Raw genomic sequence first — 144179 nt, 5'->3', positions numbered from 1 at the left:
ATTGGAATTGAATCGGGAGCAAAAAAAAGCAATCGGATGGGAAATATTGGGATCGGCAGATACTCAAACTAAAACGATCGGGATCGGATCGGGAGCAAAAAACCATGATCGGAACAACCCTAGTTTTGATTGTTATTTTTTTGTTTCTCATGATTCCATATTTTTTTCTTCAGAATGGAGTAATTCCATATACTGTATATTTCCCTTCACTTGCTCTATAAAAGTAACATTTACTGACCACCACAATATTTATAATCATTTCTTTTAGTGTTTGTGAAGGCTAAAGAGTAGCACTTTTGAACTAATTCATTATTTTTTCAAACTTTTTATCTGAGTTTGTTCTACATGATAAAATGTCTGAGCAAGTGCTCGTCCGAGACTGGTGAATCCATACTTTTTGCTAGGGGATGTATTACGACGCATGTGCTAATCATATAGTCGACAGTGCAAATGACATATTCCCACCTGCTTTACAGGTTAAGGCCAGATAAACTGTCCATCCTTGTTGTTCGTTTTTACCTCTGTGTTGATATTTGTTTGGTCGCCTATTCACATGATTTGTTCAACTTTACAATTTAGGTATCAGTCAGGTATCAGTTAACTGCAGTAAACTACTCTGGTTGCAAATGGAAGTAGCAGACTAGCTGCCATCTTTTAACTAAATGGCTATGAATACAATGACTATTAAATGTGATTTGAGTGAGAGGCTCTCACTCATTAGCTTTGTCTAATATTGTGTTAATATGATATGTGGTATTGAAACTGTATCAATGCTGCTGTTATTTATTGCTATTTGTTTATATGATCAAAATGAATAGAATCAATCAATCTGTGGGATATAACCGCGAACAATTTTGTATGTGTACTCACCATAATTTCTAGCAGTTTTACAAGCATTTTATTTCTTACTGCAGTTCCTGTAATCTGTAACAAGATGTATTACTTTTTATTTCTATTTGACTCAAACAGCATTACTCTTGCAAAAAGATATTAGAAAGTTATTTGCTCGCAGCAAGGATAAATCAGCAATGAGGAATGAAAGAGGTAAGCTAGGTAACCCACCTAGGCAAAATAAACCACTTATTAGGTCAAAACCTACCGGTTGAGAAACACTGATTAAGTGTATAACAGTTATAGTGATATATCCCAATTTCTGTCAAGACAAAGTCGAGTAGCAGAGTGTAGGAAGAGGTGAAGAAGAGATGGAAGTTGATGAGCATAAGCAGAAGTGAATTGACTATCAACAAGGGACGTTCCAATTTTTTTAGAAATGCTGATGGCTGAAAAAAAAAACTCACTTTTTTACAGAAACTTGTATTTTGGTTTGATTATATATAGTTTAAAGTAAAGATACACGATAATATCGGTCGCCGATAATTATCGGCCGATAATGGCAATTATGACGTCACACAGATAATCCAGATAATAAAAAAATTCAACCGATAATGCAATCCGATAATTATATACTTGATTTAGCCTCCAAATGTGCGCAACCGAAGAATTCAGCATGCTGCCTCCTCAACCCCTCCCCTCTCTGAAGCCACTGAGGGAGGAGGGGTTGAGGAGGCGGAGTTACACGACAAGAAATAGTTGAATATTATGGCGGCTGTTACTAAAAAAACGACGCTCTCGCCATCTTCGAAACATGTACCGCAGAAGTTCCACGAGACCGAAAGAAAGCGTCCTCATTCAAAACCACTAACCCAGCATCCATTTAAAACTGCATCACAAAGATTTTTGGAACGAATGCGAGCCTGCTGCTGCTAGCGGGAATGCTAAAGCTATTGTAAACACTAAGTTAAACTACGGGGCTTGTGACGATACAGAGTCGGGTTGTTTGGGAAAGCAGCCCAAGGCGGGTGGTAAACTCACATCTAAGGCTGAACACCGGCACGACTGGAGACCGATAGTCGGCAAGTAGCCGTCCTCCGACGGAGACCGCCGCTCTGGCTGGTCCGGCAGGCCGCCGCGGCGGGCAGAGCCCGGTTCCACGGCTTCAGGACCTCCGGCGAACACCCCGGTTTCTCGAGCGTTCCCTCACGGCGTGCGAGCAGAGCCAGCCCCCGAATACGCCGCGGCGAACCGGCCGGTGCGGGCGGATTATCTGGCAGAAACGTAGCCGCCGCCGAGACGAGATACGATTTTTTTTTTTACCGAAATGACCCGAGAGCCAAAGCCCTGGATAAAAAAATAATGCAGTTTATACGACCACCATTCTTCATGAAAAACATGCCAATCACATTTTCACCGTGTACATTTGGAGAAGTGATGTCCAGTAAGCAAGTTTGTCATGACGGCACAGTGGTTAGATGATAATTTAAACATGGAGAAAATGAAGTCAGCCAGTCAATCATGCATTCAGTATGTAAAATGACGAGCGGTCAGATGACTTTGTAACACTGCCTTTATTTTCGGCTTAACAAAACTCAGGCACAAAACAACACGCACGGAGATGCGAGCTCCAACTCCATCCAAATAGTACTGCCGTGTATCAGTTTAGCTGCTGTAAAGCACATGTCGTTAGTGCCGCAAATGTAAACAAAGCGCTGCAGAATGGGTACATGACATCTCGCTCTTTTGAGTTAATCATTTTTACAGTGTGCAACAAAGCATATAACATTAGTAATCACTTTTCAAATTAATCTAATTTATTTGTCTGCTCAATTGCAGTCACAGTAGATAATCAAAACTTATTGGCACTTATTAACACGTATCAATTTAAATATGCACATTCCTGTTGTAATGAAATAACAATAATATTCTGTAGCCACAAATATTATTCAAAATCTTTTCTTCTTCCAAGTTTTTTTTTTTTTTTTTTTAGGATTAAGTATAATAATGTATTGCTTAAAATAAGGCTGTTAAGATTATTTTCAGCTAGCTATTTTTCTTCCAAGAAAGCTGCGAGAAATACACTTGAAGCGCTGGCAGATAATTTTACTTATTTCCAATAGATTTACACTTAAAACAGAATAGTTTTAAGGAGGTGTGTTTTGCAGTGTATTAATGTTATATATGTTAGGAATGGCTTACTTTTAAAGGCATTTTTGTGCAAATTGGGTATTTACTCTGTAAGTAATTGTTGCCAAAAGTTTACCATTACACAATGTCAGACAATCTGTCATTATTTAGATGTTGGAATTGACGACTTGTTCATATTTTATGTTGAAAAAAAGAGCAATAAATTATATTTTTGCACAGTAATATTTTCTTTTGTGTATACTTTTAAATTTTACATAAATCTTTAAATAGAATTATCGGCTTGACATTATCGGTTATCGGTTGGAATGAGGAGGAAATTATCGGTTATCGGTATCGGTTGAAAAATGTATTATCGTGCATCACTAGTTTAAAGTGCTATTTCTAACTTTTTATGATAAAAAATGCTAAAAAGAAAAAAAAAAAAAATTTGCTCGCTCGCCAGTGTCCCACTGTGCCCCAGTATTGTATTTGGTCTAGTGACACCCCTTTTAAGCACATTTGCAAACAACAATTAATATGAAATTGCAAATAGTGGCTTATGAACATGGTTGATTGTCATTATAATCAAGTGTGTGCAGGAGGCTGCTCGCGTACACACTCACCAGGCAACTGGGAAAACACAACTCAGTAACACAGGGCGATAACAGGATTGTGGCATCAATACAATTTGGAGATAAACGTTGTTTTGTTGAACCGTAACACAATGCCATTTCAGGGCCAAAGCAATACAGTAGATGGAGAGGTTGCAAATCACTGACAAGAAAAAATATATTACGCTCTCCACACGCACACACAGAAAGAACATCGAGTCTGCAGTGTCACTTTGGGAGCGCCGTCTACAGCTCAGTTGAACGTTTTGCTGCGATTATTAACGGCAGATTTCCCTAAAGCTGCTGGCGGTCCCTGTCAACTGAGCTGCCGCCCATCATCTGTGTGACAGTGCGTGCAGGGAGAGAAACGGGGGGCAAGAACACTGATGAGGGACATCTACAAGATGTTTGGTGGATGGTTTGAGTCTTTTTGTTCTTCTCAGCCCTCTCGCGCCTTCCATCCTCTTCCATTCCAGTCTGTCAGCACCTTCGCTTCCTTCGTTCGCCCTCCTCCCTCACATGCCATCACCCTTTTTTAATTCCTGCTCCATTCTCTCCTCTGCACTAAGAATTAGGATTCCAAGCACGCAAAGGGAGCTCCAACAGGGAATGATGGCTTCACATTAGGTTATCATTATCACATTCCAGTGATTTGTTGGTTAAGGCTGCAACAACTAATCGATTAAATCGATGAAAAAAACTAAACAAAATTGATAATCAATTTTTGCCGGCAGCAATGAGCAGTCCCCTTTGGGTCCTTGTTTATGCGTAATGTGATTAGAGCAAGAGAGAGAGTGCACTGCTACACTCAGGTTGGGTTGCTGAATCAAGAATACAGTGGTACCTCTACAAACGAAGTTAATTCGTTGCAGGACCTTGTTTGTAAATCAAAATGGTCGTATATTGAGCAGGATTTCCTAAAGAATACATTATAATTCAATTCATTCATTCCACAGCTTGAAAACCTACACTAAATCCTCAATAAATACTGCTGGTACTATTGCAAATAGCAATTACGCAGGGCAAAACAAATAAATTATCAATAAAAATTGGAATAATAATATAATAGTACTAATAATAATAATAATACCTGTAATAATGTAGCAAATTGGGTTCTAATGTGGCGGAGTGTTTTGCGTGGTGTACCTGAAGGCACCGCGTGGGAAAGAAACCACACACATAAACCCATTCATTTAACAGCTTAGAGTCTCCTTTCAACACAAACTTCCAAACCGTAAATTGTCATACAAGAGTGTGTGCTTTGAAATTGGATTTGGATTGTATTTATGAACAACTGTTTGGTTAAAAAAAAAAAAAAAAAAAAAGATTCATTAAAATCTGCCTTTTAATTTTTTTTAGTATTTTTAAAGCACACCGGTGGACAAAAGAGGTAGTGTTTTGCTTTATGGAAGACTGCGTTTCCCATGAGGACCAGCGCTGCGTTTTCCATGTGGACTAGTGAACACCCGCATAGTGTTGTAAAATCATGATGGTCACCAGCAGATGGATTAAAGAACATTGCTGATTCCAGCGGCTGTGTAAAGGATGAAAACTGATAAGGTAATGAATCCAGTTGTAGCTAAACAATGTGCATGTGACGGTTGGCAACTGTGTGGCTTAGTGTGGCTCAACCCCCCACCCCACCCGAACTCGTCGGGGGTGGTGTCACACCAGCGTGTGAAAGCAGGGCCAATATTTGGTCTGTGTATCATGGTTGCCTACCTATCTTGTTCCTCCTCAGACAAAACTTTTTGTCTCTTTTGTTGCTCTGCCATCTTTACAGAAGTCGTGTGAAAGCGTTAGCATCGGCTTCTATCTTTATAATGAATGGGTAAAGGGGGAAGTGACGTATGCCGTAAAACAGTCAGCACATTTGTATTTTTTTTTGTGTGTGGCAGACACAAAAGTTAATTAGTGCCGGTGAAAGCGATACAGACCCCCCCAAGATATAAAAGAGGTGTCATTCAACTAGTTGTCAGTCGACAAATCATAACAAATGTTATGAAAACATTTTATAAAGGTGGAAAAGTTAGCTAGTGTTGTTTTAAAGGCAATAAATATGTCAGGGACATAATTTATGTCAGCACTTAGCCCACAAGAAAAAAAAGTCAACCAGCAGCGTTTTTTGTTTTTTATTTGAATGAACAGTAATTTTGTCTAATTTGTGTACCAAGAATTTCTTTTAATGTTTTATACTCAGCACCTTTATTAAATACTTTAAAAAGGTTTAATGAACTTAAAACAGTACCATTGTAGACTACAATTAAGTCAGGAAGCTGTCATGAAACATTATTTTTGAAGGAAATAGTCATCCATTTTGTCTTCATTGTAACCTACAACATGCCTAAAACAACTTCAAGTTAAATTGTGAAGGTAATTGAAAAAAGTGACATTTATCCGATTAATCATTTAATTAATCATCCGATTAATCAATTATAAAAAATAATCTTTAGTTGCAGCCCTATTGTTGCGGCACCTATAAGGTTACTGTCTCCATATCAACCCACCGCCATCTGATCATCCACAATCACACATCTTTACTTTACGTACAGTCTATAGGTATATCATTACGTCCATCTGCCTCTTAAGCCAGGGTTTACCAAATCCGGACCTCGGGGCCACTTTTCCTGTTGTGTTCGCATATCTCCCTCCTCCAACACACCTGAATCAACCAATCAGCATCATTATCAGGCTTCTGGAGGGCTTGCTGATGACATAATCATTTGATTCAGGCAAGGGTGTATGTTTGGTCTTGAAGGAATAGCATGTTTTCTCCTATTTACTGTTTGACTGTTTGTATTACTCTAACGTACCCAATATAAAATAAATAGCATTTATATCATAGTTTAAGGAAAACAAGCAGAATATATTTGACATAAGGCATGAGAGATGCATGATGCCTTCTGACCACGGAAGATCAACACGTGCGTCATGCAGCTGACTAAGCAAGATTGACGCTGACTACCAGGTGATAGGCAAAACATCTACAAACCCACCTCTGCAACACAAAATCCCACAGTCAGCGCTTCAAGACAGTCCAGAACAAATGGCGGGACGTCCTGTACCACCACAACACCTGATAACAAAAAGAACTTTGACCCGAAGTTTGATGGCTCAGCGCCTCTCAGACGGTGAGGCGCACCGAACCTCCCACGTCCGTTGCCTCTAACCATGACCCAGCAACGGTGACACACGAACTTGACCGCTCAAATCTGCAACAGAAGAAGACCCAAACACACCCCTCTTCCTGCCCACGGCCCGCCCCGTGAGAGCCTTCAAAAAGACTGAATCTTTTGTTGACTTGCGATATGGTGACCCTGGAACAAGTCTGCCTCCTCGCCTGAGTCTGTTGCTGTTTTGCCTTGCCATTTGATTGCTGTCGACCTGAATAAATTGTCGATTTGTGTTTCGAAGCCTTTTTCCAGATGTCAAAATGGAATCAGTTCAAGAGGTTAAGACTAAGGTGAACGCGTGGAGTTTGGCCTGTTGGTCGGGTTGTCGGGTTTCGCCGGCCCGGGTCATTGGAGCTGCGCCAGCGCGGGTCCGGTGGTTTGGCTGGCGTGATTCCGGCAATCTGGCTAAAAGGTCAAAGGTCTCAACATTGGTAGGGACAACGGGACATTGATAAGACCAAACAAATTGGGTGAACGGGGGTCAGGGCTACATTTCTCATGAATATGAACCTAATTACTTGATAGGCTAAATGATCAATGCAAAATAAATCTGTATTGACTTATACTAATTTTCACATGTATTGGTTCAGGTGATTTACCGTTAGATTCGAATCTGTGTTTTCAAAAAGAAACTTTTTGAAAACTTCCAGTGCTGATATTTGAATTGTTTTGTGGGTTTCAAACCTGTGTTTTCAAAATGAAACATTTTGAAAACTTCCAGTGCTAATATTTGAATTGTTTTGTGGGTGTATTCATGCAGGTAAAGGAGATCTGATTGGCTCCGACTCGCTAACAAAGGAGCAAGTGATCAAGACCAACGCCAATGTCAAGGCGCTGACCTACTGCGACCTGCAGTACATCAGCTTGAAAGGCCTCCGAGAAGTGTTGCGACTGTACCCGGAGTATGCCCAGAAGTTTATCAGTGAGATCCAACACGACCTCACCTACAACCTGCGGGAGGGCCATGGCTCAGATGTGAGTTGTTATCTTTTAATGAAGTACGAGTCCTTACGATGTGAAGTTAAGGTCATTAAAATTGAAGAATGCTAAAGAACAATTTACATGCCACATTGCTTCGCAATGAGGTAAGAGTAGGAAGTCTATAAAGGCAAATGGAGATGAAGTCAAATATGTGCATTTACATGATTGTGTGGCCATGTGCATATGCGTGCGTATTCACTTCACACACCTACTGTACATGTGCAGCCACCGAATTGCAATATAAAATCCTAAGGGAATGCACACCTTAAGAGCAGCTCTCACGCATGATGGCCATGCATGACCTGGCTAATGCGAATTTAGTACACATGCAGTGGGATGTTTACACCACAGTGTGCAGTCACACATACACACAAACAGTGTGGCGGCGGGTGCTGCAGCAGGAGCGGGAGGGGAGCCGAGAATAGCTCAGTGCTGCTGTTTGAAGCCATCTTGCAGCTAAAAATAGAGCAGAGAGATTAAGGGGGGAAGCACGGGCTCTCCCTGGCTGGCTGTGTCCCCTGCAGCTGCTTCTAAGATTGGATCAGGCTGGTTAAAAATAACCCAGCCAGCCGAGGAGTAGGAGGATGGCTATGCCTGGCGTCTCCTCTTCCTCTCTCACTGCACTGCGTTTTTACTGCAGTCCGAGTGAGCAAGTGTGCTGACATGAGAGAAGTTTAATGCACGAGGAGGGCAGTTCAGGAGCATGTGTTTTCATAGCAGACGCCCTCTTCTCTTGTGCATGCTAGTAGAACAAGAATGGCAGTCAGTGATGGATGACGTAATCACCTTTTTTACTTAAGTAAAAGTACACAGACAGTGTTATAAAATTACTTAAATAAAAGTACAAAAGTACTTGCTATAAAATTAACTGTACATGTAAAAAGTAAAAGTATTTTCTCCCGATGCAAAATGTGATACATATACAGGTAGTGCCCAGGTTACGAATGAGTTTCATTCTTATGCTGGTGACGTAACCCAAATTTCTGCGTAAGTAGAAATCATGGCCGGAGTGGGACTCATTTTCAGCCTGGGAATTTCATGCCTCAGACCGGCCCACTTTATATGATTTAAAATAAGGATGTCCGGATCGTATATTTTTGCACCCGAGTCAGAGTCATTTCATTTTGAGAATCTGCCGATAAAGAGTCCTAATCCGATACCCCCCCCCTCCATTTTTCTTTTTTTTTAATCTGAACAAAAGTTCCAAACATGTTACAGTCCTGTATTTCCTCTTTCTGTTTTTCTGTGAGTGTTGCAGAGGATAAAGCATGTATATTTTTCTTTTGGAAATGCCATTGTATTTCTTGTTAGGTTTTGTGTTGGTTACCTCCTAGTGCAGGGGTGTCCAAACTTTTTGCAAAGGGGGCCAGACTTGGTGTGGTAAAAATGTGGGGGACCGACCTTGGCTCACGTCCTTTATGTAGAACAATATATTTAAGCGAATTTTAGCTAGCCATTCTGTGTGTCACATTTGCTTTATCATTTATTTTTTTAATCAATAATTTCAACAATCTCGCAACTAGCCTTTGTGGCGTTCTCTTTCGACTCTCGGGCTCTTGCGAAATACAGCTGCTGTGAAATTAAACTAGCTTCAAGTTGCTTCAATTTCTCGCTTCGTATCTTCCTTGTAATCTTGTCGTACATGTCAGCGTGTCTTGTTTGGTAATATCGCCTCACATTGAAATCTTCAAAAACAGCGACTGTCTTTTTGCAAATGAGGCAGACGGTTGTTGCGTATTTTAGTCAATAATAGTCCAATTTCCACCTATCCTTGAAGCGTCGGCCATCGCAGTCAACTTTTTTTTGTTGTTGATTGTCACCATTTTAGAAAATTGGGAGTAAAGGGTCACACGGGGTAATGTTGCTTAGAGTGCTGCTGCATTTTACTGGGTAAATGAGGAGCAGCATTTAGTGTGTAAGATACTTCATATGCTGACAGCAGTGCTGCTGACCAATTTATTAAGTCTGTGTGTGAGCCAGACGTTATTGATTTTATGACAGAGGCTGGGGGCCGGATGAAATTTGACCACGGGCCGCATTTGCCCCCCGGGCCGGACTTTGGACATGTCTGTCCTAGTGTGTCCCTGTGATTGTCCATTGATTTCACCTATTGTGCCTGCTCCTAGTGTATCCTCCAAGCTGCATCCTCCTGTGTCACCCACCTGTTCCTCGCTGTCTCGTTACCCCCTGTCAGTGTGTGCATATAAACTCCCAGTTTCTTTTCACTCCTTGTTGCGTTATTGTCGATATCTATCCCAGTGTGGTCAATATCTACTTCTGAAAACCTCGTGTTCCTGCATTCCCTGTTTGAGTCAGTTTTTATGCCTTTTAATTGATAACCTAGCCTTTTGTTGCTACTTTGTGCTTTTGTTGATTATCATTGAACCAATTTTGAGTTCACTGCTACCCTGCCTTGCCTCCCTGCCTTGCCTTGTATTTGTTTCCCTGCTTTTGGGTCCGCACCGCTCGTCCTCCCTCGTTCTGTGACATTTCTGGATATACAGTATATATTGTTACTTTTTAGCTCTTTAAAATACAAAAATATATAAATGTACTGCCCAAAACAGTGTTTCCTTGTGCACAGCTAACATTGAATATCCTCCAATAAAACAACTGTAACAAAGAAACATTCAACACAACTGCATACAAAATACCAGGTAAACGCCGCACTTCGCTTGAGCTACAAGCTATAAGTATAGGTAAGCTTCCAAACAGCAGTACTTATTAACAAATTTTCTTCATATACTGTAGCTTTTCCCCTGAAACACACAGGTGTAAAATACTTACATATAATTTCCAAAGCAGAAACACAGAACAGAACCCCGCCCCCATTTTTTTTTTTTTTTGCAAAGCAAACAATGAATTGAATTTCTGATCAATTCAAGTCCATTTTATGACCGTTTAAAGACGCCACGTAATCAATGAAATTAATTCTAATATCCACTCACTGAACATTGCTATCCTACCTTCCTGCTCTGCACCTGTGCTGGGCTCATCACGGCTGGTGCTTGCTGCTGCATCTTCCTTGTGAGTGAGGTTCTACAAGGCAAAGTTTTCCACAGTTACAGTGGGGAGAACAAGTATTTGATACACTGCCGATTTTGCTGGTTTTCCCACTTGCAAGCCATGTAGAGGTCTGTAATTTGTATCATAAGTTCTCTTCAACTGTGAGGGACGGAATCTAATACGAAAATCACATTGTATAATTTTAAATAATAAATTTGTATTTAACTGCATGAAATAAGTATTTGATACATTACCAACTAGTAAATATTTCGGCTCTTAGTTCTTTTTTAAGAACCCCTCCTGTTTTCCACTCATTACCGGAAGTAACTGCACCTGTTTGAACTTGTTACCTGTATAAAAGACACCTGTTCACACGCTCAAACAAACAAACTCCAACCTCTCCACAATGGCCAAGACCAAATAGCTGTGTAAGGACATCAGGGATAAAATAATAGACCTGCACAAGGCTGGGATGGGCTACAGGAAAATAAGCAAGCAGCTTGGTGAGAAGGTAACAACTGTTGGAGCGATTATTAGAAAATGGAAGAAGTTCAAGTTGACGGTCAATCTGCCTCGTTCTGGGGCTCCATGCAAGATCTCACCTCATGGGGCATCACTGATCATGAGGAAGGTGAGGGATCAGCCCAGAACTACACAGCAGAACCTGGTCAATGACATGAAGAGAGCTGGAACCACAGTCTCGAAGAAAACCATCGGAAACACATTACGCCGTCATGGATTAAAATCCTACAGCGCACGCAAGGTCCCGCTGCTGAAGCCAGCGCATGTCCAGACACGTCTGAAGTTTGCCACTCACCATCTGGATGATCCAGAGGAGCAATGGAAGAAGGTCATGTGGTCGGATGAGACCAAAATTGAACTTTTTGGTCTAAACTCAGCTCGTCATGTTTGGAGGAAAGGAAGGAAGAAGGATGAGTACAACCCCAAGAACACCATCCCAACCGTGAAACATGGAGGAGGAAACATCATTTTTTTGGGGCTGCTTCTCTGCCAAGGGTTTGTTATTTAAAAATCATACAACGTGATTTTCTGTTTTTTTGTATTAGATTCCTTCCCTCACAGTTGAAGAGAACTTATGATACAAATTACAGACCTCTACATGCTTCGCAAGTGGGAAAACCAGCAAAATCGGCAGTGTATCAAATACTTGTTCTCCCCACTGTAAGTGTTGTTATCGTATCACATGGTGCAAGTTGCATTTTATCTGCCATTTTGGCATACCACTTTCATTGTAATCTTGTCCTTTGAGGCCGCGAGCTCGTTTATTTAAAAAAGAAAAAACAGGCTATATTTGCACAAGCCGATTCTTTTTCAAGCGCTTTTGTCTTCTGTTCTCCTTCACTGGGACTTCCTGTATTTTATATTTTGAACATAAATATATTATATAACTATGCAGAATTGAAAAAAAGTAATAAAATTGACTGCAATGCAATATGTATGTATGTATATATATATATATATATATATATATATATATATATATATATATATGTGTGTGTGTATATATATATATGTGTGTATATATATATATATATATATGTGTATATATATATATACAGGGGTGCACATACAGTGCCTTGCAAAAGTATTCGGCCCCCTTGAACCTTGCAACCTTTCGCCACATTTCAAGCTTCAAACATAAAGATATAAAATTTTAATTTTTTGTCAAGAATCAACAACAAGTGGGACACAATCGTGAAGTGGAACAAAATTTTTTGGATAATTTAAACTTTTTTAACAAATAAAAAACTGAAAAGTGGGGCTTGCAATATTATTCGGCCCCCTTGCGTTAATACTTTGTAGCGCCACCTTTTGCTCCAATTACAGCTGCAAGTCGCTTGGGGTATGTTTCTATCAGTTTTGCACATCGAGAGACTGACATTCTTGCCCATTCTTCCTTGCAAAACAGCTCTAGCTCAGTGAGGTTGGATGGAGAGTGTTTGGGAACAGCAGTCTTCAGCTCTTTCCACAGATTCTCGATTGGATTCAGGTCTGGACTTTGACTTGGCCATTCTAACACCTGGATACGTTTATTTTTGAACCATTCCATTGTACATTTGGCTTTATGTTTTGGATCATTGTCCTGTTGGAAGATAAATCTCCGTCCCAGTCTCAGGTCTTGTGCAGATACCAACAGGTTTTCTTCCAGAATGTTCCTGTATTTGGCTGCATCCATCTTCCCGTCAATTTTAACCATCTTCCCTGTCCCTGCTGAAGAAAAGCAGGCCCAAACCATGACGCTGCCACCACCATGTTTGACAGTGGGGATGGTGTGTTCAGGGTGATGAGCTGTGTTGCTTTTACGCCAAACATATCGTTTTGCATTGTGGCCAAAAAGTTCAATTTTGGTTTCATCTGACCAGAGCACCTTCTTCCACATGTTTGGTGTGTCTCCCAGGTGGCTTGTGGCAAACTTTAAACGAGACTTTTTATGGATATCTTTTAGAAATGGCTTTCTTCTTGCCACTCTTTCATAAAGGCCAGATTTGTGCAGTGTACGACTGATTGTTGTCCTATGGACAGACTCTCCCACCTCAGCTATAGATCTCTGCAGTTCATCCAGAGTGATCATGGGCCTCTTGGCTGCATCTCTGATCAGTTTTCTCCTTGTTTGAGAAGAAAGTTTGGAAGGACAGCCGGGTCTTGGTAGATTTGCACTGGTCTGATGCTCCTTCCATTTCAATATGATGGCTTGCACAGTGCTCCTTGAGATGTTTAAAGCTTGGGAAATCTTTTTGTATCCAAATCCGGCTTTAAACTTCTCCACAACAGTATCTCGGACCTGCCTGGTGTGTTCCTTGCTTTTCATAATGCTCTCTGCACTTTAAACAGAACCCTGAGACTATCACAGAGCAGGTGCATTTATACGGACACTTGATTACACAAATTTTTGATTCTATTTATCATCATCGGTCATTTAGGACAACATTGGATCATTCAGAGATCCTCACTGAACTTCTGGAGTGAGTTTGCTGCACTGAAAGTAAAGGGGCCGAATAATATTGCACGCCCCACTTTTCAGTTTTTTATTTGTTAAAAAAGTTTAAATTATCCAATAAATGTTGTTCCACTTCACAATTGTGTCCCACTTCTTGTTGATTCTTGACAAAAAAATTAAATTTCATATCTTTATGTTTGAAGCCTGAAATGTGGCGAAAGGTTGCAAGATTCAAGGGGGCCGAATACTTTTGCAAGGCACTGTAAGTGGTCTGCATGCGCGCATGCGTACTGGACCTAAACAAACGCGCTGGCCCTCAACGGCTTCCATACGCTTTTGCGTACCGATGGCTGACCACTGTATATGCGGCAGACATGAGAAAATCACTTCTCAAAATGTCAAAGAGGCAGGCCCCACTGAGTAATTATTTCCGTGTTCCCCCACCCCGGTCAAAAGACAGACAGACGACAGACGTCACCGGAGCTACCGAAAAAAAGGACTTTTGCTGAAAAGTGGCTGCAGGAGGTACCATGGCTAGAAGGAAATGATACTCGCATGGAAATGCGGTACAAAATGTGCCGTGAGAATCCCAATGTCGCTGAAAAGAGCAGAGCATTTTATGTAGGGTCAAAGAATTTCAGCCATCCAAACTTTGAAAAGCACGAAAAAAACAGAGAGCATGTGGCAATTAAGCAAACTATCGATGTCAGACAGGACCCCACTCGCCCTATGGACAAGTGGCGGAATAAAGGTAATGAACAGCGCCATGCACGTGTTTTTGCTCGCATTTTACAAACATGCACGTTCAATGAGCTCTTATGAGGAGGACATCCCACTTTTACAAAGGCTTGGATTTAATATGGGAGCCGCATAATGCCCTTTATTTTGACTGAGTGCTTTTATGTTTATTTCTTTACATTTCACTTCAAAGTAATGATAATTTTGTTGTGCCAGTTGATGTTAATCAAGCATTAATTGTTAAAATAATTAATTAAAGGTAATTGGCTTGTCATAATTTTATCGCATCAGGCGGGTCGGCTCTCAAGCTCAATGAGGACCAAGTCACATCTCCAGGTCCTCCTCTGAGAACCTGGGCAAAAAATATATATATATATGTATATATATATATATATATATATATATATATATATGTGTATACATATATATATATATATATATATATATATATATATATATATATATATATATATATATATATACAGTGCTGCTCAAAAGTTTGTGAACCCCCTCAACATTTTGGAATTTTCTATTATTTCAACCTGATTTCCTAATCAATCAATTCAGTAGTTTTTTTTTTGTTTTTTTAACAGTTGTGTTGTCGAGACTAAATTAAAAAGAGTTTTCATCAACTGATGTAGGTGCAAAATTGAACTGTTTGGTCACAACCAAAACCGCCATGTCTGGCGAAAAGTCAACACTGCATACCACCAAAAGAACCTTCTCCCAACAGTGAAGCATGGAGGTGGGAATGTCAAGATCTGGGCTTGCTTTTCATCCTCAGGACCTGGACAACTCCACATAGTCCAGGGAATCATGAATTCTGAGGAATATTGTCAAATCCTAGAACATAACCTGATGCCATCTGTTTTGAAGTTAAAGCTTGGCAGAAGGTGGATCATGCAACATGATAATGATCCAAAGCATTCCAGCAATACAACCAAGGAATGGCTGAAAAAGAAGAAGATTCGTGTTCTGGACTGGCCCAGTCAAAGTCCTGACCTAAATCCCATTGAAATGCTGTGGCGGGACCTGAAGCGAGCAGTTCATGCCAGACGCCCATCAAACCTCTCTCAACTGACTGCGTTCTGCAAGGAAGAATGGGCAAAAATCCCCCAAAGTAGATGTGAGAGGCTGATTAGTCACTACAGAAACCGTTTGGTTGAGGTAATCTCTGCAAAAGGAGGCGCAATATCCTATTAACTGAAGGGGTTCACATACTTTTGCACACATGATATCTGAGTTTTTCTTAAATCAACCACTTTTGTTAAATAAAGAATGACAATATAACTATTTCTTTTGTTTCAGTCCATTATTTGGAATGTCAGTATTGTGGATTTGGGTATAACTTAACATTTAATAAGGTTATTTTAGTTTTTTTTACAAAAAATCTGACCATCGCTGTGGGGTTCACAAACTTTCGAGCAGCACTGTATATATATATATATATATATATATATATATATATATATATATATATATATATATATATATATATATATATATATATATATATATATATATATATATATATATATATATACACACACACACATATATATATACACATGGCGGAAAACACAGACAAAACTAAAAAAGCTGTTTCTGCTCTTGCACGCCTTTTTAAAATAAACTGCAGTATTTTAAGCCAAAAGAACTGTTGTGTTTGATAGAACAAATATGTCTATATGCTGCCATAGCAGATTCATGGTGCATTAAGCCCCAGAACTATTATAATTTGTCCGTTTTACCCTGGAAACCCCCGTTTACAGATGTCATGCAACCGCTTTTGTTTCAACCCAGCCATAAAAAGGTAAGTAATTATATATATATTATTCAAAATGTCTGCCATTTTTAGCTTAGAACCATTAATTGATGGCTACTATTTCGTTTAAAAATAAAAAACACACACACTTTAAAAAATTATTCACTCGCATATTTTAAACTTTTAAAAAAATGGTGTCTGTAAAAAGTCACGGATGTCTACCTCATAACTATTGCTTAATTGTATTTTTTTGCTCCTGTTACATTTTCTCCGATATGTTAGATGATAATCGATCCAAACAAAGAAAAATTGAAGAAGAAAAAAAACGTTTAAAAGGGTAAATATATGAAAAAGAACATCTCGACCACTCCTTGATATCTGCAATTTCTGCATCGCGACCCATGTTATATTACCATGTTTCACCCATAAAATCCCCAATAATTCGGCTGTGGCCATTCACATCTTTGTTTTGATACATGCTACATGGAGTTTTTGGATCGAAACAAGGTAAGTACACGATAATATCTCGTTAAAATCCTGGCGTCTTTAATTATGGTCTCTCATGCTCTCACCTCCAGTTAGGGTTTCATTGTTTAATTTTTTTTTTTTTTAAATGCCCTGTTGATGTATCACACATGCATATTGGACAATTTTTTAATTTGATCAAATTGGGGGTTTCAGAGCAGAACTTCAAGTCGCCTGAGTGTTTTCCGCCATATGTATATATACACACACAGACACACGCATATATATATATATATATATATATATATATATATATATATATATATATATATATTTATATAAATATATATATATATATATATTTATATAAATCACAAACCCCCAAAAAGTCGCAATGTCAGTTTTTCCAATCGTTCAGCCCGATCACTCTGCACGGCGGCATCTCGACAGCACTTTTTCAACATACAGTGGGGCAAATAAGTATTTAGTCAATCACTAATTGTGTAAGTTCTCGTTCTCCCACTTGAAAATATTAGAGAGGCCTGTAATTGTCAACATGGGTAAACCTCAACCATGAGAGACAGAATGTGGAAAAAACAACAACAGAAAATCACATTGTTTGATTTTTTAAAGATGTATTTGCAACTCAAATCTACCAAAACACTTTTATTTCTCCCCAACACCAGGGGGGCTACAGCACCCTCAGCATCCCACTTCCCGCGCCACTGAAAGTACCACTTCATATTTGTACTCAAGCAAAGTACAGATACCAAAAATGTACTTAAATACAGGAACAAAGTACTTTTACTTTGTTACATTCCACCAATGATGGCAGTTAATCCAAAGAAACAAAATATGAATCCACAACTGGCCAAATTAGGTTCATAGGTGCACGGATGTGTGAGTGTTTAGGTGGATGATGAATGGGTGAATGACTAGCTTAAAGCTGAGTGAACAGACGGCTGGATGGATGGATGGATGGATGGATGGATGGATGGATGGATGGATGGATGGATGGATGGATGGATGGATGGATGGATGGATGGATGGATGGATGGATGGATGGATGGATGGATGGATGGATGGATGGATGGATGGATGGATGGATGGATGGATGGATGGATGGATGGATGGATGGATGGATGGATGGATGGATGGATGGATGGATGGATGGATACGTGCATGTATTTTGGCAGTTGTATGCTGAATTCAAAAAGATGAATGAATAAAGGATAAATATTTAAATGAGTGTATGAATGGATCTTTATTGAGTGTGTGTGAAAGAATGGACGAGAGTGACTGTTTTGGTTGATGGATGATGATGATAAATGGATTTTTAAACAGTGGAGAAATGGTTGGGTGGCTTGGTACATGAGTGAGTGGATAGATGTTGATTATTTCAGTCGTGGATGTACTGATTTTCGAACAAGTGACTGAATTAATCGATTAATTCATTGGATATATTGATGAATGGGTAAATGAAATGATAGATGTTTTTATTGGATGTAAATTTATTGTGCAGTTGCACATAATACTGTGCGTACTGGGTGCAGTTTTGAATCAGATGCTGAACATCGACTCGTGGCAAGAAACTCCTGAGAACATGTCATACATACTTCATGACTGATTAGCTCTGACTCTTTTGTCATGTGGCGTACATCTGCTATGTATGCCTGCTCTGGAGTCAAGGGCGAGCACTTGTATTGATAAGTACTCTATGTGCAAACTGCAAAGGCACGTGCATGTAATTTTGGGACACACATTCCTGTTACAGTAACACACACAGACACGAGTGGTGCAGCAATCGTGTGCACACTTGATGATCACGCCCCCACATCGCACATGCAGGGTCGCTTTGGATGCCTTTGGAGCTGAATGCTAAGAATAGAACAGGAGGAGCTAAAAATAAATCACAGTGCCACAGGAGGAAAATGAGGAGGAGGGAGGTGGCAGTGAACCAGAGGATGCAGAGTGGGCAAGATGGGGAATGAAGAAGGAGAAAGATTCAAGTAGAAAATCTGTCTGCATGATGAGATATGAAATTCAACCATTATTAGTCATTGCTTGTTTTACACTGTATGTTCTGAACAGTATCAATGTGAATGAATAGTTAGTCATACTCTACCATTGCTTTGAACATAGTTTTATTTTCAGGAATGCAAAGGACAAGGGCCAAACTGAACAGACAAGACTTAATTCATTGAATAACAGTACTACAACTTGGTTGAAGACCTGTTCAGTCGTCACTCTTTTTGTTGTTGTTGGGCGTGTGTACACTTGACACATGATGACACATCGATCCTCTAAGCCCATTTTTTTTTGTGTCTGAGTTGATTAATTGTAGACTTATATTTGCCTTTAAAGTGCCTGGGACAGCAAAAAGCATGTTTATTTTATATTTCGCGCGGTATTTTATTCTCCTGAATGAAATGGACCGCTTGGATGTGTGTGGAAGCGATCGATATTTTTATATAACATTTTGAATCCCGCGCCAGGAAAATGAGTGACTACTATTGTATGCATAAGGACTGCGGATTCAGCGGATTTTGTAGATTAATTCGTTTATTTTTCGCATCACCCCAGCCCAAGGTGCTGCAGGCTTTTGTTGCTGCATTTTTCATGACCATAGAATTTATTTAGCACTTGAGGGGAAAATGCTTAGATACAAAGTATTGGAGTAGAGGGATTAAAACCAATGATGAAATTTTGCAGGGTTTTCTCTGTCGCGTTTTCTCGTTCTGAATCTTCCTCCTCCATTGGGTTGAATTCTAAATCAGCTGAAATCACTAATCTGCTGATGTCATCACCCTGATGAGGGCACCAGAGCACTATAATGACAGGAGGAGCTAAACGGCAGATAAAAAGACTTATTTCGTCATCTCCGCTTTGCCAAATTGTTGTATATAGTCGAATCGTCTCAAAATATGATTTTAATTCACATACTAATGCTATTTATAACATTTTTATGGTGTCACGTTCACTTAAAGTTAGGAGTTAGCCAGTAGATAGCACTTTGTCACACCTGTCAGCCAATAGTCGCACTCTAGTGTATGTTCATTTTTACATTTATGTGGTCTTTTTTGCATATTTTAAATTATTTATATCTTTTTGTATGTTTATTTTGCTAATTTACATGAATTAATTTAGTCCATTAGTATACTGTATGGAACACTCATTATTAGGTTTCTTTCTTGTATTGATGTGCCCGTTTAGTGGAGATTTTTGGATGAGTGTGTGTACATATGTACAGTATTTGGCGGAAAACACAGATAAGACTGAAAAAGGAGTTTCTGCTCGCACCCCTCTTTGAAATAAACTCCTCAAAGTGTTAGATGTTAATAATCGATCCAAACAAAGGAAAATTGGAAAGACAAAAAAACATTTACAAGGGTAAATATACGAAAAAGAACATCTCGACCACTCCTTGATGTCTGCGATTTCTGCATCGCGACCTTTGTTATATTACCATGTTTCTCGCATAAAATCCCCCAAAAATCTGGCTGTGGCCATTCACCTCTGTCTTGACACTCGGTGATACATGGATGATCCAGAAGAGGACTGGGAGAATGTGTTATGGTCAAATGAAACCAAAATAGAACTTTTTGGTAGAAACACAGCTTCTCGTGTTTGGAGGAGAAAGAATACTGAATTGCATCCGAAGAACACCATACCCACTGTGAAGCATGGGGGTAGAAACATCATGCTTTGGGGCTGTTTTTCTGCAAGGGACGAATGATCTCTGTAAAGGAAAGAATGAATGGAGCCATGTATCGGGAGATTTTCACTCAAAATCTCTCGATACATGGCCCCATTCATTTGGCCTCAGTTATTGCAAAGTATTACAAAGTATTGAGATGATATTTTGGAATTGACCAAATACTTATTTTCCGCCATGATTTGCAAATAAATTCTTTAAAAATCAAACAATGTGATTTTCTGTGGGTTTTTTTTTCCACATTCTGTCTCTCATGGTTGAGGTTTACCCATGTTGACAATTACAGGCCTCTCTAATATTTTCAAGTGGGAGGACTTGCACAATTAATGGTTGACTAAATACTTATTTGCCCCACTGTACGTGCAATTAACTATAGACAAATTATATTTATTCCCTTCAATAATTCTGCACACACTTTTAAGTATTGTGAGAAAACGCTGTAAATGGTATTCTACCGTAAATAACATAAAAGTACAGCGGTTATTAACCTGAAATGACACACAACACACTCACAGTCATCCCGAGCCACATCTGTCATGTTAAATGAGGCATCATAGAAAACAAAACCCAAAATGAAAAGACAAAAAAGGAAGTCAATTAAGTTGCGCTAATTAGCCTAGCGTGAGCCTCGGGGTGAAACTCTTCATTTCCCGGTTGGCTTTGACTCCAAAACCCAGCAGCTTTGAAGTGTTGACTGAAAGAATGAGACCGTTGAAGTGAACAAGGGGAGTAAGGTTCTACTCAACTAGCCCCTCCAACACATCATGAAGTCACTACTGTCTGCTAATACACTACAGTATACAATATACTGTAGCTGTTGGCATCGGTGCTTTCATAGGATTTTATATTTAACTTGAATTCTTTCCTATTTTTCATATATAATGCCAGCCAACTCTGCGTAAAGAGAACTAAAGCCATTTTTTCCCCCAACAAAATTACATTGTCTGAATCCTTTCATGGAGTTCAGGGAGCTGGCGTGATGGGCAATATTACTCTTTCCTAGCGACTTGAATTAATGTCACGACTACCCTCACGTACAGAGCATGTAGCAAAAATGTTTGTGCTTGCTACAGCCTGGCCACATTATAGTTTGAACACTGCACTTTTTAAAATGTGCTTTAACCAAGGGTGTATGCTTGCATAGGGACGGTAGGGACATAACACTAGCAACTTTTCAGGATGCTCAAATTGTCCCTACCAAATTTTAAGCAACCTTATATGCATGATATCATGATTTCAGTTATACAGGTCATTTAGATTGTCTTCCCATATGTTGTGAGGATAAAATTGACCCTACCATTATTAAGTGAAATATTACAAACTTACATTTACCCCATTTCAATTGCTGAATGTGCCGATCCATTTCCCCCCCTCAAACGCATGTTTCATTGGCTGATGATTTGACTCACCCCCAACACACACACTCACACAACTCCAAGAGAAATACATGTCAAAATACATGCCACCTCCTCCACCCCCATTGAAGAGGAGGGATATTAGAAATTTTTGGCCAGCAGCAGCCACTGTAAGTGATTTAAAAAGACAACAATGTTGTGGAGGTGGGGAACACACCACTGATTTTGCTACTGAAAGTCCGACCTGTACCAGAGTTACCATAACATTAAACTGTGTGAACTTGCTAACCTTCAAAACTCGAGTAGGAAGCTGCTTAGAGATAAGTGTCCTTCTGTTTGTGTTTTCTACAGTTAACGTTAATTAAACTTTGAGAAATGTAGTGAACTCTGCTGGAAACTCCAGAACTAGAAAAATGTGAGCAAGAAGCTGCTTAGAGAGAGAGGGGTGCTGCATAACCTCTTAATAAAAAGATACATTCTGTAGTTTATGCTATGTAGACTTAAAACTCCAAAGTACTTTAATTATTTATTTATTTATTCATTTATTTATTTATTTATTTATTTATTTTAGCTGTGAAATTTATACTGGGGCTGGGCAGATCAATACTGGAGCACGTGCCCCAGTGAAATATGTCTGGTGACACCTATGATGAACAGAGTCATTGTAAATTTAATTGTTACTCCTCTACAAATCACCCACTTTTAACACCAGAATTACCAAGGGTGGATCTATTGATACAAATCCCTTTTGTATACTGAGAAGGATTATCTGACCTTCATCAGCATATCTTTTGTGTGCATTGAGGTCCCCATTAGTCTTTCCCATTTACACTCGCAAAAACCACAGGGCTGGATTGCTCCAATTAGCATCTTGAGTGTTTGTGGGGGAGGACTGCCTTGGCTTTGTTGGACAGTGGACCACTCAGGCAGGCAATCGGGTGGACAACCTTTTTACATATTACGAAAGCTGCAGTTTGCCTACATACAAGGGACGGTGTAATAAAAACATTACTGAACATTTTTTTCTGTGGTGACATATGACACTTCGCCCTTTTCCCGGGGCTAGGTGGTGGAGGTTGTTGCCGAAGCAATTTTTCCTTCTGCGCCTTATTTGCGCACACATGAGAGTGAGCAAATTCCTTTGCAAGACCACCAAGAAGTCCACCCGTCTCTCTTAGGGGCAGTTTACATGGTGACTCTGCGACGCAATGACTGGGTCGCGGACTCACCTCACGTGCAAATGGTGTCGGCGAAGACGGAAGGCAAAGACGAAAAATTCAGAATCCTGCCTATTAAGTGGAAGAATCCGATTGCGGGGGATTGAGGGGGGCTTCCTTGCTCCCGCAGCGCGAGACCACACCGTTAACGTCAGCACTCGTACACGTCACATTGGGCGTGCACAGTGGTGCTATTGAACATTAAAAACAGCAAATATGGCGGAATGTCGGCTTTAATTTACTGTTTTAATAATATTTTTAAATTAAATATGTTGAACGTTTAAATTTTTGTGCCTTTTTGAACAAAAGAAAAATGCCATTGCTTCGAGTTGGCAGGCATATTTTTTTCCGGGCTGAGGGAGCTTGGTGGGGTCAAAGTGCATCATTCTCTGTTGCCCTGTAAATCTACACTGCCCACTAGGGCCTGGCATGAATACTAAATCGTTTTCATGCAGAATTGCGACATTGTTCTAATGGAGACGCAAATGCAAATGCAAATTTGAAATTTTTCGTATTCTTGGAGAGTCACCATGTAAACGGCCCCTTATATTCGAGGTGCTAAATGCAGCTATCCAGAGTGAACCCCCCTCCCCCCTTCACACCTAGGCAGCGACTTCACAGGAGCGTGTAGGGGGGTGGCCTGCTTGATTGCTTGTTTGAGTGGTCTGTTGTTTGACAAAGCCAAGTAGTCAGTTTGGTATCGGGGTCATTTGACGACTTACTGGTATTTTATAGCCAAAAAACTTCCAGTGTTAATCAAACAACACAACATACAGAAATAATAATCATAACTAGGCCTGCAAGCAGGACTGAGCGGGCCCTCGCAATCTAGCGCAATTCAGACATCACTAACCCGGACAGTGTGCAGGTCAGGGTGGTGGCAGATCGTCCTCTCTAATCATCTCATTAGAACCTAACATGCTCGAAAGTCGCCTCTTTACATTCACACACCTAAGAGATAAAAACCCCTATTGGAGAGAGTACTACAAAAAAGAAGCGAATAAAGGGTCGTCACGGCAACAGACAGAGACATGTGGACATGGGCTGTAAAATAAGTCTTTCAAAAGGTCTTGAAACTACAATTACCAACCTGAAAAGAACTGGACATATTTAGAAAAATGAGTGACTTTCTATTGCCACTAGTTGGCGCTGTAGGGTTGATGCAAATGACCCCTACAGGACCCTTCAGAGTATGACTCAACAAGCACGAGATGTTTGGCGCAGATATGTTGTAGAAGTTATGACTGTTCAAAACTTGTGGTGAGACGAAATGGCTTCAGTCATTTTCACTTCTCCTGTTGGACTCTTCAGCTTCAACCAAACCTCAGTATTTTTCATCAGGGACCTGAACACATGTCTTATGGCTCCCCTGATGTAGGTTTCAGGTGAATATATTTTTTTCCTTGGAGGAGGAGCCTGTTTAGTTAAAAAAGGCATTTCCTGTTCCTATTAGGGGGCGCTAGGCCTAATGGGTAATGTTTCAATGCACTCGTGTTAAGGGTGGGGTCCCGCACATACATGCCAGATATGAAAAAGATTGAACGTTGTGTCAAGGAGCTATTAGTCTTTTACTGAATTTGTCATTTTGCCAAAAAAATGGACGACTTTGGCACCACGCCCAGGTCAGACCCGTGAATAAAAACGCACCATTTTGAAAATTTTAGATATCCTATGTCTCCTGAATAGTCTCACCAATTTTGAAGATGATCCAACTAACTCTCTCTGTGACAAGGGCTCAAATGTGCACCCTGTTAATTGATAAAAATTTCACATTTGATCCAAAATACCCGATTTTCTGTTGGGTTTGGAATATGGGTTCAAGAGACTTTTTGGAGCAGTTTTGCACAAGGTATCAACTCCCCAAATTTCATTGCTCTATGTTAAAAAAACCTAATAGGAAACGCCTTTTTGAAAAATTCAAGGGGGCGCCACTGAGCTATTTTGTTAAATTTTTTTGTAACGTTGCAAGATTATCAAAATCCATGCAAAGCCGAATGTATGTCCAAAATTTGGTGAGTTTTCGTGCATGTTCAGGCCTCCAAATGTAAACTGTACTACAAATGGATAAAAATGTCACATTCGATCCAAAATACCCGATTTTCTGTTGGATTTGGGAAATGGGTGCAAGAGACTTTTTGGAACAGTTTTGCATAAGGTATGGACTCCCCAAATTTAATTGCTCTACGTTGAAAAAACCCAATAGGAAAGGCCTGTTTTAAAACTCCTTTCTGTCGCCACTAGTTGGCACTGTAGATTTGATGCAAATGACACTTACAAGACCCTTCAGGGTATGACTCTCAACAAGCACGGGAAGTTTGGCGCAGAAATGTTGTATATCTGCTGAGTTATGACTGTTCAAAGTTTTTTGCGAGACAAATTGTTGACGGTCATTTTCACTTTCCTGTTAGGACCCCGCCGCTTCAACGAAACCTCAATATTTTTCATCAGGCACCTGAACACAGGTTTTAAGGCTCCCCTGATGTAGGTTTAAGGTCAACAGATTTTTTTCCCTTGAAGGAGGAACCTGTCTCGTAAAAAAAAGGCATTTCCTGTTCTCACTGGGGGCGCTAGGCCTAATGGGTAATATTTCAATGCACTCGTATTAAGGGTGGGATATCGCACATACATGCTGGATATGAAAAATATTGAACATTGTGTCAAGGAACTATTAGTCATTTACGGAATTTGTCATTTTACCGAAAAAATGGCCGACTTTGGCACCACGCCCAGGTCAGACCTGTGAATGAAAACGCATCATTTTCAAAACTTAAGATCTCATATGTCTCTTGAACAGTCTCACCAATTTTGAAGATGATCCAACTAACTCCCTCGGCGAAAAGGTCTCAAATGTGCACCCTGTAAATCGATAAAAATTTAATATTCGATCCAAAATAATCGATTTCCTGTTGGGTTTAGAATATGAGTGCCAATGCTTTTTTGGAGCGGTTTTAGACAAGGTATAGACTCCCCAAATTTCATTGCTCTACGCTGACAGACCCTAATGTTATAGGCCAATTTTAACATTTCAAGGGGGCGCCACTGAGCCATTTTGTTAGATTTTTTTGCAACGTTGCAAAATTATCGAAATTTACAATTTTCTGCACGTATGTGCAAATTTTGGTGACTTTTCGTGCATGTTCAGGCCTCCAAATTGGCCGTTTTCATTTGCCCTGAAAAAATAAAAAAAAATTTAAATATTTTTTTTAAAAATAATCCTTTGCAAAACAATAGGGCCTTCGCACGCTCAGTGCTCGGGCCCTAATCAACTATGTACATTTAAACAAACAAACAAAAAAGTTTTGGGGGGGCAAAGAGGGTGCCGCAAGCTACCCACACTAGCGTTGAGATCAACTGGTCGATTGTGATCGACGTAATGAGCACCCCTGATTTTGCATATCTATTAATTAGGTTCATATTTGTGAGAAATGTAGCCCTGACACCGGTTCACCCAATCTGTTTGGTCTTATTAATGTCCCATCCCGAACAAAAAGTGTACATGCAGGTTATGCTGTTATATCGTCCCTACCAATGTTGAGACCAAACCTACGCACTGGGCTTTAACCTATCATTTCTTGCACTTTCACATCATCAGAGTGGAATTCCTGATTTCCTGGTTTGATCACATGGGGCACATAATATTCAAGAGGGCTATGACATACATTGAATTCTGTCATCTGGAACTGTGTAATACAGTACTGCCCCACATGCAGGTTCCTTTACATCAATGAAAATTGATAAATAATGTGGTTTCATTCATGTAACTCCTCTACAAACATTATTCAATATCCTGGGTTGTAAAATTAATTTTTACACTACACTGAAATAATTATCATAAACTTCCAAAGCTGAGCATTTTTGTCTTTGTACAGTCAAAATTGGCATATGTACAAGTGTTGCCTAAATTGTGGCCTGCGAGCATCTATGCGCGTCAAATTCCTCACTAGTCTGAAACAGTGCTTGTGTTCCACCTAGTGGTGAAAAGATACCTATATGCTTTTTCTTTACCCATGAGCTGAGTACGCCGTCATCGCTGTAAATCACGGTCACAAATGCGCCAGGAAATCAATTGGTGTGTGTGTGTGCGTGCGTGGGTATAACCAGTGGTGAAAGTGGCTAGAATTTCTTGCCGGAACTTCCCGATGGGAAGGTCGCCACGGAGCCAGAAATTGTATTTATTTATTTCTATTCTTTCAGTTTTGGGGGGGAGGGAGAGGGGGGTCAAACCTTTTAACTACTGAAATGCAAAGAAAACTGTTTTAACAGTTATTTCTATAACACCTACCAAAACTGATTTTCATTCAAAATTGTATTTTTTAAATGATTTGCAAAATAAAAGTTAACAAAAACAGCAATAACACCAACCTCCAGCTCCTAATTTTTATTTTCACTCATTTCCTCACACACTACATGGCAAAACTCAATTTTAACTATTTAAGAACATAGGATGTATATTAAAATTGAAGTTAATGTAAACATTTGCTTTTTTTTTTTGACTAATAAAGATATAAGTAACATACATTCAGAAAAATAAGTACAAATGATTTATATTATGCAGCGTGAAATGGAATATATTTAGAAAATCACGCAAACAATGACTTTTTCAAATAATAAGGAAATGAATAAGTAGCCTAACATAAATGAACGAATATAAGTCCAAAGTGCACATTGACGGCTAAGATGTTTTGAACCTCCCCATCAGAGCAAATAAAAGTAAATATGATAAAAAAGCCTCTTCAACTCTTTCGTTGCTCTTAAGGATTTGATCGATTTTATGATGAATTCCCCTTTTTTTGTTGCATCAATTCAACAACCTTTTTTTTCTGCTCCAGAAAACATGCACATTTGAACCAATCAGAGCTAATTATCTCTGCTGATTAAATGTCAGTATGTCAGCCAATTGAACAGATAAATGAGTCCAGGCGTTTTGCTTTGCTGCGTGCATTCGCACATTGACGTTACTCATCATCGTCAGATTTGAATAACTGCAGCAGCTGCGGAAACCTCCATGCCGTCGGTGGAATAAAATAAATAATAAACAATTGGTGGAAATGGATTACGCTACACAAGCACTTTATTATGCTTGTTGTTAACACTTGTGTATGTAAATCTGATGTTGGTAGATGAATTTTATCTTATCGGCCCTGAATCTTATACCGGAACTGCGTTCTGGCCCTGAATCTTATACCGGAACTGCGTTCCTGACCGTTCTGGCCCACTTTCACCCCTGGGTATAACAGACATCACAAAATAGCTGGGCCCATTAGCGGTGTCTTTTTCGTACAAGCAAGGGTTTGGTCTCAACATTGGTAGGGACAATGTAACAGCATAACCTGCATGTACACTTTTTGATGGGGACGGTGACATTATTAAGACCAAACAGACTGGGTGAACGGGGTCAGGCTATATTTCTCATGAATATGAACCTAATTAATTGATAGGCTAAATCAGGGGTGCTCATTACCTTGATCGTGACGATACTGTGGGTTACTGTTATTTATTTTAAAGATACACGATAATATCGGTCACCGATAATTATCAGCCGATAATGGCAATTATGACGTCACACAGATAATCCAGATAATAAAAAATTTCATTCAACCGATAATGCAATCCGATAATTACAGTATATACTTGTTTTAGCCTCCAAATGTGTGCAACCGAATAATTCAGCACGCCGCCTCCTCAACCCCTCCTCTCTCTGAAGCCCCTGAGGGAGGAGGGATTTGAGGAGGCCGAGTTACACGACAAGAAGTAGTTGAATATTATGGCGGCTGTTACTAATACAACGACGCTCTCGCCATCTGCGAAACATGTACCGCCGAGTGGAAAGAAAGCGTCCTCATTCAAAACCACTAACCCAGCATCCATTTAAAACTGCATCACAAAGATTTTTGGAACGAATACGAGGCTGCTGCTAGCGGGAATGCTAAAGCTATTGTAAACACAAACTAAGTTAAACTACAGGGCTTGTGACGATACAGAGTTGCGTTGTTTGGGAATGCAGCCCATCTAAGGCTAAACACCGGCACGACTGGAGACCGATAGTCGGCAAGTAGCCGTCTTCCATCGGAGCCCGCAGCTCTGGCCGGTACTGCAGGCCGCCACCGCCTCACCGTTGGCGGGCAGGCCGAGCCCGGTTCCCCGGCTTCGGGACCTCCGGCGAACACCCCGGTTTCTCGAGCATTCCCCCACTGGGTGCGAGCAGAGCCAGGCCCCGAATACGCCGCGGCGAACCGGCCGGTGCGGGCGGATTATCCGGTACGAACGCAGCTGCCGCCGCCGAGACAAGACTTTTTTTTTTTTTTACCGAAATGACCCGAGATCCAAAGCCCTGGATAAAAAAATAATGCAGTTTATACGACCACCATTCTTCATGAAAAACATGCCAATCACATTTTCACCACGGACATTTGGAAAAGTGTTGTCCAGTAAGCAAGCTTATCATGACGGCACAGTGGTTAGATAATGATTCAAACATGGTGAAAACGAAGTCAGCCAGTCAATCATGCATTCAGTATGTAAAATGACGAGCGGTCAGATGACTTTGTAACACTGCCTTTATTTTCGGCTTAACAAAACTCAGGCACAAAACAACATACACGGGCCGGGGATGCGAGCTCCAACTCCGTCCAAATAGTACTGCCGTGTATCAGTTTAGCTGCTGTAAAGCAAATGTCGTGAGTGCCACAAATGGTAACAAAGGGCTGCAGAATGGGTACATGACATCTCGCTCTTTTGAGTTAATCATTTTCACAGTGTGCAACAAAGCATATCACATTAGCAATCACTTTTCAAATTAATATAATTATTATTATTATTTAATTAATTAACTTATTTGTCTGCTCTATTACAGTTACAGTATATAATCAAAACTTATTGGCATTTATTAACACTTATCAATTTAAAAATGCACATTCCTGTTGTAATGAAATAACAATAATATTCTGCAGCCACAAATATTCAAAATCTTTCCTTCTTCCAAGTTTTTTTAGGATTAAGTATAATAATGTATTGCTTAAAATAAGGCTGTTAAGATTATTTTCAGCTAGCTATTTTTCTTCCAAGAAATCTCAGCGAAATACACTTGAAGCGCTGGCAGATAATTTCACTTATTTCCAATAGATTTACACTTAAAACTGACTATTTTTATGGAGGTGTGTTTTGCAGTGTATTAATGTTATATATGTTAGGAATGGCTTACTTTTAAAGGCATTTTTGTGCAACTTAGGTATTTACTCTGTAAGTAATTGTTGCCAAAAGTTTACCATTACACAATGTCAGACAATCTGTCATTATTTAGATGTTGGAATTGAATACTTGTTCATTTTTTTATGTTGAAAAAAAATAAATTTTATTTTTGCACAGTAATATTTTCTTTTGTGTATACTTTAGAATTTTACATAAATCTTTTAATAGAATTATCGGCTTGACATTATCGGTTATCGGTTGGAATGAGGAGGAACTTATCGGTTATCGGTATCGGTTGAAAAAGTTGTATTAAAAGTTGTATTATCGTGCATCACTAATTTATTATTTATTTTTTTTAACTGCACATAGTTAATTATGATTATGTTATGTGTATGTTGTGTTGTGTGAGCAACAGTAGCGTTGTAGCCCCCCTAAAATATTCTCAAGCCCCCTCAAATAATTATGTGTTGTATTATTTAAAAAAAAAAAAATGATATGAAGTTTCCAGAAAATCTGTTAAAATCAATAATCATATAACTTATTATTATTAACTTAAATATGATCATAAATCTGTCAGTTTCTCCTCATTTCATAGAGTAAGGTAGCGAGTCCCTTCACTGCATAATTATCCAATCCATTCAACTTTTTCATATAGAGAACTCCCACATCACTGAATATGCACTCCTCGTTTTCCCTGTGACATTGCTCGAAGTCAGTACTGGGCTGGCATTAGAGTATAACTGCGGTTTGTTTTTTGTTGTTGTTTTTTTTCCAGTAGTGAGTAAGCTAATTACTTGTCTACTACTACTTCTACTTTTTTAAACTATCTTTCCAATGACGTTACAATTACTGAGGATGTGAAGGGGCGGGTTTCTATAATTTGGTTGAATGAAAGGCGAGTTGTCCGATTTTGACAGCTGTCCGGATTGAGCAGAGAATGAATAGATGGATGAAGGATGGACATGAGAACGTTTTCCAAGAAAGTGAGAATTTATCACTGCTGGTAGTAACAGTTAGCTTCAGCTAGCTAGCTAGCTAGTTAGTCTGGAATGTATTGTGAAGGTCCTGGTTGTTTGTAGAGTTACGTTTGCACTCTTTTTACCACTACAGAAGGCGACTTCCTTCTGGAACATCAGCTGTGTTTCTCACTTTACGTATAGATGAATTGAGGAGCTGAGCTCATTTACATATTATTATCATCAGTGGATGGCCATAATAATACACTAATAATAATCACTCCACCACCTTTATGGACCTGTAGCAATTAGAGCAGAGTGAGAGACCAATTTGCCACCCTTAAAAACAGACGGCATTCTTTGATGCTTCCATCTACCAAGTAATTTGCAATTGTAGCCATTTTTTCCTGCTGTTCTACACTGTAAAAAATTTCCGTAGAATTAACAGGGAAATACTGTGAATTAATGACATTAAAACAATGTAAAAGGGAAAAATGTTTTTCATTGTCAAACTTAGTTATATTCTGCAAAATACAGAACCAAGCACAACTGTTAATTCAAGGGTATTTACAGTGCCTTGCAAAAGTATTCGGCCCCCTTGAACCTTGCAACCTTTCGCCACATTTCAGGCTTCAAACATAAAGATATAAAATTTTAATTTTTTGTCAAGAATCAACAACAAGTGGGACACAATCGTGAAGCGGAACAAAATTTATTGGATAATTTAAACTTTTTTAACAAATAAAAAACTGAAAAGTGGGGCGTGCAATATTATTCGGCCCCCTTGCGTTAATACTTTGTAGTGCCACCTTTTGCTCCAATTACAGCTGCAAGTTGCTTGGGGTATGTTTCTATCAGTTTTGCACATCGAGAGATTGACATTCTTGCCCATTCTTCCTTGCAAAACAGCTCGAGCTCAGTGAGGTTGGATTGAGAGTGTTTGTGAACAGCAGTCTTCAGCTCTTTCCACAGATTCTTGATTGGATTCAGGTCTGGACTTTGACTTGGCCATTCTAACACCTGGATACGTTTATTTTTGAACCATTCCATTGTAGATTTGGCTTTATGTTTTGGATCATTGTCCTGTTAGAAGATAAATCTCCGTCCCAGTCTCAGGTCTTGTGCAGATACCAACAGGTTTTCTTCCAGAATGTTCCTGTATTTGGCGGCATCCATCTTCCCGTCAATTTTAACCATCTTCCCTGTCCCTGCTGAAGAAAAGCAGGCCCAAACCATGATGCTGCCACCACCATGTTTGACAGTGGGGATGGTGTGTTCAGGGTGATGAGCTGTGTTGCTTTTACACCAAACATATCGTTTTGCATTGTGGCCAAAAAGTTCAATTTTGGTTTCATCTGACCAGAGCACCTTCTTCCACATGTTTGGTGTGTCTCCCAGGTGGCTTGTGGCAAACTTTAAACGAGACTTTTTATGGATATCTTTGAGAAATGGCTTTCTTCTTGCCACTCTTCCATAAAGGCCAGATTTGTGCAGTGTACGACTGATTGTTGTCCTATGGACAGACTCTCCCACCTCAGCTGTAGATCTCTGCAGTTCATCCAGAGTGATCATGGGCCTCTTGGCTGCATCTCTGATCAGTTTTCTCCTTGTTTGAGAAGAAAGTTTGGAAGGACGGCCGGGTCTTGGTAGATTTGCAGTGGTCTGATGCTCCTTCCATTTCAATATGATGGCTTGCACAGTGCTCCTTGAGATGTTTAAAGCTTGGGAAATTTTTTTGTATCCAAATCCAGCTTTAAACTTCTCCACAACAGTATCTCGGACCTGCCTGGTGTGTTCCTTGCTTTTCATAATGCTCTCTGCACTTTAAACAGAACCCTGAGACTATCACAGAGCAGGTGCATTTATACGGAGACTTGATTACACACAGGTGGATTCTATTTATCATCATCGGTCATTTAGGACAACATTGGATCATTCAGAGATCCTCACTGAACTTCTGGAGTGAGTTTGCTGCACTGAAAGTAAAGGGGCCGAATAATATTGCACGTCCCACTTTTCAGTTTTTTATTTGTTAAAAAAGTTTAAATTATCCAATAAATGTTGTTCCACTTCACGACTGTGTCCCACTTGTTGTTGATTCTTGACAAAAAAATTAAATTTCATATCTTTGTTTGAAGCCTGAAATGTGGCGAAAGGTTGCAAGATTCAAGGGGGCCAAATACTTTTGCAAGGAACTGTATATGTAAAAATAACTATACATGTTTGTATAATCTATAGTGTACTGTAAATTAAACGCAAAATAAACATAATTAAATAAGCAATACAATACAGTAAAATTTACAATGTAAAGGTGCTGAAAATGTTTTTGGCGAAGAAAAAAAAGTCATTGTATTAGATATAATAAATTCATATGTTGCAATTTACAGATGATATATATATATATATATATATATATATATATATATATATATATATATATATATATATATATATATAGTAACCCTGTGTACGCACGCGCACACACACACACACACACACACACACATATATATATGGCGGAAAACACAGACGAGACTGAAAAAGCAGTTTCTGCTCTTGCACTCCTCTTTAAAAGAAACTGCTGTATTTTAAGCCAAAACAACTGTTGTGTTTGTTAGAACAACATGTGTATATGCTGCCATAGCAGATTAATAAGCCCCCGAACTATTTTTAAGTTGTCCGTTTTACCCTGAAAACCCCCGTTTACAGATGTCGCGCAACCGCTTTTGTTTCAACCCAGCCATAAAATGAAGGTAATTATTAATTGTATTTATTATTCAATTGGAATCATTAATTGATGTCTCATATTTCGTTTTTTTTTTAAAATCGACTTTTGACTATAAAAAACACTTTATAAAATTATTCACTCACATATTTTAAACTTTTAAACAAATTATGTCACATTGAAAAAAATGGCGTCTGTAAAAAAGTCACGGATATCTACCTCATAACTATCGCTTAATTATATTTCTTTCGTTACTGTCGCATTTTCTCCCCGATATGTTAGATGATAAATAATCGATCCAAACAAAAAAAAATAAAAAATTTTAAACCTTTAAAAGGGTCAATATATGAAAAAGAAAATTTCGACCACTCCTTAATGTCTGCGATTTCTGCATCGCGACCCTTGTTATATTACCATGTTTCACCCATAAAATCCCCCCAAAATCCGGCTGTGGCCATTCACAGCTGCGTCCTGACACTCGAGGATGCATGCTACATGGAGTTTTTGGATTGAAACAAGGTAAGTACGCGATAATATTTCATTAAAGTCATGGCGTCTGTAATTCTGCTCTCGCGTGCTCTCACCTCCAGATAGGGTTTTGCTGTTTAAAACATTTTTTTTTTTTTTTCAAAAGTGCCCTCCTATTCAAAATTTTACTTCCCCCAGAAATAGATATTTTTTGCTTTCCAATGATGTATCACACATGTATATCGGACAATTTTGAAAGTTGGCTAAATTGGGGGTCTCGGAGAGGAACTTAACTCATGTGTGTTTTCCGCCATATATATGTGTATATATATATATATATATATATATATATATATATATATATATATATATATATATATATATATATATATATATATATATATATATATATATATATATATATATATATATATATATATATATGTATACATATAGACGATGGTTTAGTTTGCTCTCGCGTAGTTATGACATGCCCTTCACAATCAGGTAATGACAGAAATGCATGATGGGAAGTTGTGGCAACCACGACTGTGAGTGGTGGCTGTCCATGTTATATGTTGTGTACCGTCTCCTTCAAGTGCGGTGATTCTTGGGGTTGACCAGTGTGGAAGGCACAGCTCAGCATGAATGAAGTAAAAGCAAATTGTGTGATATTCTTCCACACATTGCTTGATACATAAACTTAGCAAAGCAATGATATTTCGAAACCGAGATTTTTTTTTTTTTTTTTAAGTTTTATACTGCTGGATTTACAGTAAATTGCAAATTTTCAATGAAATTAAATGAGATTTGATGTGAAATAAACATAAAATATATTTAAATTTTATTGAGCTATTTTGTTTTAAAAGCAGCACGTTCATGCTGATTTAGCAGTAATAAGTTGTTGGATTTACTGGCTGAAAATGTATTTTTTTACAGATTTTAACTTTAAAATATACAGATTTTTCTATAATGGTATTTACAGTTGAACTGTATTTTCTTACAGAATTTCCAATTCTGTAAAAAAAAAAAAAAAAAAAAACACAGCTGCCAGGATTTTTCCGTTTTTTCCTAGTGACGCCCCTGGTGAGCAACATATAAGGTTATGCAGCACCATTTAAATGTACATAGTTACTTATGTTGTGTGAGCATCTGAGCAACATATGAGGTTATGCAGCAACCCCCCGCCCCCACCCCGATTTTAAGGTAGCTCGCTGGAGGTTGTCTCCTTGAAAAGTAGATCTTGGAGCCAAAAAACAATGAGCACCCCTGGGCTAAATGATCAATGGAAAATAAATCTGTATTGACTTGTACAAATTTTCATGTGTATGTGTTCAGGTGATTGACCGTTTGATTCAAACCTTTGCTTTCAAAAACTAACAGTGGTACAGAAATTGGGATACTGAGGCTGCTGCAGCACTCCCTGGTGTTGGGGAGAAAAAAAGTATTTTGTTTGGATTTTTTTGTTGTTGTTGTTAAAAATACAGTAAATCAATACATACGACATATTGAAACAATACCGTATCGAATTTTGGGGATTAGTGCATAGCGAGGAAAAGTTAGCTGCAGTTTTAGACCAGTGCAAAAGAAGCTCAAAGCTTATTGTTTGTTGCTGTTGAGCTGCCACCGAGAAGAGCGCTGATGGATATTTGTGTTTGAGTGTTGTGAAAAGTGGGTGTCATACCGAGGCTTTTTGGACATTTTAGTTTTTAAATATGTTTGTGTGTCATTGTGATGTCTAGATGTGGGGATTTGCATTATAATACACGGGGGCTTTCATTTCCAATACAAAAACTCCAACACACAGTGTAGATGAAGTAGAACGCTGTCTTTGTAGTAGCCTAGTAGGGGTACGAAAACTAACTAGCATGCATGTGTACTGCCCTTGTGCACGCCTTGTATGGAGTAAAGGCGCGAGCATGACAAATCTGGACCGAAACGGCTGTTTTTGGATGAGAAAAAAAAATAAGATCCTCATTTCCCCCTGCTGTGAGTGACTTCCAGAGCCCCTGACTACTAAAGAAACATTTTGAAAAACCCTAACACCAAACCCAGAATGAATGTTTGAATTTTGTGTGCAAAATAAGTTGCACTACTTGAAAATAAATTACATTAACATACACAATAAGTATACACTTGTTAATAATTTCTTAAGTATCCAGGAATTCAAAAAATAAACATTTGTCTTAAGATTGATCAACATTGTCTGTCTAAATAAAAAAATTTAACCTTAACTGAAAAAACTGCCTAGTCAGAGAATTAAAAAAAAAAAAAAATTAAATTAAAAATTGAGCCTTCCTTCAGGTAAAACACTACTGCTTTTGTCCATAAGTATCTCTTTAAGTGTTTTCAGTGGGTAGAGCAATTATGGGGAGGATTCTAAATCGGGAATAATTAAACTTTTTACCTCAATTATGCTTAATGTACGATTAACTGAAAAAATGTCTGCATAGGCTGCAAATAACAATATTTTAAAATAAATAATGTAGAAATTAATTAAACTTAAATACATTTTAACTAATAAATGAAATGCACTAATAGTTATTTGGTTTCAAAGTGTAAAGTCACAACATGCTCTAGCCTTCTTTCCTTTTTAACCAGGCCATTTACAAGAAAAAAATAATAAGCAGCATATGTTTTTTTGTTTTTTTTTTTGACTGTCAACACTTTGCTGTGAAACACAGACTGCGTTCTGGGATCTCTCTCTCCAAGCAGCTTCTTGCTCATGTTTTTCTGGTTTAGTAGTTTCCAGCAGAGTTCACTACATTTCTCACAGTTTAATGAACGTTAACAGTAGAAAGCACAAACAGAAGGACTCTCTAAGCAGCTTCCTACTCTAGTTTTGCAGGTTAACAAGTTCACACAGTTTAATGTTATGTAGGTCGGACTTTCAGTAGAAAAATTAGTGGTGTTTCCCCCACCTCCACAACATTGACGTCTTTTTACATTACTTACAGTGGCTGCTGCTGGCCGAAAAAAACTTCCAATATCCCTCCTCTTCGAAGGGGGCGTTGGACGAAGCATGTTGTCAATAATCGACATCAATCTGTCGGGGGGTGTGGGTGTGTGGCGGGGTTGGGGTCACGTTATCAGCCAATCAAACGTGCATTTGAGGGTTAAAAATGGACTGGCACATTCAGCAAGTGAAAAGGGGTAAATGTAGAGTGTATGAAAAAACATCGAACCTTTTGGAATTTCTCAAATTTCTGCATAAAATCACCATCAAATGTGATCTGATCTTTGTCAAAATCACACAGATGTAAAAACACCCAAACATTTATAGGTTTTCATGTTTTAATGAGGATCGCATGCAAAAAAAATGACAGAAGTGGGGAAAAATAAGTAAGTGAACCCTCTGCCTAAGGAGACTTATAGAGCAATTAAAACCATTCATTCATTCATTCATTCATTTTCCATGCCGCTTTTTTTCCTCACGAAGGTCACAGAGGTGCTGGATCCTATCCCAGCTAACTATGGGCAGTAGGCAGGGGACACCCTGAACTGGTTGCCAGCCAATCACAGGGCAATTAAAACCAATTTTTACCAAACAATTTAAGTCAGGTGTGTGCCCAATCACTGATGAGTGGTGTAAAGCTGCCCTGGCCACTATAAACACACACCTAATATGAAGACCTGCGATCAAGGATTGTTGGTTTGTATAAAGCTGGGAAAGGATATAAAACCATCTCTAAAAGTCTGAATGTTCATCAATCGACAGTCAGAGAAGTTGTCTACAAAACGAGCCTGAAACAATCCTGAAAACTTGGTAGTGTTATGTCCCTACCATCCCTATACAAACCTGCTTTACAGGTCTAAGCAATTTGCATAATTGTCATAAATACCATGGGTAACTGTCTTTTATTTGAAAGTCATTTATAATAGGTCTTGTCTTGAGCTTTAATATTAAAAGTTTCAATGTCAATTTGAAAATTAACATGGCACTTGAATGAAGGAAGATAAAACAACCTACTGCCATTAAAGAGGAAGTCAAAACTGCTGCGCCTTTCTCGAGTCGGCTTACACCAGTCAATTATGTTTTGTTACTGGGATAGGTGGAAGATGTCAGCAAAGCACCATTTTAAACATTAGATTTGCCCAATTCATTGGTAGTAAGTACACATAGAATGCTTTTGAATGAAACACTTACATTTTGTTCTATGACCAATGTCCAGGAAGCAAAAAAGATGTGAGAACAAACTTCCTTATCCCTGGTGAAAGAAGAGAGTATATTTTTAGGAGGTGATTTAGTTATTATACAGTATAATAATAGAACACAATACACTGGGAACTTGAAAAATCAGTCTAAATTGCTATAAAATGGCTAGAATAAGAGATTGGCAGCTTTGAAAATGGCTGTCATTGAAAGAGTTCATGATTCAATGAAATTGTATTATGCTTTAGAGTTAAATCAGATGTATGCATGAATAAAAGCCAAAGTGTCTCGTTGCCCAGGGGACCATGTAGGCAAGGAACGCCACTGCCCGATTGCATTTTTTTTTTCACCCAAGTCCACGTCACCTGATGGTGAGCAATGAAATGATAATGAAAAAAAAAGGTTTTCCCTTTTTTTTTATTGAACAAAAGTTTCAAATATGTCACTGTCCCACCGGGCCTCCTTCATAATGTGAATTATTTTTAAATATGAATAACGTGGAAAAATACTTGTCTTTATTAAATGCTTTATTGACTCAAATCCCCTCACGCTTTGATGCTCACGCTGCTGATATCAGCCTCTTACTTACACAATGAGTCGCTACTAGGGGTGTGACAAAATATCGAAATGGTGATATATCATGATACTTTGTATCCCCAAAGGTTATCGATATGCTCCTGCCAAGAATCGTGATATTGTTTTAAAAAGGTGTCAATATCTAAGAAAAATAAAACAAAAAACCAACAAGTTGCTATCAAAATCTTCCACCATAACAGTTTCTCAGTTAACTCAAAGGCTGCATTGACGATGCACGACGCCCAATCCATTTAGACTGTGGGTTTTCAGGGCATTTACAGGTCACTTGCGTTTCATTTTAGGGCATATATAGGTCATTTCCTTTTGAGTTTGAGTCACTGCCTATTCATTTGGGTGTTTCCCAGGACACTTCCTGTTATGTAACTCAAAATCAACAGGAAGTGACCCATAAAATACCCCAAAATCAACAGGAAGTAACTGAACATCAACAGGTAAATGACCTTAAATGGCCCAAAATTACCTCATTGCCTGGCATTGGCTGCCACTGATGGCCATAGACGTTCAATCCGTTTGAAGTGGGAGGGATGGCAGCGAATTCAAATGGATTGGACGTCTACTAGTGATAAACTCATCCAAATTTACAGCAGAAGCTTGTTTTTCTGTTTATTAGTTGTAGGTCAGAAAATCATTCTAGGATATTCTACAAATATATCGATAATCTTTGTGTCGCCATATCGTCAGATCATCGTTATCGTGAGCTTTGTATCGCAAATCGTATTGTATCGTGAAGTACCAAGAGGTTCCCACTCCTAGTTGCAACAGCACACTTATGACTGTGCTGCAAGTTTAACAATGACAGACACATTTGTGCCTTTGATCGTAGCGCTACCAAGCTTCTCTGGCAAGATCAAAGCAACAAACCTGTCAATCATCGTTCATTTTAAGTACCAATCACAAGCTGCAATGGACAGTTTGGCCGCACTGCTTCGCAGAAGGGAGGGTGTGGCTCTGTACAAGCATGAAGCAGAAAAACAATGTATGTTGTTAATAAAAATCCTTTTCACCCGATTGCGATCCTCTGAAAAATGGCACGATCGGCCCGATTTCTGATCACATGGTTGGATCAGGACATCCCTAACGATAACAAACACTTGTTTTAACTCATGATCACTGGCAGCCGTCTTAGTTGAAACGGATTAGAGAGCTATCGCAATCAATAGCAGCAAATGAGTTAAGAAAAAATAGCAGTTGTTGATAAAGTAATGTACGACTGTAAAGAGTTTATGTGAAAGTAAATATTACAATTATACTTGACCATTTACTCCTCAAACTAAACTCCCAGCATGTGTGTGTGTATTTTTATGTGTTCAGGCCGACTGGGAGAGTAACGGTGGCCTGGTGAAGAAGCTGCCTTCAATCCGGGAAGATGAGGAAGGTGGCGATGAGGAGCAGAATTTAGTGTCCCGGGCACCCCGTTCACCTCTGCGCCTCAGTCGGGGGCTTAACTCGCCACTGCGTTCACCGTTGTTACCACCGAGGCCCTTTCGTGCCCCTGCCGAGCAGTCCCGCCCTGTTACCTTGCAGATACCAGTACTCAGCTTTGCAGGCGCGCCTGCAGAGCTCAGCCCCAGGTAAACAGGCCTTTGGAAATCTTTTTAAACATATATTCAATTTTCCTAAAATGGGCATTACCAAGTCAATACTGCACACTTGTTTAATAACTTAGAGTAGCCTAATTGAATGACATTCTTACAAGCAGAGGTGGGCAGTAACGTTTTACATTTACTCAGTTACATGAGTAATTTTCTGAGAAAAATGTACTTCTTAGAGTAGTTTTACCACACAATACTTTTTACTTTTACTGAGTAGATGTTTGAAGAAGAAACACTATTACTCCGCTACTTCGGGCTACACTAGAGTTATTATATTTTTCCTCTTTATTCTACGTATTGACTTTATTTTTGAGAGATTCCGACAGTAGCGCCACCTGTTTCACCAATGAGATGTCGCAACAATAAATACATGACTCCATTATACCATTCAGAGGTAACGAGGGCACTCATGCTCTTTGGACAAGTATCGGGTCATAGTGTTTTAGTCTAAATTTGATGATTTTTGTGTAATAATATAAACGGTCATGTTATAGGCTTGTCAACTGAGCAGTGATCCCCAACCATTGAGCCGGGGACCGGTACCAGTCCGTGGCTCATTTGCTACCGGGCCGCAGAGAAATAATAAATAATTTGTTAAGGATCGCAATCTGGCCTGTGCCTCTCGACAAATCCGAGGAGAGATTTGCGTACGTCGCCTTCTAGTGGTTGGCTGCCATTACTGGGTTGTTCGCACACCTACAGCAGCCCAGCGTCAGTCAATGTAAAAGGTAACATTAGCTGCTGTTGGATGTGTGCTGCGAGCGGCGACGTCTTTGGACAGCTTTTTTACAGGGAAAAGGCCACCTGATGAGCCAGAAGAGGAGCCTACAACCAAGTCCATTCTGCATAATATGTGACTAAAAGCTAGCAAACGAGGCAACAAAAGCAAATGCACTGAGAGCATCATACTTCATGGCGAACCGTATTGCCAAAGCCAAAAAACCTTTCAGGATTGGAGAAGAGCTTATTATGGCAGCTACTAAGGATATTTGCCGTGTGTTTAAGTGACTCAAAGATAGTAAAAATATGTGTCTAGAGGATTTTGAATGCACTAGTGAAGTTCATATGATATGTTAAGAAAAACATGTGTAAACAATACTGCTTTGTGCTTAATGTGTTTGTTATCTATGTTAGTCAATATGTTCATTAGAGGTATACGAAATTTCCGATTCTTGGATTATTCGTGTGGTGTGGTAGATTCGAGAACGATTCACAAACATCCAATTTCCGATTATTGAAATATGCCAACTAAAGCGGAACTAAAACACAGTCAGCGCGGTCTTCGGGACGCAGTGAGGAACAGACTGAGAGTAAAAATCATGCTCAACTCACGGCTCTGGCTCAACTCATGTCGCTTAATAAAAAACAATCATACCTGACTGCGGCCAATAGCCACTACAAACTACACCCACATAATACTACGGTAGCTATCGTGTGTATGAAGATCTAGATGCAAAATGACAGACTCGGCGGCGTTAGCAGCACATGTATAGAAAACTAGATGCGAAATGACAGACTTGCCAGCGTTAGTAAACAGCCGCCATCTTAAAGCAGTAGACTTCTCTGGAAGGCTGTTGTAGCGAACCTTCCGAGCGAACTGAATTAACTTTTTATTTAAAATACTCCTAAATCGGCAAATTCTTGACTTGAATCTATCTTCAAATGATAAAACAGTTTTAAAATTAGACAGAAGGGAAATTATGGAATAATGGGAGCAATTTTAACAACTTTAACGGTTGATTCACAACATTAAATTAATTGAATGTAGTTTAAAGTGCCTATGACAGCAAAAAGCATGTTTATTTCATATTTCACGCAGTATTTTATGCTCCTCAATGAAATGGACCGCTTGGATGTGTGTGGAAGCGATCGATTTATATATTCAATTTTTTATATCCCGTGCCATGAAAATGAATAACTTCCTGTCTTGAGGAGGAATGCGACGTCACCCGGGTCAGCATCTCACAATACAGCATTGCTTTATAGCATGCAGATGGACTGCGGATTCAGCTGATTTTGCGAATTAATTTGTTTATTTTTCGCATCAATAATTCCCCCTCAATTGACTGAATTCTAAATCAGATGAAATCGTACCTTACCAACATCATCCTCCAGCTGGGAACGCTAGAGTACTATAATGACAGGCATGGTTAAATGGCAGATTAAAAGACTAATTTCTCGTCATCTGCGCTTTGCCAAATTGTTCTATGTAGTCAAATCGTCTCACAATATGATTCATATAATAATGCTATTTAAGTTTTTTTCAATGCTGTCGCGGGCACTTTAAAGCTGCTGATACAGAATGGGGACTTGAGTATTTTATTTACTGTTTGGAACTGTTAACTTGATACTGAAATAATAACTTATTTCAGCCTGAGGCCTGAGCCTGTACGAAACATTTAAAGCAGCTAATAGCTGGGGTGCAGGCCCGTTCCTGACCAATTTGGTACCCTAGGCAACGTATTTGTTGGCGCCCAACCCCCCCATCAGCTATTTTGACCACATACAGTATATTTAAACACTCACACTGAAAAAGCACATTATCTCTTTGTAATTTATTATATAAAAAAAGACAACAAACAAGTGCAGAAATTAAAAGAAAAATGCTCAAATAACTATTCAAAAGCACCAATAAAACACACTTCAAAAACAAATGAATAAAATTGATTTACAATTGTTATTACAATATGATTAATACCCACCCACACAAGCCTATATAAAGACACACAGAACACTTTAAAATGTGACTTTTTTTTTTTTTGACCTATAACCTTACTCACCTTGTCTTCACTGATGCAAAAGCATCTATTGAACTTTCATATGACAGTTGTTTTGGAAGGTGCACTTCTTTCCTGGACTTGGTGGGCTTGGACTTGGTGCTGATGTAGATAAGTTTGCTGTAAAAGATGGCCCAGGATATACAGAGGTCGAAGGAAAATATTTCAGAAGAGCATCTACAGAGAGAAGAAAGTGGAATGTTACATGATATTAGTCAAATAGCTATTGATTGTGAAACCAGCATGACATAACCATAAAAGCGCCTAAATTCTTGCAGTCTACTGTACCTGTCCATTGGATCCGGCCACTATCTTTGATGGGTGTAGTAAAAAGAAAATAAATTCTTGAAGCACTGCAACTACACATTGAACAACTACACTACCAATAATAATGAATTAAATAATATATGATAGCGGGAAAAAAAATACATTGAATATTTTTTACATGAACGTGATCGCCATTTTAATGGATTAATGACACGTTTAATAACAAATGTTTGCATTTAAATCCATGGCACTTTTAGTCCCCCATACCACAGAACTTTGAAATTATTACTTGCATATTAAATGTTGTATTTATTTAATTAACCTTGGCACTTTTAGGCAAGGCAAATTTATTTGAAAAGCACAATTTAACACAAGGCAAAAGTGGTTCACATCACATGAAAATAAGCAAGACAATTTTAGTCCCGCATACACTTGTCCAAATTTCTCTAAAATGGGAGGGGGAGTAAATTTAACTGAAAATAATCCACAGCTGGCTGAACACTGAAAATATTTCTAAAACAACAGCCTGGCTAATGATACAGTATAATTTTGCTTTAGCAGTAAGTCATATATAAACTCTATGTAAATAACCGCTAGCTTGCTGTTGCGCTAAGTATACGTGCTTATGCTGTTGAAAAAATCATCACAACAAACCTGTTTTTCTTCACGTTTATGCTTTCTTCTTTCATTTTGTTCTGACCCGGAGGGCTTTTGTCTTTTCATGAAGTTGACTTGTCACCGTAACGTCGCTCAATTGCGGAGGCTAAAAATAGCACCTTCAGGTAGCTCGCTGGTCTGCTGGGTGGTGAGACTAGGTTCTGTGGTGAAATTATCGCATCACAGGAAAAAGTGAAACGGGACGAAGGCACACTAGAAAAATGATTTTATCGTTATTTAAAGACATATTACGAACGGTTTTGTTGTTCTTTTGTTTTATTGTTTTGTATAATTCTTTTGAATACTGCTATCATCAAATATTATTTGAATATTTTTTCTTGACACCCTTTTGGACGCTGCTGCGCCCTTAGGCATTTGCCTAGCTCGCCTTATGGGCGGCACGGGTCTGTTGGGGTGCATCAATAATCGATTTATAATGGAATCGTAGCCTCTGAATGGTAATCGAATCGTTAGGTGCCCCAAGATTCCCACCTTTAATGTTCATCCCATTTTGCATTTTGCAAGTCTATTAGGCTAGGTTCATACTGTAGGTCTTATACCACATACAAAAGTGACCTAGGTTGAATTTGAAATGGTCCACTTCCATGCGACTCGAGTCAGAAAAAAATTGGATTTGTGCATTAAGACCTGCAGTATGAACCTAGCCTAAGATTGGTGCCAGAGAATTTGTATTCTTTTTTTTTGTTTGTTTGTTTGTTTGTTTGTTTGTTTGTTTGTTTGTTTGTGGTAGAAGTTGCATAATATTTTCTTCACAAAAAGAGGCTGTTTACAATTAGTTGCTGTTATTAATTGCTGCTATTTGAAATTTTTGGAATAAGGAACAATCTTATGTGTGCAGGTGAATTTTGTTTATATGTAAATAAGGATTATGCATACAGTTTAGGGTGAAACTAAAGTAATTGTGTGGTCTCCAGACTTGGTGGATGCGAAAATTTGGTTCTTGAAACAATTCAGATTTTCACTGATAAATTGTAGGCTTGAAAGATTGGTGCTTTTAAGGTCCATCGGTTCAGATTCTATTTGTTCACTACCTTTGGGTGGAACTATTTGATAAGGCAAAGCATGCAGCTATGTAATTAAATATACATATTTGATATTGGAGATGTAAAGTTTAGTCTTATTTTTCTAAATGCTATAAGCAATTAATATATACATTTATGGATAAAATTGCATAAGTAAAAATCAATAATTTCTTTCAGGTAACATTTCTATTCAAGTGCTTGTATCTTTTGATATCAAGTATGTTGAACAGATGCTGAAATTGTTTTCCATATGACCAAACATACACGATTTTCGAATGAACGCTCACGCTGCAATGAAGAAGGCAGGTTGCCATAGCAACTGTATGACCGCAGCTGGGCGGTGGTGTGAACTGTCAATCAATCAATTGATGAAAATACTAAACAAAACTAAGCACTCAACAGACTTATTGAAAAGCAGTGTAAATCAATGTTTTGCTGACTTGTTGAGTGGAATAATAGAGGACCAGCAACCTTTTGATGAAATACCAAATGATGACCATTGGGACAGTGGATAAGAAGAACTGAGCCTAAATGGTGAATATTCCACTGGAAGTACATTAGTTACCTTCTAATTTGTGGGTTTTTTCTAACACTGATGTTATTCCAGAGGAAGTTACTCAAATCCTAGTGAAGGCCAATGCATCATAACTCCTCCACATCTGGTATAGCGTCCCAGAGAGAAGAAGGATGTCATGCTCAAAACGTTAGCCTTGGAATTGCATGAGCAGAAAATGAGATTTAAGAAAGAAGTGCATGACTTAAAAATGAGACATGAAATGTATTAGTGAGAACTGTTCTAAGAAATACGAATGTATGAGAAAAGTTGCGTTCCTAGCCTGAATGGTGCCCTAGCGACAACACTCCTTTCCATTGGAGTGTCAGGTCATGAAAACCATTTTTTATGGTTTCTGTGCCCCTCCGCATCAAGGAGTTGATGGACACTTGATTTAAATATGACATCCATCTATACAGCCTTCATCAGTTCCGCTTCTGTTTGGGCTCTCCCACCCATTCTGTGTTGTTAACAGCAACACAAAAAAATGGTGTTAGAATTTTCACTGTAAATATTAATCAGATGCTAGATTATCTTGTTATGTTGGGCTCAGTATGATGTTATCACTTTCTCAGACGGCTGCATGAATGCTAAATTCTGTAGCTCATTGGGGGGCAGAAGTTTAACAGTCAGAGAGGGACTGAGTGATTGAGCAAGATTAAAATTCTGGCCAGTAATCAGACTTTTTGTATCAGGAGCTCATTCATAGTGACCTGGATCAGCAGATGTAATCAGGTCTTACCAACTCTACTTTTTAGACTTTGAATTGAGGTCACACAGCGGGTTGATTCATGTGCAGCGTTGACCGTGTGTCCCGGCAGGGGTCAACAATATAAATGGCCCGGTGGCCCGGACGTACAGTACTTATAAAACCATCAGGGCCATCATAACGCTCCAACCATTGGCCTGGTATGGGCCAGTATAAATCAGGCATGAAAATCTCTCACCTTTTGGCGAAATTTGCTGTTTTGAAGTCAAAAATGGTGACCTACTTGAATTGCGTAGATCCGAGGAGAACATTTTTAGGGGGGTTGGGGTCGGGAGATTTTTTTTTTTAATGTTGGACGCTTGGTATGCAAGCAGGGAAAGTGGCACAAAGCCAAAAAAGTGCACCAGAGTGACCAAAACATTGACTATTTCAACAAAACAAAGGAGGGCACACTGTTGTGTCCTGTCTCTTCAATTCCAAGCTTGGCTGTAGGTCGGCTGTGAATGAACACCTAAAGCGCCGTCACCCAGTTGTAATTTTGGAAGACGACAGGAGACAAGCCGGCAGATCGTAGGCCCATCTAACTAACAAAGACGTTTTATTGAAGTTGCTAAGCCTGTCGCGATATGCGAGTCCATTTATCGCACGGTAAATAAAAATGAGGGCAATAATTTTCACCGCTGCGATTTATCGCAGCGCGCGCGTGCGCGCATACATTTGTGCATGCGTGCTGATGGCATATGAGACAACAGTTCCTTTCACAGATGTTTAATGGTCATCAACACTCTGTAGCATTAAAGTTCAGATATACAAAATGAGGAAACACATCTATATTAAACACTGTAAACATTAGCATTGCTACATTGAGGCTAATGGGCAAAAAAGACAACCTACTTTAGACTACTATAAAACATTGGCAGTCTTCTCCAAAACGCAAACTTGTGGTTAAAGGTGACTCTTCAAAAATCAAAAATCGCTGGTTAACAGCATTTGTAAACGAAAAAAATGGAGAAAAAAAAAAAAAAAGATTACTGACACCACATGCAATGACAAAAAGAGCTTTTTTTGCAGAGTGTAAAGCTTACGGTGATCGGTGAACATTTCAAAATAAAACCACATCATGTTCGTCATATAAATAACAATTTCTGGAATTCATCCCACATAAATCAGGATTCAGATTGAAAAATCTGATTGGCAATGAATAATTATTATAATTATTATAATACTATTATAAATATTAGTATACTATAATATTAATGCTAGATATTTTTTTAAATAATTGTTTTGAATCATGTTGGAAAGACGAAGTCAGTGTTCTGAATTTGTTTACATTCCATTCTTTTGCACTAGTTAATGCTTACAAGCATTTGACCTTGTTGTTTATTTGTGATTTATTGTTGTTATTTACGTGTTTATTTGTACTTTAATAATGAATTTAAGTGTGAATTTTGAGTTTGAGTATTTGGGAATTAATAAGCGGCATCAAAAATTTCATTGCTAAATTAGTAATTTAAAAAAAAAAGGGGGGGGGTGGATCGGGATTATTAGATTAGTCGACTAATCGTAAAAATAGTCGGCTGTCTAATTGGGAGAAAATTAAATCTTTTGGGACAGCCCTAGTTGTACAGTGTACCGGAACATATTTCCTCCATACCCTTCTCACCTTTTTAACCCCTGACCCATTTTCATGCCTGAAAAATAATGCTTCGAGTTGAAAAAAATAAAAACTCTTCACATTAATTCTCAGTGGTTCCGTGTTTTGATGACGTTACATTATTACATTATTACAAAACAGTCTATACAGCCAGTCGCTGTTCTCCGTGGGGCGTAACTACACCTCGTTCGCTCGCTTACGGGTGAACGCGCACAACCTGCTTACTGCTGCAGATTGTCAGTGTCAGTACCCACCTAACGTTATATTACAAGGTGACATGTTTCTGAAACCCCCAGCACCCGGCCAAGCACTGGGGGGGATGGAGGAGTTGAGGTAAATCGAAATCCAATATGAAAAGAAAAGAGAGAGATAGTTTCAGCCCCAGTGGGGAGACCGCTGGAATTGGCTTGGCTACGATGAGACAAAAAAACGAGGAGTTACTGTGAGGTGTGCAAATCAATGCCCAGATATGCAGACAAGTAAGTTAGAGAAAAGTTAACGAGTATGAAACCTACAGTATGAACACAACATGTGACAATTCATCCACGTTACTACGGACAAAATATCGTCATAATGACTGTCTAGTTTGAAAATGGTTAGCCATAATTGCCTTAGTCATCTCTTTGACTTCTAAATTGTTACCACGACAACCAAGAGACTTCCAGAGGGCGGTAAAGGGAAGATAGGAAAGCTTCGCCCAGGCACCGGGCTCACCTCCCTCTATAACTCCCATAAAAAAATGTTGGCTATACTGGAGTGATTATGGAATGATTATTGATGTGATTATGGAATTGGAATAGGATTATTTGCACACGATTTTTTGCACTGTTTTGATGTACTTTTCATTAAATCTTCCTAAAATAAATATTATTCATGTTTTTTAAGCAAGTTGTTCTTTTTCGTAACTATTGGAATCAATAACTGACGCATTGACCTGGGCCAATTGTTTTGCTAGTGGGGCCAAACTTCAATGCACATTATTGTCTTCCCCTGCCCGGTATCAGGATCATAAAAACCTACCATGTAGTCTTTCTATAGGTTTGTGGATGGCATCGAAACGGAGAACAATTCCATGTCATCTCAGAAGTTTGAGTTCAGTCCAAGCATGTCACCTGCAGCCCCATCCTCCCCATACCCAGGTAACACACATGTAAACAACCACCAAAGTGAGGTCTACTCTTTCGTGTTTCACCTTCTTAACAGCTTGTGAATGTATGTGTGCAGGCGGTCGGGAGTCAACTGAGATCAAGCAGTGTGTGTTCAAGTTGACAGAAGAGGTAAGCCGTTACTGTTTTGATACATGTTTATTGTTGATGGTGAATTACCAGACTCTTGTTCAGTCAAAAACAACAATATGACAGGTAATATAAGGAAGTATACATCATTGGTAGTCATTCAAAACAACTCACCCTGCTTCTGTATGCATTCCGTCATCCAGCAACTCGACAAAATACATTTCAGATTGATGGTGCAACTCGAAGATGGCTTATGATTTAATCATCAATGAGTGTTTTTATGAAAGTGTGCTCCCTGCAGTGGAAATGATTCAGAAACTGAAAAGAGGATGGTGGTGTTTTCCACTGAGAAAATGTGGAAAGCCTGCCAAAACCATAATGGCATACTGACTCTGCTACACTCTATGTTCAAAGTAGTGTTACTATCAATTATTTAATCAATCAATATTAGGTTGGGCGTTTTCTTTTATAATGTTTTCATTCAATAGAGATATTTTTTCAATCCTAAACACCACACATAAATGTTTGTGTTAGCAAGTGCTAAACTGTTCATTTCAATGAGAATAATACATTTCACGTATACAGTAGTGCGTTGAGATGTGCGTGAACTGGCTAATGAATTTTAGTTTTGAAATATGAACTGCTGTTAAACTGATATTTTTTCCTTGATTTTTTTTTTTTTTTTTTTTTTGAAATGAAAACGTTTCATATACAAGCAATTTATGGTGGGAGTGACTTTAGGTCAAAACATGTAAAAGATTGGCAGAATTAGCCACCCCAAGTATTTTAATGCAAGTTTAACTTTAAACAAAGGTTGTTAAAAATTTATTGAAACATGCTTTGTTTTTTACTATTAAGAAAACTAAAAGTAGTCAATCATGTGGAGTAGTACCAAAAAATAGCCCTGTTTGGATCAGGCAATCAGAATGAATCAACAGAATTATATAATAGTATATGGGGGAAAACACTCAGGTGACTTGAAGTTCCGCTCTGAGACCCCCAATTTTGTCAAATTTTAAAATTGTCCTATATGAATGTGTAATACATCATTGGAAAGCTTATAATCTCTTTTTTCTGAAGAAATTTTTTGAACAGGAGGGCATTTTTTGACACCTTAGAAGTACAGTGGAGCAAATAAATATTTAGTCAACCACTAATTGTGCAAGTTCTCCCACTTGAAAATATTAGAGAGGCCTGTAATTGTCAACATGGGTAAACCTCAACCATAAGAGACAGAATGTGGAAAAAACCCCAGAAAATCCCATTGTTTGATTTTTAAAGAATTTATTTACAAATCATGGTGGAAAATAAGTATTTGGTCAACACCAAAAGTTCATCTCAATACTTTGTTATGTACCCTTTGTTGGCAATAACGGAGGCCAAACGTTTTCTGTAACTCTTCACAAGCTTTTCACACACTGTTGCTGGTATTTTGGTATCTCCTCTAGAGCCGTGATGTTTTGGGGCTGTCGTTGGGCAGCACGGACTTTCAACTCCCACCACAGATTTTCTATGGGGTTGAGATCTGGAGACTGGCTAGGCCACTCCAGGACCTTTGTTGTCCTGGCTGTGTGTTTGGGTACATTGTCATGCTGAAAGACCCAGCCACGTCTCATCCTAAATGCCCTTGCTGATGGAAGGAGATTTTCACTCAAAATCTCTCGATACATGGCCCCAATTATTCTTCCCTTTACACAGATCACTCGTACTGGTCCCTTTGCAGAAAAACAGCCCCAAAGCATGATGTTTCCACCCCCATGCTTCACAGTGGGTATGGTGTTCTTCAGATGCAATTATAGTATTCTTTCTTCTCCAAACACGGGAAGCTGTGTTTCTACCAAAAAGTTCTATTTTGGTTTCATCTGACCATAACACATTCTCCCAGTCCTCTTCTGGATCATTCAAATGCTCTCTAGCAAACTAAAGACGGGCCTGGATGTGTACTGGCTTCAGCAGGGGGACACGTCTGGCAGTGCAGGATTCGAGTCCCTGGCGGCGCATTGTTATACTGATAGTAGCCTTTGTTACTGTGGTCCCAGCTCTCTGTAGGTCATTCCTTAGGTCTCCCCGTGTGGTTCTGGGATTTTTGCCCACCGTTCTTGTTATCATTTTGACACCACGGGGTGAGATCTTGCATGGAGGCCCAGATCAAGGGACATTATCAGTGGTCTTGTTTGTCTTCCATTTTCTAATAATTGCTCCCACAGTTGATTTCTTTACACCAAGCATTTTACCTATTGCAGTTTCCGTCTTCCCAGCCTGGTGCAGGTCTACAATTTTGTCTCTGGTGTCCTTCGACAGCTCTTTGGTCTTGGCCATAGTGGAGTTTGGAGTGTGACTGACTGAGGTTGCTGACAGGTGTCTTTTATACCGATAATGAGTTAAAACAGGTGCCATTAATACAGGTAATGAGTGGAGCCTCGTTAGAAGAAGTCAGACCTCTTTGACAGCCAGAAATCATGCTTGTTTGTAGGTGACCAAATACTTATTTTTCACTCTAATTTGGAAATAAATTCTTTAAAAATCAAACGATGTGATTTTCTTTTTTTTTTTTTCCACATTCTGTCTCTCACGGTTGAGGTTTACCCATGTTGATAATTACAGGCCTCTCTAATCTTTTCAAGTAGGAGAACTTAGACAATTGGTGGTTGACTAAATACCTATTTGCCCCACTGTAGGTCAAATCAGGTGAGTGAAAAAGTTTTAAATTTTCTTTAAGTTTTTCATTTTAAAAGGTTTTGGACACCCATCCTGCTACATTAAAAAATAACGGACACTGCAAGATGATCCCCCTGTCTACTCAAGTCTTTGATAATAAATATGCATGCACTAAGACATGTGGGTGGATGTACAATAACAAAGGAGATTGGTTTGTGAGTCAATGCAGATTTAATTTAGCCTTGTGAGTCAATGCAGATTTAATTTAGCCCTGTGTTTTATATTGTAAATAAACATGGCTAAACATGGAGTTAGCTGTATAGTTAATGATAACTTTACTGTATACAGTTTTTGATTTGGGTTGATTTTAATCTGTGCAAAGAAAACCATTTCCAGAGGAATTTTAGGGGTTAAATTGCAATACCATAATATTTTAATTTTTGCAGTGGGCTTTTAAAATACTTTATTTCAATTATGATTAAAGAGTGAATGCTAGATACTGAGAATAAAAGGCTCCATATGCATAAAGGAAACATAAATATGAGTACATAACACTATTCATTGTATTTAGCCTTGAAGCCTAGGACCTAGGCTTTATGATTTAAACATCTAATGTATCTAATACATCAATATCATGCCATGATAAGCAATCAAACGGCAACAAGGGTCAAAAAGATAATGCTAGTCAGTTAGTCTGCAGTGTTCTTAATTCTCGTTTGACAACAATATATGTCTTTCTGTGGCTTTTCGGTAACTCAAGGTGAGAGCATGAGAGAGCATAATTAAAGACACCATGATTTTAACAAGATATTATCGCGTACTTACCTTGTTTCAATCCAAACACTGCGTGTAGCACATATCACCGAGTGTCAAGACACAGCTGTGAATGGCCACAGCTGGATTTTGTAGGGATTTTATGGGTGAAACACAGTAATATATTAAGGGGTCGCGATGCAGAAGTCACAGACAACAAGGAGGGGTAGAGATTTTCGTTTTCAAATATTTACCCTTTTAAAACCCTTTTTAAACATTTTATTTTTTCCAATTTTTCTTTGTTTGGATTGATAATTTATCATCTAAAATATCTGGGAAAATGTGACAGCAACAAAAAAAATTACAATTAAGCGATAGTTATGAGGTACATATCCGTGACCTATTTACAGACACTTTTTTTCATTGTGACGTAATTTGTTTAAAAGTTTAAAATATGCGAGTGAATAACATTTTTAATGTTTTTTTAATCTAAATATTACATCAATTAATGATTCTAAGCTAAAAATGATAGCCATTTCGACTAATAAATATAATTGCTTCTTTTTATGGCTAGGTTGAAACAATAGCGGTTGCGCAGTGTCTGTAAACGGGGGTCTCCAGGGTAAAACAGACAAATTAGAAATTTTCCGGGGGCGTAGTGCGCCATGACACTGCTATGGCAGCATATAGACATATTGTTCTATCAAACACAAGTTCTTTTGGCTTAAAATACAGCAGTTTATTTTAAAGTGGGGTGCAAGAGCAGAAACTGCTTTTCAGCCTTGTCTGTGTTTCTCACCATATATAAATAATAATTTTGTTAATCATTCTCCATACAGATGAACAGCCTGTCGAGACAAGTGTCCAAACTCAGCCAGGAGATTCAGGAAATGACACAGCTGCTCAAGCCCCTCCTTCATAGAGCGCCGCAGCCCCTTTTGGTGACCGCTGTGCCGAATTTGACCCCGCCCCCCAGCAGCAGCACCAGCCGGCTGTCGGCCAGCGCCAGCCTGACGGCGCCGGCTCCCATTACGCCGTGTTCCCTCCTGAGACCGGACATTCATTCCCTGTTGGACAGTGGGGATGTGGAAGGGGTGGACCTGCCGCAATGCCTTCTGCCGACTCCTCACTCACCACAAAGGCCTCATCCCTCAGCACCCCCTTGCAACAATATCCCCTTGCCAAAGGAAGGACTTTTTGAGGGGTCCCCGATTTCCGGTACATTTATGTCCTCGCCGCAGGACTGTCCACCACTAGCGTCCGGCACGCCATCACCATCGCTTTCTTTCTCCATGTCTCTTTCCTCCTCTTCATCCCTCTCCTCCTGCCGCCCATCGCGGCAGGCCAGTTGCGTTGGTCACAATAACCTGCTCCCTCCGCCTCCCTCTCAGGACACACCTCCCCCACCTTGGCCCCCACACTTTTCCGCGCCACCATCTCTGGCATCCTCACCCGGCGACCGTTGTTTGAGACCATCTCCATCCACCCCGCTGGTGACCCCCGTCGTCGCAGCTCACCCTTGCCTCTTTTCCTTGCCTTCGTCTCTAGAATCAGCGAGCACAAATCCCGTAGAACTCCACCTCAACCGGGCTTCTAACCGGCATGTTCGCCAACAGACCGGACCGGGTGACAGTGCTCCTCAGGAGATGGAGATGCAGCAATGGCGGGCCGAGGCAGGGGAAGGGAGGGCCTCTTCGGAGCAAATCAGCTTTATCGATGAAGATGAGCCGGCGGAGTGAGGGACAGCAGGAAGGACAGAAAATAACCAGATCAAAGAGACAAGATCAGGGAAATCTGGAGTCAGGAGCAAAGGCTGTCAGCCCTTAAGCGATGGAGATTCAGCAGCATACATTGTCTTGAGAGGTGTCCAAACTACAGCCCGAGGGCCCTTTGCAGTTGGCCATACATTTTTATGCCAGCGTCATATACTAAAACGAAGAATTAACATGACCCATGTCATTTGCAGACATACTTAGAAGTGTTGGTACCCCTATGTCACTGAAAGAAAACCCACAGAAATAATTGAAGGTGACCTTGCATTAAATTGACCTTTCACAAACACCCTTTCCCCCAACCCCCGTTACGGCTGCTAAGCTGACAAGCTTTGTGGCTTCAATGCCCAAGGCCATTATACTGAGTGTTTTAAGTGATTTATTTTGGAGCAATACCAGTGAAACATCCTCCAGATTAAGGCAAAAGGGTTTACAATACGGGCCGATCGCGCCATTTTTCAGAGAATAGGAATCAGGTGGAAAGGATCGGGTTTTTCATTAAAAAATATGTTTTTCTGCTTCACGCTCATACAGCCTCTTACTCTGCCACCTGCTGCTTTTCTTGGTCAGCAGTGCCATGGAGTTATTTAAAGTTAATGATTATTGACAGAGGTGTAGATTTCATCTTGCCAGAGAAGCTTGGTAGCTCTATCATCAAAAGCGCACATGTGTCAATCATTATTTCACGTGTTAAACACTAGCGGTAGTGTGCTGTAGCAACTCATTGTGTGAGTGAGAGGCTCTTCTCAGCAGCATGAGTGGATTTGAATGGACTCACTCAATGAAGCATTTGATAAAGACAAGAATTTTTCTACATTATTCTTGTTTTGAACATTATTTTTCTGTATCGGATTGGGACTCTGTATCGACATCTCTAGTTTACAATATGCAGCATAGGGTTATATTGAAAATAATACAAGAATTGTGGCAAGCTACTGTGGCAAAAGCTTACAGATTCAACACTTACAGCCAAGCAAAGGGTTGGGATACTAAAGTGTCTGTTTACAAAATGTTACATAAAAAGTAAAAACAAAATAACTTTAAGAGGCTTACTGGGACGTTATGTTTACTTAAAAAGAGGAAGCATCACTTTTATGTTTATGTGCTCACAGAACGGACTGCGAACGAAGAAGTTAATTTAGCTTTAGCAAATGAAACAGCTAAACAGCTAGTTGATATAATATTCGATAACAGTAACTACAATTTTGATATGTAGTTTTATGAATGTTCTTGCTAGTGTTGCACCGATACCATTTTTTGGGCCCGATACCGATACCTGGCTGTGCAGTATCGGCCGATACCGATACCATTCCGATACCACTGTTTGCAAACAAAAAAAAAAATATATATATATATATATATATATATATATATACATATATATATATATGTATGTTTATGTATAAGTATGCAACGATACAGTTAAGTCACGGTTCGGTACGATTTTCGATACAATTCAATACATTTAATGCCCTGAAACAGAAAATACAACTGTTTTTTTTTTTTTTTTGATGATATCTCGTGTGTGCGCGCGAGAGTTAGCATGGGATCTAACATAGTACAACTAGATTGCTATCTGATGATATCTAGTGTTCGCGCTGCGCCGCTTGAGTGTTTTCTGGCCACAGAAGTCACTTCTGCTCATTACTGCATAACACCAGCATATGAGAATCGACTTTCATAAACAAGACGAGTTTGAAGTACGGCGCTCTTAATTTGCCACTCATTGGTCATCATGAAACCATGAGTTTGCTTAGTCTCTCACGGTCTTAACCTTTCTGATCCCATCCGCGCTCCATCAGCGGGCGTTAGCTTACGCATGCTAATCGTTTGTGAATGTCATGTTAGAAAAGCAGCGCAACATCGCGGATATAGGTTGTAGTGAACATCCTGAATATTGAAGACGAAAATATTTTCGTGTGGTAATTTCGAGTCAAAAACATACAGATATCATGCATCGGGATTTGGGAAGTTAGCTCACGTGGGGAGGATAGTTCATTTGCGCTCAAGTGACGCCAGTTGACGGTATCGGCGTCCTAAATGTTGGTACTCGTCGATACCGATACCACCAATTCGGGCCGGATCGGCACCCTCTGCCGATACTGTTATCAGTATCGGTGCAACTTTAGTTCTTGCCTCTACATACAGTACAAGTTAGGTAAGACAGCTCACTAGTTAGCCTCTAGTTGTACACTTATTTATTATTTTGGAGACATTTAGCTGGAAGTGACGTCATGACTGTTTAAACCATTTGAATGAAGTTGGGGTTTTTTCAAGGGCGTAGGTTTGCATTGGGACGGTAGGGACATAACTCTACCAACTTTTCAGGATGTTCAAATTCTCCCCACCAACTTTTAAGCAACCTTATAGCATTATAGCAAGCATTATATAAGGAGTTTAATTATAAAGGTAATTTAGATTGTCTTCTCATATGTTGTACGGATAGAATAGACCCTACAATTATTAAGTGAATTATTTTCATTATGTTTAGACTTACATTTATCCCTTTTCACTCACGTTTGATTGGCTGATGACTTGTCCCAACACAGACACAAGCACACTCACGCAGCCCCGACAGATTCATGCCGCCTCCTCCGACTCCCCTCGAAGAGGAGGGACATTACAAGTTTTTTTCGGCCAGCAGCAGCCACTGTGAATAATGTAAAAATATGTCAATGTTGTGGAGGTGGGGGAAACACCACTAATTTTGCTAAAGAATGTCTCGCCTGCATCAGAGTTGGCATAACAATAAACTGTGGTAGCTGTGCTAACCTGCAAAAACTACTGCGGTCAGGTCTGCCTAACTTGTATAAACCCTTACCGTAATGCAACGCGGTGGCTTCAGAGTGCAATTCCCTTTATTTTTTTATTTTTTTTAAAAAAAAAGGGAAGTTATCCAAGAATGGGCCCACTACTGGGGGACACTGACATGAACATGAACAGACATGTAAAAAAAAAAATCTGTGAAATGAAATCACACATCAGAATTTCATGAGAGTGCTTTGATTCAAGTCTTGGGCTAGTCGAGCACGCCTCAGATGTAGATCGCGGTCCTAGGATATCTCAGATTTTCTCCCGAATTACTTTTATATTACAATCCTCATGTTTGAGTCATTGGGTGCTCCAGTGTTCCCCCGAAGTGGACCCATCCTTTCATAGCTCCTTTAATAAAGGGACTTGCATTTCAAAATGCTTCTTTAGTAGTTTTTGAAAGCAAAGTTTTGAATCGAACATTGTATCACCTAAACCAATACACATGAAAGTTAGTATAAGTCAAAACAGATTTATATTGCATTGATTTTAGCCTATCAATTAATTAGGTTCATATTTATGAGAAATGTAGCCCTCACTCCCTGTTCATTAACCTGTTTGGTCTTATTAATATCCTGTCCCCAGCAAAAGTGTACATGCAGGTTACGCTGTTATATCGTCCCAACCATTGTTGAGACCAAACCTACGCTCTTGACATCAACCATAAAAAAGTGAGATAAGAATTTACGCAACTGCATGTTGCCAAGCCAAAAAGCTTCTGGGATAATGTCCTAAATTTACAAGACAAGAAAAATAATAATTTACATTGTTCACAAATGTTAAAATCAAGTGTGACCAAACAAAAGTACACTGTCCCGAAAGTGAAACACAAAGGGGACTGTCATATTCTAGGGCTACTTTGGCACATCTGGCACAGAGTGTCTTGAATCTGTGTAGTGAAAAGACTATTAAGTATTCATTGTCAGAATCATTCAGAGGTCATGGTTCTCGCAACAGGATAATGAGCCACAACATATCTAAAAACACAAAAGAATGAATAGGAGGAAAACATTGGACTATTTTTGATGGGACCTTCCTATCTTTGGAGTGCAGTAATTGCCTCAAAGGTTTGTGCGACTAAAACTGACTTACGGGTACCATCATTCTTGTCGAAAAATGTCTTTTGAGTTTGTTTTTGAAGATGATTTAAACGGATCAAGATGAGTGAATGTATATATATATTTATACAGTGGGGCAAATAAGTATTTAGTCAACCACCAATTGTGCAAATTCTCCTACTTGAAAAGATTAGAGAGGCATGTAATTGTCAACATGGGTAAACCTTAACCATGAAAGACAGAATGTGGAAAAAAAACAGAAAATCACATTGTTTGACTTTTAAAGAATTTATTTCCAATTTAGAGTGGAAAATAAGTATTTGGTCACCTATAAACAAGCAAGATTTCTGGCTGTCATAGAGGTCTAACTTCTTCTAACAAGATCTTAACGAGGTTCCACTCGTTACCTGTATTAATGGCCCCTGTTTTAACTCATTATCCGTATAAAAGACACCTATCCAAAATCTTAGCCAGTCACACTCCAAACTCCACTAGGGCCAAGACCAAAGAGCTGTTGAAGGACACCAGAGACAAAATTGTAGACCTGCACCAGGCTGGGAAGACTGAATCCGCAATAGGTAAAAGAAATCAACTGTGGAAATAATTATTACAAAATGGAAGACATACAAGACCACTGATAATCTCCCTCGATCTGGGGCTCCATGCAAGATCTCACCCCTTGGCATCAAAATGATAACAAGAACGGTGAGCAAATATCCCAGAACCACACGGGGGGACTTAGTGAATGACCTACAGAGAGCTGGGACCACAGTAACAAAGGCTACTATCAGTAACACAATGCGCCAGGGACTCAAATCCAGGAATGGCAGGAATGTCCCCCTGCTGAAGAAAGTACACGTCCAGGCCCGTCTGCGGTTCGCCGACGAGCATTTGGATGATCCAGAAGAGGACTGGGAGATGAAACCAAAATAGAACTTTTTGGTAGAAACACAGGTTCTCGTGTTTGGAGGAGAACGAATACTGAATTGCATCCGAAGAACACCATACCCACTTTGAAGCATGGGGGTGGAAACATCATAATTTGGAGCTCTCTTTCTGCAATGGGACCAGGACAACTCATATGTGTAAAGGAAAGAATGAATAGGGCCATGTATCGAGAGATTTTGAGTGAAAATCTCCTTCCATCAGCAAGGGTATTGAAGATGAGACGTGGCTGGGTCTTTCAGCATGACAATGATCCCAAACACACAGCCAGGGCAACAAAGGAGTGGCTTCGCAAGAAGCATTTCAAGGTCCTGGAGTGGCCTAGCCAGTCTCCAGATCTCAACCCCATAGAAAATCTGTGGAGGGAGTTGAAAGTTCGTGTTGCCCATTGACAGCCCCAAAACATCACTGCTTTAGAGGAGATCTGCATGGAGGAATGGGCCAAAATACCAGCAACAATGTGTGAAATGCTTGTGAAGAGTTCCAGAAAACGTTTGGCCTCCGTTATTGCCAACAAAGGGTACATAACAAAGTATTGAGATGAACTTTTGGTATTGACCAAATACTTATTTTCCACCATGATTTGCAAATAAATTCTTTAAAAATCAAACAATGTGATTTTCTGTTTTTTTTTTTCCACATTCTCTCATGGTTGAGGTTTACCCATGTTGACAATTATAGGCCTCTCTTATATTTTCAAGTGGGAGAACTTGCACAATTAGTGGTTGACTAAATACTTATTCGCCCCACTGTATATACGGACAGTATACAGGGAGTCCTTGAGTAACGAACGAGTTATGTTCTTACACTTTTGCAGTAACCCCAATTTCGTCGTAAATCGGATTTAAAGTATCATTTATGTCAAAAATACTTCTTATAAAAAAAGTAAACTACATTAAAATAGGAAAATAAGATGCTGTACCTACCATTAGTGCTGAGATGTGGATGGAAATTTGGGATTTTCAATGGTATATTCGCAACCGAAAGCACGGAACACGACTACTGTAGGCTGTAGCCAACGCCAACAAAATGAAAACAAAACCAACTCATCCACCCCTCCGTCTCTCACTCCAGTCAGACAAGCAGTGCGATGTGTGAAAGCAGGGGTCCCCAACCTTTTTTGCACAGGCCGGCAATGTGTGGCAGAAAAATACAGCAAATATAAAATAACATGACTGTGCAAAAAGCGAATATTAAAGGGGAACTACAGAATGTTGGACATTAGGCTTATTCTTCAAGTTAGCGGGGGTTTAATTAATCGGTGGAGTTGATTTCAACAAATTCTGTGAAGTTATTTATTAGTTTCAGGATTGCGGAGTGGCCAAGCATCCTAGCATGCCAATAAAAAAAAAACATATGCACGCATGAAAATCACTGGTGACCCATGCAATCAATAGTATTGGCTATGTTTTCAGGATGAACTTATGAAAACTTACCATTGTATGTTAATAACTGCAGTATGAGCAGCAACATTGTAGCTCTGTAGTTAACAGGCTGCAGAGGGGAGTGATATTTTTTCCACCGGTGTGTTTTTGTCATAGCCAGCAGCAAGTATCCACAGTTTGTATTATTCCTTGTTCTTCATAGGGAATTTGTGGAAACGCCCATTTGCCCATTTCTTCTGTCTGTTTCCACAGCTTCTAAATGCACGTTTCACTGTGTTGCTGTTCTTCAGTCCATACTCTGTAGACTGATGCTGCATTCGAGGAAGGTGGAAAATTGGAATTTTCTAACCAACATTGGAACACCACTCGAACTGGGGGGCCCTAGTCGCGAAGTCAGGAAAAAAAAGTACCCCGACTTCACGGGTTGCTTCAATCAGACGTCACTCGACAAAATGCCAAGCCTGTCGAAAAGCAGAACATCAATAGTGAAACTAAAGGAGGCAGTTTACAGTGTGGTCTATTTTCCTTAGCTGTCGTTTTTCCTCCACTATGTGATCGCTTACAAGAAGCTATCTTTGCTGGAGGTCAATGTGTCTTTTGATGGCCAAAATAAAAAAAAAAAAAAACGCTTGGAACGCTTTGAGGTCGCTACTGGGACCATCAGAGTAGGATAAGTCCGACTTCCCACCTTCCTCGAATGCAGCATGAGCACGAGTGGCCTAAGCACTCCTCTCTATAGACCCTACTCACCAACGTCACAGAATGACGTGTCGCTGTATCCGGCCGCCATATTGTCCGTCTCTGTTTAGCCCTATTCTCAATGGTTTCAATTTGTCGTTCAGTTTATAGAGCAATTCATGGAAGCCCCAGTGCTTTCAGACGCTGTAAACTCATTGGATGCGTTGCATAAAAGGCGTTATGTGGAAAAGCTTCAGTCTATCCATTCGCCAGATCCATATTTGATGCCTAAATCGATATTTTTTGACCCGCTGTCTTCGCCCTCTCTGCCTGACATCTGCTACCCTGATATCTAAAACTAACTTGTCCACACAAAATCAGCCTATTCTCAGGAAAGTTTGAAAAACTTTAAGAGCAGCACTCTAAGCAACATTACCCCGTGTGACCCAATTTTCTAAAATGGCGACAATCAATAAAAAAAAAAGTTGACTGCGATGGCCGACGCTTCAAGGATAGGTGGATATTGGACTATTTCTTCAATAAAACACGCAACAACTGTGTCTGCCTCATTTGCAAAGAGACAGTCGCTGTTTTTAAAGAGTTCGATGTGACGCGATAATATTACCGAACAAGACACACTAACATGTATGACAACATTGCAGGGAAGATACGCAGCGAGAAATTATAGCAACTTGAATCTAATTTAATTTCGCAGCAGCAGTATTTCGCAAGAGCCTGAGGGTCGAAAGAGAACGCCACAAAGGCGAGATTTTTGAAATTATGAATTTAAAAAAAAATAATAATGAAGCAAATGTGACACACAGAAGGGCTTGCTAAAATTTCTTTAAATGTATTGTTCTACGTAAATCAGCCCAGGTATCCCCCCACATTTTTACCACACTAAATCTGGCCCCCTTTGCAAAAAGTTTGGACACCCCTGTTTAACCGATGATCCGTAGACGAGGCCAGCTTCTTTCACTTGTTACCAGCTAAATATTATTCAAAAAATAAAGATGGTGGAAGAAATAAGCGTCTTGAATTTGAAACGGTATGTTGTCGGCGATTAGCCTAGCAATGACCTTAATTGTGGTTGTCAGCCCAAAACCATCTAAATATATATTAAATGCATCTTACCAGATATAAAATGACTACTACATAATCTGTGGTAATCGTTTGGAGCCCAGTTTTCTCGTCGAATTGCAGCAGTCCATCTCGCTCTCCTCTCCGGGTCTCTCGGAATATGGTAGAAGTCTCTCCGTCTATCTTCTCTGTTATTGCAACCGACCGCCACACACGCCTTCACCATTTTGATTATTATGATTACTATATGTTAACGAGCAGAAAACCACGCCATAATAGGAGGAATTTACGTAGCGGTAATGCATCAACAACAACGAGTTGACGGACAATATGGCGCGGGGGCGGGGGCGTGGTTGTGACGTCATGTGAGTAGGGTCTATTGTGGTCACATTACGCATCTAAACAAGGAGTCCCGTAGAAATTAATGAATTACAGCAGTTTGGTGTGACATTATTTTGGCCGCATGGGTATTTTTTAACAACGATCCGCATTTTTGAATTTAGTTGACTATGTTAGATCTGTTAGTATTGTTTTTTTATTGGCATGTTAGGAAGGGACCATTGACTCGCACTGGCTTAGCCAATCCGGAGCCCTGAAATTAATAAATAACAAACTGCACGGAATTTGTTGAAATCAACTTGACCGACTAATATAACCCCCGCTAAGCCTAAAGTTAAAAAGTACGAACTTCCGCTTTAAGTGCAAGGAAAATGTACCTCACCATACGCTGAATCAGTCGGAGGCCTTAGCATGTTTCGTAGAGACGAGATGGTCCAATCTAGGTGTGATGGGAGATCGGCAAATATACTTCGTCACAGGATTAATACGTTCCTCTTCAATCGTGAAAGGTTTCTTGGCTTTAGCGATCTGGTTCACCATGAGGTATGATGCTCTCAGTGCATTCACTTTTGTTGATATGGCGGCCCTCTGTAATTGTTTCTGTCCTTCGTGCTCGTGCTTTTTTCTTTCAAAAAAATTCCAAAGTAATCCAGGATGCTTAGACTCTCTGAAGTAGTTTTGAAGGCTTCATTGCCTTGTATGCTAGCTTTTGGTCACATATTATGCACAGCAGACTTGGTGCCTGAGAGTCACCTGTTGTGACAACCCCATATTTAAGGTAGGATTCTTGGTATCGTCTGTTAAAAAAACGTTTTGGTTTCGGTTGTACGCTCTTCTTCTGTCTCATTAGGAGGCCTTTTCCCTATAAAAAAAAGCTGTCACAAGACATCAGGTTTTCAGGCATCTTCGCGAGTGTTCGGCTTATTATTTCCCGGAAAAAATCTGATACCCCTCATACCACGTCATTCGTCTTTATCAACGACAAGCCCACATAGATATGTATAAAAAAATAAATGCTAGATGCTCGCTTCAGTGAATTTCTATGCTGACATCCTACCCATTTTTATTATTATATCTAGAGGGAAGACACGCAATGCGGTCATTAATAAATTATTTATTATTTCTGTTCGGCCCGGGAGCAAATGTGCCACGGACAGGTCCCTGGCCTGGTGGTTGGGGATTCCTGCATTAATGGACACCACACTGAACACACCAACATTGGAACCTGAAGCATATGTGCAACCCGATTCATTAAATTACTGTTCTTATTGAACCGGAAGTTATCAGTTCTGTGCCAACACAAAACTGCATTTACCAACGAGTAAAGAATCTTGACGTGAAAAGTTTTACTTTTACTTTGCGGTTCTGCACATGTGTGTAACGTTACAAACGGCCGTGAATGCAGTGATTCCAAAGTAAACACCAAATTTTTTTCTTAAACAAAGGAATTATGTACTTACATTTGGTCATGGATGCACACAAAGGAAAGTTCTCTCTCACCGCGTCTTCCCTGTGGCGTTAAGCATTTATTTATGCCATATTCGTATTGCAAAAGTATGTTTATGATGCCACTTGTTTAAATATTATCGAATGCTAAATAAAGTCCAACTGAATGTGAAAGAATGGTTATTCGCTGCCACCAAAGCTTCGGGAGCAAAAGCTGCCAGATTTTCAAAACAACACAGCCATGACAGGCTCAGGCAGCTTGAGTTGCCAGGTTGGCTAGTTTTCCACTATTAAGGTTTGTTTGTTTTTTTATTGTTTTTAGACTATGGCGTTATCTGCTTTTTTGTCAGAAAGGCTCTAATTCTCAACTTATGAATGTAGTATACGGACTACGTGTCCCATGATCACCCTGCATTCACACAGCCAATGGGATGAGACTTGGGGGGGATAGGAGAAATCATGTTAAGACGTCTAGTAAGATGTGGGCGAGAGTTACGGTGCATAAAAAAAGAGTTAACATCATAACCGCTAGAATGAGCGTGTTCACAGTAACGTTTTTGAGACAAAAACATGATGCGTTCAGTTAACGTTCGCCCAAAATATGAAGGTGTTCGTGAACCATAGTTCATCGAACACATTCATACACAACACTGACAATAAGGTACTTTTTTCGCGACAAAAAAGGCAAGGCAAGGCAAGGCAAATTTATTTATATAGCACAATTCAACACAAGGCAATTCAAAGTGCTTTACATCACATGAAGATCATAAAAATCACATTTAAATCAATACAACGTAAAAACCAAGACAAAAGATCGCATTTAATCACAAATAGAATACAAATAAATAAATAAAAATAAAACAAAAATATAACAAAAACTACTACTAATAATAATAATTGAAATCAGCAATGGAGATAAGCACAAGAGGAATAGAAAGCAGGTAGATTGAAATATATAGACAGTTATGGATATGCAGTGCTAAACAAAAGCGTTTTTAGCCCTGATTTAAAAGAGCTAACAGTTTGAGCATACTTCAGACGTTCAGGTAACTTGTTCCAGAGGTGAGGAGCATAATAACTAAATGCTGCCTCACCCTGCTTGGTTCTTGTTCTTGGAATATGCAGAAGACCCGTTTCAGACGACCTTAGGGGTCTAGATGTCTCATAGACATCGAAAAAAGACGAAATGGCTGATGAGACTAAGGCTTCGTAAAGTCAAAATCATTTAGGTTGGTTACGTCGTAACCCGGGGACTACCTGTATGTATGTATGAATATATTTAACAAATTCTTGGGATATCTATTACCTTCAATGGTAGTTTTAATGCGCTGACTAAATTTTAGATGAAGAATGTCAAAGTGACCTGTGCATCTTTCATTTTTTCGGTATTTGGCCATTAGCAAAAACTGTTTAGACACCCCTATCTTACAGTATCTCAACGGCTGGTGATCCATCACTGCAACTACTGTAGCAGAATCCCCTTGAAGAGGTCTACTCGAGTTCTAATTTCTATTATGTTGAGCTTGAAATTAACCTGCTTGGAGACTCATCATGGATGTTTCTTAAAACCATTGCACTTGGTTTCATTGGATCATGTTTGCATCTGTGGTAAGCTTCTCATTCTTCCCCTACACTTCAAAAGGGACGGGAACACATTGGTTATGTACTTCGGTGGGTCATTCCACCACAACTATTTCCCAGTTATTGGCCAGGAGTCAAAAGTATTGCTCATATTTAAAGAGTCTAATATTTTGTAAGGATAAACATTGATTTTAAAGGTGAGCTAGCTAAAAATGGTTCAACCTCCTTCATTAAAATAAAATGCCATACTTGTGCACGATCTTTACAAACGGTATTTCTAAACCAAATGTTCTTTCTAACTGGAATCCCATTTGTTAAGAAAATGTCAAGGATGTTTTTATTTTCCCTAGGGCCAAAATCCAATAGTTTTTTAAAGAGCTTGGTGTTAATACGCTTCAATTATGCGTATTCTTACATCCACCTACAATCAACCTCTACTCCTCGAATAAGAAAGAACCTTTTAGTGATTTAGTGACCTGAAAGTGGTGCCTGCAGGCAAAATTACAACAGCAGTACAAAAATCGGATGACTTTTGACCACAAAAAAGGACAAACATTCAGTAATTAACTTTTTATGGATAATCGTTTTAAATAAGCCGACCCATGATAGCCGTAGTAGCTAGTGTGGAAAGTCTACACATATCCTTAGATGCAATGAATTTCAGAGATAAGGGTTTTTGTACCAGGAACAGCATATAGATTTTTGTTGGGTAAATGATTACAAAAAGACCAGGAAGTTTATAGCAAGGATCTGACTACTCGGTTAAAACTCTTCACTCTTTCAGGCTATGTTTTTGGATATCCACAAATGGATTACAGTCCCTGACAAGTCTTGTCGAAAAAGGACATTGTGACTTAAAATGGCATGTAACTTTATTTTTAATCTTTTCATTCTTACAATAAAACGTCAAGGGTCTTCCCATTAATAACTGTTGTCGAAATGAAACCGTCAAAAAGGATAACATAAAGTGCTCATTTCTCATTAAAGTGCCTATGACACCAAAACGCATGTTTATTTCATATTTCACGCCATAAATTATGCTCCTGAATGAACTGGACCGCTTGGATGTGTGTGGAACTGATCGTTTTATTTACTCAATTTTTGAATCCCGCGCCATGAAAATAAGTGACTTCCAGCTCCATTCTCGGGCTGAGGACAAATGCGAATGTTCCCAGGCATGGCCCAGGTCAGCATCTGACAATACAGGATTGCTTTTAGGGCCAGTGTTGTTAATAACGGCGTTAGAATATGTAGTGCGTAATCTAATTAATTACTTTTTTCATTTTAGCAACACCGTTACCGTTACTGAGGCGGGAAAGGTGTGCGGTTCTATGCTGGTTGAATGACGCGAGAAAAGTCTAAGAGAGACGGACTCACGGAGACAAGAGAGCAGAGCAGGAGTGGGGAGGAGGCAAGGGAGTTGTGACGACGTTGCAAACGCGATGCCATGTAGCTCCAATAATACCTTACTGTAGCCGATAGCCTACAAACTACATGATGCTACGGTAGCTATCACATAATATAGAACTAGATGCAAATGACACACACGGCGGAATTAGCAACATGTATAAAGAACTAGATGCGTCAGTAACCAGCCGCCATCTTAGAGCAGTAGACCTCTCTGAAAGGCTCTGTTGTAGAGAAACTTCCTAGCGAACCTAAGTGTTTTTATCTAAAAATGCTCTTAAATCAGCAAAATTTTGACTTAAATCTATCTTTAAATGATGAAACAGTTTTAAAACTTACGCATGTGGAAAGTAGACAGAAGGGAACTAATGCAATAACGGGAGCAATTTTAACAACTTTAACAGTTGATTCACAACATTAAATGACTTCCAAACATAGCAAAGGTTACTATCTAGTTATCGCAATATCTGCAATACCTGTGTGTCTAGTTAAGTTTAGGGTAAAGAATTGGGCTAGGGCCAATTGTCCCAAAAAACCTTTAAACTTCACATTGTGTGACCTGTTTTATTTTTTTTTGGGGGGGGGGGGTTTGAGAAAAAAAAATGAATGAAAATTGAAAATTATCACCAGTTACTTTGCCAAGTAACTAATTACTCTTACATTCAGGTAAGGGAGAAGTAATTTTCAACTGAATTTATTACTTTTTTAAAGTAAGATTACAAAACTGTTTATAGCGTGCAGATGGGTTGCGGATTCAGCTGATTTTGCGGATTAATTTGTTTATTTTTTGCATCACGCGAGCCAAAAGTGCTGCAGGGATTTGTTGCTGCACCAGGGAAAGGCGTGTGAGCCTTTTTGGGTTTCAAAAAGTTCCCGTTCACCCAAGTCCGACAACTTTGGGACCATTGGACTTACGAGGAAGTGAGTAAATATCGTATTTTGTGTTATTTCAAATACTGCGATCATGGCACACGTTTTAATACGGAGGTGGTTTGCATATTGTGGCTGACAATGCTCTTTGTCCACCGAGAATGCCACTCGGCCGACGACCGGTGGCTTGTTGCACACACCCTTCGGTCCTTTGCATGCCCGCCGGGAGAGTGCTATACTCTGCTTATTGCCCTGTTCGTATACCAGGTGTTCGTTCAAATTTTCCACTCCATCAGAAATTGCAACTTTGTGTTAAAAATGGCTGCAAATACAGTGTTTACAAAGTAAACACCAAAAACTTTCATTAAATAAAGGACTATTTACTTACGTATGATCATGGATGGACATGTAGAAAGGTTCACCTCAGACACAACCTGCCATGTTAGCTGCCCAACAACTGCACGCCGCTCTCTCATTGTTTACGTCTTCATGCTGTGGTTAAACATTAATTTACACCATATTCGTGTTGACCATGTGGCAGCTACGTGCTCCTCCTAGGGCGGCCGATTTGTCCGGCGGTCATTCCCCAGCTGCTTCCCCGGCAAATGAGCTCTCCTGCCCGCAGCAGGGGAACGACGACTGTAACTTGCTCGCGCCGATTGGCGAAGACAATCGACAATCCCGCCGCCGTGTGATACGATCCGGGGTAGTTTTGTATGATTTTTTTCGCCCCGAAAAGCCAATATAAGACTTTGCCACGTCACTCAGTTCGGGTCAGCATGTCTGCTAGCTGTCACGCTTCTTAGTTTGTTGACATTCTCTGAAGCCGGGGCAGGGAAATGTCAAAAGCCAGACTCACTCCGGTGGCATTAAATGTGCAAGAAGTCAACAGTTTTGGCCATTATCGAGTAATTTTGCCATTTCGTACTGAATAAATGCATTCTTAATTTTTCATATTCAATTTAGCACAAGACTGTTATGTGTTATGACCGTACCATTTATTTAGGAATTGGGGAAACATACTTTGATAAAAAGAATATCCTGTAAAAATATTGGAATTTGAAACAGTGGCATTTTGCGGCTCTCTTCGTCACATTTTCCTCGTTCTGAATAATTCCCCCTCAATAGGCTGAATTCTAAATCAGGTGAAACCATGACCCTGCCGACGTCATCCTCCTGTTGGGGACGCTAGAGCGCTATAATGACAGGTAGGGGCTAAACGGCAGATTAAAAGACTAATTTCTCGTCATCCGCGCTTTGCCAAATTGTTGTATATAGTCGAATCGTCTCAAAATATGATTCCAATTCACATAATAATGCTATTTATGACGTTTTAATCCTGTCATAGGCACTTTAAGGACACATTAACTTTAAAAATAATCAATAAAAGCACGAAATATCCCCAACTAAAAAATTGCACTTTGTTCTGGTGTTTCAGTAAAGTAAAAATCAGATTTATTTATTTTTATGTTTTATTTTTTGGCCTGGCAGAAAAAATGCGGGTCTGAAGGGGTTTTAAAGTCCACCTAATATACGTATAGTATATTGGATTACAGTCTATATTTGGACTGATACTAATGTCTTTTTTTTTCTTCCCATTACTCATGCCAATTGTGCAGTTTGCAAGAATCCAAATTGGAATATAGCCACTTATTGAAGCATTCAATATATTGTAAATCCAGCCTAAGAGAGATGTTGATTGTTGATTTAATACAGTACAATAGGTAGCCAAGTCCATACATGAATAATTTGATGCATCTATGAGCCACAATTCTCATCAGAAGCTTTTTAAACTTCTGGATATTTCTCCTGCATCCCAACAAAAAAACCTGCGTGACATAAGATAGCAAATGTTTGTGCATTAAAGAGCTCTGTTCATTTTCAATGAGATCTGACGCCAATGGAAGTAGCCCAGTTTTTATTACAATCTAATGTCTCCACAATAACCCTGTTAATTTGAATTGACTCGACATAACCTAGGCAGCTAATATCGATGGTCAGGTTGCAATTGTTTGATCTTGTAACATTCAGGGAGTTTGAGTCGATTTCTTCTGTAAGGAATATTCCTGTTAATTTTGAAAACATCTGGCACAAGAGTTAGCCAACAATAAGTACTCCTGAATTGAAACGATATTTGGCCGACAATAGCCACGTAGCTTACAATGTACTTGAAGGATGGTTGAACCTCTGTTAAGTTGTTCCCCCATCAGATTTTCAAATCTGTAGAAAAATTGTGTCATTCGCTTGTGCTGACAAAAAAAAAAATGTTCATGCTGCTTTTGTTTTTTTAGATATTAAGAAGTCTTTTATAGGCCAGTCTGAGGTAAACCAGCCCCCCATTTTGATTGAAAATGGTGTCAGTTGTTTGGGCTGCTTTGTGCTAGGGCTGCAACTAATGATTATTTTAATAATTGACTAATCGGTAAATTCACTTTTTTCATTTACCTTCACAATTTACCTTGAAGTTGTTTTAGGCATGTTGTAAGTACCAATGAAGACAAAATGGATGACTATTTCCTTCAAAATTAATATTTTATTACAGCTTCCTGATTTAACTGTACACTACAACTGTCTTGATTATCAAATTTGTTGGCAACTAATCGATTGTTGCAGTCTTATTAAGAAGTTAGTTTGGACAGTAAAATGTCCGAAAATTGGCAAAAATGTGAATGTTTTTTTCCAAAGTAAAAGCAGATTTTTGTTCATGTCCTACTTTGACTAAACAAAAATATAATGAAGAAATCTGATAATATTTACAACTGAGAAGTTGGTATGTATATTCTAATTTCAAGATTTTAGACAAGTTTAAGGTCCCCAACGATTAATTGATTATCAAAATAGTTGACGACTAATTTGCGAATCGATTCATTGTCAATTAATCGATTAATTGTTGCACCTTTAGTTTGTGATGTAGTTTTTCGTTTGTACTGCTACCGTTTTTGAGATATTAATTTTGATTGATTATGTCACACAGCCCCCCATTTATTGCAAAATGCACCCAAAATGGTGCCACTTATTTATGCTACGTTTGTCCTGTAAATGTTTTCGTTCATGCTGCTATCTTTTTATAGGTATTGAGATATTGATTTCGAGTGATGACGTCAATCACAGCGACTCTGTCGCGGCTGATGTTCATACCAACTCTTTTAATAGCAAAAGGGTGTCTCAACCAGAGGTGGGTAGAGTAGCTGAAAAATTACTCAAGTAAGAGTAGTGTTACTTCAAAATAATATTACTCAAGTAAGAGTAAGAGTAGTCATCCAAAAAAATCTACTCAAGTACAAGTAAAAAAGTATATTCAAGTAATGAATAACATTTTGAGTAACTGCTTATTTTTGTTTTTATGTATTAAATATTGCTATTTTTTGTCTCACAGCACAAACTTATCTATATGAACTGTTGTTATAATGCTACTGTACAATAAATAACTCATTACATAACCACATTAAGCCAAATAAATGATTTTTTAAAAATCATTAAATTAAAGAGCGGGAAAAAACGGTAATGAAGCATTATCCGAGCATGAGTGCCCTGCCCTCTAGTGGAGAAAATAGTTGCTAGTTTGAGTAGTGACTACTGTAGTTCCTTCATAGATACTATTATGAAATTAAAAGGATCATATCTCTGGTTTTCTGTGGTCATTCGGTGCCAAATAAAAACTGTGAGAGAGTTTAAAATCCGCAATTTCGATTCATGTTGAGGGGCGCTCTATGTCAAATACTTCATTTGTTACGGTGCTTTAAAGACACTTGATTGAACAGGCTTGCGTGATCATAGAACGGCAAGCTTGCGTCTGATTGGTGTAATGGAGTCATTGATTATTGTTGTGGTGTCTCATTGGTGAAATTAGTAGCGCTACTCTTGGCAATAGCATCGCTAGCAAAAAAAAAAAATTAATCTAATTCGTAGAAAAGAGCGAAAATGTAACGAGTCTTGTGTAGCACAAAGTAGTGGAGTAAGAGTAGCGTTTTTTCCTCACAAATCTATTCAAGTAAAAGTAGAAAGTATGGCTTGGTAAAACTTCTAAGTACATCTTTCTCAAAAAGTTACTCAGGTAAATTTAATGGAGTACATGTAACATGTTAGTACCCACCTCTGGTCCCAACAACTAGCGCAACGTAGCACAAACGAATGGCACCATTTCGGGTCTATTTTGTAGTAAATGGGGGGCTTGATATATTAATTTCCAGTGATGATGTGACTCGCAGCCCACCATTTACTTCAAAATGGACCTGAAGGGGTGCCATTCGTTTGTGCTACGTTCGCGCTAGTTGTTGAGACACCCCTCTGTTATTGAGAGAGTTGGTACGCTTCGTTCCATGCTGCGATTGACGTTATCACTCGCAATTAATATCTCAATATCTATAAAATAATATCAGCACAAACAAAAATTTTTACAACACAAACGTAGCATAAACGAATGGCACCATTTTGCAATAAATGGGGGGCTGCGTGACGTCATCACTCGAAATTAATGCAACATTCGAGGAAGGTGGAAGCCGGACTTATCCCAATCGGATGGTACCAGTACCAAGCAAATGTAAAGAACAAAGATGGTTGATCGCGACAAGTTTTTTATTTTGGCCATTAAAAGACGTAAGTGATCAAATAGTTAAGGAAACATGACGGCTGAAATACAGTAAATAGCACACACTGTAACTGCCTTCTTTGGTTACATCCTTGCTGGAAGTCAATATAAAAATATCTATGAATCCTGAAAGCTAATTCACTGCATGGGGGAAAAAACACTTGGTATTTCAAAGACAATTAATTTAGCTTCATTATTGTGTCATCAGTACATTGTCTTGAGCGCCATTTCGTCGAGTGACGTCAGATTGAAGCAACTCGTGAAGTCATGGTACTTTTTTTTTTTCCCCCTCGACTTCGCGACTAAGATCTCCGAGTTTGAGTGGTGTTCCCATGACATTTTTACTGGTCGGAGGTTGGAAAATTTCGACTTCCCACCTTCCTCGAATGCAGCGAAATATCTCAATATCTGAAAAACGATAGCAGCACAAACGAAAATGTTTACATTACAAACTAGCACAAACGTAGCACACACAATTGACACCATTTTAAATCAGAACGGTGGTCTGGTTGACCTCAGATCAACCTATAAAAGAATTGTTGTTATCGCATAAACGATAGCACAAACGAACATTTTTTTTTTCAGCATAAACCTTGCACAAACAAATGACATTTCTCTTCTATAAATTTGCATCTGATGGGAGGCCAACTTCACGGAGGTGTTGGTTGACCTTCAAGCCTGTCGGCAATATGGAACCTTGTTCATTTTGAATGTGGTCTGATAGAAAAATGTCCACTACACAAATAGTTGTTTTCATTCCAATAACAGCCACCATTTTCAACCATTTTGAACCAATCATTTCAAGATAGCTCGGGTAGAGAAGAACCCAGCTGATTTTAAATGACAGTTGATTCAGCACAATGTTCAGGGACTATCATCTAATTTCCCATCAATAAACTTAACAATTTGATAGGATATGTGATTAATTTTTGAATGCCCATCTTCAAACTTTCAGGGAATAGGGTTCTACAGTATGCCTAAAGGAGAACTCAGATTATTTTGATTGAAAAAAAAAAAGGCTGAGGTCAAACATTTTAGAAGATCCTTTTCTGAGTTTTCAAGCCTAGTCATCTCAAAGGGCTTCTGACCCTTGTGCCTAAATCTAAGGATGGTTGCCCACCATCAAAATAAAGCAAACAGGGTTTAAACACAGCAATATACAATGAAGAAAATAGTATTTGAACACCCTGCTATTTTGCAAGTTCTCCCACTTAGAAATCATGGAGGGGTCTGAGATGTTCATCGTAGGTGCATGTCCTCTGTGAGAGACATAACCAAAAAAGAAAAATCCAGAAATCACAATCTATGATTTTTTTTACCTGAGAAAACGGATGGTACAGTAGCCTTTGTTTTCCAATTACAGAGGTCAAATGTTTCCTGTAGTTTTTCACCAGGTTTGCACAGACTACAGGTTTCTGGGCTTTCGCTGAGAAACACGGAGTTTGAGCTCCCTCCACAGGTTTTCTATTGGATTTAGGTCTAGAGACCGGCTAGGTCATGCTAGAACCTTGTTATGCTTCTTACAGAGCCACTCCTTGGTTTTCCTGGCTGTGTGCTTTGGGTGATTTTCATGTTAGAAGACCCAGGCACGACCCATCTTCGTCCTCTCTGTAATACAGTGCACTCGTCCTGTCCCATGCCCAGAAAAACACCCCCAAAGCATGTACTACCACCCCCATGCTTCACAGTAGGGATGGTGTTATTGAGATAGTAGTCATTATTCTTCTTCCTCCAAACAAGGTTAGTGGAATTATGACCAAAAAGTTCTATCCATCTGTCCATCCATCCATTATCTGCCACTTAATCCGGGGTCGTTTTGCGGGGGCAGCAGCTTTAGCAGGGAAGCCCAGACTTCCCTCTCACTAGCCAATTCAACCAGCTCCTCCAACGGGTTCCCATGGCGTTCCCAGGCCAGCCGAGAGGCGTGGTCTCTCCAGCGTGTCCTGGGTTGTCCCCGGGGCCTCCCGCCGGTTGGACATGCCCGGAACATAAGTCCAGGGAAGCGTCCAGGAGACATCCGAATCAGATGCCCGAGCCAACTCAACTGGCTCCTCTCAACGTGGAGGAGTAGCGGCTCGACACAGAGTCCCTCCCGGATGATCGAGCTTCCCACCCTACCTCTAAGGGGGAGCCCGGACACCCTGCGGCGGAAGCTCATTTCAGTCGCTTTCATCCGGGGATCTTGTCCTTTCGGTCATGACCCACAGCTCGTGACCATAAATGAGGGTAGGAACGTAGGTCGACTGGTAAATCGAGTTCTTCGACTTTTGGCTCAGCTCCTTCTTCACCACTACGGACTGGTGCAGAAATCGCATCACTGCATATGCTGCACCGATCCGCCTGTCGATCTCCCGCTCCCTCCCATCCTCACTCGGGAACAAGACCCCAAGATACTTGAACTCCTCCACTTGGGGCAGGGATCTCATCCCCGACCCGGAGAGGGCACGTCACCCTTTTCCGGCTGAGGACCAAGGTCTCGGGTTTGGAGTTGCTGATCCCAACCACTTCACACTCGACTGTGAACCGCTCCAGTGAGAGTTGGATGTCACGGCTTGATGAAGCCAAAAGCACCACATAATCTGCAAAAAGCAGAGATGCAATGCTGAAGCCACCAAACCAGACACCCTCAACGCTTCAGCTGTGTCTAGAAATCCAGACAAAACTTCTATTTTAGTCTTATTTGACCACAAAACGATCTCATAAGACGGGCCTTGACGTGCTGGTTTAGGCAGGGTAACCTTCCGTGCCATGCTTGATTTCAAACCATGATGTCTTAGTGTATTACCAACAGTAACTTTGGAAACGGTGGTCCCAGCTCTTTTCAGGTCATTGACCAACTCCTGTCATGTAGTTCTGGGCTGATTCCTCACCTTTCTTAGGATCATTGAGACCCTACGAGGTGATATCTTACATGGGGCTCCACTCCGATTGATACTGACCGTCATATTTAGCTTCTTCCATTTTCAAATGATTGCTCCAACAGTGGACTTTTTTCACCAAGCTGCTTGGCAATTGCTATGTAGCCCTTTCGATTATTGTGGAGGTGAACAATTTTGTCTCTCATGTCTTTGGACATTTCTTTGCTCTTGATCATTTTACAAGTTTGAGTCTTACTGATTGTATGGGGTGGACAGGTGTATTTATGCTGCTATCGACCTCAAACAAGTGCATCTGATTATGGATAACACATGGAGTGGAGGTGGACTTTTAATAGGCGGACTAACAGGTCTTTCAGGGTCAGTATTCTATCTGATAGACAGGTGTTCAGGTACTTATTTTCAGATGTATCACACAAATAAATTGTTTTTAAAAAATCATGCATTGTGATTTCTGGATTATTTCTCTCACAGTAGACATAGACCAACGATGAAAATTTCAGACTCTTTGACTTCTGAGTAGGAGAACTTGCAAAATAGCAGGGTACTTATTTTCTTCACTTTGTATGATCTACCCCCTTTTGATGACATTTTTACAATGAAGTAATGGTGGGTGCCAAACACAAAATTGTCACCGATAAAGTATATAACGGAATCGTGTGATGGTCCAATAGCATCATCACGGTGAATCAGGACGGTTGACAACTCCCGCATCACTCCTGAGCTTTAGCCATCCAACCATCGGTGCCTTCTCCTCCACATCAACACTTTTGACATCCTGAGCAGGCATTTGGAACGATTCACAAAAATAAAAGCCATCTAATAAATCTTGCACCTTGATTCCAAAACATATTTTTGTTACTTGTGGAGGGAATACTTTTGTTTAGGAAATGTAGCAAACACACACGCAGTCGTGTTCACCTTCTCTTTTGCAAAACTGGTTATGCGATACTAGCTGAGAAAACAACACTACTTGTTATGCGTCCTAAGAAATGGGATGAAGTAGGAGGGACTCAACGCTTCTGTAAAAAATAATAAACAATTTGGTAATGTCGCACCATATTGCTTGTACTATATCATTTTGTTGATTTTTCCTCCCAGACTAACAAGGAATCACTTTAGAATGGGATGAAAATGTTTGTTTTTGTTTTTGTTTTGTTTTTTTACAAAAAGAAAAAAACTTGTCAATCCAATGCATGTCATAGCTTTTGTTGCATGAGGAATGTGCCTGCTTCGGAGCTGCACAGGGTCGGCTGCTTGTATAAAGAAAAAAAAATACCCTGTGGCAGGTCTGACATGTATTTTGTTATTAAAAAAATGGAAAGGCCAAAAGACCTCTGTTACCTACAAAAGAGGATTCTCAGGATTCTTACTTTTGAAAGTGAGAATCCTGACTTTAAAGTGAGAAGTCCGATGGACTGTATTGTTTATTTGTTTTTTTCACTTGCCCTAATCCTCTTCTGTAGTTACACAACACTGGAGCTGGAGCTACGACAATAAAGAAGCATTGTTTTCTAATTACAATGGTGGACTTGTGTGAAGTTTGTGGGTGCAGGTGCTTTGCTCACGATATACAGTGATCCCTCGTTTTTCACGGTTAATATCCCCCCACCCAACCTCCAAATCAAAAAGTAGAGGTGGCGCTTATTTACATTTGGAAAAAAAAAAAAAAACTGGCGGAGCATGTGTTCAATGTATTTATTCAGATTTAACAGCACTGGAAAGAGATACAGTGATCCCTCGCGACTTCGTGCTTCAAACTTCGCGCCCTCAGCCCATCGGAGATTTTTTTTTTTTTTTTTCAATTAAAAAGAATAAGAGTATTTTATAGAGATGTACCGATCCCATCGCATACAGCCTCTCACTCGTTCTACTGCTTTTCTTGCTCAGCAGGCAGCTAGAGTTGTTAAAGTTAACCCTTTAACACCTAAGCCTATTTTGGCCGAATTTGCATGCCTTTGATGTTGCCTTTATATTTCAAAGAAAAAACTGTTCCCAATGGCCAAGTTGGGTCTCTTTTTTCAGGATACCTTGACTTCATGTCCAAACTGTTGTTTTCTGCACTGACCAACTTTAATCCACATTTTGGACCCAAAAAGACAAAAAAATACCAAAATCTTTTTTCAAAATTTGTAATGTTGATGTCCCACTGACAACCTAACATGCTCGACCAACCGTTTTGAAGCTTGATAATATTTATTTAACTTGTTAGGATAAATATTCAATAGAAAAAAACAAGATTGAATAGTTTTATGTTTGACAATTCAACACAAACAGCAGCTATGGTCATAGGCGTTTTTGTCCTTTACACATACTATGGTCAAAACATGTTATATACAGTGCAAAATAGTGAGATAAAAATATTATATATATTATCCAACACAAAAAGGGTTTGGAGGATATCTCTTTGTGGAGTTAGGTATTGTACCCATCACCTTATCAAAGATATATATGGACATGCAATCAAGCTTCTCGAACACACATCTATAGTGGGGAGGACAAGTATTTGATACACTGCCAATGGGTTTTCCCATTGACAGTGTATCAAATACTTGTTCTCCCCACTGTATATAAAAATTGAAAAGATTCATAGTGAAGAAAAAATAATAAACATTGAAAAAAAAAGGTATTTTCAAAAATATTGACAAGTAGTTCAGTTCAATTAAATTTTTTCAGGCATGTGGCCTAATAAAGTTTTTTTTTTTTTTTTGCGCATTTAATAAAGTTTGTTTTTGAACATGTCTGCGTCACATACAACGTCACACAGCCTACTCATCCGTCGTTTGCGTGCTGCTGTCACTTTTACTCGCCGAGACGCCGACTAATCCGAGGAAAACAATGACAAATACAGCTCATCCTATTCCTTGAGTTAATGAAATAATGCATTAGCTTGCGCTAAATTTAGTTTTCGATTCATTCTGCACGTTTCGCTCGCTCAATCCAACCGGCCATTGCTTGCTTCGCGTGTCTCCTTTCTTAGTTGGTGCCTTGCTCGTCAATTTATTAAAAATGTTCACATTAGGTTCGTTCTTCTTGACATCACAACGGCTCTTAGGATATGTGATCTTTTGTGCTGCTTTCGGTTTTGAAAAAAGGACAAGAAATGATGGAAATATGGAGATAGACACATGGTCCATGCAGCGTTTTAATGCATATTTATGAGGTGTGGCGTGGACATCAACTTCCGTACTTTCAAACGAGAGCAACCAGGGGCACGTGGGTGACGTAATTACAGCATTACGAGGCTTCAAAGATGATATGCGTAAACGTGTCGCATCCGACACGTTCGGTGTTAAAGGGTTAACGATAATCGGCGGGCACAGAGTCATTTAGTTTGTTAAACACTAGTGGTAGTGTGCTGTGGCAACACATTGTGTGTAAGTGCTCTCAGCAGTGTGAGCAGATTTGAGTGGACTCACTCAGTGAAGCATGTAATATAGACAAGCATTTTTGTATGTTATTCTTGTTTAAAAATAAATTGGTGGGACACGTTTAAAACATGTAACATGTTTAAAACGTATCATAATTATTACGTTAGATGTGCTTAAAAAATTTTATTAAAATATAATTATACATTTCATATAAAGTTTTTTTTTTAATTATAGTTCGATGGCATAAGGGGAAAAAACATGTCTTATATGTATCTCTTTCCACTGCAAAATCTGAATAAATACATTGAAGATACAAGTAAATTTATATATATATATATATATATATATATATATATATATATATATGTTGTTTTCCCCCTTTTTCCTCAAAAAAGAAACTAAGTGGTACCTTGAAATATGATCCTTTCGACATCCGACATATAATCTGACTCGTCATTTGTCTCGACATATGAGGACATGCTCAAAATACGACGATTTATGACAGCGTCGTAAGTTCATTGGTTTCCTGCAAAACCGACGCACAGCGGATTTTCTTCTGAGAGAAATCAACATGTGCCCCAAGAAGATTATTAGTGATGGTGGTGAAAAAAGGTCACTCTTACCATTGAAATCCAGAAGGAAATGATAGGAAAATATGAAAAGGCATGGAGCAGATAAAAGCGAAGGCGGAAAAAAATTGCAGGCTCAAGCTCGTTTTGTTTAGTCTCTGTTGAATTTGGCAAACAAATGAGAAAAACTCTTTATAGCTAAATTCTAGCCCACGTCCAAATCTAAATATTATTCACAAGACAAAAGTGTTAAAAAATTTAACACATTCACTAAGCACTAACAGGCTGACCCCCCACCTCTTCAATCTCTGCAGCAATGCTGACAGCAGTCCTGTAACGAGTCACATGACATTTTGAAGGGAAAATGACAAGCAGTACTCAATTTGGACATTTAGGGATGTACGTCGTTCCTATGGGGTGTACTCACTTTTGTCACCAGGGGTTTAGATATTCGGCTATATTTTGAGGGGAAAATAAATTAACTCTATTATATAAGCTGCACACAGACTACTTTTCATTGTGTCAAAGTGTCCTTTTGTCAGTGTTGTCCCATGAAAAGATACACTTAAATATATGCAGAAATGCGAGGGGTGTCCTCACTTTTATGATACACTGTAGGTTTTCATATTTTAATGAGCATAGTATGCAAACAATGAGAGTAGGGGAAAATAAGTAAGTGAACCATCACATTTAACATTTTGTACCACCCCCCCTGTCAGCAATAACTTCAACCAGATGCTTCCTGTAGCTGCAGATAAGTCTGGCACATCGATCAGGACTAATCTTGGCCCCTTCCTCTCGACAAAACTGCTGAAGTTCAGTCAGATTCCTGGGATGTCTGGCATGAATCGCTGTCTTTAGATCATGCCACAGCATCTCATTGGGGTTCAAGTCTGGACTTTAACTTGGCTACTCCAGAACGTGCCTTTTGTTCTTCTGAAACCATTCTGAAGTTGATTTACTTCTCTGTTTTGGATCATGGTCTTGTTGCGGCATCCGCCCTCTTTTTAGCTTCAACTGTCTGACAGATGGCCTCAGGTTTTCCAGCAAAATATCCTGATAAACCTTTGAATTCATTCTTCCATTAATGATTGCAAGTTGTCCAGGCTCTGAGGCAGGATGCTCCCTCCACCATGCTTCACGGTGGGGATGAGGCCAAACTCTCTCCATTTGTGGACAGCTTCTCTGACTGTCAATTGATGAACATCCAGACTTTCAGAGACAATTTGTGTAAAGCTGGGAAAAGATACAAACCAACAATCCTTGATCTGAGGTCTTCAGACAGCTCTTTTGAACAAGCCATGACGCACATCAGGTAATGCTTTTCATCAAGATAGTTATTACCAGGTGTGTGTTTTACAGTGGGCATGGCAGCTTTAAACCACTCATCAGTGACTGGGCACACTCCTGACTTAAATTGTTTGGTGTAAATTCGTTTCAATTGCTCTTTAAGTCTCCTTAAGCAGAGGGTTCACTCACTTATTTTAACCCTTTCTGTCATTTTTTGCATATTATCCTCATTAAAATATGAAAACCTATACAGTGGGCAAATAAGTATTTAGTCAACCACTAATTGTGCAATTTCTCACACTTGAAAATATTAGGCCTGTAATTGTCAACATGGGTAAACCTCAACCATGAGAGAAAGAATTTGGGGGGAAAAAACAGAAAATCACATTGTTTGATTTTTAAAGAATTTATTTGCAAATCATGGTGGAAAATAAGTATTTGGTCAATACCAAAAGTTAATCTCAATACTTTGTTATGTACCCTTTGTTGGCAATAACTGAGGCCAAACATTTTCTGTAACTCTTAACAAGGTTTTCACACACTGTTGCTGGTATTTTGGCCCATTCCTCCATTTAGATCTCCTCTAGAGCAGTGATGTTTTGGGGCTGTCGTTGGGCAACATGGACTTTCAACTCCCTCCACAGATTTTCTATGGGGTTGAGATCTGGAGACTGGCGAGGCCACTGCAGGACCTTGAAATGCTTCTGACGAAGCCACTCCTTTGTTGCCCTGGCTGTGTGTTTGGGATCATTGTCATGCTGAAAGACTCAGCCACGTCTCATCTTCAATGCCCTTGCTGATGGAAGGAGATTTTCACACAAAATCTCTCGATACATGGCCCCATTCATTTTTTCCTTTACACCAGGGGTGTCCAAACTTTTTGCAAAGGGGGCCAGATTTGGTGTGGTAAACATGTGGGGGGCCGACCTTGGCTGATGTCCTTTATGTTGAACAATATATTTAAGTAAATTTTAGCGAGCCATTATGTGTGTCACATTTGCATTTCACATTTTTTTTTTTTTAATTAATAATTTCAACAATCTTGCAACTAGCCTTTGTGGCTAAGCTTTCGACTCTCGGGCTCTTGCGAAACACTGCTGCTGTAACATTAAACTAGCTTCAAGTTGCTTCAATTTCTTGCTACGTATCTTCCCTGTAATCTTGTCGTACATGTTAGCGTGTCTTGTTTGGTAAAATCGCCATACTTTGAACTCTTTAAAAACAGCGACTGTCTCTTTGCAAATGAGGCAAACATAGTTGTTGCGTATTTTAGAAATAGTCCAATTTCCACCTATCCTTGAAGCGTCGGCCGTCAAACTGAACTTTCTTTTTTGATTGTCGCCATTTTAGAAAACTGGGAGTAAAAGGTCACACGGGGTAATGTTGCTTCGAGTAATGTTGCTTTTTAGTGGGTAAATGAGGAGCAGCATTTAGTGTGTAAGCTACCTCATATGCTGTTAGCAGTACTGCTGACCAATTTATTAAGTCTGTGTGCGGGCCAGACGTTATTGATTTTATGACAGAGGCTGGGGGCCGGATGAAATTTGACCACGGGCCGCATTTGGCCCCCGGGCCGGACTTTGGACATGTCTGCTTTACACAGATCAGTCGTCCTGGTCCCTTTGGAGAAAAACAGCCCCAAAGCATGATGTTTCCACCCCCATGCTTCACAGTGGGTATGGTGTTCTTCGGATGCAATTCAGTATTCTTTCTCCTCCAAACACGAGACGCTGTGTTTCTACCAAACATTTTGGTTCCATCTGACCATAAACATTCCTCCAGTCCTCTTCTGGATGCCAAATGCTCTCTAGCGAACCACAGACAGGCCTGGATGTGTACTGGCTTCAGCAGGGGGACACGTCTGGCAGTGCAGGATTTAAGTCCAGGCGGCGCATTGTGTTACTGATGGTAGCCTTTGTTACTGTGGTCCCAGCTCTCTGTAGGTCATTCACTAGGTCCCCTGTGTGGTTTTGGGATTTTTGCTCACCGTTCTTATCATTTTGACGCCACGGGGTGAGATCTTGCATGGAGCCCCAGATCTAGGGAGATTATCAGTGGTCTTGTATGTCTTCCAGTTTCTAATAATTGCACCCACAGTAAATTTCTTAACACCGAGCGTTTTACCTATTGCAGATTCAGTCTTCCCAGCCTGGTGCAGGTCTACAATTTTGTCTCTGGTGTCCTTCGACAGCTCTTTGGTCTTGGCCATAGTGGAGTTTGGAATGTAACTGACTGAGATTATGGACAGGTGTCTTTTATACCGGTAATGAGTTAAAACAGGTGTCATTATTACAAGTAACGAGTGGAGCCTTGTTAGACCTCGTTAGAACTAAGTTAAACCTCTTTGACAGCCAGAAATCTTGCTTGTTTGTAGGTGACCAAATACTTGTTTTCCACTCTAATTTGGAAATAAATTCTTTAAAAATCAAACAATGTGATTCTTTTTTCCCCCACATTCTGTCTCTCATGGTTGAGGTTTACCCATGTTGACAATTACAGGCCTGTCTAATCTTTTCAAGTTGGAGAACTTGCACAATAGGTGGTCGACTAAAGACTTATTTGCCCCACTGTAAATGCTTGGGTGGTTGTCAACTGTTTTTACATCTGTGTGATTTTGACAAAAATCAGATCACATTTGATGGTAATTGTATGCAGAAAGTTGAAAAATTCCAAAAGGCTCATATGCTTTCATACCACTGTATTTGCTTGCAACAAGGATGGCTCAGCAAGGAGGAATGGGAGTGGTAAACTAGGTAACCCACCTAGGCAACATAAACCACTTTTAGGTCACAACCTGCCAGTTGAGGACCACTGATGAATTGCATAACAGTTACAGTGCTATATCCCCATTTCTGTCCAGAGAGCAGCAGTGTAGGAAGAGGTGAAGGAGATGGAAGTTGATTAGCATGAGCAGAGGTGAATTGACTATCAAACGGGGATGCCCCAGTTTTGATTTTGAATACTGATTGCTGATTTTTTTTTTATTTTTATACAGAAAGTTGTATTATGGTTTGATTATAGAGTTTAAAGCGCTATTTCTGACTTTATGGTAAGTGCTAAAAAAAAAAAAAATTTGGTTGCTCGCCAGTGCGCGAGTATTGTATTAGGTCTACTGACGCCCCTGCTCCAGACTGGCCTGGGACTGCCTCAGGACCCTCCTGGCAAGCTGGGAATTCTGGATTTCCCTGCTGAAGCTGCAGTGATCTGTCCTTGGACAAACGGAAGAAAATGAATGGATGGACTTATAGGAAGAATAAATAACACACTCGAGCTCCTTTGAGGGGACTGCATATATTTTCAATGAGGACATTCAGAGTATCAGCGATGTGTGGCATGTCAGTAAACACTCCAGGGAAAGGACGAACAAGTAAGGGAGAACTTAAATACAATGATTTTTTCCCCCACTAAGTATCCACAAAGGTGAGCGTGTCTGAATTGTGATATTTTCTTGTAATCTGGACAAAAAAGGTTTAATAGTTTTGACACAAATACAAACAAGGGGAATGCTACTTGGCTGAGTATGACAAAACAGTGGCTTGGTGACAAGACTGAAAACTGAGGGAAAAAACGGGGAATAACATTCCAAAAATAGATATTTATATGCTCAAATTTATATATATTTACGAGGTATCTATATACATTTCAAAATAGCAGACTCTGTATCCCTCCCCTCTTAAGATGTCCTTTGTCTTGAGGAGGAAAAAGAAGGAAAGCGCCTTCTTGAATGAATCGTAAAAATAACAACAAGAGGAAAATCTTGTCATCCAGTTTATTCAACAAGTGGCGTCCATGACAGGATAATTGTCACACCAAAAACCTCCAAACTTCACGAAAAATAGTGATAGTCTCCAAACCGTCAAGGGAAGTTGAAAAATACAATTAAAAAAAAAAAAGGTGTCTTTGTGCAACTCAAAAAGCTTCAGCTGTTCAGACAACAGTAGGTGTCCTCCTCGACGGATGCTTGTGACGCCCCCTTGTGTTCATGCCAGGTACTGCTGCATGGCCACCTTGGCCCTGTAGAGACACCAGAGTGTATTTTTGCTGTTTTGTTGTGATGAAGAGCGTGGGGGCGAGTTGAGGTTCTCACCTGTCACTGAGGTTGGCGTCGCATGCCTGTGAGAGTTTGTGCAACATGTCCACGAAGCCCAATTCCCTTAACTTGTCCTGGCGCTCCTGAGAACCTGAAAAAAGACCGGGAAAGACATTTCCTTAAAAATGATAGTGATCAAATAAAGATGAATGTCATTTGTTTCCCCCTGAAATGTTATGGTTTTGATTCTTAAACTGCAGCCCAAGCCCCAAATAAATTAAAAAATATATATATATATATATTTGTAAAATTACGCTCTTTCCTCTAAATTCTTGATTATGGTAGGCGCAACCAGTCAAACTCATGGGCGTCACCAGACATTTCAACGGGGCATGTTCCCCAGAATAAATTTCACCGGTTTAAAAAAAAATAAAAAAAATAAAAAATAAAAAATAAAAAACTTTTTTTTATAGACACCGTGTAATAGAGAATAATTGGTTTCGATTACTCCAATATAGACATGTGCCAATTACCGGTTTCAACGTATATCGTGGTATGAAAACGTCAAGGTTTCAAAACCACAAAAATTTTCCATCATACAGTCCCCACGGTATTAGTTATTTTTTACGTCCCAAAAATGCAGGGAGAGATCCCTCACTCGCAGCTGTGCTACACAATGGCTGGAGGAGGTGAAACTCCTCAACATTTTCCCCCCATCGAAGAAAACGAAATCGCTGCTATGGGAATACTTTGGCTACAGAAAAGTTACAGACGGCCGCGGCTTAGAGGAGGGGGGCCAACCAAAATATGTAAAACATGTTTTTATCTCTGCGTTCATGTTTGGGTGATCACCTATTCCCATGAATTGTCAATTTAAATGGTTCAACTGTACTCTTTACGTATCAGCCGTAAACTACTGTTCGCAAATTGAAGTAGCAGATTAGCATCTGTTTTTTAGCTAACTGGCTATGAATACATTGACAATTAAATGTGATTTGAGTGAGAGGCTCTCACTCGAGCTTTGTCTCATATTGTGTTAATATGATATGTGGTATTTAAACTGTATCAATACTGATGCTATTTATTGCTATTTGTTTATATGACCAAAATGAATAGAATCAATCTGTATTAATTAATTGCCTAGCTTTGGGATATAACCTATAAAAATGTTATATGTGTGCTCATCATGATTTCCAACTGTTTTACAAGCATTTTATTTGTTACTGCAGTCACTGTAATCTGTAACAATACGTCTTATTTTTTATTCCTATTTGAGTCAAACAGCATTACCCTTGCAAATGAATATTAGAAAGTTATTTGCTCACAGTAAGGATAAAAAAGCAAGGATGAATGAGAAGGGTAAGCTCGGGGACCCACCTAGGCAACACTTTTAGGTCACAACCTACCAGTTGAGAGACAATGATTAATTGCATAGCAGTAACAATGATATATCCCCAATTCTGTCCAAACAAAGTAGAGCAGCAAAGTTTAAGAAGAGGTTAACGAGAGATGGATGTTGATGAGCATGAGCAGAGGTGAATTGACTATCAACAAGGGATGTCCCAAACAAAACAAAAAAAAAACTTTTCAGAAACTTTATTTTGGTTTGATTATATATAGTTTAAAGCACTATTTGTGACTTTTTATGATCGATAAATGCTAGAGAAAAAAAAAAAAAAAAAAAAATCCTTGCTCGCCAGTGTCCCAGTATTGTATTAGGTCTCGTGACACCCCTGGTCAAACTAAATCAGAACAAAATTTGTGTGAATGGCAAATGTAGCGATTAGCAAATGGAATAGATAAGATAAGACATTTTTAGATGAATTCATGTTAGAAAGTTATGTGTTGCCTATTAGAGACATGGATGACCAACCCACTGAGCCTGGATGGATGGAATGATTAAGCCCTATTTTTACCGTCTTCCTCATTCCAGATGAGGTTAGAGATGCAGAAGGTGGCAGCGAGCTGGAGTTTCACATTGGAGTGACCCTGAGGGTTAGAGAAACATGTTAAACACTTCAAATATAGCCATACAGTATAATGGTAAGAGGGAGAAAACAAAAACAAAACTTTCAGATGTCCATACTTTTTAGACTGATAGTTTTTTTTTTTTTTTTTTTTTTTGGAGGGGGGTTTAAACAGTAAAAATCTGAAAACTCAATTGAGAGTGGGAATGTCAAGAGGCATCTGTCTCCCATAACCCGGAACAGTAGGTGGCAGGAATGCTCCAATTTAAGTTTGCCAGTATAGACCCTACCCACCGACGTCACAAAACCACGTGCTCGCTGTATAGTTCCGCCCACTTGTCCGTCATTTTGTCTCTGTATTAGCATTGGTTTCAATTGATCGAGGAATTTAAAATGCATTTCATGGAAGACCCGGTGCTTTCTGATGCCGTAAACTCACTGGATGTGTTGCATAAAAGGAGTTATGTGGAAAAGCTTCGTTCTATACAGTCGCCAGATCCATATTTGATGCCCAAATCGATGTTTTTCGACCCACTGTCTTCGCGCTGTCTGCCTGACATCTGCTTCGCTGATATTTACAATTATCTTGTCCACACAAAATCAGCCTATTCTAACGAGAATTTGAAAAACTTCAAGAGCTTGGAGGCTTATAAATACTTCGTTGCTGCTTGGGTGAAACAGGTCCTCGTCCACGAAAATTCGGCAGGAATCTATCTTGTGCTTGGAAAGGTGAGTTACGAAATTTTCAATTCAAAATCTTTTGTTATTGCTAACATCCACTGTCAAGTCTAATGTATTTCATGTCGTTTATCAATGGAGTTAAGGCTTTTAATGTTTATATGGTTTAGCGACAGCACTCTCACTACATACATACGTGTATGTTGTCGGCGATTAGCCTAGCAATGATCTTAATTGTGGTTATTTGTCAGCCCAAAACCCTCTAAGTATATCTTAAATGCATCTTACCGGATATAAAATGACTACTACATAGTCTGTGGTGATATTTTGGTGCCCAGTTTTCACGTCGAATTGCAGCCGTCCATTTCGCTCTCCTCTTTGGATCCCTCGGAATACGGTAAAACTTCAAGTCTCTCCTTCCATCTTCTCTGTTAGTGCAACCAACAGCCACACACGCCTTCACCATTTTGATTATTAATGTCAAGGAGCAGAAAAACACGCCGTAAATAGGAGGAATGTACGTAGCCGTAACAGGTTAACACTATGTTTTGACGGACAATTGGGCGGTACCATTCAGGAGAACGGAGTTGTGACGTCACGTGGGTAGGGTCTATAGGGGAGGAAGATAATGAAAATGTCTCAATCATGACCTAGTGCATTACACGGTGTAGGTAGACAATGCGCTCGGGTTGGGGGGGGAAGAGTCAGAGATGTGATTAGGTGGGGTGGAGCGTACATACATCAGCAATGTGAGGTGTACAACCCAGTATTATGTGAATCACTTGCAAGTGTTGATATGTTGACATCCTATTCCAAGCTGCCTGAATGCTAATTCTAGCACTGATAGTTTCTCTACTCGAGTGTCTCTAATTGCACCCAGTCCTGCGTGAATCCCATCAGACGTGTGATAGTCCTATAGACAAGTGGAAATGATGCGCTGCATCAAATTATTCTTGAAGTTTATTTATGTTTCACATCACCTAATATGATAACAAAAAATGTAAGTCAAAAAATGTAAGTCAACAATTGAAGCTCATGCAGAAATATTTAACATATAACATGTATGTTATTTTTTTCTGTCTTAATATGAACAGGTGAAAATGATAAATGATATACATATATTATGTGAACTGGTTGTTTTGAATCTTTGTAATTTTGTATTTTAAAAAAAAAAAAAACTGCAGGTTGGGGATGTCACAACAACGCCCGGGCTGCACGAACTTCTCGGGTTGGTATTTCCATTGTGTCAATAATGGACGATTTATACGAAGAAAGGTTTGATTATTTAAGGAAAGGAACATCAGTACTGATGTCAAAACCAAGCAAAAAATAAATGACAAACCATAAGACATTTAAAGGGTTGAGTCTGATGCAGAGTTAAAAGCCAGGGAATAAAAATGATTTGGATGATGATGTGACAGTGATGGGCCCTGATATTTAATGTCCTCTAACATGAGAAAGATGTGTGCGCACACGTTTGTTTTTTTATTTAACCTTCACATTTAATTGTCCGTGTGCAGTGTTGTAACTGTAATCTGATTACTTTCTTTCAGTAACGAGCAATCTAACGCGTTCATTTTTCCGAGCCAGTAATCTGATTAAAGTTAGTTTCCTCAGTGCCTGTGCGTTACTATTTTGTTGTTGTGTCTCATACTGTATGGAGAATGAAGAATACTGTAGTCATGTACGAAGAGCATTTGAATAGAAAATACTGCTTGAGTTTGGGAGTGACATCACATCTCACGTTTTCTCATCGGAAAAAAAACGGCTCATGTGTATTACCATGCTGTGTGCGCGCCGTCTGAGGATGCTAACAGTAAAGGAGCCGGAGAGATACAACAAACGGCTGCATTTGCTCACTGGAGAATACAGCCATTACTTCACATATCAGTCTAGTAAAGATGACATAAATATGCGTTGCAAACTCTGCGGTGGCTCAGAAAGACTGTCGACCGCTAAAAACTCGACATCCAATTCAACAAGGAAGCACTTGGAATTACAGCACAACGCAAAAAAACTCAAAACAAAGCCAACAGGTTACGAGACAGCCAGCACTCCTTCAGTTTGTAACCAGCCTTTCTAATATGTGTAATTATGTACATGTTATGAGTTTGTAATCATACGCGGAGTTTTACATTTGTGGGACTGGGGGAAAAGCATGTTGAAGACTGAAAAAAAAGTCAAAAGTTTGGACACACTTCATCATTTTTGCATTTTATATATTTTCACTACTATTGTAAATTCTCACTGAAGACATCAAAACTATGAACGAAAATGGGGAATGGCAAAAAAAAGTGAAATAACTGAAAACAGGTTTTGTATTCTACATTCATCAAAGTATCCACCTTTGAGGTGTCTCCTAACTTTTGGCCAATACTGTATACACACATATATATATACACATATACACATCTTGACACTGAGTTCAATCAACTGTTCAAGTTGTTGTTGGTAGCGTTTGGAAGCTTAGGTTTAAAGAAATTCTAAATATCCATCTTGCCTCCTCTGGTGTAGTTTTGGCTAAGCAAAGCAAAGGATAGTCTTCAAGGTGCTAGTCACATTATCTATTCGAAAAATGATTTTGACCCATTATTAAAACTTTACGTAGTAGGATTTTTGTTCATTTCATTAATTTTTGTTGTTTATTGCTTTACAACTTTTATAGACAACATTTTAACGGCTAGGTCTTTATTTCAAAGGGGAAGTTCAGAATTGTATTCACATTAGGCTTAATCTTGGGAATTAGAGGGGCCTTAATTGGTTATTGGAGTTGATTTAAACAAATTTCGTGCAGTTTGTGAGTTATTTGTTAGTTTTAGGGCTCCGGAATGACTAAGCTAGGGCGAGTCAATGGTGGTTGAAATCAGCTCCATCGACTAATTAAACCCCAGCCAACTCAAAGATTAAGCCTTATGTGGAAAAACTCAATTATACGCGATGACATTTTTCTGTTATTTTTATGTTGAGGCAGCAAAAGGAGAAAAACTGGTAAACAGTAACTGATACGTTATTTTTAAAGTAATTTACTTTGATAATAAAGTAATCAGTAACTAGATTACTTTTTTGAGGTGTAATCAGTAATCAGTAATTAAATTACTTTTTTAAGTAATCCGTGACAACACTGTCCGCGTATATCATCAATCGCTTTACATTCACATTTTTAAACGGGCACTTTTACACATTACGACGACTCTCAAGAACAACTGGCACACTTTTGAACAGGCATTTTACAGGACAGCTGTGGGAGAGCATTTCAACACTTCGGCCAATCATATCGCGAGAATGAAAAAAACGTCACTGTCAAGTGCAGGCCCCCCAAGCAGTTGGTGCCGCTGTTGCAAATAGTCTTATTTCAAGCAGGTTTGTCCTATGTTGAGACAAATGACGAGACAAATTTTACGTCTGATATCAAAAAGATGTTATGTCGAGGTGTTTGTATGTCGAAGTACCACTGTACATGAAAAAATATATAATTTTGTTGCCGCGAGCAACCCACACTAGCGTTGCGATTGACATAATAGGACCCCTGGATTAAACCATTTCCAGCATTTTCAAGTTTACCAGATATTTTGTTTTTGAATAGTTATCTTATTGTGTGTGGGTGGGGTATGATAGTGAAGCTCCTGACGAAAATGCAAAGCTCTGATTGGTCGGTTGAAAAAGGTCAGAGGTAGACAAAATGCGATTGAAGCCCGTTTTGAAGTGGCTCTCGTTCACCTCCGCGTGATGCATCGCTCTACGCTTGGAGGGGTTTGTTTTCATTGAAGCAGACTTACCATGTAGTATTTTATTTTCTGTAGCATGTCATCATTGGTCATGATGAGCTCCTTGGCCGTGCTGCCGTCGGCGATGTTGGCGAGAATGCACAGCGTCTGGTCAATGGTACGATTTAGTCACACAAACATTGTGGAGCATCCCATAATAACCATGGAGAACTCCGGCTACTCTCACCTGTTCTTTGACCTCCACACTGTGCTCTGCCTCCAGAATGAGCGTGACGGCCTGCATGATCTGCTTGCCATGAGAACTCATGATCTGATCGATGTGCTGACAGTAAAGAAATGTGGCAATTATAAAACTTGTGGCAATTTGCTAAAATTGCAAATGTTTTAATTTTTGGGGGGTTGATTAACCATGATAGAGTATATCTTAATTATGTGATGAAAAACTATACTATACTAGCCCCAGTGGCTAGACCGTTGGAATTTGCTCGGCTACGAAGAGACAAAAAACGAGGTTTACAGTGAGTTGTGCAAATCAATACCCACAAATGCAAGTTAGAGGAAAGTTAATGAGTATGAAACCTATGGTATGAACAGAACGTGAGAATTCATCTGCGTGACAATGGAGAAAAAAAAATCATAATAATGACAATTTAGCTTGAAAATCGTGTCATCATTAAATCTACCTAAAAAAAAAAATGTTATTCATGTCATTCAACCAAATTGTTATTTCTTGTGATAATCAGGATTAATAACTAACATATTGACCTGGGCCAGACCTGGACCAGAGGTTTTGATAGTGGAGCCAGCTAATTTCACTCATTATCCACCCCTGTAATGTATCTGATATAACACAATAAAGTGGCAGCGAGGTCTCGTGTGTGTACATGCGAGTGTTCTCACAGGACGTGTTGACAGGAGGTTCCGCAGCAAACCAAGAGTCTTCATCAGCACATTGCCGTCAGGGTCGGACAGTAAGCGAAACAGCTGCTCCGTGCCCAAACATTGAACAATCTCCACTTTTACCTTCTGATCTGCCTGGAAGGCCATGTTCTGTGTGTAGAAGTGCAGACACACCCAAACGCATACAGTTAGCAAAACCATTTCTGGTGATTTGAAGATGATTCGTGTCCAGAGGCGACATTTCTCACCATTAGGGCCCAGATTCCGTTGACCCGGAGAGCAGGACTCTCACTCTGGGTCAGACTGCACAGTAGTTCTATGACACCTGATTCAAGGATGGGCTGCACAAACACCCCCACAAGCATGCAACAAATAAACATGCATATTTAATGCACAAACACATAGACATGCAACACAGACACATATATTTAACAGACTCTCCCATGTCTATTTGGCTACATTCACTAGGAAAACAATGAATTAAAGAATATTGGTTTCATCCCCATCATTGGGAGAAAACATATTTAACACACTCTCCCATGTCTATCTGGCTACATTCACTAGGAAAACAATGAATTAAAGAATATTGGTTTCATCCCCATCATTGGGAGAAAAAAAAAAGGCTGCCAACTCTCAGAACCAGCTTATATGGCCTATTTTATCAATTTTGAGTAAAGAAGGTTTTAAAAACTTGCGTGAGTGTGTGTGTCTACCTCTTTACTGGGTGAAAACTCCAGCAGAAGGTTGCATAGTGTGGAAGACGCCATGACCAAGACTTCATCAGGGGCGTTTTGCAAAAGCTGCATAAAAAAACAAGCCCAACCAGCACAAGATAATCACCATATTAAAAAGTAAAAACTATTAATTTCAATTCCTCTACAGGGGATAAAGCAGGAATGTTACATTTCATTTTGTAATTAAAATGAAAATATGACTTCCACAAACCTTCATAAGAGGTTTCCACACAGCGTGGTCATGGAAGCTGGTCCGCAGCTGTTGTACTGACCGTGAAAGACTATGAAGACATCTGGAATGAGAACATGATAGTGTACAGTATGATGATTATATACAGTGAGGAGCAGAAGTATTTGCACCCCATGTAATTTTGCAAGTTCACACACTTAGAAAATTGAGGTCTGACATTTCAATCACATATGCATTTCCACTTATGGAGACAATCTAAAAAAATCTGGAAATCACATTGTATGATTAAACAATTTATTTGTAATTTACTGGGGTTCATAATTATTTCTACCCCTGAGAAAATCAGTGCTAATATTTAGTGCAGGAAGCTTTGTTTGCAATTACAGAGGTCAGACGCTTCCTGTAGTTCTTCACAAGGTTTTCAAATATGGAAACAGGGATTTTGGCCCATTCCTCCACACAAATCTTCTCTCGATCCGTCAGGTTTCGGGGCGGTTGTTAAGAAACACGAAGTTTCAGCTCCATCCAAAGATTTTCTATTGGATTGGGGTCTGGAGACTGGCTAGGCTACTCCAGAACCTTAATATGTTTTCCACGCAGCCAGTCCTTGGTCAGCTTGGCTGCGTGCTTCGGATCATTGTCATGTTGAAAGATCCAGCCACGACTCATCTTCAAGTCTCTGACTGAGGGAAGGAGGTTGTGGCTCACAATCTGACGATACATTTCAACATTCATCCTCTGCTTTTATACAGTACAGTCTTCCTGTCCCTTTTGCCAAAAAGCAGCCCCAAAGCATGAGGTTTCAGAGTGCGGATGGATGGTGTTCTGTGTATTGTACTCATCCTTCTTTTTCCTCCACACACGAGTAAAGTTTGCACCAGTAAATTCTACTTAGGTCTCATCTGACCACATGACTTTCTCCCATGACCTCTCTGCATCATTCAGATTAGAGCTGTCCCGACTAGTCGACGTCATCGATGACGTAAATGCATCAAACGGGCAAAACATACAGTCGACGGGTAATGACGGGTTAAAAAAAAAAAAAAACATGCGAATAAAGTTTAGAATGGCGGGCGCTCGCGATGCAAGCAGTTGATAATGGCACCCCCGAGGGGGCTGCTGTTATTTCAATGTGACCGGCATTGTCAGATTGAGCAAAGAGGAAGAAAGTGGGCGAGCGAGAGAGAGGGAGCAAGATCGGTGAGTTGGGAAAGTGCACGCGTAGCGCAGAGTTGAGTGAGTGCATCCCCACGTTTTTGTTTTGGTCAATAAGAGTATCCATAAAGAGCAATCCGACGCCTCTCGGTGTTTTTATGCCCGCCGCCGCCTTCCTGAGGAAGAAATCGGGACGAACCGACGACAACTAGCCAAGTGAATCGCCGGTTCACTCCACACTACGGCAAGGAGTTGAAAACACCGCCAATTACCAAAAAGGGCAGAATTGGTAACACGTGAAAGCGGCATAAAGCCAAAAAAGCAGACCAGAATAGCCAGAGCCTGGAATTATTTCAAGGAAAATATGGAGGGTGCCACTGTGTGTACTCTTTGCTAAGCTGAGCTCGCATACCACGGTAGCACGTCGGCTATGAACGAACACTTGAAGCGCCGTCACCCAAGTGTAATTTTCGAAGACAACAAGAAATAACAAGCTAGTGGATTGTAAATCCATACAACTTTCTAACGATTTTTTTAATGGAAGTTGCCTTTATGTGCGTCGTATCGATGTGCATTATTATTTAATAAAATAATTTATATATATATAATTATATATATTTTTTTTTAATTATTATGAAATTTATTAGGATCATGGAAGCTCCCACTTGGGGAAAATATATACATATATCATGTATGTATATACATAATATAATAAAAATATATATGGAAACAGCACTGGCCTGCTTACTGTAATCCATTACTGCACTAATGTTAGTTACTTTATATTATAAAGTATTATTGTGTATATACATATAGAAGTATACTATAAAATTAATAATATATATTTAATTTTAGTAAGTATGCGTGTCTTTCATTCAAAATAATTGTGGTAATATTTCAGTGTGCCCTCTACTTTATCTATTTTCAGGTTAAAACAAGTGTTGAACAGTTTTTCCCCTCCCCCAAAAATGCGGAATGCACAACAGAAAAAGCATCTGAATTCACACAAAGTATTCTGAAAATGGTTGTCCGGGACATTGCAATTCATTTTAACATTTATAACAATATAGACAATGACATACCACAAAAAGAGTAAGAATTGTTTCGACTCCTGTTAAAGAGGTGAAGTCACAGTGTTTCCGTTTAAATTTTTTTAGCACTAGTTAATGCCAGCAGCATTTGACCTCATTGCTTGTGATTTATTATTGATAATTATGTTATTTATTGATACGATAATAAAGAATGTAGGTGTTCCAAAATGTTTTTTTGTGAATTAATAAGCTTAAAAAAAATTTCATTATTAAAGTAGTAAAAAAAAATTTTAAAAAAATTATTACATTAGTCGACTAATCGTAAAAATAGTCAGCTGACTAATTGGGAGGAAATTCGTCGTTTGGGACAGCCCTAATTCAGATGGTCCCTGGCAAATTTCAGACGGGCCTTCACATGTACTGGCTTCTGAGCAATGCATGATTTTAAACCATTGCGCCGTAGTGTTCTAATGACAGTAGCCTTTGAAACTGTGCATCCAGCTCTCTTTAGATCAGTGTTTTTCAAAATAGTTGCCCGTTTCTCTGTGTTTTCACGAAGGCGAACAAAATACAGGTAGTCCACTGACGTTTTGAAGCGACGGGCATTTCATTTGGAGATGACGTTTAACCTTGCTTGGCACCATGGCGCTGTTTGATAGCGGCTCGTGTTGCGTTCAAGAACTGCTCGGATCCTCGACAATGTTTTGGAATAAAACACGGGGAGGATTGACGGTCGTCAGATATGGACAAAATGGAAAGGACACTTTCATGTATATTGACACTTGTCGAGTCTAATCAAATGACATACAGTAGACGTGTTGGGGTCCACATTGTCGCGAACAGCAAGGTGGCTGATGACGAAAAATTCGAGTGAAGTGTTTATTGGCGCACAGGCACATTACTCCTACATAATAATGAGACTATTGTCCTCGTAGCAATAGTACAACTTTAAATTCATAGTCGTTTTTTAAAATCAGTCGTAGCATCCTATCAACATGCATCATTAGTTTGTTTTTTTCACGTACGTCACTCCATTGATACGTGACATTTATTTATCTACTCTGCTGGTGCTCACTCTTTAGACATACCACAAAAAGAGAAAGAATTGTTTTGAAACCTGTTGGTAAAGTGAAGTCACAGTGTTCTGAATCTGTTTACATTCCATTCTTTTGCACTCGTTAATGCCATCAGCATTTGACCTCATTGTTTATTTGTTATATATTATTGTTATAAATTTGTTTAGTTGTACTTTAATAATTTAAGTGTTCCAAAAAAAAAAAAAAAAGATTTAAAAAAATTATGAAATGGGCTATTAACCAAATGCCATTTCGCCAACTGGCTCTCCTCGAGACTTACTGAGCAGAAAAGCCAAGTGGCTCTGCTTTCGACTGGCCAGTGTTTTAAGAGGACGCTCACCATTCTGAAGCTAATGCTAACGTGAATGCTATGTTAATGCTAGGAGTTACATGTAGCGTCTGATGATCACTCAGTACAGACCTTTAAAGGCTAAAGCAGCATTGCACCTTCTTTTTTGCCCAGATAAGAAAACAAATCTCCAAAAAGGCAAGATGGAGCACAGCCTAACTTCAGACACATCTTATACTTCGGTGAGGAGAGTGAAGGAGAGGCGCAGCACATCTCTCATGAGTGACAAGACCCAAACACTGCTTCAAAGCAAGCTGACGTACTCCACGTACAATATGCAAATGTCACGCATTGTAAACGTATGGCAGAAACTATGTCGCATTTTCGTCTCGTCTTCTCGTCAGACGAAAACTGGCATTTGTCCCGTTATGTTCTAGTCTCCCAAGCTACGATTTTAGGTCATCATTGTGACGTCATCGTCATGAAAAAATGTTCGCTGACAAAAAACAAAACAAAACTGTATTTGTTGACGAAAACAACACTGTTGTCGTGGAACTATTATTACTTTTAAAGATAAACTTTTAAAGTTTTTTATGTATTGTACGATGTATGTAGACATTGATCTCACCTGACTGCCGCCAAACGAACTTTAATGCTGGACTCCGATAGGCCGCTGACTATTCTGTCCATCATGTTTTCAGTCTCCGTGATCTTGACAAACGACAAGGAATAAAAGAACGTCAACACACTGCATTCTGTAGAGTGTTCCACTTTTTGTCGTGGATGGGGAATAGCTTACTACAAACAGGATTAATCTGGGAGTAATTGAAAACCCATTTAAAAGTTTATTACAACCTATCGATGCCTCAAATTTAACTTTATTGAAATAAAAATCTTCAACCCACCAAAACAAAGTTTCTTGCCACAAAGATACCAGATGGTGCCACAGTAATACTTTTAGCAATTTTGCCTGAGCACAGAGACAGTGAATGGGTGAGTTTTTCCAGCGAAAAATAAAGGACAGCCACATACCCCCCACCCCCAAAAAATGTTATTTCGATCATTCTGAACTGAAAAAGTGCGTTGATATACTGTATATTTAAAAAGTATGGACGACACACCTTTTTTCGAATGTCCTCATCATTGGAGCCCAGCGACGCATACAGTTTGAAAGCTGCTTGCCTGAGCTCGTGCGCGTGTTTCAGGTCGTGGTCCAACTACGGAGACAGAAAATCAATAAAAGCCAACCTGTACGCAAGACAAAATAACAACGATGACAACCCACCCTCTTGATGTCAGCGATGGCTGACACAGAGCTAGGATACTTGAAGTAGTCGGCCAACATGGCTACCAGGTGGTCAGTGGTGCTGGCGATCCGCTGCAGTTCTACATCGGGCTCCATTAGGAAGGCCAGCGTCTCCGCTCCCTCTACCCTCTCCTCCAACAGGTGCTCCTTGCTACACATGCGCACCAAGCACGGCAGTGTCTGCAGCCGCAGCAAAGGAAGAAAATCATATATATATTGTATTGTGAAGAAATTAAGACACCCTGTGAAATATTCAGTTCTTAATTAAGAAAAAAAATAGGACACCCTACCTCCTAATAGCTACTGTTACCCCCTTTGGCTGATATAACTTTAGTGATACGTTTTTTGTAGCCATCTACAAGTCTTTGACATCGGTCTGATGAAAGTTTGCCCCACTCTTCAATGCAGAATACTTTCAGCTGTGAGGTGTTTAAGGGTTTTCTTGCATCTAAAGCACGTTTCAAGTCACCTCCACAGCATCCCACTGGGATTAAGATCTAGGCTTTCACTCGGCCATTCCAGGACTCTCCATTTCTTCCTTTTCAGCCAGTCAATGGTGGATTTACTGGTATGTTTTGGGTCATTGTCACGTTGCAGGGTCCACATTCGCTTCAGCTTTAATTTTTCACAGATGATCTCACATTTTCTTCAAGCACCCTCTGATACACGATAGAATTTATGTTGGATACTATGATGGTGAGCTGCTTAGGTCCTGCTGCAGCAAAGCATCCCCAATCCATGACACTTCCACCTCCATGCTTCACAGTTGGTATGAGGTTCTTTTCCTGGAATGCTGTATTGGGTTTACAACAAACATGTTCTCTGTTCTGGTGTCCAAATAACTCAATTTTAGATTCATCTGTCCAAAGAACATTATTCCAAAAGTCCTGGTCTTTGTTTACATTCACTCTGGCAAACTTCAGTCTGGCCTTCAAGTTCTTCTTGGAGAAAAAAGGTTTCTTGCTTGAAGGTTAAACTTGTGAAGTCTCTCTTATTGTAGAGGCATGCACTTTCACATCAACAGTAGCAAGAGCCTGCTGTAGGTCCCGCGATGACATTTTAGGGTTTTTGGAGACTTCTTTTAGCATCTTGCAGTCTGCTGTCGGGGTGAACTTGCTTGGACGGTCAGACTTGGGCATGCTGGCAGTTGTTTTTCAATGTCCTGCACTTGTAGAATATTTTCCGGATAGTGGAATGGCTGATTTTATATTCTTTTGAGATCCTTTGAAATCCATTACCAGACTCATAAGCATTTCCAATCTTCTTTCTGAAGGCCTCAGACAGCTCCTTTGATCTCACCATGGTGTTCTCTCTCACTTCAACAGTCAGGGACACGCCAAACTAAATATGAGGTTTAAATAAGGCAAGCCTACTTCAAAACACTGGGTAATGATGTTCTAATCAGTTGCACCTGATGTGATATACGTGTGTGATTTGAGCCATTTTAAGTGGGATTGAATGTGGGTGTGTCCCAATTTATTCAACAGAAATTGCATTTACTTTAAATTACATTACACAGAAAGTGATATCTTTTATTCAGTTTTAATAGTTTAGTTGTATTACTTGAATCTCTCAAGATTGTTAAAATTGACCAAATATGTTAGAGAAAACACATGCTTTCATAGGGTGTCCTAATTTTTTCACATGACTGTATACAGTATATCACAAGATATATTGGCGAACAAAAAGGAACGAGCAGCACCTTTAGAACAATGCAGCTGTCATCTGTCCTGATGGCGCCTGCTCGACACATGTACGTGAGACTGCGGCAAAAAGAGTGTCAGAAAGACGCCCGCAGACGAATTACATCCACTGCACTCCACTCCACTCACCATTTGGCTGCCGTTAGTTGCATTTCAATGGGCTGATCCCTTTGCATCATTCGGACAAATACCTGAGATAGCAGCTCACCGTCCACCAGCACTGCAAGCACACACAAAACCTTGTCAATGTGATGAGTGCTTGTTAAACCAGGGTACAAACACACCTGCAAACACATACTTTAATCAATGTGTGTGTGCTTACTGCTCTTATAGTGCGTAATGTACAGTGTTCCCCGAACGTCGCGGGGTTTGAGACCTAGCTTGACCGTGAATAGCGCATGTATATCTACATTCTGCAAGTAATTGACATCCAGACCCTAAAAGGTTTTATAATTGCAATAATATGCCACAATATGGTAGCCTTTTGTCAAAAAGAAGCATTTTAACTCACTTCAACATAGTCCCTTAGCACAAATATCCCGCTAAAATAATAATTCTATTGCTCTGGTCTGTCTTGGTTTTGTTAGCAAATATCAAAAAGATATGTTCCAATGTAATGCCGCGATTATGCAGGGATTCACTGTACTCGTGACAACCAACACAACACATGACACACATTTAAATGTCTGTCGTAGTACCATGACTGACCTGTGAGAGGCAGCATGGTGCCACAGGGCATCCAGACTGCCGGAAAATAGAAAGAACAAAGAGTAGTGGTAGAAGAAGAATGTAGTTTTAGCCTACTTGGTAGTTTGTCTGGCAGTTGTTGAAAAAATGTCTTGTATTTTTTTTTATTGTAGTAAAACACAATGAGTTACTTTCCCATTTGTCTTCAGCAACCGCATAAGCTTAAGGTTACTTCCTGATTGTCTACTGTTTTGTTTCATATTTCAATCTCAATTATAATATCATAGCTAAAAACGGTGTCGAATAGTCACATTCAAGACTGAAAGCATACTTTAGATATCAAGCAAGCTTAATATTTACAACTGTTGGACCTTTGACAGAGAAAATAAGCTTTTTCCACAGAGAAGGGGGGGGGGGACCAAACTCTTTATATAGGAGGGGTGTGACAAAACAAACAGGAAAAAAAAAACAAAGACGATAAAAAATGCAACAATAGGACTGATGATGATGATGTGACTGATCGTGAACGTAATACACTGGTAGAATTGGCTGTGCGCTAAGCAAGACTGGAGCCACACATTAAATGCATTGCGCACACCATACTGCATGCCTTGAAACCCTGTTTCCCATGTTACTCTTTTGCCCGGGTGGTTGAGACATTCAGCTGCTTTTTTCATTAAAGTTCAACAGCTACTGAATACCTCCACCAAATCCAATAATGTCCCAAGGTTAACCCAGTGTTAATGTCCATGCACAAGCAGCTACGACTGCCATCAGAAGTCACCACCAGGGAAGTCCCGATCCGATCACGCGGTCGGAAATGAGGCCGATCAGGCCATTTTTTAGAAGATCAGAATCAGTTAAAAAGGATCAGGTTTTTAATCAGTGCTCTAAATAACTTAAATAAATAGATAAAAAGTAACTGTTGTGCTGGATAGAGCCATGCTTTAGAGTCAGTTAACAGTTTTACAGTACATTACTGCCAAATTGTGGTCATAATTCACTGCATCCACTGTGTGAAGCAGTTTGGAGCACATGCTCATTCACATTTACAGTACACATCCTTTCGGTTGCATCGACGCTGTTGAGTGCTTTCTGTTACGTTTCTGCCTAGGAAACTACAGAAGTATGAAAAAGTATCTGAACCTTTTGGAATTTCTCAAATTTCTGCATAAAATCACCATCAAATGTGATCTAATCTTTGTCAACATCACACAGATGAAAAAACAGTGACCCCCCCCCCCCCCCAAAAAAAAAAAAAACATTTATAGGTTTTCAAATTTTAATGAGGATAGTATGCAAACAATGACAGAAGGAGGAAAAATAAGTAAGTGACCCATCACATTTAATATTTTGTCCCCCTTTGGCAGCAATAACTTCAACCAGACGCTTCCTGTAGCTGCAGATCAGTCTGGCACATCAATCAGGACTCATCTTGGCCCATTCTTCTTATCAAAACTGCGGTAGTTCAGTCAGGTCCTGGGATGTCATGCATGAATCGCTGTATTTAGGTCATGCCACAGCATCTCAATGGGGTTCAATCTAGCCTTTGACTTGGCCACTCCAGAACATGTATTTTGTTCTTCTGAAACCATTCTGAAGTTGATTTACTTCTGCGTTTTGGATCATTGTCTTGTTGCGGCATCCATCCTCTTTTTAGCTTCAACTGTCTAACAGACGGCCTTAGGTTTTCCTGCAAAACCTCCTGATAAACTTTTGAATTCATTCTTCAATTAAGGATTGCAAGTTCTCCAGGCCCTGAGGCAGCAAAACAGCACCAAATCATGATACTCCTTCCACCATGCTTCAAGGTGGGGATGGCGTGTTGCTGTTGGTGAGCTGCTCCATTTTTCCTCCACACATGACGTTGTGTGTTTCTCCCAAACAATTCAACTTTTGGTTTCATCAGTTCACAAAATATTTTGCCAAAACTTCTGTGGAGTGTCCAACTGCCTTTTTGCCAACATTAAACAAGCAACAAGGTTTTATTTAGACAGCAGTGGCTTCCTCCGTGGAGTTCTCCCATGAACACCATTCTTGGCCATAGTTTTACATATAGTTGATGTGTGCACAGAGATATTGGACTGTGCCAGTGATTTCTGTAAGTCTTTAGCAGAAACTCGAGGGTACTTTTTTTACCTCTCCGAGTATTCTGTGCTGAACTCTTGGCGTCATCTTTGGTGGACGGCCACTCCTTGGAAGAGAAGAAACAGTGCCAAACTCTCTCCATTTGTAGACAACTGACTGTCAATTGATGAACATCCAGACTTTTATAGATTGTATCTTTTCCCATCTTTATACAAATCAACAATCCCTGATCGCAGGTCTTCAGACAGCTCTTTTGACCGAGCCATGATGCACATTGGACAATGCTTCTCATCAAGACAATTCTTACCAAGTGTGTGTTTTATAGTGGGCAGGGCAGCTTTAAACCACTCATCAGTGATTGGGCACACACCTGACTTAAATCGTTTGGCAAAAAATGGTTTCAATTGTTCTATGAGTCTCCTTAGGCAGAGGGTTCACTTAATTTTCCCCCTTCTGTCATAGTTTGCATGCCATCCTCATTAAAATATGAAAACCTCTAAATGTTTGGGTGGTTTAAGTTAAAGCAGACAATGATTTTACTTCTGTGTGACTTTGACAAAGACCAGATCACATTTGATGACACCTCTTCAATCTCTGCAGCAATGCTGACAGCACTCATGTAACGAGTCACATGACATTTTGGAGGGAAAATGGCAAGCTGTACTCAATTTAGGGATGTACGTAGTTCCCATGCGGTGTACTCACTTTTGTTGCCAGGGGTTTAGATATTAATGGCTATTTTTTGAGTTATTTTGAGGGGAAAATAAATTAACTATTATATAAGCTGCACACAGACTACTTTTCACTGTGTCTAAGTGTCATTTTGTCAATGTTGTCCCATGAAAAGATATACTTAAATATCTGCATAAATGTGAGGGGCGTACTCACTTTTGTGATACACTGTATGTCTGTAGATATCTAACATCTATACCAACCTGTAAATATACAGTATATGTGTGTTTATGGGGAAAAGCTATATGAACAAAATTTGAGGTAACCTATACTTATAGCTTGTTGCTGAAGTGATGGCATTTGTATACCGGTGTGTATTGTGCAGTTGTGTTAAATGCATGCATGTTTCTTTGTTTCATTTTATAGACAAATTACTTCATATACAAACAAGAAAAGACCAACCCCTGTGTTTTCTTGGAGGACATACAATATCAACTGCCTGTCAGGTAGTGCACATGGAAACACTGTGTTTTGGGCAGTACACACACACTAACACACACATTTTTTTAAAAGTCAAAAAAATAATCCAGAAATACAATGGCATTGACAAAAGTAACAAAAATACATACGTTTTATCTGCCGTAACACTCCCGGAAAAAGAGGAGGAAGTACTGTCAACAGCACAGTACTGTAACACGTTTGCAAATTTTGTTCAAATTAAAAAAAAAAAATTTAAAAATCTTTCGGTATCGGATTGGGACTTGGTATCGGCAGATTCCCAAAATCAGGTGACTCGGATTTGAGTGCAAAAATATGTGATCGGGACATCCCTAGTCAGTAGGGATGGGAATTGATAAGATTTTTACGATTCCGATTCCATTATCGATATTGCTTAACGATTCGATTCTTTATCGATTCTCTTACCGATTCTAATTTCGGGAAAAAGAAGAACAAACATTTTGATTGGCATGAAGTTTGTATAATCAGAAGTCACAACCTTACAAACTCACAACGAGGTCAAAAGAGGCCCAAAGCCTCAATGTTAACTGTGGCAATAAGTGGCAAATGCACAAGAATGTGTAACATTTTACTGAAACATTTTTCTAATAGAAATAAAAAATATTGGTATATTTTGGCATATAGGTCGTTGTTCTGGCTTTGGGAATGTCCCCAAACTTTTTCCTGTGAGGGCCAAATAACTTTTCCCTTCTCTGATGAGAGGCCGGGGTCAGTTTGTAACAGAAAAAGTGTGACGATTGCAGGAGTGCGAAATGTAAAACAATTATTGTTTTTCAGAACGCCACAATCACGCCCTCTGTGGATTCTTCACGGAACAAAAGTAAATAAAATAAAAATAATATAATATAATAATAATAAATAATAATAGCACTATTAATTAAATAGATAATAACCAAATAACCCTCTCTGAGTTATTCACTGAAAAAGGCCAGGAAATAAATAACACTACTGAGGGAGAAAAAAAACAAAAAAAATTCAAAATGCTCTCTGGAATTGTTCAGGGGGCCGGACCAAATATGGAGCCGCGGGCCGTAGTTTGGGGACCCCTGTTTTTATTTACCAGTATATTGAAAGGCATGCCTTTTAGTTTTTATGGCGCTTTCACGCTCAAGTGGTGGCGCCCTTGCGCTTCCTCACGCGAAGAAGAGCGCGAAGAAGAAGAAATGCCGGATCCAAGCCAGTGAGCGAGTTAGTGAGAAAGGGAAACACTGCCACGAGCCTACGTTCTTTGTTAATGTTTGTAAAATATCCACAGAGCCAACGCCTGTATGTATCATCTTCTGTGTTGTTGTTGTGCGTTTCCACTCGCGATCGGACACTTAAATCCAGTTGTGTAGTGGTTTAAACGATGTGCTAATGCTAGCGAACGCATGCTAACTGTTTGTTATGACTGTGTTAGCAGCTAATCATCGCTGATTTACGTTGATGCGAACCTGTTTGTTATTGGGGACGAAATTGATTTGTTTCATTTCTATTTTTAGTTTCAAGTGATGGTTGAATAAAGTCAGCAAATTATACCAATGTCTTCTGCATCGTCATTTGGGAGTTTAGCTAGCTGTATAGCCAGGACTGAGCCTTAGCGTGTCGGTGAGGACAGTGCAGTCTATTCCCTCCCGATGCAGTTATTTCCATCTCGCAATGACTGCAAGTCGCTTTGTTGTAATTTTTCCTTGTGAAGTGAAGACACACTTTCGAGCGTTCGAACCTACGTCATTGTTATGTTTACGGCGGCAACGCTCGTGCTAAACTATCGTAACCTTTCATTTTCACCCTTTTTCCTGGTGAAGTGTAGCCAAACTTTGGAGCGAGTGGTTTTTGGCGCCATGCTAGTTTGATGCGTCTGGACAACAAGAAACGTCACGACGCAATATGCGTCTTTAGGGATCGTTAAAGGGATCGTTAAGGCTTTTTCATTGTGATGTCGAGGCCTCGGAACACTCGGAACCGGTTCTGAATTGGAATCGGATTTCGATTCCCATCCCTACTAGTCAGTACAATTCCTAATGTAACCTGGTAGTGGTGGCCTGCCTGCAGCTTCAACCCACACTAGATACGAACAAAATAATGCTTAAACCATGCGTTGTGTGCGTGCTTTGGAGAAAGAACACTACCATTAAGTGTACATAACACATATGTCGTTGTGTGCGCGCTTTGGAGAAAGAACACTACCATTAAGTGTGCATAACACATATATAACTCATTATTATCATCTCCCTCTCCAGAAGCAATATACATGTATGTGTGTGTGTATATTGTAAATCCCTTTAAAAAAAAAAAAAAAAAAAAAAAATTGCATTTTTGCAGGGACTGCAGTTCACCCGTCCTATATTTTTTCATTTTCTTAAAAGTAATGAGAAAACATCCTCTCATCTCATGGACCTAATAACACGTATCTACTCGTCTGGTGACCTGTGTGTGTCCTCACACCCCTACCTAATGCGGACCTCACTACTAGATAATCACTCAGAACCCCCTATCCAGAATGTAGGCCATTAGTGAGTTTGATAGCAAGGGAGGGGGGCAAAATACTCAAAATTTTTGTTTGACTCCAGACTAAAACACTCACCATTCACCAGTGTCATGGAGACCTGAGTGTTCTCGTATGCCAGCACTGAGAAACATTTTAGAGCCTGCATACGCACCTGAAAGGAAGAAAGTAGCGGTTTACATTTGTTTGCATGTGTATAACTAGTGCTAGAATGACATTGAAGAGTTTGAAGATATCTAAAAGTGTGTTAATGAAATGAACTGAAATCAGATCTTTACATACATTAACTAAAATGACAAATGTCACTGCCTAGCATTAAAGCAGAAATGTGAAGTAATTTCATAACATGCCGAATAGGGTCACAATTAAAGTACTTAAACATTGTCCAACAAATAAAGCATGAAAAAATAATTTATATGTTGTATAATTGACAAAACAATCGCGTTTCCGAAGTTCGAGCCTGAAAGGGGACGAACCCGGAAGTGATACGTCACACCAGGAACAGCGATGGCAGCTCCGTACATACAGCCGCCATACTAAGCCCTTCAAACAATGATTCAACAGCGATATAAGCGATACACAACAACAACTATGATCGGGGATTGCCACGAGCTAACTTTCGGCTAAGGTCGCTAACTTCTACTACTACTACTGTTCATTCCACAACAGTTGGCAGGTCTGCTTTGACAAAGTCATCAGTCATCTATCCAAAAATCACACTTACTTTTTGTCAAATCCTTGATCATAAGCAGACCGGTTAAGGAAGCAGGCATCTTCGAAGTGTTTGCAGCAGAGAACCCTACTCGATGATGGCGTGAAATTCATTCGCTTCGTGCGAGCGAAATATGTCCATTTACGTGCCCTGCTATCCTTTGGCCACTCATACAACTTTTCGTTTGAGTGAGAACAAAACATTGCCACACATCGCCGTGGCATCTTACAGAGAAGCAATGCAACAAACAATACTGTTCTATGGGGGACTTCCCTCGCATTTCCCGATGTGACGTAATTTTCGAAGATTCCGAAGATTGCCGAAGAAAAGCATTTTCGTTGTCAAGGGCGTTGCTATGGGTTAAACAAAGAATCTGGAAGGGTTGCATTAAAAAAAAAAAAAAAAAAAATGAAAATATGCTTATAATTTTTTAGCCATTGATATTATTCAAAAACATGGTTGGCCAACCTTAGTTCACATTTTCGCTTTAAGGCTACGTCTACACTAAGACAGATAATGGCCTTAAACGTTCAAATTATGATACTATACGGCATGTCGGCTACACTAATGTACCCCTTGTCCGGATTTTTTATCACACGAGCTAGAGAGCCAGCTAATTTGTAAAAGCCAGATAGGAAACCCTGTCTAGTGTAGCACCGGCTAGTAGCCGTGTAAAATCGGAGCCAACAGAAATTACATCATAGGCGCGGCATCTCCATTTTTTTGTGTGGCATTGTAAACAATTGAGGCGAATGGTAAAGACGTGGCTCTTCCCTGCTTCTATTTTTCCAACTGAAAAAGCTTGTAAATTTTATGCTTGAATATGTACGGAGAAGACGTCAAACAATGCCCACAAATTATAAGCTTCCGGTTCAGAGGTATCCAGCGGGGACGATGACGTAACACACAATGCTGCTCCTTTTGCAGGCGTCACTTGCAGGAAGGTGATGTTTATAAACTCACCTTAAACGTGGTGTGGAAAGGTATAAAATATTGTCCGAATTACAAGGCAAAAAAATGATCCTTCCTAGTGTAGACGTAGCCTAAAACTGGCCACTAACAATGTTTTACAAGGTTCCTACAGCTCAAGGCAAGTTTAAAGAGGAATACAGTGGTACATCTACGTACGAATTTGGTTTGTAAGTTGAAATGGTCATATGTCGAGCAGGAATTTCCCATAAGAATACATTATAATTCGACTAATTCATTACAGATCCCAAAAACCTATCGTAAATCCTTTATAAATAATGCTGGAACAAATAGCAATTACATATAGAAAAACAAATAAGTTGTAAATACAAATCGGAATAATAATAATAATGTAATGAATTGGGTTCTGATTAGGGGTGGGCGATATGGCCTTAAACATGTATCACGATAAATGGAGCAGATTTATCTCGATAACGATAAATGACGATAAAGTCGTCCAAGCGGACTGTTATATAATTTGAAAATCTGAATCAATGCATGAAATACAGATTAACAGTTTCTTGTTGATTTAGTTACCAGCATTCAATTTGATATATTTAACAAATGTACATGCAGTCTAGACATTAGGTTTATACAAATGAATTGTAAACAATAAGAATTCAAGTATGAGCATTTATAACAGAGTGTATGGCTTGAACAATGTACATTGTCAAAATCGATATGCCTGTGCAAACATGTCATTGTAACACAAATGACTTGCAGCTCGAACAGTACACTTCAAAAAGACAATTTATTGTTAATGGCTGCTGTGACATAATTATTCAATACAAGTGTTTACTTTATGGTTTCAGGGTCTCCCCCCCCCAGTGCATTTTTTAATAAATGCACACATACATGAACCCCCAAAAAGACAGACACACATTAAAGCTATTTTGATCTTCTGCAAATGAAACACTTAAGATTTTATGATAGCAATAATGACACAGAATTAAACACATACAGAAAAATAGCTGGGGCCATTTGTGCTTTATGCTGAATGCTTTACCATCACAAAAGCTATCAGAGAAATCACACACAGTCAGATACAAAATAACGCGACATAGTAATTGCTAGATGCAGTCCATGCCCAATCCACTCATTAAATTCAGCCGTTTCGACAAGGTTAGAGCCGCTATCCGACTCAATCACGTTCATTTGTAGCGTTAGCCGCTAGCGGCCGCTAGCGTTAGCGGCTAGCGTTAGCCTGTGGCCTGGCTACCGGTAGAAAGCACTGAAAGCACCATCTCCGGAAATTGTGAGAACAAGGGAGGACAGCTGGTGAAAGCCCGTCTGGATGCCACCAAGAGTCTATTAAATGTCGGGTGAAAGTTTGGCGAACCTCCCTTAAGCCACACTCCATCACGTTTTGCTTGTAGCATTAGCTGCTAGCGTTAGCTTACCGGGCTTCTGTTTGATTGGCTTCCTGATGATCACGTGACTCCCTACGTAAGTACATTCACTGCTTTCTTAAAGGGGAATGAGCATAGACGAACAACACAGAGTCAAAGCGGGATGAAAAGACTATTTTCTTGTTTTATTAATTTACCGAATTTACCGACATGGTCAAAATTACGTCGGTCATCGTGAAGAATTTCGGTGACGGTAAATTTTCGGTTTACCGCCCAGCTCTAGTTCTGATGTGGCGGTTATGTTTTGCAAGCTGTTCCTGAACGCACAGTAAGACTGACGACAGAGTGAGAGGTGCGGAAGAGTTTTTACTTTCTCTTTTCACGTTGTTGTTGTTGGCGTCGGCTAAGGCGGACAGTAGCTGTATTGTGTAGCACAAGTTCTAAAATAAATTATTACAAACCTGACGAACTTTGCCGATGTTAAAATAATAATAATTCTTAACTATTTTAAAAATACTAGGGAACAGAGGTTGGAGGAGGACTGTCGAGATCGTACACATATTCCGGTCTTCTGTTGATTTTCGTCAAAGTAAACTCCCCATTGTTGACAGCGGCTTATTTCGACAGTGGGGACTATTGATGCAAGCCGTCCCGTTGAACAAATCTACCTTACGTTTTGACATGCTTATTTAGATATTCCCGCTGTCAAAACTAATCCGATCATTTTTGGAGCGCTGGGACAGTTTATCAGGTTTACAACGCCCTGTAAATAATATTGCAGTAGCATATAGTGTATTTCAAAAGGCTTATAAGGTCATTTTAATTAAGACTGTCACTAAAAGTAGCACATTTTAACAGACGTATGAATTCCTTTAAATAATATTCTACTATGATTAGCATATTTCTCGACATCATTGGACCACTAGCCATTTATTTATATGGTTAACTTCTGTATGATTTCAAGCACAAATCTTCAATAAAACCCAGGCTATCCAGGTGTTTAATATTGCTTACAGAGGTTACTATAAAATTAATGTACAGTGGTACCTATACATACGAAGTTAATTCGTTCCAGCACCCTTTTTTAAAGTCGAAATGGTCGTATGTCGAGCAGGATTCTCCCCATAACAATACATTAGAATTCCATTAATCCGCTCCAAAGGCCGAAAACCTACACTAAATCCTTAATGAATACTGCTAGTACTATTACAAATGTCAATTACACATAGCAAAACAAATTATCAATAAAAATTTGAATAATATTATAATAATTCCTGTAATTATTATAATAATGTAACAAATCGGGTTCTAATATGGCGGACATGTTTTGTGTGCTGTACCTGAACGCACGGCGTGGCTGACCTGACAGTGTGATAGAGAGGGCGGTAGACATTTTTCTCTCTCTTTTAATGTTTTGTTGCTGGTGTGAACTGCGGCGGACAGTAGGCATGTTCTGTTACACAGGTTGATGGAATAAATGATTTGAAACCTGACGAAGCTGGCGATTTCTTTGGCGATGTTACCACAATAATAATTGTCATCTTAACTTATAAAGACTGGGGAACGGAAGTCAGAGGAGGAGTCGGATTTTACATCGGATGTCGAAATGATTTTATGTTGATGTACCACTGTATGTAAGACTCGTGGACAAAGATGGTATCGCAACCTGGATCAAAATATTGACACGCACAACATCCCCTTCGGGTTGCCAGATATATGCTTTGCAATGGAGAATCAAGTTGCGTTATCATACTAATGTTGATTTTAATCAGAAAAGACAGAGGTCATTTGAATTATAGAAGCTAACTAGTCAAATCAAAATGAAATATCAAATAAAAAGTCCAATTGCGACCGTCTTAATACCCTAAGAATGAAATGACCTAAATGAATGGGAATATTCACAAATAAAACAACTCCAAATACAATAAACACCGAAGACAAGATGGCCACATACCTTATAAGAGGGCGATATTAGCAAAGGGGCAATGTTCTGAATAGCACCATGGTTAAACAGAACTGTCTGGTGCTCCGGAGTCTGTAGACAAACCAACACATAAACCAAAAATGTCTGCCATGAGTCTTCAAACTGTGTGTAAGCCAATACCAGTAAATACCTTACAACAGTGGGAGAAGATCTGCGTGGTGTACTCCTGCGTTCTATGTGAGCGGCTCAGGAGAGACATTAAATGAGGGATCACAGTGGGATCCTGTAGTTAGTAAGAACAAATAAACAAACAAATGTCATTTTTCATGAGAGTGGATGCAATACCCCGGAAAAAAAAAAATGAAGTGAGCCTACAGTGTAGAGTAGCTGCACCGGGGTCACGGGGCTTATAAAGACTGTTCTGAGACAACGAAGACAAGCCTCGATGAAAATCAGATCAGGACACAAGAGACCTGTAGGCAACAATACAGACGTTTGACAACAATGTGCTAGAATGATGTGTACTATGGTGCTAACCTTGAAGAAGGGCAGGGATGATGTGGCAGTCCACCAGGGACTTGATATTGTTCTCTGTGCCCATGGCTAGGCTGCCAAGTACTACCGCGCACTCGGTTCTCAGCTCCAAGCCGGAGGAGCTCTGCTGCAGTAGGTACAGTAACCTGTAAAAGGGACGGATAACAACAAAAAAAAACTTTGGAGTTCCAAGTGCAACTACGGGAGACCTGCCTTTGTCTAAATTGAGCCAAATTTGGACATTTGACCTTTTCTGATCAAAGCTGACAAAGCTATTAAGCATTTTCCTCCTCAAATTAGCTAAAAAATATATAGCTTGAGCACACTACCATAAATGTTAAACCTTTATATATAGCTACTTAAAAATAACAATGAGAACTAAAGGTGGGAATCTTGGAGCATCCAAAGATTCAATTACATTACGATTCAGACGCTACGATTCGATTATAAATATAACGCCGGATTTAGGTTGAAAAAGTACGAAAGCTTTACCGCATACAATCAGCAAGGATTGTCTCAGGAGTGATTTGTTCGAGGATTCAATGTAATTACAGTATTATATTTTTCGTACCATGCATGCATTTTGAAACGTGAAAAAAATCAATGGGAGAAATTAGCCGCTCAAGCATTGGCATTATACTTCCCAAAATTTACGTAAGAATAAATGCTAACTACCCGGATTTTTCCTCTTTTAACCAAGAATCGAGACTGTTTTATATCCATAACTATTAAGAATTCAGGGATTTAAGCATTTATTCACGAGAATTTTCAACGGAAAAAGCTCGCTCGACGGCCGCTAATTTCCTTACTAACTAGCCTCATAGTTCACAATATTTACATAAAATAAACGCGACCCGCACGTTTTTTTTGCTTTTAACCAAGAATTGAGACTGTTTTACGTCCATATCTATAAAGAATTCAGGGATTTAAGCATTTATTCACAAGAATTTTCACCGGAAAAGCTCTGTTTGCATGTGGCGGCCGCCACATTGACTGTAAGACTAGCATCGTACTTTGACATATTTACGTAAGGTAAATGCTAACTGCTCTTTTTTTTTTTTTTTTTTTTGCTTTTAACCAAGAATTGAGACTGTTTTAAGTCCACATCTATAAAGAATCCAGGGATTTAAGCATTTATTCACAAATATTTTCAACTGAAAAAGCTCTTTGTGTTTCCACTCCCATCAATACATTATGAGGTCTATGACTTGGCATATTTTAATAATTGGAATTTGGATGTTTGTGAATCTTCTTCACGGCCGAATCGCGAATAATATAAGAATCGGAAATTTTTCCTCGATTTTCACCTCGAATAAGAACTCCATAAAGGCCTGGCAACCACCTACACAGACTTTACATTTTCGGTTATACAGTGGTACCTCGACAAACGATCCTTTCGACATCTGACATAAAATTTGACTCGTCATTTGTCTCGACATATGACGACATGCTCGAAATAAAACAATTTATAACAGCGTCGCAATTTCATTATTTTCCCGCAAGATGGATGGACCAGGGATTTTTTTGTGAAAGAAATCAACAACCCAAAAAGGTTAATGCAGGTAGTGAAAAAAGGTGAACCTTCCCACTCTACCGCAACTCACTCTCTCGTCGGTCACGTGCTGCGTTCAGGAACAGCATGCAAAACACAACTGCCACATTAGAACTCAATTCGTTATATTATTATAATTATTATCATTCCGATTTGTAGTTATAATGTATTTGTTTTGCTATGTGTAACTGCTATTTGCAATTATACCAGCAGTATTTATTAAGGATTTAGCATATGTTTTTGGGCTGTGGAACGAATCAATCAAATTATAATGCACTCTTATAAGAAAATCCCGCTTGACATTAAGAATATTTCGACTTACAAACAAGGTCCTGGTACGAAATAAATTCGTATTTAGAGTAGGGCTATCAAAATTATCGCATTAACGGGCGGTAATTAATTTTTTTAATTGATCACGTTAAAATATTTGACGCAATGAACGCACATGCCCCGCTCAGACAGATTTAAATGACAGTACAGTGAAAAGCCCACTTGTTAACTGTGTTTTATAGAGTTTTGCCGCCCTCTGCTAGCGCTTGGGTGCGACTGATTTTATAGGCTTCTGCACCCATGAGGATTGTGTAAGTAATTATTGACATCAACAATGGCGGGCTACTAGTTTATTTTTTGACTGAAAATTTTACAAATTAAATTCAAAACGAAAACATTAAGAGGGGTTTTAATATAAAATTTCTCTAACTTGTACTAACATTTATCTTTTAAGAACTACAAGTCTTTCTATCCAAGGATCGCTTTAACAGAATGTTAATAATGTTAATGCCATCTTATTGATTTATTGTTGTATTGTAGCAGGCATAACAAATAAATTCTCTTTAATTACATGGCACGAGGTACATTTAAACCCCTTCAACCCGCATTTTTTTCTGCCGGGCAGAAAAAAAAAAATCTGAGCTGATTTTTACTCTACTCAAACACCAGAAAGAATTGCAATTTTTTGGGTTGGGGATATTTTATGCTGTTATTGGTTAATTTTAACGTTAACGTGTTTTGATGAGAAATGAGCACCTTACATTATCCTTTTTGAAGTTGCGTTTGGTCAGCCATTTTCAAAGAGCCAAAAATAGCAAAGAGGGTGTACCAAACCTCATGATTTGATTTCGGTGGGTAAAGTTTCATCCAATCATCTCCCAGAAGTGGCAATAGCAACTAAATACAATGTATTAATTGATTTGGAGATGCAAACTCATGTCCTTCAGCAGCATGCTTAGGTCTGAAGGGTATAAACAGTGTATCCACTTGTTGCAATTCATACAACAGCACTAATACTAGAAGGTGGACATGCGTGTATGGATGAATAACTTATGATGTAAAGGTGTCATAGAAGTGAGAAGAAAGTGAGGAAGAAATCGGGTTGTGTACCTCTGCACAGCTCCCAGGACGATCAAATTGGCTTTCTGCTTATTGTTGCCAATTACAGCATTCTTCATGTCACTGTGGAGTCATACAATACACAATAGATGAGCGCAAGACAATAGTGTTTATGTAGATTTTCCTTGACTTAGAATTTTCTTGTTTCACAGGAAAAGACACGGGCTAGATGTGCAAAGAGATTTATGCAAACCATGTCATCCAATTATTCAACATAATTTCGCTGCATGAGTATGCTCATTTATACATTTCCTGTGTTCTGCGAGGGGCTCAAACACTCTAAAATGGGGGGGAGGAAAAGTACTGATGACTGGAGACTGTAGCCAGAGCTAGCCTTTTCTTTTAATGGGTTAAAAATAAAAGAAGTGAATTCACTCTGAGAAATGTTGCTCTGAAATAGATCATCATGTTAGCACAGGAGGTTACAAAAGATGGGAAAATATCAATTTAAGTGCTTGAATTAGAGTTTGTCCAGATGAGTCATATACATGAAGTTATGTCCACTCATTACTAATCCTTTTTGTTGAAGGAAGAGATAAAGCCACCTTCTGCAACGGAAAAATGTGCTGAATAAAGTAACAATGGAGTCACATTAGACAAAAATCCCATTTTTAGGGGGGAATTTATCCTATACAAATAAACAAATACAGTAATAACAATACAGTGGAGAACAAGTGCAAAATAGGTGTCTTATCATTATTAACATGACCAGTTATTCAGATAACAATAGCCTGAACAATACAGCATACTTTGCTTACCAAACTCAATCACACTACAAAGTATTACCAAATCCATTAGTCTTAAGCTTCAGTTTCAGAACAAATGCGCCAACTGTGGAAGTAGAGCGCATGACTAGAGTGCGCTTTTAAGTGGCTGCCAGTGTGAAAAAATATATACAGTGGTACCTCTACATACGACGTTAATGTGTTCCAGGACTTAGTTTATAAGTCGAAATGATCATATGTTGAGCAGGATTTTTCCGTTAGAACACATTATATTTGTTCCACAGCCCGAAAAACTACACTAAATCCTTAATACTGATGGAACTATTGCAAATAGCAATTACACAGAGCTAAAAAAAAAAAAAAAGAATAAAAATAAGAATAATATGATAATAGTAATGATGATAATAATAATAATAATAAAACCTACAATAATGCAACAAATGGGGTTCTAATATGGCAGTGGGTGTTTTGCGTGGTGTACCTGAACGCACCGCGTGGCTGACTTGACGGACAGAGGGGCTTTTTACTTTCACTTTGTCAAGCTGTGGCGAACAGTAGGCATGTTGTGTTGCACAAGTTCCGAAATAAATGATTAAAAACCTGACGAAGCTGGCGATTTTTCGGCGATGTTACAATAATAAAAAAATCATTACGAGATTACTCATACAATAGCTATGAGGGGGGAAAAAGTGATTATTACGAAGGGGTAATGTAGCTGTAAGCAGAAACGCACTTTACTTACACTAACGTTCAAAAGTTTGGCGCTACAACGAAGCATTAGTATAAATCTTTCTTTTGGTCATAATTTGATGTAGATGAGGCAAACTATTAAGGATTTCCTGATTTGTAAAACAGATTCCAAAACACAAGATGATTACAATACAGGTAGTCCCCAGGTTACGACGTACCTGACTTACGTGATTTCGACTTTACAACGCCAGAGACAATGCCATTTTGTCTCCAGTCGGTTTTAAAGAAAACATTATAATGTTGACTTTTGTTTTGTGATACATGCTTTTATTTTCACGCAGGAAGCGCAGAGCAGGTAATACTTCTGACCGCGAGTCCACAAAAAGAACGCACGCGCAAACACAGTGAGTGTGAGGGGATAGTTTAGAGCTGCAAGCTGTAAACTATCTAAGCAAGCTGAAAGCTGTTCGATCTGCAAGCAAATCAAAATCGATCTGTAAGCAAATCAAAACTAATTCTTTTGTGAATGATTGTTTTTAATTGCATGCCACACTTTTTTTCTTATGTGAATGACTGTTTTTACTTGCAAGCCACACTTTTCTTTTTTGAGTGATTTTTTTTTTCCAAATGACGTTTTTTTTCTCTTTTGAATGACACTTTTCATTTGCAAACTACGTTTTTTTGTTTTTTTAGTTTTGGCATGAATCTAACTCCATAGATGTGTTTGTATGCTGATGTACCACTGTAATAGAATATCACAACTGAATATAACTCAGTATAACTTTTTTTTCAGTCATTGCCCTGTACCGAAAAAATGTGAAAAAAAACATCACTGGCTTGTCAATATTGTATTAAATTCATGACTTTCATGTCGACGGTGTTAAATAAATAAACGAAAGTGCAAAACATCCTATCATGAACAAAGAATGGAACCAGTTCAATTTGTGTACTGAAATAGTTTGAACTTTCCCAACACTGAGTGCCGATTGACAAAGAAAATCTGGCAATCAACTAGTCTTAAAACTTTTCTTGATAAGAGATTAACTTACATGACTCCCTGCAGTACTTTCTGTGGATCAGGGTCAAACAGACGGTCCACATAATGTCGACTCGTGGCAGTAACTTCCTACAGGACAGCAAAAAACAAAACATGGATTGTTAAGAAGATATACCATGTAGCCCTTAAAAGCCAAGCCCCTTCCGTACAAACAGCATTTAGTTTCAGAAAACCAAATACCTGTGTTGCATCATCTCAAAAAACGCTTTTTCACAGCCACCATCAGAACTCAAAATGCTCAAACTTACAAATATTGGGTTTATTGCCCCTATCTCTGTAGTAACTACCATAATTCAGTCCACATAACAAATTAGTAGGCCCCATTGCGTCAACAGGTTTGTTCCCAAACTAGAACTGTCCCGACTAGTCGACGACATCAATGACATAAATGCGTCGACGGTTAATGAAGGGTTAAAAAAAAAAATATGCATGGAAAGTTGAGAATAGGGTTGTCCCGATCCGATATTTGGATCGGATCGGCCGCCGATATGCACAAAAAAATAGGCATCGGTATCGGATCGGCCGACACGGAAAAATTCCGGTCCAGACTCCCGATCCATTTTTTTTTTTTTTTTTTTTGGGAAAATCCGGTCCAGGTTTTCCAGCGCACCGATTCACACAATCCATTCCAGTTTTTGCTTTGCTTTCCCTAAAATCCGGTCTGCATTTAACGACAAACCTTCAGAACACTAGCATTACCGTTACCCAATTTACCTCCGTGGCATCTCCTACATTATGACTGCAATGTAAATTTAAAGTCTAAAGTCTGTAAAAATCTCCCCATCATGCTGGGACTGCATCCAGGGCAAGCAGCTGAAGGGAGTGTGTAGATAGATGGAGATGGAGCAACAAGATAGGTAGAAGCCATTTTTGGTTTAAAATAGGATTATTTGCACTAATTTTTTTAAAGCCTTGGTACAGTTGTTCAAGAGCAGAGAACTGATGCTGAGTTAATACTGTAGTTTATTTTCCACTGAGGTTGTTTGTGTGTTTTGCTTTTTTAGAACCATTTACAATATTACTTTCACGTTTTACTGACTGAATATGCCATTTCTGTTTGTTATTTATAATGTTTTGTGTTTATCACTGAATAAACAGGTCAGTTTCTTGTTACCAACCATTGTGTGTGATTCAAACTCACCGAATTCAGCTGGCTAGTTGTTATCAAGAGTACTTAAACCCTTTTCAACATGAGTCTGACAACTAAGGAAGGAGGCTAAATAAACTTTAATACATACTCAGATAGGCCGGTATCGGTATCGGCCAGTATCAGTATCAGATCAGAAGTTCAAAAGAATATCGGTATCGAATCGGAAGTGCAAAAACCTGGATCGGGACATCCCTAGTTAAGAATATCGGACACTTGGTATGCTAGGGGGGAAAGCGGCACAAAGCCAAAATAGCACACCAGAGTGGCCAAAACATTGACTTATTTCAACGAAACAAAGGAGGGTACCCTGTTGTGTCCTGTCCCTTCAATGCCAAGCGCGCATACTAGGCTGCACGTGGGCAGTGAATGAACACCTAAAGCGCAGTCACCCAGTTGTAATTTTGGAATCAGATCGTAAGTCCATCTACGCGTGCGTGCATACATTTGTGCGTGCGTGTTGATGGCATATCAGACTCCAGTTCATTTCGCAGATTTTTAATGGTCATCAACACGCCGTAAAATTAAAGTTCAGACATACAAAATAAGGAAACACATCTATATCCAACACTCTAACTTTAGCATTGCGACATTGAGGCTAATGGGGGAAAAAAAGACCACCTACTTTAGCCTGCTATAAAACATTGGCAGTCTTCTCCAAAACGCAAACTTGCATAAATTGCTAAAAATTTGTGTAAAAAAATATATATATATTAGATTAGTCAACTAATCGTAAAACTAGTCGGCTGACTAATCGGGAGAAAACTAGTCATTTGGGACAGCCCTATCCCAAACTATTGAAATTGACAAATGTAGTGTTGTCCTGAGCCAATACTCAGCATGGCTATTTTTGGAGAATCGGATTTTGCCTCAAGATCGGATCCAATCCAGTTTTCATTGCGCTTTTAGGCTACTGTAAATCAAACCACAAGACAAACATGTCCACTGTATGGGACTACTTGTCTTTAGCAACCTTTGAAAGATAGTAAAAGAGCATTGTGGAATATTTGTAAACAGAGAATTTCTGGAGGAGGTACTCGCAGGGCTCACTTCAATACAAAAAATATGTAATTTGTGATTTATTGGTTTCATTACTTTTTGCATTACATTTGTCTACAATTATAGGTATCACATCAACATCGGCAAATCTTTATCGGAACATCTCTAGTCGAAAGGATCGAAGACTTAGTGGCTACAATCAAATTCACGGAACATCTCTACTCAAAAGGAACCAAAGACTAAGTGGCTACAATGAAATTCAATGTCGCAAATTTCCTTTGTTTTGCACTAGCCTATGTCCAAAAGAAAATGTGGGTGTTACAAAACCTGTAAAGCTCCATCAGAGAAGTCAACATTGTGTCTTATTGGGGGGGACTCACTTCACTCTTTCATGTCAGTATTGACACTACACAACATCACATCTAAATTTGGATCTACATAATTTTTCTGTGATCAAACATTTGCACCATCCATGGTGTCAGACAGGCCAAACCCTGACCTGAGCTGCAGCCCGCCACAGCACAAGATCTGGATGGCCCACCCATGCAGATGATCCACCTGCAGATGAACTACTCGCTTCAGACAATTCAGTAACTGATACTAATCCATCCACCACACATGGTCCACCTGGATACGCCTGGTCGGCTGACTCAGATGTACTACATGGTCCAGGTCAGAAATTTGGTCGGAAAGGTTAAGAAAAGGCAAAGTTGCAAAGAAAAGACCAACCCGAAAAAGAAAACCACAAAGAAAATTGTAGTTAGCAGCTCTGAGGAGATTAATATCCTTGTTCCACTTGCCTGATGAAGAGAGTTTTGATGATGAAAGAAGTCATCCAGGGAACATAGACCTGGCCATGGGTAATTTTGTCATATTATGTTATGATGTATGAAGATATTCTATTATGGTGTGGTAGATCTTGAGGTGCGTTCAGGTGTTTAATCGACCAAACCCGAGGATGCTGTTACTATTCTGACATTCATTCTGAATTGTCTTATTGCCTTTTAACTTTAACAACATTTGCAATTATAAATTTTGATATAAAGATGGAAATGGTAACTGAATCAGTTTAGTCCTCATTGGTTAACTTTCCCCCTTTAATTTTTCTTGTCTGTCTCAGTTTGCACTTAAGATGGAGTAAAGTAAGACACAAGACCACTATTTTTTAACTAGTTAAATTTTCAATACGATTCATCCTGAGTACATTCTGATCCTTTCCATTGCTAAGAAACATCCTAAATTCATGGGAAATATGTCAACTTTATTGGCTTGTTGTTTTAGCTTGGTTGGAGGAGAGTGAATGTAAGAAATGTCTCACATTGCCCCAGTCTCCCCTAATGTTTATTGCTTTACAAAGGCCTTTTAAGATGCAAACTCCTGCTTTTAAAGCTCGAGTTTATGCACGCATTTCTGCATGTGACGCCTCTCTAAAAGTTTTTTTTTTGTTTGTGACAACCAGAACGATCCACACAACTTGTGACCTCGTCAGGGCGCCAAGTGCAACGTTAGCGCAACGAGTAAGACCACACACAATCACTCATATCTACTTCCACGCATAATAAATAATGTGTAACAAGAGTAAGAGATTTTGCCCAGTTTGGGCACCTGATACCTGCTAACATACGATCAGTACTTGAATATAAACATTTATTGTTGGCTTTAGGCCAAAGTGGGGACAAACTGGGGATAATTGAAAGCATACATATATGTTTTGATCGCTTCGTTTTCGTGCAAAGAATAAATATTGGTAACTCGGAGCGGTTAGCCGCTAACTCGTTCCGGGTGACACTGACAGCTCGTGGCGTTCGTTTCACTTCCCCGAGCAGCATACGCCCAAAAAGGATATGGCTGGTCGGCGTAGTATTCCGAACGTCACCGCCTGTCCGTGGAAGAAATGTAATACAAAACGAGTGCTCCCTTTTCTGGTGCGCGCTACAGTAGGCGGGGCGCTAGCAACGCTACATGTTGCAGAGCCATTGACTTAGCCTTGTGCTAACAGGGGCCGTTTCACTTTGAAAACTACATACTCAATAATGTCAACTACTTGATAGTCATCAATTACAACCAGACGAGAAAGAGTAGAAAAGCAAACTACTCTTTGAATAGATAAAAGTGACTCACAGACAGTACACTGATGCGGAGAGGGGCCTCCAACAAGCACGCCATCTCTCGTCCCCGATCGGGCGCCCCAATCGGCGCAACACTTTGCAGACACTCCACCCCCCAGAGCAGTTTTAGGTAGCCTCTTCAAAAGAAATTCTGATAAACTCAGTCAAGTCTTATTTGACTTTTTTAATTTTTCAAAAAAAGTCAAGTGCATCCCTTGTCCAGCGGGCACGAATTGATTTCAAGCATCAAAGTAACACGCTAACTTAGCGTGCTGTCCGTCTGACAGGCAGTGGATTTGTCAGTCAAGTAAATATCAGCATGACGTCATATAGTCCCTTCAGAGTAGATTCGTCACAACAAAAGACCCAATCGATAAGAAAATAAGAAATAGAGATAATTATGCACGATGTGATATTTCAAATAATTTATGCGTACATTAACTGTTTTAAGAAATTAAATATGTTTTTTAATTAGTACGTGTTGAATCTACCGTTGGTGATCAAAAACGTAAGCGCCTGTTTTTGACCAGCTGCGCAGGCGTACTATGCTGTGAGCGCGGGGTGGCAAATTTACTAGATCACCAGTATTTGTACAGTTTTTCAGGAAAATATGTACAATTTCTTTACGATTTGGAGGCTTTACGGCGTGTAAAGCGGCCCGGTCTCCTTCGCTCATCGCGTACGTCTCCGTAAGTGTTTGTTTGTTTGTTGTTTTAAAAGAACAATCGTTGATAGCGTGCGTTCTTCGACAATGTGTTCGTAATCCGAATTGAGTTATATATAGGACTATTGAAAAAAACTCAAATTAAACATCACTTGGTTGTTAGGACGTCATGTTTTTTTTAGAAACATACTACACTACCATATTTTAATGTTTTAAATGTAATGCTTTAACATAGACTTCATAACCTATTGACATGTCACGGGAAACGGGGCCGATTCTTTGCGGGCCTATTTTCACAAACTTCTAAATATTTTCAAAACCACAGCTGCTACCAACCTAAAACCATAACAGGCCATATATGAGTAGGGTTGCCACCTTTCAGAAATAAGAAATATGGGACGCGCCCAAAGCTGTACAGGCATAGAAAAAAAGGCATCCCCCAAACTCCTAAAATGCATAGAAATGTATCTATTCATTTATATTCCATATTAGTTCAATACCGAATGCAGCATTTAATTCCCAATTTCAGATCGTTCCATATTTTAAGGGACACGTGGCAACCCTATATATTAGGGTTGTTCCGATAATGTTTTTTTGCTCCCGATCCGATCCCGATCGTTTTAGTTTGAGTATCTGCCTCTCCCGATATTTCCCGATCCGATTGCTTTTTTTTTGCTACCGATTGCAATCAATCCCGATAATTTTTCATGATCATACACATTTTGGCAATGCATTAAGAAAAAAATGAATAAAACTCGGACGAATAAATACATTCAACATACAGTACATAAGTACTGTATTTGTTTATTATGACAATAAATCCTCAAGATGGCATTTACATTATTAACATTCTTTCTGTGAGAGGGATCCACGGATAGAAAGACTTGTGACTTTGTATATTGTGACTAAATATAGCCATCTAGTGTATTTGTTGAGCATTCAGTAAAGGATACTGTAGCCATGCCCAAATGCATGATGGGAAATGGAACCATGACTGTGCGTAGTGCTACCAATTGATATATCTTCTCAGCGTTGGGAAATAAAATAAGGTGTTAAAAAAAGATCAATTGCTACCTTGCTTCCCCACATTGCTTCCTATGATATTTCTAACAGGCATGAAAATCTCTCACCTTTCGGCGAAATTCGCCGTTTTGAAGTCAAAAATGGCGACCTACGTGAATTGCGTAGATCCGAGGAGAAATTCTTTTTGGGAGGAGGAGGGGGGGTCGGGAGGTTTTATTTAATTATTATTATTGTAACGAATCGAGTTATAATGTGGCGAGGGTGTTAGCATGTGCTCCTGAATGCACCTTATGACGTAGAGGGGTGAGGGAGGTGCGGGAGAGCGAGGGACGTGCCTTCCGTGTTTACGTTTGTTCTGGCGGGGGAGATATGTACGTTGGCTGCGGCAGATAGCAGTCGTGTTGTTCAATAAGTTTCCACAAATAAAGAATTTCAATCTGATAAAACGGTTGACTATTATCAACGTTACATTATTATTATCATCATGTGATTAACTTAGTACGTAAACTGAGCACTTAAGAAATCGGTTCTTTAAAAAATGTCACACTTGGACAGTCAGCAAATCCTTCTAGATGCTTCGCTGACGAGAACCAATCATCGGCCCAAGGTGCGTTCCATTATTCCAAACGCGCGCACTCCTTACTGTACATGGAGTGCTCGGAGAGCCTTTGGGTGGCATTGCATAGCTGCGAAAACAAAAAGCAGGCCTTATCCACACCGGGGCAGACCAGAGCGCAGCATACACACTTGCCTGTACAGTATTTGCCAGCAGATTGAATTTGGTGAGAAATGGTTTCAATCGTTTTCACATTTTGCGATATAAAAAAGTTACTGCCATTCGTTGCAGCTTGCGTTGAACACTGCCAGAGCTAGCCAAATCTCCCATGAAAAAAAATAGCTCCCGTTAAATTGGCGTCAAGCTTGTGTATTTAGCGGTAATATAAACGAAGCAGGCTGAGGCTTCTTGTGCGGGAAAATAGTTGCAACAGCATTTGGTTTTAGTCTGCGCTTATATCTAGCCGCTCCGATGAGATCTTTCATTAGTTGTCATCTACTAAAATCCTCAAACGCGGTAGGAGAAAAATGGCGACAACAAAGCCTTGGTTGTTTGGGAAGATTTGCTTGTCTACAGGCATTTTCCCAAACCTTTCTCCTCTTCTTGTCAACAGGAAATTTGTGGAGACTCGCATCACTCTCCTTGTTTCCATTTGACTCGAAATTGCATCCATAAGCAGCACATCGTGGCATTTTACTTCGCGAGTTAAGCCAGTAATACACAGTTGTTGTACACACGCTACACGATTGGAAAAATATCATCTACGTCATCACTCCGCGCCCGCAGAACATGGCGCAAACTATCGGTCAAAATATGCACTAAATATTATAAAATATTTCCATTGATTTAACATTTTATGTGTTTCTAACGACATATTTTAATACAAGAGAACAATTGTGATTTATTAGAGCCTACATGTCTTTAAAATCGAGGATTAAAGCTTTTCAGAAATACAGGGATCCCTCGTTTTTCGCGGTTAATGGGGACCAGAACCCGCTGCAATAAGTGAAAAACGCGAAGTAGCCCCCCCCCCCCCCCCCCCCCCCCATTTTTTTGTGCGTGTTCAATGCATTTATTCAGATTTTACATTGGAAAAAGGATACATATATATGACATGTTTTTTCACTTTTTTCACCAAAGTATCATTTATAAATGGTTTTCAAGCACTTCAAAATGTAAGAATTATGATAAGTTTTAAACATGTTACTGCCCCACCGAATTATTTTTAAACAAGAATAAAGTAGTAAGAAAATGCTTGGCTTTATCAAATGCTTCATAGTGAGTCTACTCAAACCCTCTCAGGCTTTGGTAAACGGTGATTGACACGTGTGCAAAGTTTTTCTTTTTATATATATATTTTTTTGTTTGAAGCAACTTATTTGATTGAATAATAAAGACACAAATGTCCTAGCCAAAATGTGGCCCAAACGCAAAACAACATTACTTCAATGGAAAAATTTGTTTCAATCAAGTAAAATAGTTTTCAAATGCTTTTTTTGTCTCAAATTTATTTTTGCAATCAAAAACATTTTTTTTTTTAAATTGAAGTGACTTTTTGGGGATTAAAAGTATATACTGTATTTTGATTGAAGCAACTTTGTTTTTGATAGAAGTAACTTTGTTTTTTGATTGAATAATAAAAACACGATTGAATAATAAAAACACAAATCTACCTCCATCGTTATTGAGAGAGAAAGAAATTAAGAAAGCTTTAAAACTAAAAGCCACCGGGGAGTCTGTTTTTTTGTTTTTTTTAATATTTATATTTCATTACATAGACATGCCTCGTAGGGAAGGGAGATTGAGGGATAAAAAAAGGAGTTAGATGAGGCTGCTAAAGGCAGTGGATACCTCATCAGCTGGGTGAATAGCAGACCTGGTAAGAACAAGTTTGCAAGGATAGTCGGGTATTAAATACAATTATAAACACAATTACAATGTTATGTTTCTATAAGATTTTATGTCATTGCTTTATTAATCATTAGGTGCTAGAGTTGTTAAGTATGGATAATAATGAAATAATAGTTTTAAGAAAACTGTGCTGTTGGTGGCTCAGTGACCATCTAATGTGGTTTGTTCTCAGATGAACAAGTTGAGGAAGGAAGTTTTGATGCAGAGGTTGAGGGAAGAAAATAGGCAGACTGACTGAGTCAAAGCCAGAAAGTGTTGATGACAGTTTTGATTTCTATTCACTGTTGCCCCCTCCCAATTAAAGTATGTCACAGTCGCAGCCAATAATTATCTAAAGCTGGTTAAAATTGAAGTTATGTTGTTTTAAGGTGTATTAAATACTTGTTCATGTGCTCTTTTTGATCTACGAGCACCCGCCCCTCCACCGGTCTCTGCACGGCCCTGCTGAAATACAGTGTGGGTCGACAGAGCTCAATATTTTGTTGGGGTGTACAGTGTACTGGAACATATTTCCTCCACACCCTTCTCACCTTTTTAACCCCTGACCCATTTTCATGCCTGTTCTAATCATAGGGAGAGGGATTGTAAGGGTTTAGCCAAATAAAAATTAGGCTGCAAAGGCTGCCAAAATTCACTGTACTCATTTTACGCTGCCTTTTATCTTTCTATATAGGTAAAACGGCGCCATTACAGATTGAGCGCGACAATGCGTGAGTGGATCGTGCAGCGCATGCATTAATTGCATTAAATATTTTAACGTGATACATTTTTAATAAAAATTAATTACCGCCGTTATCGGGATGAATATGATAACCCTACCTTAAGCCTAAACTAAAGACTCTGGATGAGTGTAACATATTATGTCTGTAACGTTAAATACAATTAGAAAACGATTTAATTAAAATATATATTAAAAAAAGGCATGGCCGATATTTTTTTGCCGATTCCGATACTTTGAAAAAGACGTGATCGTCTCTACTATATATGAGTCTTCATGAGCAGCGGCATCAACAAATTCAAAGTCTTTCCATTATAAAATCTGGACGTAAAAAAGACTCGACTCTTGGTTAAAAGTAAACTATGAGGCTAGTCAGTTACGAAAATTAGCCGCCTCAATGTGTAAACAAAGAAGAAAATTCCTGTGAATAAATGTTTCGATCACGCATGCATGGTACGAAAAATATAATAGGGATGTCCCGATCGCAAATTTTTGCACCCTAATTTTTAGAATCTGCTGATACCGAATCCCGGTCCGGTACCAAAAAAAGGGTTTTTGTTTTTATTTGAACAAAAGTTCCAAACATGTGACAGTACTGTACTTTTTACAGTACTACTTCCGCTTTTTCCAGGAGTGTTGCGGAGTATAAAATGTATATGTTTTAGTATCTTTTGCTCATCCCATTGTATTTCTGGATTATTTAGTTACTATTTAGCCCTTAAAAAGTATATATATATATATATATATATATATATATATATATATATATATATATATGTATATATTTATAAATAAAAATTAGACCTGAATGATACTGGAAAAATTTAACATTGTGATATATATTGGCATACCTGTCAACACGAGGCGGTTGGCAATCTTACAAATAGTGACGTATGCCCTTACAAATTGGTGACTAATCTTACAATGTTGTATATAGCGTGCAATATGAAACAAAAATAAAACTCAATTTTTAAAATAATATGAATTTATTGGTAATATTGTAACATATAACCTGGTGCAATCAAAGAACATTCAATATCTTCAGCTACATCATTATTACTCAAATTTAAGAGTGACTTTTGTTATAATTGTATGAAGCACTTTTTGCAATTTCTATCATGTCTTTTGATGGCTGCACTCCAGCTCGCAATTCAGTTTGATTTAAAGGTAGTTCGTTAGTGTGTCTAATTATAAATTAAAAAGCTCAATTGATAAAATGAACTTACCGATGCAATGTTTGAGTCAGGGAACATTCCTTTTGCTAATTCCGAGAAGTGATCAGTAATAAAATCTACACTTTCATCACTTTTCATTCTGCAGACTTTATCTTTATTACCAGTGTTGTTAATCTTACTTTTAAAAAGTAATTAATTACAGTTACAAATTACTTCTCTCAAAAAGTAATTGAGTTAGTAACTCAGTTACCTGGATGTAGGAGTAATTAATTACTTGGCAAAACAAATAAACTTTGCCGATTTAGGAGTATTTTAGATAAAAAGTTATTTAAGCTAGGAAGGTTCACTACAACAGAGCCTTTCTGAGAAGCGGCTGTTTATTAACGCCGCCGTCTGTCATTTCGCATGTAGTTCTTTAAGCATGTGATATCCAGGCGTAGATTGTAGGCTGTCGGCTACAGTCAGGAAATATTGGAACCACCTAGCCTAGCGTCACGTTTGCTCTCAGTGTCTGAATTTTCTCGCGTCATTCAACCAACGCAGTAACGCATCCAAACGCACATTGTCTCGTTGCCGAAACGGTGAAAAAATCCGAACGGAGAAAAAAAAAACGTGATGGACGAAAAACGTAGATTTTGAACGTACGGCGTACACATTTAAAAATCACTGCTCACTTGTACAAATTACGCCGAAACCGTACAACTTGACAGGTATGTATTGCCAAGGCTCCACACTTACTTTTTGAATTGGTTGCATATTTGCACCTAATTTTTTCTTAACCCTTTATTGCCAAACGTATCACATTTGATACACCTAAAATTCCTTGATTTTGAGACTAATTCAGAATTTTGACATTTCTTTTTGGGAAAAAAAATGATGGATGAAAGTCAACACATGCATCTGCAGGTTCCATGAGAAAAAAAAAAACAGGATTTAGGACCGGTTATAGATATTAGAGCACTTATTACACATATTTTTTGTTTTAACAAATTTGAAAAAAAGGTTTCATTAGGACCTTATGTTTTAAATTTTGGGATTCTCTGATAATTGCTTCATGTTGCAGGTATTAAATTAACCCTTTAAGGTCCGGGCCTATTTTGTCCGAATTTGCATGTCTTTGATGTTGTCTTTATATTTCAAAGAAAGAATTGTTCACAATGGCCTGGTTGGGTCTGTTTTTTCAGGACACCATAACCGTCATGTCCAAACTGTTGTCACTGACCAATTATATTCAACATTTGGGGCCCCAAAAAAATCTTGAGGTAATTTTTGAGGACATTTTGAATAAATATTATCAACCTTCAAAACGGTTCGTCAAGCACAATTGGTTGTTAGTAGGACACTCACACAACAGCCTCTCGACAACGAAGATTGACGAAACGATGACTACACATTCGTGCCTTTGATTGTAGAGCTACAGCGCCTTCACTTGCCACATCAAATTTACAATTCTGTCAATCACCGTTAACTTTAACTAGCAAACTCCAGCTGCACTGCTGACCAAAAAAAGCTGCAGGAGGAAGAGCGAGAGGCTGTACAAGCATGAAGCATGAAAAACATTAATACATTTTTTAAAATTGAAACCCCAATCCTTTTCACACGATTCCGATCCTCTCATAAACTGCGCGATCGGCCCAATTTCCGATCAAGTCATCAGATCAGGACTTCCCTATCATTTAGCAATAATAGACACGAAAGGATTTGTTTGTTGGGTGGTGAAGAGTTGCTCTCTAAATGACTTGAACTCCTATTTAAAGACCATATGACACGAAAAAAAAAAGTCTTAAATGGCATTATTATGTGAATTAGAATCATATTTTGAGACGATTCGACTATATACAACAATTTAGCAAAGCACAGATGACGAGAAATTAGTCTTTTAATCTGCCGGTTAGCCACGCCTACCATTATAGGGCTTTAGCGTCCCCAACAGGTGGATGACGTCAGCGGTAGACTGGGCTCATCGGTTTTACTATTCAGCCCATTGAGGGGGAACTATTCACAACGAGGAAACGCAACGAAGAGAGCGGCAAAATGTCATTGTTTCAGTCTCTTTACTTCAATATTTTTACAGGATATTCTTTTTATCCAAGTATTTTCCCCAATAGCTATATAAATGGCTTGAGAAGGACCAGTCAGCCCGTCGAGGGGGAACTATTCACAACGAGGAAAACGCGACGAAGAGAGCGGCAAAATGTCATTGTTTCTGTCTCTTTACTGCAATATTTTTACAGGATATTCTTTTTATCCAAGTATTTTCCCCAATTGCTAAATAAATGGCATGGTCATGACAAATAACAGTCTTGTGCTGAATGGAATATGAAATAATAAAAATGCATTTATTCAGGACGACATGGCAAAATTACTCCATAATGGTCAAAACTGGCGACTTCACCTTTACTGTCGCACCTCCCGAACGATATTTTATGACACCTAAATCGGACATATGTCATTTCCCTTCCCCGGCTTCGGAGAATGTAAACAAACCAGAAGGCGTGACAGCTAGCCGACATGCTAACCCGAACCGAGTGATGTTTCAAAGTCTTCGAAGCGGAAAATTACACATAACTATCCTGGATTATTTGACATGACGACCCGGTTGTCGATTGTGTTCGCGGATCGGCAAACCGCCCGGCGGAGAGCAATTTACAGTTCGTTCCCCGCAGGAGGGTGGCTGGAGTTGTTGTGCAGCTAACGTGCTGCTGCTAATGAGCATTAGGAGAGCTTTTTACATGCCTATCAATGATCAAACGTAAGTAGTCCTTCATTTAAAGGAAGTTTGTAGTGTTTACTTTGTAATCGCTGTATTCGTATTTGACATAATACAAAACAAGATGTTTACTCACTTCCTCGTAAGTCCAATGGTCCCACAGTAAATATCCACGGTGAATGGGAACCTTTTGAAACTCCAAAAAGGCGTATATGTCTCTCCCTCATACAGAATGATTTTTCTGCTGCCGTTTGGCTGGCGTGATACGATAAATAAACGTATTAATCCGCAAAATCAGCTGAATCCTTCGTCCTCATACACAACAGTACACTGTAGCGTGAAGAGGACATCTTCTACCGTACACGTCACAGCGCCCTCCTCCTCAATGCAAGACCGAAGCCGGAAGTCACTCATTTTCATGGCGCGGGATTCAAAAAACTAAATAAAAATAGCGATAGCTTCCACACACATCCAAGCGGCCCATATCATTCAGGGGCATAAAATACCGCGTGTATTATGAAATAAACATGCTTTTTCGTGTCACAGGCACTTTAAATGTAGATGTCGTATTGAGCATAACCATGGCGTCTTTTTTTCACAGCAAAGGAATCTGCAACCATGAAGATTGCAGTGGAGGGCTGCTGCCATGGCGAGCTGGACAAGATCTACGAGACTATCGCCTACCTGGAAAAAAAGGAAGGCGTCAAAGTAGACCTGCTGCTTTGCTGTGGCGACTTCCAAGCCGTGCGCAACGAAGGCGACCTCAGATGTATGGCGGTGCCTGCAAAGTACAGAACCATGCAGACCTTTTACAAGTTGGTGCCTTTGCGGTTTTTTTGTTTTGTTTTTTTTTTTAAACTCACGAGTCTATTTCTAACCATCGTTTTTGTTATAGGTACTATTCTGGAGAGAAAAAAGCTCCCATTCTCACCATCTTTATCGGTGGTAACCATGAAGCCTCCAATCACCTGCAGGAGCTCTCGTATGGAGGCTGGGTGGCTCCCAATATATATTATCTGGGTAAGGGATCGTCTGACAATAAGCACAATCTCATTCCAGCTTTGAATTGATTTATAAATTGTTCCTATATGCATACTATACATATTATACTGGGTACAGTGCTAGCCAAAAGTATTGGCACCCCTGCAATTCTGTCAGGAAATGCTCAATTTCTCCCAGAAAATGATTGCAATTACAAATGCTTTGGTCGTAATACACACAAAAGAGAATGACAACAAAATTAAATCATTATCATTTTACGCAAAACTCCAAAAATGGGCCGGACAAAAGTACTGGCACCCTCAGCCTTATACTTGATAGCACAACCTTTAGAAGAAATGACTGCCAACAGCAGCTTCCGGTATCCATCAATGACTTTCTTACAATGCTCAGCTGGAATTTTGGACCATTCTTCTTTGGCCAACTGACCAACTGCTCCAGGTCTCTAAGATTTGAAGGGTGCCTTCTCCAAACTGCCCTTTTCAGATCTCTCCACAGGTGTTCTATGGGATTCAGGTCTGGACTCATTGCTGGCCACTTTAGAATTCTCCAGTGCTTTCTCTCAAACCATTTTCTAGTGCTTTTTGAAGTGTGTATGGGGTAATTGTCCTGCTGGAAGACCCATGACCTCTGAGAGAGACCCAGCTTTCTCACACTGGGCCCTACATTATGCTGCAAAATTTGTTGGTAGTCTTCAGAATTCATAATTCCATGCACACGGTCAAGCAGTCCAGTGCCAGAAGCAGCAAAGCAACCCCAAAACAACAGGGAACCTCCGCCAAGTTTGACTGTGGGGACCATGTTCTTTTCTGAAGGCCTCGTTTTTTTTTTCCTGTAAATTCTATGTTGATACCTTTTCCCAAAAAGCTGTACTTTTGTTTCTTCAAAAAACGTTTTTGGCTTCCTCAGGTAGGTTTTGGCAAACTCCAGCCTGGCTTTTTTATGTCTCTGGGTCAGAAGTGGAGTCTTCCTTTGTATCCTACCATAGAGTCCCTTTTCACTCAGACTTCGACGGATGGTACGGGTTGACACTGTTGTACCCTCGGACTGCAGGACAGCTTGGGCTTGTTTGGATGTTAGTTGAGGTTTTAATCCTCCATCCACATCTCTTCCGTTGAAATCTCTCGTCAATTTTCCTTTTCCGTCCCCATCTAGGGAGGTTAGCCACAGTGCCATGGGCTTTACACTTATTGATGACACTCCACATGATAGACACAGGAACATTCAGGTCTTTGGAGATGGACTTGTAGCCTTGAGATTGAGCCAATGATTCCTCACAATTTTGCTTCTTAAGTCCTTAAAGAGTTCTTTGGTCTTTTCTCCATGCTCAATGTGGTACACACAAGGACAAAGGACAGAGGTTGAGTCAACTTTAATCCATTTTAACTGGCTGCACGTGTGACTGAGTTACTGCCACCACCTGTTATGTGCCACAGGTAAGTAACAGGTCCTGTTAATTACACAAATTAGAGAAACATCACTCATCGCATTTTCACAGGGTGCCATTACTTTTGTCCAACGCATTTTTGGTGTTTTGTGTAAAATGATAATGATTAAAAAAAAATTCCATTCTCTTTTGTGTTTTTTCATTGCAAGCAAAATAAATGAAGATATTAATACCAAATCATTTGTAATTACAATCATTTTCTAAGAGAAATTGAGAATTATCTGACAGAATTGCAGGGGTGTCAATACTTTTGGCCAGCAATGTATGGTTGTAGAGGTAAGAGAGTTAGTGCTGTGTGTTATTTGTTGTTAACATGTTATATTTGATCTAAGTACTTGTACTACAGTCTATGTTTATACGCTTCTCTAGCTTCAAATTTGGGGTGCTTCAGCACCTATAAAATTGAATAGAAATGTGACGGCGAGAAAAATCTCTTTAATTGTTACCTACGTGCCAAATACACAAAAGCGAAGCATAATGTGACTAACGCTTCTCAAGTAAATTTACAGTAACGTTCAAATTCATGTTTGCAGGTTATGCTGGAGTGATTCGCTACAAAGGGATCCGAATTGGCGGCTTGTCTGGTATCTTCAAGTCACATGACTACAGAAAAGGTTAGTTCACTGTTAAAATATATGCCATTTCCTCCTTCATAAAGCAGCCGGTTCATCGGGTGTGTTGGCCCATTGCAGGTCACCATGAATTCCCTCCATACAATCCTGAAACCCTGAGAAGTGTCTATCACGTGCGAAATATTGAGGTGTTTAAACTAAAACAGGTAATCATTTACTCAGACACTGAATGTGTTTGTTCCTTGCACAATGTAGAAATTGAGCGACATGATGTATTGATTAGTCAAAGTTGGTGATTCGTTATCCACTGAAAGTCATGAGATAAATACATCATCAACCTCCACTTAAAGTTTTATTTTAAAAAGAAACACTTCCCATGAAAATTGTCCATTCCCAAACAGATTCGAATGCCCATCGACATTTTTCTGAGCCATGACTGGCCTCGCGGAATCTATCATCATGGGCCCACGGAAGAGCTGCTGCGTAAAAAGAAATTTTTGCGGCACGAGGTTGAGTCCAACTCTCTTGGCAGTCCCGCTGCAGCAGAGCTCCTAGAGCATCTCCAGCCCGGCTATTGGTTCTCAGCACATCTTCACGTCAAGTTTGCTGCCCTGAAGCAACATGAGGTAAGACTGATTGAACCAGCAGCTACTTAAATTGTTACGATTTGTTTTTCATGGGATACTTTACCTCATGGTTACAGTCAAAACCCAACACTGCCCCACGGGCCACAAAGTTCCTGTCTCTGGATAAATGTCTGCCCTATCGAGAATTCTTGCAGGTAAGGCAGTGCTTCTCAATTATAAGTACACGTCTGCATAACGTTGTGTCCTTTTTAATATTAAAGGAAAAACGTAATATAGATGAACTTACAATAAAGTATAACTTTATTAACATTGTTTTCTTTGTAACAGAAAAGACTTAAAGCGCATCACTTTGCCTGAATTAAAAAAAAAAAAAAAAAAGAAGCCACATCCAAACTGTAAAATACACTCAAGGTAGATTTTTTTGACCGTTTAATACTGAAAAATAAAATTTCAATAAAATCAATAAATAATAAATTCAAATTGATTAGAAACATTAACTCATCCAGACAATATGCCGAACAATTTGACCGAAATAACAAAAATTAATACAGGTAGTCCCAAGGTTACAAACGAGTTCCGTGCCTATGCTGGCGATGTAACCCTAGTTTCCGCGAAATTCGGAAATAACCCTTTAAGTACCTAAATACCCCTCGAATATCAAAAAAAGCTAAAAAAGTACCCCCCAAATCTCAAAATAACTATTATAAATATTGAAAATAGTATGTCCTCGCCAAGACGTTGGAGCTACTGTAAGTCCTAGCTAGACAGCTCGCGCTAAGCTCCGAAATGACGATATCAGACGTACGTGTGGTTCCCTGACTTTATTCAGCTGCTCATGACATCAACACTACTTGCAGAATGAAACTAAGATAAAAAATGAAATTAAATCAGTTTCATCTTCAATAACCACGTCCATGTGGTTTGGTGACTTTATTCGGCTAATCATGACATCAACACTTTTAGAATGAAACTAAAATAAAAATGAAATTAAATCTGTTTCATCTTCATGCTGAAGGAAAATAGTCGATTTATCCTTGTTACAGGTTGTTTTATTCTTATAAAGAACAGGAGATGATGACATAGAATTCGGAAATAAAAAAGAACAAAGAATTTACACGGAAAGACAAACAAATACAGACGAGACATCTTGGTACCAGTAGAGAAAAGAAAAAGTGCCCCGGCCTCTCTGCTTGGAGTCTTTTTCTTCCCTCTCGCTTGGGGGCAGGGACTAGCTATTATTTTCCAGATGTGCCGCTACTCGAAGGCATACACTGTCTTATGATGGAGAATGCAATGTCCACTTATGATTATTGTGAATAAATGGAAATATATTCCTACAATACCCAGCGATTTAAATTTGCGTTTATAACTAGCTGCTGATACAGCAATAACAATCCACACAAATGATTAGCATGCATGAGTTAGCGTCCGCACATCATCAAAAGCAATCACATCAACTCGCCCCAAGTATTCGACAACCATTGAAAACGCACAATAAACAGTACAAAAGGTGTTATATACAGCTGTTGCGTCTGTGGATGCTTCACAACAAGTGTGAGCACAGGCTTGCAGCTGTAATTTTTCCCTCCCTCTTTCACTCGGCTGCGCTCTTGTTCGTATGGGATATGTTCTTCTTTGTGTGTACATCCGCTCTTACACGTGTGTGGAAGTACTGCCTGCTCTCTGTTTTCTGTGCCAAAATAAAAGCATGCATCATCACAAAACAAAAGTCAGCATTATTTAAAAAAAAAAAAAAAAAATAGACTGGTAACAAAATGGCGGACGAGACTCTGTCTCGTACGGGTACGTCGTAACTAGGCATGTGCCGGTAGGAGATTTATATTTTTCACAACAAATTTGCAAATTAGAACATCAACATGAATATCATGTTAAAATAAATAACAAAAAAATTAATAACTGAACTATTTTAAATAAAATTGAAATTAATAGAACTTATCGACTAAGCCCACAGCCACAGCTCAAGTTGCACAACACTAAAACAAAAATGATCAAATTGATTTTATGTAAAACACACACCACTAATACTGTTAATATTGATTAGTTGACTATTAATGGAGAGCAAGAGACAGAGCGCGTATTAATGACTTGTATCATTATTTACACTTTATACATACACACACACTCTCAACACAGAAAGTTGCTAGAGAGAAAAAAAACACAGGCTGTGTAATGAATACCGTATGTTATTTTGAACAGATTTTTACAATGGCGAAATAAAATAGTAGGCTAATGGTAGAGAGAAAACTAGTTAGTCGTCTTGGCATGCGAACTACCTACGTTATCTGCCTCGTTACCAAGCGTACGTTATAGTATTTGTTTTACCATCTGTAGACAAGCTAAACACGCTGGAGTGAACTGTCGTAGGTGGCAGGAAATGTTCATGACAGCGTTTATTTACCTTAAATTTTGTGTAAAGTGACGGATGATGGTCACGTAAATGTGAAATCACGTTGGAGGTATTGCTTCCCCTGGCAAGCATGTCGGCTGTCCCTCCTCTTCTAAGCCGCGGCCGTCTTTCTTTTCAGTAGTTGAAGTACTCCCATACTAGCGACTTTGTCTTTTTTGAGGGGGGAAAGGCTCAGATGTAGTGTCACCGACAGATGCAGGACAGAGAAACAACCGCGGGGAGTGGTGTGAGCGGTGCTGCTCCATGCCACGGATTTCTCACTCCATTTTGGGGACATAAAAAATAGCTGGTACCGTACTACGGTATGACGGAAAATTTTAGTGGTTTTGAAACCGTGACGTTTTCATACCACGGTAAACCTTGAAACCGGTAACCGGCACATGCCTCGTCGTTACTTGGGGAATACCCGTAGAACACAAACAACAGTGTCATTGGACAGAGAGACAGTTTTTATTTTTACTGCAGACAGTATCAGCTCCTTTGCTATCTTGTGGGGTTATTTTGCACTGAGCAACTTGGTATGCCACCTTATATGATGCTAACAGTGCTCGCTGGTTTAATGATGTGACACTGACAAAGCGGATCAACTATTCGCAATATTCGGCACATTTTCGCTGAAAACAAAGCAAGCGGCTTATCAATGTGATTGGGGTTTAATGCCTTTCAGTGTCAACTTAATTGATTTGGCTTCCTGCTGTCCGCTGCAAACATTTTTAGACACAGTAAACAGAGTGGTCTTTCCTCGTTTCCCACTGTATTAAAGGCAAAGCCAAACACTACATATGCTTTGTTTATTTCCTTGTCTTCGCTCTTCATATTTCCAGTGCTCTTTGCTGTGTGCTCTTGTTTGGTTCAAAAATACTGTGCCACTGCCACCCACTGAGTGGATATGCAATGACACGGTATTCTAGTACGGCAAAAAAGTATGTGCCCCGAGTTGACATTCGCTCTGTGCCCCATACTATTTGAGAAGTACTGAGGTAAAGGAAATGTTTTTATAGGTGTCTGGCAAGAGACAGTCAGTCTAAATTGACGCCATTACATTTGTTTTAGATTGTGGACTTACCAGAAAGAGTCGGTTCATCTGATGACTTGGAATATGACCCCGAGTGGCTTGCAATACTGAAGGCCACCAATGATCTGCAGAGAACCACCTCTCATCCATGGAACCCTCCAGAGAATAATGGCCTGCATGAACGGTGTGTACTTTTTATGAGCAATTTAACACTTAAGTATTTACGTTGCTAAAACATAGACTTCATAATGATATTGATGGTGCGCTGGGCCGATTAATTGGGGGCCTGCATTGTTGGCGTGGCCGTCAAAGCTGACCAAGTGGAATCAAAGACAAAGAGCTTTTTTTGTTGAAAATTCTTGTGAATAAATGCTTAAATCCCTAAATTCTTTATAGATATGGACGTTAAACAGTCTCGATTCTTGGTTAAAAGCAAAAAAAAAAACAGTGCAGTTAGCATTTATTTTTCGTAAATATGTCGACGAAAAATGCTAGTCTGTTAGTTAATGTGGTGGCCGCCATATGTAAACAGAGCTTTTCCTGTGAAAATTCTGCTTAAATGGCATTTATTTTACGTAAATATGTCGAAGTACGATGGTAGTCTGTTAGTCAATGTGACGGCCGCCTTATGTAAACAGAGCTTTTCCTGTGAAATTTCTTGTGAATAAATGCTTAAATCGCTGAATTCTTTATAGATGTCGACGTAAAACAGTCTTGATTCTTGGTTAAAAGCAAAAAAAAAAACGTGCAGTTAGCATTTATTTTACATAAATATGTCAAGAATTATGGTAGTCTGTTAGACAATGTGGCGGCAGCCTTACAACAAAGAGCTTTTTATGTTGAAAATTCTTGTGAAAAAACGAAAAATATAATAATTACCTTGAATCCTCGAACAAATTACTCCTGAGACAATCGTTCTTGTTTGTATGTGGTACAGCTTTTGTATGTTTTCAACATACATCCGGCGTTGGATTGCTGCTTGTATCGCTGCGACCGACTGCGAATAACTGAAGCGAATTGTGGGATGGCCCCTACTTGAAAGCGTGGCACAGTGAAGGTCGAATCTGACCCGTCAATATCTTTATGAAGTCTATGGCTAAAGATTTATTTACCTGCCTGTTATGAAAATAATAAAATATAAAAATTTAAATGGAATTCAATTTTTTATAGCCAAATATGGCTCATTAGGCTTCTTAAAGAAGAAGCCACAAAGGAATAGGTTCTGTTTAGGAATACCAGTAAATGAAATGGATTTAACCTCTTGATCAAGAAATCATTACAGGGCTTCCCAAGTGCTTCATAAGCCTGGTGGGCCGCCAGTCTCCTCTTTTTAGCCAGGGTTAGGGTTAGGTGCGACAAAAGACAGTATAAAAAAAGTACAGGTAGTCTCCGGTTTACGAACAAGTTCTGTTCATGCGTGGGCAATATAACCCAGATTTCTAAGACTTAATTAATCCTTTAAATACCTCAAAACACTCTCTAAATAAAATTTTAAAAATCATCCAAAAACATTTATCATATGTCATTGTATTTTCCTCGCCAAATTGGAGATAAGTTCTAGCTGGAAATGTCGAGCTAAGCTCCGAAATGACTATGTCGGACGTCCGTGTGGTTTGCTGACTTTATTCAGCTGCTCATGACATCAACACTTGCAGAATGCAACTAAAATAAAAATGAGACTAAGGCAGTTTCATTTTTAATAAAAGGAATTCAAATTTGCGTTTATTACTAACAAAAACGGTTCCTATGCAATATAATCTAACACAACCTCTGGGTTTTCCCTCCATTAGGTGGGACTTTACAGTCTCTGAAGAGGCACTGATGAAGGTGGTAGAGCAGCTCAACGGCGAGCTCGCCATCCCGAACAACTTCATCCGCACCGTGCCGCCCTACGAACCAAGTAGTCCTCACTTTCATGCCGCCCCCAGCTACCTCGCCAACCCCCAGACCACAGAGTTGTGCACCATCCTGGGCCTCACGGATCTCTACACCCAAGCGGGCCAGGTCGGCGCCACAAGCGGCCCTCAGGATAGCCGTGTCGAGGAGGAAGATGACTTTCAGAGCGGTGACGAGCCTAGCGAGTACCCAACTGACATTTCGAGCGCGTCAAACTCATTTAATCCTGACGAGATTAACATAGAAGATGAGTGGGAAGAGGAGGAAGGTGAAGAACATACCGAAAGCAACACCCATTCAAAACCGTCCAGCGGTAGCACCCACACACCCAAAACCATGGTCCTGCCCCCGCCCAAATCCCAAGTATCACCCATTGTTATGCCCCCTCTCCTGGATTTGCCTCCCCACTGCCAGTCGACACCCACAGTCCCTCGACTTCCTCCAAGTGACAATGACGTGGAAAGTGGTGAGCGCTTTCTTAAACGGACTAGCGAAGAAGCAGGTGATCCAGGGAGCCAGACTACGACACCGCGGATCAAGCGCCGGAACCAAATAATCTACGCCACAGTGGACGACGAGTGTGACGAATAGCCGAGAAAAGTTTTTTTTTTTAATGTTTAAATTTCCTCCTTTCAGTTCTAAATGGAGACAAAATACAGGGAAATTGTTTTCCTTTTTTAAAAAAAAGATTTCAATTACGATTTTAGAAACACAAATTTTCTTTATTTTTTTTTTTTTTGTAAATGTGATTTGAAGACAACAAAAATGGAGATTAAAATTATGTATCTTCTAAACATGACTTTCAGTCTTGTTAATTCCCAACACATTGATTTTATACTTTTCAATTATTTCAAGTCCTTTTCTATTAAAAGCAGTACCAAAAAAAATACAATTACAGGTAGTCCCTGGGTTACGACGTATCCGAGTTACGTGATTTGACTTTATGACGCCGGAGTCTTTTTTTTTTTTCTTTTTTTTTTTTTTATGTTGACTTTTGGTTTGTGATGCATGCTTTTATCTTGGTGCAGGAAGTTTAGAGCAGACACTACTAATGGCACATAAGAACCAGGGTTTCCCCTACATATCAACGATTGTGGCGTACCGCCACGCCAAAATAAAAATCGCCACGCCTTGCAAATGAGATGTTTTTTTTTTTTTTAAAGATAAATTCTAATTTATAATTTGTATAATTTAACAATACGTCTATTTATTTACACACTATTTGCTAAAAGTCGTCTGAAATAGCACATCAAATACAAATTGTTCCTTTACATGTTTTAGTTTGAAAATCGCATCGGTTCTATTGCAAGCGTGAGTTTGATTATGTTTGTGCAAAGTCAGGAGAAAAATCCACAGAAACGTATTTTGAGTTAATGAATGTAATTCATTAAAACGAATGACCTTAATATTGACATTGACATGACGTTTAGGTTCTTTTTGGCGTGTGTTTTACCCAAATCGTCGCGTCCTAGCATAGCATTTGTTCGTTGCTGATGTCACTGGTTGTAATTTCGGATGAGTATTTTGAAGTACGTATTTAGAAAAGATTTAAGTTTTGTCAATGGATGAAGGTCCGTTAACAGAAGGACTATTATTGTTGGGGGAATGTTGTGCATTCATTCATTCATCATTCATTTTCCATGCTGCTTTTTCCTCACAAGGGTCGCGGATGTGCTGGAGCCTATCCCAGCTAACTACGGGCAGAAGGCATGGTACACCCTGAACTGGTTGCCAGCCAGTGACAGGTCACGATGAAAGATACAACCATTCATGCACGCACTCATATCTACGGACAATTTAGAGCAGACGTGTCCAAAGTCCGGCCCGGGGGCCAAATGCGGCCCGTGGTCAAACTACATCTAGCCCACAGCCTCTGTCATAAAACCCATAACGTCTGGCCCGCACATAGACTAAACTGAGCAGCATATGAAGTAGTTTACACTAAATGCTGTTCGTTTATCTACTAGAGGGCAGCTGCACTCTGAGTGACGCTTTACCCCAATTTTTCTTAAATGGCAACAATAAACAAAAAGAGGAAAGTTGACTGGGAGGGCCGGCGCTTCAAGGGTAGGTGGAAATTGGACTATTTCTTCACTGAAATACGCAACAACTGTTTCTGCCTCATTTGCCAGGAGACAGTGGCTGTTTTTAAAGAGTTCAATGTCAAGCGATATCACCAAACGAGACACGCTGACATGTACGACAAGATTGCAGGGAAGGAACGCTACGACAAATTGAAGCAACTTGAACTTGAAAAAAAGGTTAAGTGAATCTTCAATTGCATGTGATATGCATGTTTCAAATGAACCAAAACACATGCTTAATACTTGAAATTATAATAAAAAAGCAAATGTGAAACAGAATGGCTTGCTAAAATTTGTTTAGATTTATATTGTTGTTGTACGTAAAGAACCTCAGCCAAGGTCGGCCCCTCACATTTTTACCACACCAAATCTGGCCCCCTTTGCAAAAAGTTTGGACACCCCTGATTTAGAGTGTTCAATCAGCCTATCATGCATGTTTTTGGGATGTGGGAGGAAACCGGAGGAAACCCACGCAGGCACGGGGAGAAACTGCAAACTCCACACAGGAACCCTTCATCTCAGAACTGTGAGGCAGATGTGCTAACCACTCAGCCCCTCACACAGATTGTTGTGCATATTAGGGCTAAAGAAAAAAAAAAAAACAGATGTAAGTCATATATTGCTACCGGTACAAGGAAAAACAGTCATATTATTAAGTAGGGGTAATGTAGCTGTAATCAGCTACGCATTTTACCTACATATACCTTAGCTGAGAGCTATGACCAAGCATAAGTATAAATCCTATTGATTATAATTTTATGTAGATGAGGCAAAATATTAAGGATTTCCTTATTTGTTAAACCGATGACAAATCAAGATGCTTTCAATATTGTTGATTTCAACAGAGAAAGCAATGCGCTACGTGAAGTACGTTGCTGCTTATTCAGCTACATTAGCTCCATGTAATACAATTTTTATTCTCATACTATTAATTCGACATTCATTCTCGGAGTAATAGTTCGACTTTTTTTTCTCTTGCATCATCCGCAGTGGTATGAAAAAGTATCTGAACCAGGGGCGGACTGGGACAAAAAGCAGCCCTGGACTTTGACTCAGTCCAGCCCATAAGAATCGCTGTATGAAGGAAAACACAGACCCTCTAGGGGAGTCCGGGGGCATGCCCCCCGGGAGAATTTTTTTTAAATACATTTTATTGTAAAATGCATCAATTTCGTGCACTTTGGGAGAAAAATGAAGCGGCTATGAAGAACTACACATTGCATTATTATACATTTTAACTTGAATACTCACTGAGAAATTAACAGCACAGTCCAGGTCTCAATGTAGAACCAGGGGTGAAAGTGGGCCAGAACGGTCAGGAACGCAGTTCTGGTATAAGATTCAGTGCCAGAATGCAGTTCCGGTATAAGATTCAGGACCGGAATGCTGTTCCGGTACACAGTGCTTCGATTCCGAAAATATGACGGCAACTGTCAAAACGCTATGTAAAGAAAAAAAACTGCAAAGCTGCCACACAGTCACAGATCTCTAAGAAAAAAAACAATCTATCCAAAGAATCCATCAGATTTACACAAGCGTCAACAACAACCATAATAAAGTGCTTGTGTAGCCTCACCCGTTGCCACCAATATTTATTATTTATTTAATTCTACGGACGGCACGAAGGTTACACCATGCAATTATCCGAGTCTGACGATGATGAGTCACGTCAATGTGCGAATGCACACAGCAAAGCAAAACACCTGGACTCATTTATCCGTTCAATTGGCTGACATACTGACATGTGATCAGCAGAGATAGTTAGCTGTGATTGGTTCAAATGTGTGTGGAACAGCAAAAAAAAAAAAAAAAAGGTTGAATTGATGCGACAAAAAAATGGCAATGCAACATATAATGGATTAAATCTTTAAGAGCAACGAAAGAGTTCAGGAGGCTTGTTTATCCTATTTACCGGATTTTTCGGACTATAAGTCACTGTTTTTTTCATAGTTTGGCTGGGGGGGGGCGACTTTTACTCTGGAGCGACTTATGTCAGAAATAATTAACACATTATATCGTTTCACATGTTATTTTGGTGTTTTGGAGTGACACTGATGGTTTGGTAAACTTGTTAGCATGTTCTTTATGCTATAGTTATCTGAAAAACTCTTAATAGCAATGTTACGTTAACATACTGGCTACGATCACATTTTGTTGTTCATGCAGCATGTTACATTATCATACTGTACTGTACTTATTCAGCATGTTGTTCTCTTGTAAATATTTTTATTATTATTTAAAGTATTTTTATTTTAAATTGCCTTTCAAGATGAAATATCTGTTCTATGTGTTGGATTTTATCAAGTAAATTTCCCCAAAAAATGCGACTTATACAGGGTGACCCAAAAAAAAGTTTACACTGCCATAATACAACTTAAATGCCATTTTTATTCAGCTTAGAATTAGAATTGAATCACAAATTATACATTATTGTAAAGAACATGTACAGTACACTCTATTTTTCAATGTGTCCTCCCTTAAGTGTCACAACAGCCTCCAGGCGCCTGCGGAACGCTTCTTTATGTAGGATGCTGTCATCTTTTCCCAAGATCTAACAATGGACCTCTCCAAGGCTGCCACAGAAGTTTGTGGCTTCTTACAGGCACTGTCCTCCACAGTTGCCCATATGCTATAATCCAGGGGATTGAGATCTGGACTCTGGGGTGGCCACATATCACCTTGTCAATCAACTTTTTGGTCCGCACAGATCGGCACTTCCAGACCCAGGTTTTCGTGAGGCTGTTCCAGTATCTTTCAGCTTCTTTTTAACTTTGTAGACTGCACATCTGGATATTCTCAGATTTGCTGCAATCTCAGTAGGTGTCAGACCGGCACGCAGCAATTCAGGTACAGCTAAAGTTTTCTTCATTTTCAGCAGATGCACAGGAATTGTAGAGACGAGAGATTACCAGCTGCATTGAGTGACCTTAATGAATCACTTAAGCATGACAACCTATTTAGATATGTTTCAATGGCTTTTAAACAAGCATTCAACTGAGTGTAA

General features: G+C 39.3%; 3 protein-coding genes across 4 annotated transcripts in view; 2 read left to right on the top strand and 1 right to left on the bottom strand.

The window, feature by feature from the left end:
- kcnh3 (potassium voltage-gated channel, subfamily H (eag-related), member 3) overlaps positions 1-55925 on the top strand; it is a 309609-nt gene extending 253684 nt beyond the window's left edge. Inside the window, exons 11-15 of the mRNA XM_057852133.1 lie at positions 7506-7720; positions 40345-40604; positions 49324-49424; positions 49510-49562; positions 53771-55925. Of these exons, the coding sequence (XP_057708116.1) occupies positions 7506-7720; positions 40345-40604; positions 49324-49424; positions 49510-49562; positions 53771-54670 (1529 nt within the window). The 3' untranslated portion in view covers positions 54671-55925. The remainder of the gene's footprint in view (positions 1-7505; positions 7721-40344; positions 40605-49323; positions 49425-49509; positions 49563-53770) is intronic.
- A 28356-nt stretch (positions 55926-84281) lies between these two features.
- armc8 (armadillo repeat containing 8) lies at positions 84282-121682 on the bottom strand. The gene is made up of 22 exons (XM_057852863.1): positions 121404-121682; positions 117129-117205; positions 114656-114727; positions 111727-111869; positions 111565-111662; positions 111380-111472; positions 111220-111300; positions 106314-106389; positions 99911-100001; positions 99781-99841; positions 98058-98258; positions 97894-97989; positions 97401-97483; positions 93243-93324; positions 93011-93097; positions 92546-92638; positions 92298-92447; positions 91624-91719; positions 91449-91544; positions 86944-87016; positions 85085-85178; positions 84282-85011 (listed from the first exon to the last, which is right to left on the bottom strand). The coding sequence occupies exons 1-22, from the start codon at positions 121446-121448 to the stop codon at positions 84978-84980; spliced, it is 2022 nt and encodes a 673-aa protein (XP_057708846.1). The 5' UTR covers positions 121449-121682; the 3' UTR covers positions 84282-84977.
- A 241-nt stretch (positions 121683-121923) lies between these two features.
- On the top strand, positions 121924-139887 carry dbr1 (debranching RNA lariats 1). 2 transcript variants are annotated; one of them, XM_057851414.1, is made up of 9 exons: positions 121924-122079; positions 130749-130962; positions 131043-131167; positions 133127-133207; positions 133286-133371; positions 133567-133791; positions 133869-133946; positions 137234-137379; positions 138986-139887. In XM_057851414.1, exons 2-9 carry the CDS (start codon positions 130766-130768, stop codon positions 139680-139682), a joined length of 1635 nt encoding a protein of 544 aa, XP_057707397.1. In that variant the 5' UTR covers positions 121924-122079; positions 130749-130765; the 3' UTR covers positions 139683-139887. The 2 variants fall into 2 exon arrangements, with proteins under 2 accessions (XP_057707397.1, XP_057707399.1); XM_057851416.1 differs by having other exon boundaries at positions 121939-122069.
- The last annotated feature ends 4292 nt before the right edge of the window (positions 139888-144179 follow it).

Source organism: Corythoichthys intestinalis, chromosome 12 (genome assembly GCF_030265065.1).
Source record: "Corythoichthys intestinalis isolate RoL2023-P3 chromosome 12, ASM3026506v1, whole genome shotgun sequence".
NCBI lineage: Eukaryota > Metazoa > Chordata > Actinopteri > Syngnathiformes > Syngnathidae > Corythoichthys > Corythoichthys intestinalis.
This window is presented reverse-complemented; position numbering and strand designations above follow the sequence as displayed.

Coding starts and splice junctions, on each gene's coding strand:
- armc8 (XM_057852863.1), bottom strand. CDS start 121,448: ATGGCGTGCTTGTTGGAGGCCCCTCTCCGCATCAGTGTACTGTCT. Junction 100,002..106,313: donor CTCCATGACACTGGTGAATG/GTGAGTGTTTTA, acceptor GTGTGCTTGCAG/TGCTGGTGGACGGTGAGCTG. Junction 98,259..99,780: donor ACAGCTGCATTGTTCTAAAG/GTGCTGCTCGTT, acceptor CTGCGGCTGCAG/ACACTGCCGTGCTTGGTGCG.
- dbr1 (XM_057851414.1), top strand. CDS start 130,766: ATGAAGATTGCAGTGGAGGGCTGCTGCCATGGCGAGCTGGACAAGATC. Junction 130,963..131,042: donor ACCATGCAGACCTTTTACAA/GTTGGTGCCTTT, acceptor TTTTTGTTATAG/GTACTATTCTGGAGAGAAAA. Junction 133,372..133,566: donor AGGTGTTTAAACTAAAACAG/GTAATCATTTAC, acceptor ATTCCCAAACAG/ATTCGAATGCCCATCGACAT.